Raw genomic sequence first — 141891 nt, 5'->3', positions numbered from 1 at the left:
AAGTGGGCGGTGGGGCCTGGGTGCCGGCCCTGGCTGGGAGATGTTAGCACTCCTGCCCCCCATACGGTCCGCTCACATCTTCTCCTGCAGGATCCCATAGTAGAAATAGCAGACAAAGACACCCAAGAAGCAAATCGGCAGGCGCAGCCGGTCAGGCACCAGGGACCTGCTAGCGGCCATGAGACGCACGGACGAGTCAGCTGAAGACCCGCTCAGAGCAGGTAGCGGTAGCGGCGGCGAAGGCGAAAGCTCCAGGCGGACATCGCCGGCCGGCGGCAGGGGCCTCATAGGAGCAGCGTGCGACCGGCGGCTCGTAGGACGAGCAGCCACCTCCAGAAATGCCAGCTCAGAGCTTCCAAGAGGAAAATGCCTCCTGCCCCGGCAGGAGAGTTCTAGGAAAGAAAGCAGGCCTTGAGACCTTGGCTCCATTCCTGGGGGCCAGGAAAGCTAGCCATATCGAGGTTAAAGCCTCATCTTCTGGATCTTCCGATCAGGCAACGCCGAGGACGCCTACAACCTGGAGCTCGGCGGGGAGGCCTAGGAGATGATCCGGCGTATAGTGATGATGTATAAGTATGTGGATGTTATCAATTGGCTACACGGAGCGAAAATAGACATATGGGCGGAGAAAGAGGCGGTGAGTCCAGGAGAGTGAATTAAAGTCTTTTTTTTTTTTTTTTTTTTTTTTTTTTTTGCGGTCAGTTGTCAGGCCACGGCTGGGTCCTAACGCCAAGAACGCTTCTTAGAGCCGGAGCGCCCTCTAGCCTCTGCCCAGCGTCAGCGACTCCAACCCGGTCTACCGGGCGTTCAAGACCTGGATGATGCGTACGGGTCCTCTTCAAGCACTTAACTTCACTAGGTCTCCAAGGCAGGGAGCGTCTAGGCAGGCTCCGTGATAGATCAGGGCTCTTGTCACTTTAGGGGCGGCCCAGCACGTGTTACTTCAATTCCGAGCCACAGTTTTCTCAACTCTGTAAACGAGGGGTAATTAGTAATAACCACCCTGTCGCCCTTTGGATGGTGTGAGGATTAAATGAGCTAAGGTTTGCCAGTGTGTTTTATAAACTGTAAAGTGTGCTGCTCAAGTTTAAGGTATTAGTCATGACATTTTTTTCCCCCAACTCCACTCTTATTTCCTCACCTCTTGGAGGTGAAAAGTTCTAGTTCAATTGAAATGCTTTTTTGGTTGGTTGGTTGGTTGGTTTGGTTTTTGGGTTTTTTTTTCCGAGACAGGGCTTCTCTGTGTAGTCTTAGCTGTCCTGGACTCGCTTTGTAGACCAGGCTGGCCTCGAACTCACAGTGATCCACCTACCTCTGCCTCCCAAGGGCTGGGATTAAAGGTGTGCGCCACCACACCCGGCTGAAATGCCTTTAAAAAAAAAAAAAAAAAAAAGACAGGATCTCATGTAGCTCAGGCTGTCCTCGAACCTGCTATGTAAGAGAATGACATTGGGGCTGGAGAGATGGCTCAGAGGTTAAGAGCACCATCTGTTCTTCCGAAGGTCCCGAGTTCAATTCCCAGCAACCACATGGTAGTTCACAACCACCTGTAATGAGATCTGGTGCCTTCTTGTGGTGGGCAGGCACACGTGTGGGCAGAATACTGTATAGATAATAAATAAATCTTAAAAAAAAAAAAAAAGATGTTAAATTTCCTTTGAGAAAAAAAAAAAAGAGAATGACATTGAACTCATAACCCTTTTCTCCCCATTTCCCTCCCAAGTACTAAGAATTTTTTTTCAAGACCTTCCAACTAAATGATGAAGCAACCACACAAATAAGACACTCTTTCCTATTATTAGGCTCCTCCTTGATCCAATAGTTGGGTTTCCCCCTTCTTGGCTAGAATTGCCAAAGCAAGATTAACCCCAGGTCACCAAGTCCCCCACCAGTTAATTGTCCCAATTTGCTTGCAGCCATGGGCCTTGGGGTTGCTTTTCTCTTCTAGCAGCCCAGCTCCTTTGGCACAGCCTCAGGCAAAGGAAGGAAAGGTTGGGCAGCACCACACCCATCACTGGGGACCTGACTCACTAAGGCTTTGGGGACAAGCCAGCCATCTTTCAGGGAGAGGAGGGCTAAGAGAAGATAGGGTCTATCCCTTGCTTGGTGTCTCCTTTTGGAAAGAGGACATCCCACACGATTACTCTCTTGCCTGTTGGCACACTCTACTGGATCATCAGACACTTACTTCTAGGGAGCCAAACAGTAACCGGGCGAGTCTCTGGTCCCATTTCTGCCTTTTTATTTACCAACCGAGACCTCAAGCAATTCACTTGACCTGGGTCGAGTTTCCCCATGTGAAATCGATGGCAATATAATAACCAGGAGGAGAGTTCTGTGGTTAGAAAGCACCACCTGGGAAGTGATCTGGATTCCAATCCTTACCCCCCAACTAGGTATGATCTTTTTGGAAAAAGTTATTTAATCTTTTGGACCTTTCTTCATTCATAGAGTGGTCCTTATATTTATCTTATCCAATGGTTGTCATATTTCCTCTTTCTTCTTTTTTTCTTTTTCTTTCATTTTCCCCTGAGACAGCCTTGGCTGTCCTGGACTCACTTTGTAGACAAGGCTGGCCTCACAGAGACCCACCTGCCTCTGCCTCCTGAGTACTGGGATTAAAGGCGTGCGCCACCATGCCGACTTGGTTGTCGTATTTTCAATGACATTTCATTAAAGCCCCTAATTTGGGTTGGCTGGTGATTACCAAACCAATGGACAGTAGTTAGGACAGCGTGGCCTAGGGTCATTCCTGAGGTCTTTTGAGACAGATGTAATTTTGCCCATTAGTGTAAACTTCCACCCAATAGAATGGAAATGTCTTTGGCTGAAATGCTTCATACATTCCGCGTCCTAACAGAATGTTGGGATGGTGGTTCCCACTTTTCTCAAGTGTCTAAGAACTCTTACAACTGAGAGGCTACGAAAGGACAAGAACAGTTTCTGTGTCCCCTCCAAGGCGGCAACTATGCCTTGGGTACTCACTGTGACATAGATAGGCATGGTGGCTAAAACCTTAATGCTGTCCCAGCTGCATGCCATTCCCTGCCAGTGCAAGGAGTGCCTGCCATGTCGAACTGTCTCCCTTCAGCTGCCCTCACGTTCTTGCTCGAGTCCACGTTTCAGACTCTTCCCTGGTGACTTCATATGCACCTGCAGGACACATCATGCCCTCCATTCTAGACAAGACGTCATGGGCCGCTGCTAGTGTGTCTGCAGGAAGAGGCTCTAGCAAGGCCCGTCCACACAGCAGCTGGACCATTGTGTGTTACCTGGAGGCGCCTTCCTTGAAGACAGACTAAGGTGGTGGGTATAATACCTCCCATTCTACCCGACTCCTCCCATCCCAGGTATTCAGAAAGCCCAAACTGCTGGAATATTTATTTATTTGATCTATAAACATCAAGATCTGAAAAACAACAACAACAACAAAAACCCTCTAAACACAAGATAAGAAAACTTGAACATTAACATTCTTCAATTTTGTGTAAGCTTTGCAGTACGGAAAATATACAAACTTCAAATAGCTGCAAAAATAGTGTCTTTGGGAGAAAATAGAGTTTCTACATTAATACAAGAAAAATAGGCATTTTTCTAACCCAACCCAACCCTGGGGCAGGTGGAAGGTATGGAGCTGCTACATGCCCCCTGAAGGAACGCCAGCTCTCCCTCTTCCCACTATCCACTTTGGGCTGGGATGCTGTTTAAGACAATCTTTAGTCAGGGTAAAAGTGAGATGAAAATGCCACTTGGGAAATCTCATGGTCCCCTGCCAACAGCTGATTGGTCAAGTGTTCTGGCCCTGAGGACCATTCTGGTCAGCTCCTCAGGGAGGGAGGCATCTGCTCTGCTCCGCTGTGTCTCTAGAGGTGGAGCTGTGAGGAAGCCTGTAGCATCTCCTCTCTCAGTCACAGCCAACTTGTTCCACCACAAGAGCCTCCTGTAAGTCATCTGAACTCACGCCCTAGACTAGAAGACTCAAAACCTTCTATCGAGTGCGGGGAGCTGCAGGTACACAGTGTGCGTAGTGAGCTGCCTAGCCACTAGTGGAAAAGGTAAGCCCTCCCTTTTGGAGGGCTGATGTCCACCAAAGGACATGGGGCTTTGACACAATAAATGAAAGTGCTCAAAGGCCAAGAGGGAAGGGCTCCCCTATCCCCCAGCTCCGGAAGCTAATGAGAAGCTTGCCACCAAGGCACTAGTCTCCATGGTAAAGTGTGTGTGTGTGTGGGTGGGTGGGTGATTCACACCACCAAGGAGCTCTGGAAAAGCACAGACTCTTCTGATGGTGGGCTGCGCTGCCATGGCTCAAAGGGCAGTGAGGAGGCCTTGGAAGCTTCTGGATCCTTCCGAGGTGGTGCCCTGGGGCTGGCAGGGGGAAGAGGAGAGCTGGGGCTGGCGGGGCAGTTACGGAAGATGAAGCCCATGTTGGGGAAGAGGGGCTTGATCAAGTTGACAGGGCAGAAGGCAGAGCCAGTCGGGTTGAAATGGACTTTGTTCTTGTCAGGACAGGAAGTCGAGAAGGCCAAGTCAGGACCTGGGGACCTGAGAGATGGAGAGAGACACAGACACATAAGTACACACGAACAAGAGTCAATGAAAGAAGGGAGACTGCCTCAGCAAGGCGCCTGGGGAGCTGGGTCCCTGATCAGAGAGGACAGGAACCTGGCTAAAACCTGAAAAGCCACTTGTCAGGCTCTTCAGGTCTGATTGCTGCTGTGGTGGGGTTTGCCTGAAGCAAAACTCTCAGCCTTAGCCCTACTGACATCTGGGGTTGCATAATTCCCTGTTGCAGGGATGATGGTAGAGACCACAGGACAGCATCCCTGGACTGTGTCAACCACATAGCAGCAGGCTCGTGCCCTCTTCTCTCTAGTTATGACAACTAAAAATCTCTCTTGGGCTTAGGGTGAAGGTGCCAACCCCTGGGTTCTACTCCTCAATATAGAAATATATATACATAAGAGACGTCCCAGTAGGAAGGCTGATGAAATGAAGAAAGCCCAGTGTGAAGCCAGAGATGACTGTGAGAGCCTGTCTCTAGCTTCATGGATCTGCGACAGCATGAGGACCAGGCCCCGCCTCACTTCCACCTGTGCTTACGGTGAGGGAGGGAGGCTAGAAGGGCCCAGACTGCATACGCTAGGGGAAAAGCCTCTTCAGAGGACAGCACCCGGAAGAACACCAGGCAGCAGTGGGAACAGTAACAACAGCCTGCCGACAGTGGTGGGTTTTTTTCCTCCCCCAGAATGCCTACCACCATGGTTGTCCTCTCCCTCAGTTGAGATACAAACGGTACCCTCAGTGCCCCAAGCCCAGACCTAGCCGAATCTTCACTCCCACACCATGACTAAACTTCCTGGCTGCTATCAAAGCCACAACTTCCAGTGTGAATCTGCCCAAGTGAACATAAAGCTGCAGGAGAAAATAGAGCAAGCTCTCCCGGGCCTGCAAAGGGGCCTGGGGCAGCCTCTGGAAGGGCCGTCCTCAACCCACACAGATGGCAGAGAGATTAGCGGAAGGCCTCTGAACCATCCAGGATGACTGGAAAATATTCCAAACTTCTTTCTTGCAAGAATTAGACATTTCTCTGTGGAAGTTCACAAGACTAGAACTGAACAGCCAAGGGGGTAAAGAAATACTGGTGCATTCATATATTCCCCCCCTCATATATTCATTCTCTGTCTGTCTGTCTGTCTCTGCCTCCCTCCCTCCCTTTTTTTCTCTCTCTCTCTGATTATGGTTTAGCAAGTCCTCACATTTTCCCCAGGGATGGTGAAAAAAAAAAAAATAGAAGAAACAAAAGGCTTAGGTTTCAGATCTCTTTCCCCTCCAGCTCCCACTGTGCTTGTGGCTGGCATGTGGGCAGAAAGCAGGTTTCTATGGAGATAATGATAAGCAAAGATTTAAGTGCTCAGAGTAGGTAATGTCAACAAGTTTGATCATGGAAAATTTGCGCGCCTGATGGCTTGATGTTGACAACACCTCTAGGCTGGAAAGACTGGAGAGTGAAGAAGGGCCTGTCATGTGGGATAACATGGGCTCACCCTCCGTGCTGTCCCTCCCTCACATGCCTCACGCGTGGGATGTACTCACGTGGTGGCCTCTTCAAACACAGGCACTCTCTCACAGCCTTCTGGGGGCTCCCGTTTGAAGACATAGCTGTGATTGGGCCGAGGGGAGGCAGCGAAGGCAAGGACCGGAGATGGACTGCCATCTTCCGGGAAGGCTGGGTGGCCTGGAGAGGAGGCTACAGAGAGCAGGGCTGAGTCAGTGCAGACAAAGGAAAAGCGCTACTTTCCTCAGCTCGAGTCTTCTGTACAAAGGGGCCCCGTAGCTCTGCTATTCAGCCTGGTGTGCTTCATGCTATGCTCTTGAGGACCGAGGGGGAGGGGACAGCTCAGCTGTAGAGCACTTGCTAAGCAGCACGAGGTCACAGGTCCTTTTCCCAGTAGCACCACCAAAGGGGACAAAAGTTGTTGACTGGGTGGAAAAGATTCCTTTCAATCCTGTATTCCCAGCAGCCAAGAGACTGCCTGGATCCCTGACATAAGGAAAACCTGCTATCCCCCTGCCCTCTCCTGGGGGCAGGTGCCCTGCCCACCACAACTTCCTCCTGCCTGAATTTGGGGAAAGCTATCCCCTCCTTGCAGAGAGTACTGTATTAACTCCAAGAAACAACCTTGACTCTACCCCACTCAGAGGATAAAATTTCTCTTGCTTTCCATCCTGTGACTGCACTTTGCCTAGGCTGCAAATATTGACTTTCTGTGTTTCTCTTACATTTATTCCTCCTCATTCTGTGCTTGGTTTATTTCCCTGAATATACTGTTAGATCGTGTTAGACTGTTACTGTGAGCAGCGTCAGATGATGTGGGCAACTGTGCTTTCTGACATAGGGTGTTAGTAGGACCGCTGCCTTATTCTAAGCAGCCAGCCAAGGCACACATGGGAGAAACTAGGGATTCAGAACCAGAAAGGTGAGGTGTCAGTCTGGGTCAAACATGCAGGACCCTGAATAAGAGGCTACATTTTCTTATCCAATTTATAACTGCCTTGAAGCTCTTGCTGGCTATGAGTCAAGGGGCCCCTTGAATAGAGAGGCACTGGCTTTCTGCCTTGGCACCCTGAACCCCAGCCAAGTAACAGGGATGGGAAAGGCTGCCTTCTGGGTGACTTGATAATATAAACTAGGAGTCTGATTGCTGTAAGGACCATTATTGTAGCAGGTATGCTGTGCAGAGCGACGACTCTCAAAGATGCTGGTTGGTTCATAATGCCAAGCCCGGAATTGCTTCACAACAAAGGGCAGTGGAGCCCCCTTGCTGCAGCCAGAGCCAGCTCTCGTGCTGTGCTTTTGCTCCATGACTTACCTTTGTTACTGGGAATGGATGCCAGCTCCTCAGTGGCATCCCGGTGCGCCTCTCGGCTGGCCTGGGGGGATGCCAGTGGCATGGAAGGAGAGCTGGTCAAGTTGCCTGGCTCCAGGAGGAGGAGGGGGTGGTCACAGCTGCTATTCTGTGGAGGAGCTGGGGCACGGTGCCCATCAGGGACCTCAAGAATCTGATGAGGAAGGAGAAGAGACTCAGTCCAGGGCCTTCTCAGGCCTGTGACATTGCAGTGAGCCTCAGGGGACTCCCTTCACCTTTTCTCTCAGTCTCGAGGACAGAAGAATGTCACTTCCTCAAGCCATTTACTCCCTGACCTACCTTGAGTCTGGGAGAAACAGAGTTCCTCCCAGAGCACGTTTGTTCTTTTTCCTCAAGGCTTGTTAGTCCACGTACAGTCACGTTCATTTGTGTGATGTGATCAGTGCCCCTCTGTGTACGAGTCTCTTGGACACAAAGGTGATTGATACACAGGGTGACATAATGGGGAGGGTACCAGAGCACCACACAATGCTATAAAAGCCACTGCGGGACAAGTGTGCAGATGGTTACCATACATTGAACACCTAGCAACCCCTTTTTAAACATTTGATGGTGTTTGGACCCCCAGTGAACTAGTTGTATGCATGTGTTTGGGGTGTATGAAAACCTACATATATTCAATTTAAAAATCATCCAGAAGCCTAGCGTGGTGGCGCACGCCTTTAATCCCAGCACCGGGGAGGCAGAGGCAGACGGATCACTGTGAGTTCGAGGCCAGCCTGGTCTACAAAGTTAGTCTAGGACAGCCAAGGCTACACAGGGAAACCCTGTCTTGGAAAAATCAATCAAACAAACAAACAAACAAAACAATAAAAATCAGACAGAAGTCAGGTGTAGAAGCACATGCCTTTAATCCTAACACTTGGTAGGCAGACGTAGGTGGACCTCTGTGAGTTGATCTCTGTGTTCTTGAACTCATCGAGATCTGTCCGCCAAGAGCAGCCTAGTCTACATAGTGAGTTCCAGAACAGTCAGATCTACATAGTGAGGCCCTGTCTCAAACAAACAAATAAATAACCAACCAGCAGCTAAGTAACAAACTGAGGCCTGTGCCCATCAGAATTATGTGAATCCTTCCCAACTGCCATTCCCTAATTGAACCATGTCAATATAGAAATGTGCCCAAGACGGACTGGAGAGATGGCCTGGCTGCTCTTCCAGAAGTCCTGAGTTCAATTTCCGGCAACCACATGGTGGCAACCATCTATTCAGGATCTGATGCCCTCTTCTGGCCTGCAGGTGTACATGCAGGTAGAGCATTCATATACATTAAAATAAATAATATATACATTAAAATAAATTATATATATATATTGTGTGTGTGTGTGGTGTGTGTGAGGCTGGGCTAACACAGAAAGACCCTGTCTCGAAAAACCAAAAAAAAAAAAAGAAAGAAAGAAAGAAAAAAAAAGTGCCTGAGACTACAACAGAGGTAGCCTGACAGTGGGACAGGAAGAAGGCTGCAATGGCAACTGGGCATGAAGGACTGATGGACACACATCACCAGCAGGGTCAGGTGAACAGAAGTAGTGACTGAAAAGCTAGGGAGCATGAGCTGAGGCCCACATGGGTGAAGGTGGTCAGTCCTCAGGGACCAGTTTCTTCCGCTAGGGACCCTCCTCTTTGTGATAGTTAATGTTTTTGGTTTTGGTTTCTGGTTTTTGGTTTTAGTTTTTTGAGATAGAGTTTCTCTGTGTAGCCTTGACTGTCCTGGACTCTCTTTGTAGACCAGGCTGGCCTTGAACTCACAGAGATCCGTCTGCCTCTGCCTCCCGAGGGCTGGGGTTAAAGGCGTGTGCCACCACTCTCCAGCGTAGCAGTTAATCTTAATTGTCACTTCATGGAAGTTAGGGCCCCAGAAGAAGCAATCTCTGAGCATGTGTGTGAGGCCTTACTTACACTAGGTTAACTGAGGTGGGAGGACCCACTGTAAGTGGGCATGGTACCATTCAGTCCCAGACTGAATAAAAGGCAAAAGGCAAACCGAGCACAAGCATTCACTGCTCTCTGCTTCCTGACCATGGAGTGACCGCTGCCTCAGCCTCTTGCTCCCATGACGGATCACTCCGTGGAACCGAGAACCGAGAGCCAAAACAAGCATTTCCTTCCTCACATTGCTTTCCTTGGGTATTTTGTCATGGCAAAGACACATAAATAACATACCTGTCCCCACCACGAGGCCACCTACCTACCCCTGCTATCTGTCCCTGTGCTCCAGACCATTGGAGACAAATGAGCTCCAATTGTGTGCTTCTGGAAGGTGGGTGTTCACATGGTGTTGCTTACAGAGCTACAGCCTGGGAGACCCCAAACAGTGACGCGGACGCCACCTGCCCCCATGCAGGCTCTGTATACTCGGAGCAGCCACCACTCACCCTCAGCAGCTCCTCGTCGCCCGGCTCCTTCACAAACACCTCTTCCAGCTCCTGGTTGAGCCCTTCTAGGCTTCTGTGTAGACAAGGGCTGAGTCGCAGGACAGGGGATCCCGGCGGGAAGCTGGGAAGGGGTGCCTAAGGAGAGGTAAAGGAAGCAGTCACATCAAGTGCGCCACCAAGCCCCAGCCAGTCACCGATTATGACCGGGGGTGACGATCATGTCCACATAGCTTTTTCTTCACCTTTTTTTCCAAGTCGGGGGGAGAAAAGGGTAAGTTGGATACAGCTATAGACTGCCAACAAGTCCGTTCAGAGGGGTTTTCTCAAGGAGCTGGAGCTTTGAGACATCTAGACGATGCTGCCTTAACTGCACAGGACAGGAGGAAGAGCAGCCCTTCCAATGCCTCTCAGCCAAGCCCAACTTTGGACTAAAACTTCTCCTGACCATCCATGTGGCCACAGAGCATCAATGTGGCTCAGTGCTGCAAGGCTGGAGATAGAACTCTATACACGTCAGAAGGCTGCCGTGAAGGAAGGCAGAGGGGAACTGGTCGTCAGGGGACGCAGCATACCCTCACTGCTCCGCGGACAGCATGGTCCCCTTGGACAGGGGAGCTCCGCTCCTTCTCCTTCCCACTGCGGCTCAGCTTTGTCCTCTGCAGCTGTTGCTTCAACTTGGTGATCTAGCAGGTGGAGATGGAGGAGAGAGGAGGGTGAGGCAAGGCCAAAGCATACCGGTCCCTTCCGCTGGGTGAGGCCCTGTCCGTGAACATGCATGAAAGGGACACAGACGTCACAGCTCAGTGGTGCTAATCCCATGACAATCAGCAGCTCAGCTCAGCTCAGCTAGACACCTTGCTGCTGGACCTGATTTTTTTTTAAAGTGTCATGCCTCCCTTAGATCAGAGGTTCTCAACCCGTGGATCGTGAGCCCTTTGGGGATCACGGATCAAATATTTATATTACAATTCATAACAGTAGCAAAATTACAGTTATGAAGTAGCAACGGAAATAATTTTACAGTTGGGGGTCACCATAACGTGGGGAACTGTATTAAAGGGCTACAGCATTAGGAAGGTTCGGAACTGCTGCCCTAGATGAAGCAGTGTCCAAACAGAAAACATGTAGCATCATAGCTATGGCTTGTAAGGGACACTCTTCCACTAAGAGCATGAGGTAGGCATGGTGGCACACGCTTTAATTCCAGACTTGGGAGGCAGAGATGGGTAGATCTCTATAAGTTCCAGGCTAGCCTGGTCTATATAGCAAGCTCCAGGACAGTTGGGGGTGCACTGAGGGACCCTGTCTCAAAAGGGTGAGGAGGAGCAATGGGTGGCCTTTTCAGGAGGCTGGAGCGCCATCTTAGTGGTTAAGAGCACTTGCCACTTGCTGCCCTTGCCGTGGACCTGAGTTTGATTCCCAGCACCCACATGGTGGTTTACAACCATCTCTAACTTAGGTTCCCAAGGATTTAATGGCCTCTTCTGAATTCTGTGGGCACCAGTCATGCATGTGGTTCATAGACACATGGGTAGGCAAAACATTCATACATATAAATCTAAAAAGATTTTTAATTTTTTCAAAGGTTTCTTTTTTGTTTTGGTTTGGTTTTTTGTTTTTGAGACAGGGTTTCTCTGTGAAGCCCTGGATGTCCCGGACTCACTTTGTAGACCAGGATGACCTTGATCTCACAGAAATCCACCGTGCTAGGATTAAAGTTGTGTACCACCATGCCCACCTTAGGTTTATTTTTAATTGTGTGTATGTGTGTGGTCTGTGTGTGCAGGTGAGTGCAGGTGCTCACAGAGACCAGAGGCACTGGATCCCCCCCTCTGCCCCACCCCCACAGAGCTGGAGTTACAATTAGGTGGCTGTGAGCTGTCTAACATAGCTGCTGGGAACTGAACTTCTTTACAAGAGCAATGCATGATCTTAACTGCTGAGCCATTTCTCCAACCTGGCTGTTTTTTTCATGTTACTTTTGTTGAGATAAGGTCTCATTCTGTGTAGCTCAGGCTAGCCTAGAACACAACCATCCTCCTGCCTTAGCCTCTGGAGTGCTGGAATTATGGACATGTGCCTCCGTGCCTGGCTGAAAGAGGCATTTCTGAGGGTCTATGACACTTCATTGCTCAAATGATTTTCAAGTATCCCAAGACCTTAGGACCAGGGAATGTGGTCATGCAATCCTTCCTCCTCATCTAAAAGTAAAACCATAAACCTACAAGAAGAACATTATGACGGGCAGATCTGGGCCCGGGGGTTGTGCTCAAACTATGGCACCAACCAAGGACAATATGTGCAGTAAATTTCAAACCCCTACCCAGATCTAGCCAATGGACAAGACATTCTCCACAGCTGAGTGGAGAGTGGGGTCTGACTTTCACATGAACTCTGGTGCCCCATATTTGACCACGTCCCCTGGATGGGGAGGCCTGGCGGCACTCAGAAGAAGGATAGCAGGCTACCAAGAAGAGACTTGATACCCTATGAGCATATACAGGGGGAGGAGGTCCCCCTCAGTCACAGTCATAGGGGAGGGGAGTAAGGGGAAAATGGGAGGATACAAGGAATGGGATAACCATTGAGATGTAATATGAATAAATTAATAAAATATTTTTTTAAAAGTAAAATCATACTGCAAAAAGATAGGGTCTCTAGGAAAAAAAAAGGGGGACACATTTCATCCTGACTCCCAGGCCCTGTAACAATCTGGGGTTGCTCTAACATTTTTGCAGTGGTGGAGGAGCAAGCCTACTGCAATCCCAGCATTCAGGAGTCTGAGCCAGAAGTTTTAGTTTGAGGCTAGCCTAGGCTGTACAGTAATATCCTGCCCTCTCCCCCACCAAAAATCCCCAAGCCAAACAAGTAAGTAGAAAAACACTTTTGAATACGATTCTGATCATGCTTGTAATTCTGGGACTTCAAACCCTGAGCAGGATGCAGAGCTCTATGACTGTGATGGAACCTGATGGAATTTAGAAAGTACATCCGCTGCCCGCTGCCATAACAATGGTGACGACAATCAAGAAGAAACAGCCTTTTTTTTTTTTTTTTTTTTTTTTTGGTTTTTCAAGACAAGGTTTCTCTGTGTAACCCTGGCTGTCCCAGAACTCATTCTGTAGACCAGGCTAGCCTCAGATCTGCCTGCTTCTGCCTCCCAAGTGCTGGGATTAAAGGTGTGCTCCACCACCACCTGGCTAAGAAACTGGTTTTTTAAATTGTTGTTTTAGATATACTTAGGTTATGTATATGAATGTTTTATCTGCATACATGTGTGCCTGATGGTCTGTGGAGGTCAAAACAGGGCATTGAATCTCCCAGAACTGGAGATACTGATGGTTGTGTGCCACCACGTGGGTGCTGGGAACAGCACCTCAGAAAGAGCACCAAGTGCTCTTAACCTCTGAGCCCCTAGAAAATGCTTTGAAATTACAGTGCTGGGGCCTGAACCCAGGGCCTCACCCATGCTAAGCCTGAGCTCTACCACTGGGCTGCATCTCTTAAACCAAAGGTGTGCTTTTAGACTTGCCACTGGGATCAACCGGACCCTGACAACCATGACTCCCCACCCTTCCTGCACAGAGTTTGTTTACTCTGCCACACGAGGCTTTTAGAACTTTTTATATATCTGCATGGCTTTGAGCTTGCAGTTGGATCGCTTCCCATTTTCTCAGTGCTCTAAGCATCAAGGAGGGCAGAAATGGCTTCCCTCCATAAATGGGTCAGGGATGAGCCCTGGTAAGTTGACCTTTACTTTGGAGCTGCCACATGGCATGTCAGGAAAAGCTCGTTGAGAAGCCCTGAAATTCTAGCCCATGGCTCTCGCTCCTCCGTCTCAATGCTTCCAGCCCTCCCGGGACAGAGGGAGGACCAAGACAAAGTATTTAGGATTATTTTTCTCTTCTTTTAAAATAAAACTAGGTGAGGGTGGGGTGGGCTGAAGAGATGACTCAGAGGTTAAGAGTACTGGCTGCTCTTCCAAAGGTCCTGAGTTCAATTCCCAGCAACCACATGGTAGGTCACAATCATCTTTATGAGATCTGGTATCCTCTTCTGGCTTGCAGGTGTACATGCAAGTAGAACACTGTATACATAATAAACAAATATATCTTTAAAAAAAGAAAAAGAAAAAGAAGCTGGGTGGTGGTGGTGCACACCTTTAATCCCAGCACTCGGGAGGCAGAGCCAGGCAGATCGCTGTGAGTTCGAGGCCAGCCTGCTCTACAAAGCGAGTCCAGAACAGCCAAGGCTACACAGAGAAATCCTATCTCGAAAAACAAAAAAAAGAAAAATGAAAAAAGGAAAAAAAAAAAAGAAGAAGAAGAAGAAGGAAAAAGGAAAAGAAAAAAGAAATAAAACTAGGTGGATGGTTAAGTAGTAGATGAGGGAGGGGCTCCTGATCCCCAGGGCCTTGTTCCCTTCTTCCTTCAGCAGCTGACTCACTTATCAGAGTCTAGTCTCTAAGTAACTAAGCCAAGGACTCCCCCGACCGGGATGCTGCAATCCTCAGCAGCCACTGGCTGGGGTTTCTCTAGCAAGAAGGTCTGAGGCCCTACAGCCAAGCCACAGCTAAAGAGGCATTCCCTCAGAAGGAGGCTGGCAGGAGGCAAGGGACCGGAAGTGTCACTGTTGTCACACGGTGCCAGGAGATGGAGGGTGTAGGGGGAGGGCACTTACCTCCTTTCGGTGGTCTGTGCTCCCCCATGATGCTGAGCGCTTGTGCATGCAGAACGTGGCCCGCTCACTTTCTGGCTCTTGCCAGGAGAGGGGTGTCTGTAGAAAGACGTGCAGTAAGATAGGCAGCTCTGCAGGCAGGAAGAAGCCAGGCAGTTTCCTGGATAGAGGTGGTGGCCTGTGAAGCCTTCTCCATCTGTGCAGCAACCTCAGGGACACACCCAGCCCGCTTTATTCTTCCAGGCAGGAATGCCACCTGCATGGCCTCATCCCGATTTTTACTCTCCAGGAAACCCTCCCCAAGGCCCAACAGTACTGACCTCGTCTCGCTTTTATCTTATCTTACTTTTGTATTGTGTGTTTGGGACAGGGGTGGAACACGGGGCCTTGCTTACCACCTCCACCCGTGTGTTATAGACCCAGGCAGTCTGGGTGTACTCCAATGGGGAGGCCAAGGACTGTCCCTCTCCCAAGCAGCTTCAGAAGAGCCCTGAATCCTTTATTCCCTCCCCCATGTGCCCAGCCAAGGCCACATGCCTGGGAGTCCATGGAAAACAAGCCATCAGACAGGATTTTGAGGAGGAAACAGGAGAAAGGTCTCCCTCCATGGGTGCCTCGGGAGGAAGCAGGGGACAACTGGGTAACCCTGTGCCTCAAGCTTCTTTCATCACAGAGGGGAGTGTCAGGGACTCCAAAGTCCTCCAGAATAAGCAGGGGAAAGACAGTTTCAGAAAATGGAGCCAGAACTCTGAATCTAGCACTGATTCTTGGCCCCTCGGCCTGCTCACGCCTCCTCCCCACAGGCCTTCCTTGTTCCTCGCGGGGAAGGGCTTTCCATTTGCTGCCTTCCCCCCCTCTGCTGCACGAAGACAGGGGGTCCAAGATGGTGGCAGAGGAGTCCCCTCTAAAAGAGGAAGCCATTGGCCCCAAGCATGAAGCTCAAGAGACCCAGATCCCTCCCCATCCCCAACATCCTACTTTCCATCCCAAGGGAGGGGCCAACGGGCATGCTTCAGTGGGGCCAGCTCCTCTCCGACTACTGTGCACAAGCTGCCAAAAACACAGGGCCTGGGAACCAGTGCCTCTAAGAGATCTGCTGACCTCCCCCGAGAGGCTGCTGCACACAGAGAGGGGGAGGATCAGGGGAAAACAAGACTCCTCACCACACAGCAGCTGCTGAGAGGAGCTCACAGGGCAGTCCGAGCCCTGGCGAGCAGACTGCCTAGTGCAACAGCTGCACGCAGACAAGCCACCGCAGACTGGGCTGCTGGCTCTTTCTGTCTGCAGCTGCCCATGAGCAGGACCTTTACCAGGCTGTGTAATATAGCCAGGGTAAGTCGACTGGCACCACCAGGAGCACATCCTCGGGTTCACTCCCATCACCCTCCCTTTATGAAAAGTGCAGCTAGGAACGTAGGCATGTACCCCAAAACCCTCGGCTGATGCTAGCTCTTAAAGTCCCTGGAAACCAAATGCCCATGTCTTGCTAAGCCATGATCTCAGATCTTAGAAGGGCTATTCGGGCGGGTGTGCGCGCGCGCGCGCACGCGCACACACACACACACACACACACACACACACACACACACACACACACACACACACACGTCCTCCTTTCCTGCTATGCTTAAGCCAAGCTCGCTGATCACCAATGCTGCTAGTATAGTTGAGTCCCAAACACCCATCTTACCTCTGGAAAGGGAGCAAAGACCACAGACAAAAGAAGGCAGAAACTAAGAGGGGAATGCTCACCCCTCACCTCTGAGAAGATACTGTGCCCACAAATGGGTGGCGAAAGAGAAGAAACACAGCCTGCATCAGGTTGTAACTGCCTACTAAAGCCTTTTCAAACACTCCAACTACTTTCTTCTAGGAGATGTTATGGTGTCAAAGGGAAGTGTGGACTGGCACAGGAGTGAAGATGGGAAAACTGTAGCCTATCATCTCTCCTAATCCATTTCCGACCTCTCTCCTCAGCAACACCTTCCTACTGACTACTGCCAGCTCTGTGTAGAGATAATGTTAAAGGCATTGCTTATCTCAGCATCTACCGCCTGCCCCGGGGGAGGACCACCCCATCCCTCAACCCAGGCAAACTCATCTCTCTCTCCTTTTCTTTACCTCACCCACTGGTCTAAGCCTCTTCCTGTTTAAGACGGTGTGACTTATAGCCATTCCCAGCCTTGCCAGAGTGTCCTTGTAAGAGAGAGGCTGAAGGAACCAGTACATGCCCAGGATAAAGCAATGTGACCAGTAAAGCGGAGGCTAGAGCAAGGTGCTATAAGCTAAGAGAAGCCAACCGCCACTGGAAGGCAGAAGAGGCAAGCAACAGGAAGATTCTCCCAAGAGCACTGTATCCTGAACCAGGTGCCGGGCAATCCCAGCACTAGGGAAGCTGAGGCTGTAGGATGACAGTTTTCAAGGCTAACCTGGCTTCCATAGTAAGGACCCTACCACAAAAAGTAAAACAGGGGCAGCTCTGAGAGAACACGCATTTGCTGCCTTAAGTCACGAAGTCTGAGGTGACTGTTAAAGCAGCTCCAGGAACCTAACACCGCAGGGCTGCCTGACTTCCAAGCTGCTTACAGGCGGGGTGAGCACTGTCAAGCCTGGCAGGTGCAACGGTCTGGCCTTCTGCCCCTCTGGCTGCGGCGGGTAGGTCATGTGGGGGAACTGTGGCCCACACTGCTCTGGATCCTCCTCCATCCTGAGCCTCATCCTAGTCATGCTCTCCTTCAGGAACGGTAAAGTCACAGCTCAGACTCCCACCTCAGCGAGGTCACCAGGATAGGGTCAGACCACGCTGTGGGGCAGCAGGGTGAGTGGTCACTCCAGATGCCCCTTTGTCTAGAGGAAGAGTCTGGGTATAGGGGACCAAAAAGGCATGCCCTGGAATGGACTTGCTCCACATCCCGGCTAAGGGAGCAACGGAGGGAGGGGGTAAGGTTACTTGCTAACGATGAGTGGAGTGGCCAGCCCTGCAGCTGCTCAGACTGTACAAAACCAGACATGCATGGGTTAGAGTACAAATGCCTTGCCGGGGATTTTAAGATTCCAGAGCAACATGTGGAAGGATAGATGGGCAATGCCGTGGAAGGCAGCCTCCCAGGGAGCTAACAGAGCAGCACAAGGAAGGAGGGTGGAACCCTTCTCACCAGACTGTCTTTCTTGGCCTCCAACCCAGCTAAGTTTCTACCTGGAGGTCATGACCTGGAGGGAAGGGTCTGGGCCCTCAAAGTCTCCAGTAACCTTGGCTCCTGAGCATGCTGCAGTTACAGAGCCAGGCTGGGTGCTGGGCACGTTACTCGCTGGACCTGTTGTTAGAAGTATAGGGCAGCACGGGACCTGCCTGGGGACAGACGGTTGGACAGAAGCTTCATGATGAGCTCAGAAGGCAGCCGGTCCCTCAGGACCCTGGCCAAACACAAAAGCTCCAGGGTGGCCCACTGGCCAGCACTAGAACTCTGGCTGCAGCTGGCCAAAGCCACCATTTCTAGCTCAATGGTGACTAGACGACCCTCAGATTTTCCATCATGGCCCCATTTCCAAGTGTACTGAACCACTGGTCCTGGTCGCTAGTTTGGAAAACAGGCTCTGTGCCCAAGCCCTCACACCCACAAAGAAAAACAGTCCTAAAAGCCTGTGACGGTCACACCGAATTATGTGCCGCCAGTGAGCACTGAGGTACTAGCTCAGGGAAAGGGAGGACCCTAGCCATGATGCAGGGAAAAGACAGAAAGGAAGTCCTCTCCAACCAGTAGGCTGCCTCCACCTCTAACCTTTGGGATGCTCCTTGATGGTGCCTGTTAAGGACTTAGACTTTCCCCTCCCCCCACCAAAAAAAAAAAAAAAGGATAAGTCAGAGGTAACAGGCAAGGGGGGGGGGAGGGGGAAAGGGAGAGGGAGGGGGTTGGAATCACAGAGGCTTCCCTATCTTACCAACTAATGAAGCAGAAATGGGGAATGGAACGAAGTAGAGTGTGGGTGGAGCCAGGCAGGGCAGGTACCCAAGGTCCCTAATGTAGGCAGGATGCCACCAGCTGGGGAACTTTGCTCCAACAGTCATCCCAGCTGTGGTAAGCCCACTTCCTCCCCCCAGAAGAGTACAAGGCTCACATGCTTTGCACAGTAGGAAGGGAGAGAGGTGACCATAGCCATTGGCATGTGCTGCCATCACTGGGCCTGGCTTGGGCCCAGCCAGTAGGAGAGGCCAACCCAAAGCACTTGGTGGCCAGCTCTGGGTTACCAAATGGCCTGGAGGAAGGGTGGGCCACAAAGGAGAAAACACACTCAAATGAACCCAGGCAATTCTGAAAAGCTCTTCTCAGACACAGGGCTTCCCACAGAAGATAGAGATGCCACAGGGGCGGGGCTGGGGGAGTGACTTCCCGGTCCTTCCTGGCCCTGTTTTCACAAAGCCAATGCTGGGGACACCTTTTCACACCTTGCACATTGGTCCTCCTGGCTCAAAGCATGCCGGGCTGGATCTCTAGCTTGGGAGTAGAGTGTCTGGCTAGCCCATGCAGGCCCTGGGTTCCATCCCTAACACCGCAAAAGATACGGACAACTAAACAGCACTTCCACGGTACCCCTCCCCAGTCACCAAAGTCATATAGTCATATACACCCCTTCCTCCTTCCTAGAATAGCTGTTTCCCCAAATAAGGCCTTCCCGTATTCCATTTGTTCCTCTTGCCTCACATATGTGAGGAACCTAGCTCCTATGTCGATGTATGACTGCCTGAGGACTGGCTTTGTACTTGACTGAAAGCACAGAACATGGCCAGGAGGAGGATCCTGAACTTGCTGACAGCATCGCCATAGACCCAAGTGCTGGGAGCCTCTCCTTATCTTCTGCCACATGCATAGAGAGACCTGGAGTACACAGCACACCCAGCTCTCTAGGGGCAGGTGTTCTGTGTCTGGGGCCTGGCTCTGACACTGGCTTGGAATGAGCAAGGCCCTGGTCCCTCTAGGAGGTTTCTGGGAAAGAGCCACTTCCCTGGGAGTGTCAGGAACGATACGGTCTCCAACACAGGGACCAGTTAGGCTGGACGGAGCAGACCATGAAATTCTCCATTGCTGTGGCCAGGAGAGAAAGGGCACATGTGAGGGGCTGGGTAGGACTAGCTGGCTTGCTCAACACAACTGGAAAAGCTCTGGCATCCATCCACTCCTGGTGGCTGAAAAGCCCCCCCCCCTTTTTTTGAGGCAGGGTCTCTCTGTGTAGCCTTGGCTGTCCTGGGACTCCTTCTGTAAACCAGGCTGGCCTAGAACTCACAGTGATCTACCTGTCTCTGCCTCGGCTTCCCAAGTGTTGGGATTAAAGGTGTGTGCCACCACGCCTGCCTGACTGGCTGAAAAGCTTTTTTTTTTTTTTGGTTTTTCGAGACAGGGTTTCTCTGTGTAGCCTTGGCTGTCCTGAACTCACTTTGTAGACCAGTCTGGCCTCGAACTCACAGCGATCCGCCTGCCTCTGCCTCCCAAGTGCTGGGATTAAAGGCGTGCGCCACCACGCCCAGCTTGAAAAGCTTTTAAAGAGCTCAGGCTGCAGCTCATTAAAACTTTTGCCTTGCATGCCTGAGGCCTTGGGCTCTATCTCAAGCATCACAAAGTAACCTACCAACTGCATACACACATGCATATATACACACACAGACACAGACACACGCACACCCTTTCAAAGACCTTCACAGATCTAGCTTCTCCCCTCCCTATTCCCTTTTCCACATTCTCTGAAAATGTCTTCTTTCGCCATCCTTTCTGGGTGATCCCTCGCTATTCAGAGAGGAGGCACAAGGTCTTCTAGGGAGATGGCAGTTGAGCCTAAGGCTTTCACCGTGTAATGCCAGTGCTAAGAAGGGTAGCCTGTGCCAGGCTGGGGGCCTCAAGGAGGAATTTGAGTGGAGCCCAAACCTAGGAGCAGAAAATTCCCTGAAGAGCAGGACTGGAAGACGGGCAGAGCGCCTACTTGGGGCTGGATGCTTACACTGATCAGAACTCTCCCACCTCTCGCCTGCAGCCACAATATTGACAGGTTGCTAAGAGTTCCTCGAGGGCTGGAGCCCATCCCAGGGTAGAGGAAAGCTGGAGGGTTGGGCCTTGCCAGACCCATGGAGGCACATCGCTGACCTCTGTCTTGCTGTGGCAAAAAGCCCAGGCTTGTTATATAAAAGATCTGGCCTGCAGCTGGAGCCCAAACAAAAACATGCCGCTGAGAACGCAGGCCACTCCACTTGGCCAGAGGACATCTGAGGCGAGTCCTGCCTAAGGGTGACAAGGAGAAAGCTACGTGAGGAGTGGGATGGTCACTGGGCAGAAGGCTGGCAAACAGGAAGTGAGAGAGATGGGGATAAGTGGGCTGCACAGCTGCCTGATGTCTAACAAAGCAAGAGGCACCTGAGTCCACCTGCTTGAAGCAACCTCAAGCCCCACTCCTACAGGAAGCCCTCCTTGCTTAAGGACATTGTCTGGCCTGGTCCATAAAGGAGTGTGCATTCCCAGGCCCACGAGGGATAAAGCATATCCCTTTACCTTTTGGCAAGGATAAAGGGAGAACAGTGCTGGGCTCCCCTGGGGATGGCCCGTCTGCTTCCCTTTCCCTTCTTCCTGCGCATTTAGAGAGGACCACTGATGACTCGTTACTGTTTTAAACTTGTGCCAGTTCTTTTTGGTGCAACATGGAGGCATTTCTGGGAGAATCGTGCTCCTTCCAGACTTTGCCAGACACTGGCCCCATGACATCCTTTGGCTGTCTGCTCACGGGCCTTTGGGGAAATGGAAACCAGGCTCAAAGAAACCAAATCTTGTTCCCACTTGGGGAGGAGCGGGCATTCAAACATTCATTAATAACATTTGAAAGTGGATCTCATAAGAAGAAAAGAACCGATGGGATGTACTGAGGAGGCAGAGTGAGTTTGCATGGGGTTCATCTCCCCCATCCAGTCCTGTTACCCAGAATTGGGAGGGGGGCCGGGGCTAAGCCCAGGCTGAGCCGAGCCGGGTGTTCTTTCCTGCATTTCCACCTGTTGAGAAACAACTCAACTGTTCTGAAGTTGAGCAGGACTCAGTTCATACTGCCCCCAAAGGGAGCCTCACTCTCACCAACTTAAGCGCTAAGAAGATGGAAGTCCTAAGTCAGACTAAGAAGTACCTTTGGGTAATTTCCAGATGACATGACTAACTGCCCAAGCTAACATCGTGTTATCCAAAAGATGGACACATGGACTGGACAGTCTGTGGCGATCCCTCCTGAGGGTAGGTCTCTTCATAAAAACACAGAAGGTGAGAAAATTGGGCTGTGCAGGGCTCCGACTGGTCTCCTGGAGCCCTAGCCTGGCTGCTGGCAAGGTGTAGCCCTTCACAGGAATGCCCTACTCCTACCGTTCCGATGGGGTCGACCCTGGCTTGGCGCCTCTTTGGCCACTTCCTCGGCTGCCTGGGGAATGCAAAACTGTACTGGGTGTTGGCTTCAGTTTAACTTCGGAAAGGCAAATCTCATTTTAAATAGCCCAAACTCCAACGCCAGCTGCGGAGTCCCCGCATTGAAACACCCCCCCCCCCAGAGCCAAACTGGAAATCCCAGCTTGATGTCTCCCTTCCACCACGCAGGTAGAATGCAAACTCATTTCACCTATGTTTACAGAACAAAAACAAAAACAAAGAACCCCCCAGGTAAACAGTAGAAGAAGAAAAGCTTATGGGTACAACCAGAACCCAGGACAAGTCATTTCAGTGACAGAACTCAAGAGTGATGGACCAGGAGCCTCCTGCCCTCCCACCCCTCCTCATCCCATTAGGAGACAGCGGCATTACCTGGGTGGCCTTGTCATTGGTACAGCAGGTGAAGGACCCGTCAGCATCTCGTGGCCACTGGCCCAGAAGGTAGGAACTGAGGACGGTGTCCAGGGAGAATGTACGTCGGACCTGGGGTGGCTGAGGCCTACACACTGACTTTTCTGGAGCCACCGAACACGGGACACTGGCTGAAAGAGAGCACAGCCCGCAACGCCTTGACATCAGCATGGAGTGAGGAGTCATGGCAACCAGCCTCCTCTCTTCCGGGACCCCTCACCTGCCTACTGGAAGAATTCACAGCAGCAAAAGCACATCCTGTCTGACCAGCCTTCCTGATGTCCTTCTGTCACCAGGGACAATTTTCCCCATTTCGCACAGGAATCAGGGGCTACTTTATGCATGTCCTTTTTTCCTGCTCTAGGGGACCCTGAGCCCAGAACTCCCTCAGTCTCCACCCTGAGACCCCTCCAAGGAACTTTGTTTCCTAGTCTTAGAGAGAACTCCATGCTCACAAACCAAGTTTTCTTCCCTCTTTTTTATTTTCTGCTCTCCTTCCCGCCTCCTGCATCCATTTTGGAGCTTCCACGCTGTACAAACTTGGCTAAATTCATTCAAAAAATTCTTTTCTTCTTTTCTTGTGGTGCTGAGGGGTTAGACCCAGAGCTTTATATGGGCTAAGCAAGTGTCCTACCACAGAACAGGATAATAACAACTCTACTTTTTTCTTTTCTTTTCTTTTTTTTTTTTGAGATGGGCTCTTGCTACATTGCCCAGGATGGCCTTGAATTGGCTATGTAACCCAGGCCTACCCTGAACTTGCAATCCTTCTGCCCGACTCCCAAACAGCTGGGATTATAGGTGTGCACCACCAAGAGAGACTCTCACTATATCTTTCAGCCCAGGCAGTCCCAGCAGAACACGGGGACTGGCGTGAAAAGAACCACAGGACCCCAAGAAGAGGAGTCCAGGATCGGAAAAATCTCCAAGTTCTTCGCACGTCTTTCCCAAGCCCTTCTCTGCCTTTTATCTGAACAGCAAACACAAACCCAAGGAAGGGGGCAATTATAAATGCATTCATTTTATTTTACATTGGTTAAAGATTCCTGAGAGAAATTAAAAGTTGGAACTCTTTTTAAAACATTAAGAGTTCTGGGATCATCTGGAAGTTTCAGTGGTCTGGGTTGACCCTGTTTTCCATGGCCATGTTCAAAAACACTCCACTATCTGCCCATCTGTTAGGGCTCTCCTTTAAACAGAACAAAATACTCTCACGTCTGTAGTAATCCCTTGGTAACTTATGTGTATATTCAGTACAGCAGAAAGAACTGGGAACTGTAGATATAAATAGACTTGAAGAGGTTTATATTAAAAAGACAAAAAGATTGGCAGTTCCTCAAAAAGTTAAACAGAGAATTATTGCCCCCCTTACAGTCTAGAAATTCCACCTCTAGGTATAGACCCCACCCCCACCCCAGAAAAACAAAACAAAACAAAAACAGCACAGATTTGAGAAGTTATTTGCACACCTATGCTCACAGTAGCATCAGCTGTAATAGGCCCAAATTAGAGGCGACCTGATGGTGCCAGGTGAAATAAGGCAGACACAGATAAATGGGTAAATGTCGTATGGGTCCACCTTCATGAGACATCTGGAATGGGCAGACCCATGGGGACATGAGGGAGAGTAGAGGTAACCACGGGCACAGAAGGAAGGGGGATGGGAGCCTATGTTAACAGAGACTGCCTGGGATTATTTTAAAAATTCTAGAAATGATATGGTGATGGCTACACTATAAATGCACATGTGCCACTGAACTGCGACTTAAGATGCTTAAGCTGGTAATTTGTTGTTGTTGCTGTTGTTTTGTTTTGAAGACAGGGTTTCTCTGTGTAGCCTTGGCTGTCCTGAAACTCTCTCTGTAGACCAGGCTGGCCCAGAATTCACAGAAACCCGCTTGTCTCTGCCTCCCAAGTGCTGGATTAAAGGCGCGCGCGCCACCTGCCCGGAGGTAAATTTTACATTGTTTATGTTAGCCACCGTTTTTTAAAAAAAGATACCAACAATGTCATATTCTTCAAATTAATTATTTACATATATTTTGACTAGTTTCTAATCATTATATTTTGCCTTGTTCCAGACATTACAAAATCCCAATCAAAGTATCAATGATCTACATTTCCTTTTTTGTTTGTTTGTTTTTGTTTTGTTTTGTTTTGTTTGCTTTTTCGAGGACAGGATTTTCTGTGTAACAGCCCTGGCTGTCCTCGACTTAGCTTTGTAGACCAGGCTGACCTCGAACTCACAGAGATCCGCCTGCCCCTGCCTCCCCAAGTGCTGGGATTACAGGTGTGTGCCACCATGCCTGGCTATACATACATTTTAAACTTTAAAAAAAATGGGCTGGGCATTGTGGCACACACCTTTAATCCTAGGGCTTGGAAGGCAAAGTCAGACAGAACTCTGAGTTGGAGGTCAGCCTGGTCTATAGTAAGTTCCAGGACAGCCTATACAGAGAAACTCTATCTCAAAAATAAATAAACAAACAAATAAAAAGATATAAAATGGAAGCACATCATAATACTCTTTGGCTGTGTTTCCACCTCCTTTCTGAGTCAATTTATGCTGACTACAGCATACTTTTGCAAGGAAGTTGTTCTTATTACTTGAAACAGTACCTCACCACAGTAACCAGGCATATCCTGAATTTTTTGTTTTGTTTTTGAGACATGGTTTCTCTGTGTAGCCCTAGCTGTCCTAGAACTTGATTTGTAGACCAGGCTGGCCTCAAACTCAAGAAATCCACCTGCCTCTGCCTCCCGAGCCCTGAGATTAAAGGCATGTGCCACCACTATTTGGCTTTTTCAGCTGGTCTCTTTATATAGCCTAATCAGGCCTTCGACTTGCACTCCTCCTGCCTGCACCTCCCGAGGGTTAAGATTATAAGTGTGTACCACCATGCCTGACAATACATTAGTTTAAATGATCATAAAATCTCTACACTGAAAGTCTCCAAAGGCCCTTTCAATGCTGGAAGTCGGGGACCAGCAAGATGACTCAGAAGGAAAAGGCACCCGAGGCAAGCCTAAAGACCTAAGTGTGATGGCAACTCCTGTCCTCTGACCTCCACCCTCATGCCTTAGCCATGATACGTGCGCTCTCAGACACACACACACACACACACACACACACACACACACACACACACAGTTAAAAAAAAAAAAAAGCCAGGTTCATCCATCAAAGGCCCATGTTCTGGCCCACTCTCCTTTACATCCCAGGCATGGAACACTGTACCATTTTCCACCACTGACCAGGCCTTCTTTCCTCTGTCTGATGTTGAAACCTGAGCCATTTGCTAGGCCAGCCTAACTGCCTCCACCTCCTCCCCAGCCTGCAGAGACTGGGAATCCCCTGCAGGGAGTGTCTGGGAGTGTTTTGGGTTTGTTCGGTATACTTTGTTCTTTTCCTGTACTTAACTGTCCTCTCTCTTGGGTTACAGGTATCTGTGACTCCTGCGAGGTCAGGCTCTGATTTACCTTTGTAGACCCCAGTGTGCACCGTGTCCATAGCATAGAGCTGGCAGTTGGCAAGAACCCAAGTACTTGAATAAAATTGAAAAATCTATAGTAGAAAGACAGAGCTTCTGTAATTACACCACTGGCTCTGTGCAGATCCATGCCAGCCACTCACCTGCCACTTATCTGTCTGTCCCTGTCTAAGGCTGGGGTGGGGGGTAGGGGGAGGGAAGCTCTTCTTTTACCTGTTACTGCAGTAAGTTAGTGACAGGCCCACTAGTTCAAGCCCCAGGTTTACCTTCTAAACAAGCAATTCAATCACTCATTATTCTGGGCTGGGCTTAAGATGGAAAGGTGGTAATTCAACTATCTCTGTGGCTTCTGGTCTACTATGGAAACCAGCTCAGACACTGAAATGCTGTCCTATAGGCCTCCTTTAAGATGGTCCCTAGGAGGCCAGAGAGAAGGCAGGGCCTCTAGAAAGCACCTTTGCAATATTACACGGCAGACAGAGAGGCAGGTGAGAAAATGATAGGCAGGTAGGCTAGGATGTCATAATCCTGGAGGCTGTGTCTTCATGTTGATGGACGGACTATGACTCCGAGGCAGAAAGGTCATTCAGGGGCATCTGTCCCATCCTCCCATAGAAGACTCTCCAGAGACCCTGGAAGAGCTACTGCTTGGGTGAGACTTTTTTTGGTCTTGTCCCAGTACTATAAAGTACTCTGGTTTGTGGTCACCCTTTCCTCTCCTGTCAGCCCTAGAAAGGGACAGGGAGACTAAAGAAAGTCAAAGTATAGAGAGGCAGTGTCTGATGACACCCCACATCTCAAGAAGGTGGCTGTACCCTGTTCCTAAACCAAGCCCCTTTTCTACCTTGCTCTGAGGCTGCAGGATACCTTTTAGTCCCTCTAAAAGGTTGCCTCTAAAGGGCCGCCCTTTTAGTTCCTCTCAGGGGCAGATATATATGAAGTAAGGGCAGAGCTGATTTTACATCTCCTGTAAACCGTATTTGTTTTCATTTGTCTCTTGTGAAGCCTTTGAAGCCTATAACAGAGGAATCTATCACCTAGCAACAACTGTCACCACATTGGTTTTACACCAGTTCCCGTCACCGCTTCTAACCACCCTAATCAGTGAACTATTTAGCCGGGGTCCAATTTCAAGAACAGTGGAGTGGTACTTCACTCACAGTGCTGACAGACAGGGTCTAGGAAATACTCAAAACCCTCGAGTCCGTATGAGAATCAAACATTATTCTACTTGGTACTACATTTTCCCCCAACTGCCTCTCATCAAAATTCTTCACAAAGAAGCCGGGCGTGGTGGGGCATGGATGTAATCCCAGCACTCGAGAAGCAGAGGCAGGCGGATCTCTGTGAGTTCGAGGCCAGCCTGGTCTACAAATCGAGTCCAGGACAGCCAAGGCTACACAGAGAAACCCTGTCTCAAAACAAAAAACAAACAACAACTTCACAAAGGCTTGTGTGACTTGTTCCTCCATAGATACATAACAACAACAAACAGCAAAAAGGAAATTTCTAAAAGGGAAAAAAAAAAAATAGAAAGGGAAGGGTGAGAGAATGGAATGAAGAAAAGCAAGTGTCCATGTGGAAGGCTGCCCTGCCTCCCCTGCAGGGAGATGGACCTGGCTAAACCCACCTGGCTTTCCCCACCCCCTCAGATGAGATCACAGCTGGGCCCCAGCCTTATCTCCACTGCGGCCACATCCCAGCACACACAGGGTGCTGGCTCAGCTCCTAGCTAGCCACAAGGTAGAATTACCTCCTGTCTTAGAGCCCTTAGCAAGGTTCCACGGCCCCTCCCAAATCCCCAAATTCTTGGCATGTCCCAGCCCCTTTGAGGAGACTGAAATGCCACGTTTCTTTCGTGCCTAGGAAATACAGGAGAGGGCATTTTTAAAAAGATTAGATTTTTGACTAGGAAAAAAAATTTTTTTTGAAACCTACTGGTTATTTCATAAACCTCCCCCGAAATGGCTTGGCAAGCGCCTGCTGTTTTAGGCACCAAAACTGAGTATGAGCTAAATCAAGGCATCGATTTCCCCTAAGGACAAACAGAAAGCCAAATCAGATACCGATGTGATTCTGTGCCACCCTTAAAGGGGTTGCAGACTGGTGGGCACAGAGTGGTCCCCTGATACCTCAGAGGGGCTACACAGACAGCATAGGTCAGACAGCCATATCCTCACTGTAGTGTGACTACAGCCAACATTACTGCCTTCACCTTGGTGCTCCCTGCCTTACCTAAGCCAGCGGAGGCCAGTGTGATCCAGTGCCGAAGAGAAAAGAAATGCAAATCTGCTTCTGTCCCTTGGGAAGATTCAGGGGAGGAGGAGAAGAAAGAGGAGACTACCCTGAAGCCTGTTCTGAGTAAGTTCTAGCCACAGCACCCTGAGGTCCGTGCTTTCCTAACTGAAGGTGCATTGCAGGCCTGGCATTGGACCTAGGGCCTCACATATACCAGGCAAGCACTGTACCTGAGTTAAAGCTGCCGCCGCAGTCTCTTCACTCTTTACTTTAGGACAGGGTCTCACTAACTTACACAGGTATCCTTGAATTCAATCTTTAGCCTAGGAAAGCCTTGAATTTACATTCCTTCTGCCTCACACCCCCTGCATCCTCCCACCCCTCAGCACCCCCTACTCCCCACCCCACCTCCTAAGCAGTTGTGATCACAGGCCTGTCCCACCAGGCCTGGCAAGGTACTTGTCTTTACTGTGAAAGTCCTTTCCTTTCCTGGGGACAGTCTATTGCAGTCCTGGATACTGTCAGAGATAAGCAGTACAGGAAGGGTATCAAACAGCTTGTAGCTGGGCAAGAGGCCACGCCTGCAATGCCAGTACATGGGAGGCAGAGGCCTTAGGGACATGAGTTCCAGGCCAGCCTTGGCTATACGATGATCCCTTGTCCCAAGCAAAGAAAAAGTCAATAAAGCTTCTTAAGAGGCTTGGACCAACGGCAGCTGTGGATGGGCGCTTAGGTCCCACAGCTTGAAAGCATCTCCTCAGCAGTCTCACGAGTGAGGGTAGCAGTTGTGGGGACTTGTGGGCATACCGGAAAGACCTGGGGAATGGGCTCTGCCCTGCACTTGCGTGATTACAGCTGAAGTATAGGAAGTGCCGAGAAGTTACAACGGCTGCTTGTGGCTGGAAGATGGACTGCTTTCATTTCTGGAAAGTGCCCCCTCTCTCAGATTTGGGAACCTTGGGAGAGGAACAGAACAATCGGCTCCTGTATCAGAGAAGACAAGCCAGTATCACGACAGGCAATGACAAAGCAGCCGGCACTGGGGCATGGGCCGGGTGTCTGCAGAAGGGTGGAGTGTCCTGTTTACAGCACCATGGTGTATTATCGGCCCATCGCATGCAGCAGCCTCCACAGCTCAGCCACCTGGCGAGGCCGCCTGGCACCAGGCCAGACCATTTCACCACGCAGCTGAGCAGTGGCGGATGCTCTGGTTCTTGGGCAACAGCAAATGGAGAAAAACAAAACAAAACAGCACACGCTAGATAAGAAGCCTTAGGTGCTATCTTCCAGAGCCACTTGGCCCGGCCTCCCAACTGCTACGCTTCTATGGCCTCAGGGAAAGGGGCTAATAGAGAAGAGGCCCAATAGTCACGTGGTGGCTGCCCGAGGGGACCAACAGCACACAGAGCAGACAAGCCTTTAGTAAATAGGCTTGAGAGCCCATAGTCTCTGCTGATAGGAGGGTAGTAACACAAGAAGGTAGTGGCAGGGTAGAAGAGGGAGAGGCTGGTGCCACTGCCCTGTCAGTGCCAGCTACCCATCACCAGGCACACTCCTAGGGGCTACCCCTGGAGCAACAGTGTATTCAGAAGGGCCACCAGCTCATTCTTGCCTCTCCCAAGATCCCTTCCTGGAAACCAACTCAAGCCTAGCCCCAGCAGAGGAACTCCAAGGGCAGGTGGAAGTTCTTAGGACAAAGACTACAGCTTGGCCAGGGGTGAGGACCAAGCAATTTGCCAGGAGAAATCAGCCCTGACCAAAGGGTTCTGGCTGGGCATCTGGAGGGACAGTTCCATCATTTCACTGCCTTTCAGGCTATGTAGGAAGGAGAGAGCTAGGATGGAAAAATGCTACCTCTTTACTCTGCCACCAGCATGTGTGCCTAGCCTTCCTACTGTACCCCTAAAGGAGACATAATGAGATTTTGCACCCAGTGAAAACTGAACAACTAGCTGGTTCAACAAGCAAGGCATGAGTCATTTTCTCATGTCTTCAGGCTTTGAAGCATTCTTCGCACTAGGCTGCCCACCTCCCCTCTTCTAAAGAGAAAATAGCCACCATTACAAATGCTACAAGAAAATACAGATGAGTGAAAACAAAAACTAACAGCTCTACATGGCCCAGCCGGAGACCACCGCAGTGCTTACATAGACCCTTGTTTTGCTCCATGCACATACGCACGCTTCTGTTTATTTTATTTTATTTTTCAATCAATAACCTTCACTTTGGGTGGGAAGTGAGAAGCAGCCAGGGCCAGACATTGAGCCAGGACACTATGGGCAGGGCAGTATGCCCTGTCCACTGTGCTGCAGCACCTGAGAAATCTGGAGAACAAAATACAACCAGGGTCCCAGAGTTTCTAAACATTTCCCCAGGAACAGACTAGCAGCACACAGGGGAAGCCCCTCCCCAGGGCTGCCCCAGGATTGCCCTGCCACTTCTGGACACGGGCTGGGACTGCACAGCATCAGTGGCCTCGAGAGCTCCCTGTGCTTTAGGGCCACTTCGCTGCTTAACGCACGGACACATGGGTTTGGGGGAGAAGTTGTGGTGGAAGTGAAACCCCCCAACATGACAATCTGAGGGTTGGGAGAGCTCCATGGAGACCCATCCACCCATGGCTAAGCTAAATCTGGAGCTCTGAGCACCTTCTCCTCCTTCTTTTTCCCAGGGCTGAAACTTGAACTCAAGGAAGAGCTCTATCTCTGAACTATAACCCCAGTCCTCACTAACGTTTCGTTCAGCACTAAGTCACAGCTAACCTCAACCTTCAACAGGGAGAAGAAACTCAAGCCGGGCATGGTGGTACGCGCCTTTAACCCCAGCACTCCGGAGGGAGTTCGAGACCAGAGTTCCAGGACAACCAGGACTACATAAAGAAACCATGTCTCAAAAAACAAAAACAAGCCGGGTGAGGTGGTGCACGCCTTTAATCCCAGCACTCAGGAGGCAGAGGCAGGCGGATCTCTGTGAGTTCGAGGCCAACCTGGTCTACAAAGCAAGTCCAGGACAACCAAGGCTACACAGAGAAACCCTGTCTTGAAAATCCAAAACCAAAACAAAACCATCAAAAACAAGCTGGGCGTGGTGGCGCATGCCTTAAATCCCAGCACTTGGCAGGTGAATCCCTGTGAGTTCGAGGCCAGCCTGGTCTACATAGTGAGTCCAGGACAGCCAGGGATACACACAGAGAAACCCTGTTTCAAAAAAACCAAAACAAAAACAAAAACAAAAAACAAAAAACAAAAACAAAAACAAAAGAAAGAAACTCAACAGAACTAGACTGAATGGGGGAAAAGGTTGCACCTCGCTTCCTACCAAGACTTTACCCAGAAAAGAACAGTGGTGTTTGTGTATGTCCTAACTTCTCAGCCAAGCCCTCCATCAATCACTTTGACTCCATATTTAAACGTACAACTCAAGAGAGAACCAAGGAAACCATGTCTGACTTCCCAAAATGGAGATCACATCTGCAGGCAGCAGAGGAATGGGCCAAGAGAGCCTTTTTGGAGCTGTCACTGTAGGGGGAAAAAAAAGGGAACACGCAAACTCTGTGTATCTCCCAGGAGGCAAAGGGTAACCCAGAGTGTATACGCCAGCATCAAAGAGGCAGGCTGCAGGGCCCCTGGCGTTTGTTCAGTTCTCAAGAAACTGCAGTTAGCAGAAAAGGAAGTAGTGTAAACTTTTCACCCTTTATCTCAATTCTCTGAAGAGTTCTGTAGGATCGTAGCATTCTCAGGATGAAACGCATCACCATCAGTGAGTGATGAAAGCATGCCTTCCTTCAGCATCTAATGGGAGCCTTGGTGAGAAGAGCACACCTTTAATCCCAGCACTCAGAAGGCAGAGGCAGGTGGATCTCTGTGAGTTCAAAGCCAGCCTGGTCTACAAAGGGAGTCCAAGGCTACACAGAGAAACTCTGTCTCAGGGGAAAAAAAAAAAAAAAAGCACACAGTAGCCTAGCCTTCTCCCATAAAACAATCCCTCTTGGGGACATACAAACTCAAAGGATGGGCAAGCATCTTTTTCTTTACTTCGTTTCTTACTGTAATCTGATTTCTATCAAACAGAGAAGAAATCATGATGCCCAGTCAGCTCTTCAGTTAGCTTTTAAGGTAAAAGGAGTGGAGGAAAACCAGATTGGAGCAGTTCATCAATAATGAGTTTTGCAAGAGGGAATTTTAAACTACCCTGGTTTCTGTTTCCGTGCACCTCACATGCACATGTAGTGCTCCTTGGAGCACAGTCTCTAAGGCTTTATCACTTCACATGAAAGGTGAACTCGTTTCTCTAAGGTCAAAGTGCAAAGTAAGGCCCTTTCTTCCTCAAATAGAAGATTTTTCAACGATCACTTCCCGCACTTGTATTTAAGTCAGGCTCAACTATTTCATGGCTTCCTGGCTGCCTTGGTTCATGAAATACGGTGAACCAGACGGTTCTAGTCCCTTCCCTTGCTAGGAACTAGATGATCCTACTTCAGACTCGGAAACATCGCTTTAGTCACCCAGCATGCTGGCATCTTCACCAAGAAAAGATGAAGAGAATTAGAAATGAGGAAAATTCTAGTGAGGAAGGTAGAAGCAAGTAAAAGGGAAATAAGATTACAGACTATTTTCTTTTCTTTTTTTAAAAATAATTTATTTATTTTTCATTTTTTTATGTGCATTAGTGTGAAGGTGTCAGATCCCTTAGAACTGGAATTACAGACAGTTGTGAGCTGCCATGTGGGTGCTGGGAATTGAACCCAGGTCCTTTGGAAGCGCAGGCAGTGCTCTTAACCACTGAGCCATCCCTCCAGCCCCCTACAGACTATTTTCAAACAACCAAAATAATTTCTACCTTATGAGTAAACCATTAATAATTTAAACTCTGTCCAGTCTGCTTTCTTTCTGGCTTCCAGCAAACTTGGAGACAGAGTATGTTTAAGCAACTACTATGCAATTCAATACAATCCAAGTGACACAAAATATCTATGAATGTTGACAAAATTTGACAGCCTTGTCTTGTTGCCTTTCCCCAACAAAAGAAAATCGATTTTGTGACACTTGTTGAATTGGTCGTGTCAATATTCTTTTCAATTTGTGTTAATTCAGAACTGTCTTTATGAAACTCTCAATGTAATAGCTCAATCACGAAGAGTTCACAGATGCCAAAGGTTATGGGGAAACACATATTAACACAACGCCAAAGTGTCACCCACAGTGTGCTTTTACAGTAGGAAAGCTGGCGGCCACCACCTAAGGTGATATAATTTAGCATGACTAGGATGGAGGCACAGCTTAGTGACACAGCATTTGTACATGAAGCCCTTGTGTTCAATGCCCGAATCTCTGTCCTGTCTTCACTAACAGTATCACTACTTAGAATCAACCTGGTATTTCATACTTCCTAACACAACCAGTTTGAAGACACAACTTTACCCGTAAAAGGCTTATTTTTGTTTTGAGACAAGATTTCACTGTTGCCCTGGCTAGCCTTGAACTCGGGTTCACCTGTCCTTGTCCTCTGAGGAAATGGGAAGAAAAATACAAGGTCTAGAAGAGCTCCAAAATGACATTGTTTGTTTGTTTGTTTGTTTGTTTGTTTGTGACAGGGTTTCTCTATGTAGCCAGGCTGTCCTGGAACTCACTCTGTAGACCAGGCTGGCCTTGAACTCAAGAGTCCTGCCTGTCTGTGCCTCCTGAGTCCTGGGAGTAAAAATGTGCTCTACCGCTGCCCAGCCCAAAATGACTTATTATGGGGCAGGAGTGCTGGGAGAGATCAAAATGCATTGTTTATATGTATGAAATTCTCAAAGCATAAAACCATTAAATTGAACAAAGAAATGTTTTCTAAACTAAACAAACACGAGCTGGCAAGAAGGCTCAGTCGGTAAAAGCACAACCTGAATTTCATCCCTAGAACTCACAAAAAGGTGGGAGGAGAATAGACCCCAAAACATCCTCTGACCTCTGACCTCCACACAGGCACTATGACATGCACATGCCCACACATACACAGGACAGAGGCACAACAGCAACAACAAAGAAATAAAGGGAAGGGCTGGGAGATGGCTCGGTGGGGAAGATGTTTACTGAGCAAGCGTGAGGCTCTTCCATGTATCCCGGCATCATGTGCAGTAGCAAGTGCGCGCCTGTAACCCAGCGCCTGGAGGTGAAGACAAGTGGATTTCAGGTGCTTGCTGGCCACTAGACTAGCCCAAACAGCAAGCTCCTGGCTCACTAACAGACTCTGTTAAAACAAAACAATGGAGAACAATTAACAATATCTGACATCTATCTCTAGCTTCTACAAGTGCCCACACGTGCACATGTGCAATCCATAGCGCCCTTTTGCAAGGGTACACACACTTGGGGTCACGTGTGCATGTTCGTGTGCACACGCACACACAGAGTAGGGAATAACTCTGGTTTGAGAGGCTTTTTAAGAAAATATAACTGACACCAGGCGTGGTGGCGCACGCCTTTCGTCCCAGCACTCGGGAGGCAGAGACAGGCAGATCGCTGTGAGTTCGAGGCCAGCCTGGTCTACAAAACGAGAAACCCTGTCTCAAAAGGAAGAAGGAGGAGGAGGAGGAGGAGGAGGAAGAGGAAGAAGAAGAGGTGACTGAGTGAGATCCTTTGTACTGAGGTGTGGGAAGAACACTGGCCTAGCACGCACAACACCTGAATCTCAAGCCCCACAAAGCAAGCCGCCAAATGGGAAGTATGAAAACAGAGTGGCTATTAAATGGTACATGGTCACAGTTAATTTCCTTAGGCAAGATAACAGTGTGAAGAGAGTTGTCTTTATTGACAGGAGAAGGTGCTGAGGTAAAGGGGGAAGCGTCGTGAAAGTTTCAAATAGTTCACCTGAAATACTGCATATGGACGGACACATGTGAGGGTCTGTCTCAACAAACATCCATTGCTGAGCAGACAGACTCGGGCAACTTAGCCTATGCATCTAGTGCTAGTTCCAGGCTAGCCAGCGCTACATAGTGAGACTATCTTTGATTGATTGGTTGGTTTGGGTTTTGTTGGGGGGGGAGGGCGGGGTGTTGTTGTTGTTTTGAAATAGGATTTCTCTGTATAGCCCTGGCTATCCTGGACCTCACTCTATAGACCAGGCTAGCCTCACACTCAGGGATCTGCCTGCCTCTGCCTCCAGAGGGCTGCTGGGATTAAAGGCGTGTGTCCGCCGGAGACTCTAGCTGGACAATGGGAGGAACTAAACTCACTTGTCAGCACTGAATGAGGGAGACTTTAAAGTAGTCTGTCCCCGAAAACAGCACCAGGAAGAGATCATTACAGGTTCCTGACTTAATATTTGCCCTTGAGGGCACAAAGTTCCAACTCCTAAATGGGGGAAGAAAAAAAAAGAGGGGCTGGTGACCATTGGAGCTCAAGTGCAGTCTCAGAACACATGTGTTCATCTGGAGCATGAGAGAGAGAGGAAGGAAACTGGGCAAAATCAAAAGTAAACATGTCTTTTTTTTTTTTTTTTTTTTTTTTGGTTTTTCAAGACAGGGTTTCTCTGTGTAGCCTTGGCCATCCTGGACTCACTTTGTAGACCAGGCTGGCCTCGAACTCACAGCGATCCGCCTGCCTCTGCCTCCCGAGTGCTGGGATTAAAGTAAACATGTCTTATGAGCAGCCTAGACAGCTGTGTTGTAGGCACCCCAATGTCCCTGCCCACTTCCTCCCAAGCAGCAAAACATAAATAGTGCTCAATTTACCTGTGGCTGGCCACAGCAGAAGGGCGGGTCACATGGCCGGGCAAGCTGCAGTAAGCAGCAAGTGCACTTAGGAGCACAGAGGGCACATAGGTGGCTGGCTTGCTACACTTCGCTAGCTTGGACTCTGTCAGGATCTGCTGCACTTAACCTTGGTTTTTGATTCATTCTGGGCTGGGCTGGGCTAGGGTCATACCACAAGGAATAAATACTCAGTCAGGTCCCTCAGAACCAAGAATGTCAGTCACTGAATCTGTGTGGCCTCATCCACGAAAACCCATATGAATGGCTGGCTTTGGGGGCGCAGTTTAGTGGTAGAGCATTTGCAAGGCACGTCTGAGGCCCTGGGTTCAATCCCCCAAACCAAAACAAACAGAGGGGAAAAAAAAAACAAGATAAAAACCAAAAAGACCAGCTGTGTGAACTATTATATCCCACTTGCCAAGAAAGTCTAGATCATCTCCTCATTCAAGCTCTATTTCGTTCGTGTCCCCAGCATCACAGAGATACCACAAAGACGTCTACATCCCACCCAGTGAATCCCTACCTGTGCCCTGACCTTCTGGACCGGACCTGGAAACCAGTGGCAAATTACCATGCTGTGGTGCCCTGGCTGTGGAAAAACCCCAGAGTGTGCCGGGCAAAATTCCAGGGCAGCCCCTGCTGTCAAGTCCTGGTCTTGCCAGTTGTTCAGATTTCCTAAGAGAGGCACAAAGGTTATGCAGCACCTCCAGGCTGAGCCAGCCTGAAAAGTGAGACTAGGTGGCCCCGGTGTCTAGAGCCTTGACTACGGCGATGAAGTGAACGAAGCTGCGAAGGGCCTCCGAACAGAAAGCTGTTCCCCTGGTTACCTCTCCACAGGCAGCAGCTTCCAGAGGCAGAGGGTGTGGCGGGCATGCATTACTAGAAGGTAGGTGACAGACCAGACCTCCTCCTCCTAGCTGCTTCACGGTAAAGTCACCTTCTATAAGTAAAGAGAAGGCTTATCTTACTGATACAAAAGGATAATTGGATCCAGGAAAACAGGAGGGGACAATAATCACCCATAGGGCCCAGCCCAGCTCCTGAAACCCGGAGGGTAGGCTCAGTTTAGTCCTTTGGAAGCAGATAGCACTGTTATCTGCACAGTGGCTCCCACACGCTCACCTAAGCTTCAGACAACCCCCTAGGAGTTGGGGACAGCGGCCTCTTTTCACCCTCCTCCTCCTTGTTCTGATTTTGTTTATTTATTTATTGTATATGAGTGCTTTGTCTGCTGAAGAGGGCATCAGATCACATTACAGATGGTTGTGAGCCACCATGTGGTTGCTGGGAATTGAACTCAGGACCTCTGGAAGAGTAGGCGGCGCTCTTAACCACTGAGCCATCTCTCCAGCCCCCTTGTTCTGATTTTGACTGTCAAACACACATCAGTTACTTTGGGACAGGACACAACCAGAATAGTGGAAGACACAGGCAGATCTATAAAGAGGACCATGGAGGAAGTCTATGTAACCTGATCATTTCCTAAAGACAAGCAATCTGAGCATAAGCAGGAACCCTCGCATAGTGGATGCCCACAGGTCTACTTCACATAGCTGGCTGGACCATGAAAAAAAAAAATCCTTCAAGGACAGCTTCAGTCCAGCCAGGTTAACCAAGGGTACAGAAGCCAACAGTAAGCATCCGAGATAAAAGACGCACACCAGAACTGAAGATTTTCAAAAAACTGCCCTTTTTGAAAAGATTTATTGCCCGGCACTGGTGGCAGCGGCCCAGGCCTTTAATCCCAGCACTCGGGAGGCAGAGGCAGGCAGATCGCTGTGAGTTCGAGGCCAGCCTGGTCTACAAAGTGAGTCGAGAACAGCCAGGGCTAAGACAGAGAAAAATAAATAAATAAATAAATAAATAAATAACCAAAAAGCAAAAACAAAAACAAACCAACAACAAGAAAAAAGCAAACCAAGATTTATTTTTACTTTTAATTATGGTGTACGGTGTGTCTGTGTGTGCGGTTGTGTGTGTATCCACAGGTGCTGGTGAAGGCCAGAGAAGGTGCTGGATGCCCTGGAAGTGGAGCTACAGGTGGTTGGGAGCTGGGAACTAGACTTGGATCCTCTGAAACAGCAGCAAGTGCTCCTAACATAGACCATCGCTCCAGCCACAGGAAACTTCCCACTACGTTACAGTCTCGAGTAGAGCCACACGTGGTGACATATATAACCTGCTGTCCCAGCAATCAGAGGACAGAGGCAGGAGGACGGCAAACTACACAGTAACCTGGGCTACACAGTAAGAATCTGGCTCAACTGACCAAAATAAGTAGACTAGGGTTCACTCATTCCCTGCAGCATAAGCAACACTGACAAGAATGATTGAATGCCTTTAAGGAGCACAGCCAGATGGCTGAGGTGGTGTGGTGTGAAAGGAAACAGTGGGATACAGCAAGGTCTGTCTGTTCCTCTAACTCTGCTTAGTAATCCCAGACCCAGCCTCCTTGGGCCTGGGGTTTAAGGGAAAGTTGGACTAAAGGGCACTTCCCTGAGTGTAAGTTCTAACTCCTGCCCCACTTGGTACAATGTCCTGCACTAAACCATAGACTCCCCTGAGGCCTACCATATTCACAATAACTGCCGAGTACATGGCACAGAAGAGTCATCTGGCCTAGGCCCATAAGCTGCCATCACTTTCTAAGCCAACCCCGTGGATTTGCCCCTGTCCTCTCCTGTGTCAATAAACGAGCAGCAGTGTTCTATTTTATGGCTGCGGCACAAATGACCCTCCCAACTCCGTGTATTTTAAGAAATGAAGAGCAGAGGAGCATGGTAGGAGTGTTTCACATCCAAGAGAGGAGGCGCATTCCCTCAGAAGACACTGGACATACAGAGCATGCTCACTGTGGGATCATGCTCAGAGGGACAGCAGCTGGGGCAACCCTGCCGGACTTTAGTGCTGGGTCAACGTGGAGCAAGAAGGGCTGTAATTGCAAACGCAGAAACTGGCACCCAGTCAGTTCCCAGGGTCTGTACCAATTTTGTCCAGCTGGAGAAGGGACAAGGATAAGCTGCAGGCTCTTGAAAGGCAATCTAACATAGATGCAAAGCCCTGGCCCCGCCCCAGCCTGTTCCATGAATTCAAAACAGGTCCCGTGACTTCTTCGGTATCAACTGTTCCATCTGTTAAGTGGGGAGGATAAAGGGAGTTACAAACACGTAGGAGCAATCTGATAGATTGATCTATTGATTTATTGGTTAAATGTTTATTTGGAAATGATTTGAAACTGGTTGTTCAAGGATGAGTACAATTAGCATACACGTCATTTGCTTTATTGTTGGCTGGCTGTCACACGCATTTCACACACATACTTTCCTACACTCATTGGTGACACCCACTCAACACACAAAAACAAAGAGAGAGAGGGGGGCTTTTATTCCTTAAAAGGGATAGGCAACTATGACAAAATGGGAGATTGGAGATGAAGAGACAGCAAAGGGAAGTCTTGCTAACCATTGATGGCTGCAGGCCCTGCTCCTTCCTTGTAAACGGCAAGGACTACACAGCTCAGACAAGTTACATAAAGTGATATAAAGTCAGTTTCTATCTCTTTCTGTGTTGTGGTGTGTATGTACTTGTGTGTGCATATGTGGGCATGTGTATGAACACGTGGAGGCCAAAAGCTTCATCAATTGAGTCTCCACTGAATTTGGAGTTGTTTTGTTTGGTGTTTGGAAACAGGGTCTAACAACGGAGCCTTTGCTGGCCTGCAACTCAGAGATTTGCCTTCCTCTGCTTCTTGAGTGCTGGAATTAAAATTGTGTTCCACCACACTGAAACTTAATTTTTAAAAACTATTATTTGTCTCTCTGTGTGTATGGTATGTGTAAGAATACAGGGAAGTGCCAGGTGTGATGGCACACGCCTTAAGTGCCAGCACTCGGGAGGCAGAGGTAGGCAGATCTCTGCGAGTTCGAGGCCAACCGGGTCTACAAAGAGAGTCCAGGACAGCCAGGGCTCTATAATATAAACAGAGAAAACTTGTCTTTAAAAAAAAAAAAAAAAAAAGCAAATTGGTTGTGGTGATGCACACCTTTAATCCCAGCACTCATGAGACAGAGGCAGATGGATCAATGTGAGTTCAAGGCCAGCCTGGTCTACAAAGTGAGTCCAGGCTAGCCAAGGATACACAGAGAAACCCTGTCTCGGGAAAAAAAAAAAATACAAGGAAGTGCACATCATAGTGTGCACATGGAGGTCAGAGGGCAACTTTCAGGAGTCAGTTCTCTCCTTCAACAATGGGATGTGGAGACTGAAGTCAGGTCAAACTTGTGAAGCAGGTACTTTTACCCACTGCGCCATCCTACCAGTCATTTTAGAGACACGGTCTCTCAGTAACCCCGAAGTTCAGATACTGAACTACGTTGGTCAGCCTATGAGCTCAGGGACCCACCTGTCTCCACTTCCCCCAGCGCTCAAGTAACTAACAGGTGTGCGCCACTGCACCCTGCTTTCATCTGAGCGATGGGGATCTGACTCAGGTCCCCACGCTGGCACAGCAGGCACTTTACCAATTGAGCTGTCTCCTTGCTCTTCCTTCTTTGTCTTTGTTTTTTACTTAAAGACACAAAGAAAGCTTACAAAACAAACAACAGCAAAACATTATGTAAATGGAAACAACTTTATTATACAGAAACGTTTTTTTTATAATATTTGTTAAAATAAGATTTTCCTTACAAGGTTGGGAAGTAACTGGAAAAGAAAGTTTACATGCCAAGAATACGAACGCTATGGCGCGACATGCTTCTATATAGACAGGAGAGTGATCCTGTAGAGAGGGTTAGTAATTCCAAGAAGCCAGCCAGGCAATGCTCCCTAGAGCCCCCCCACCCGCCACCCCTTACTGAGTTGCTACTAAATACCACAAGGACCCCACTCCCAGGTAACCAAAAGCAAGATAAGAAACGTACTCTGGCTGACCGTGTGCTCGAGGCTCTTTTCCTACAAGGAACTCGGGAGTGGTGGTGCCAGGGGTTATCCTACATGGAAGACTAGGTTGTTTTCATGGCATCTGATGGTCACTAGTACCCATCCCCTGCCATAAGAGTGCACCATCCGCATTTGCCCCCAGGTGCTTTTTACGGTTTCACACAGCCAGTCATACATAAGATACCCTCTCTTACAAGCACCATCTAGGCCTGTCTTCCTCACATGATTCCAAACTCAGTACCCATAACCATGACTCCACCGAGGCAGGAGTATCAATCAGTCCACCCCGGTTCCCTCCCTGTCCCTGGTGAGCTACCCATTCTGGATGGTAACTTCCGATCTCAGAACAGTCAGATATGCTAAAAAGCCACCACCACACCACACCTGCAGTGTCTGCCAATCTATAGCTCACAGCACAAGTCCAAGACGCGGAAAACCCATTTGGTCACCTTGGGATGCTGGCAGCCCATTTCTATTTCTCTCTCTCTCTCTTTTAAAGATTTATTTATTTATTATGTATACAGCATTCTGCCTACAGGCTAGAAGAGAGTACCAGATTTCGTTATAAATGGTTGTGAGCCACCATGTGGTTGCTGGGAATTGAACTCATGACCTTTAGAGGAGCAGTCAGTGCTCTTAACCTCTGAGCCATCTCTCCAGCCCCTCCAGTTCTCTCTTAATCAGTTTATCAGGCACCTGGAACATGGATGTACAAACAAAAGGGCAACACGAGCTGGAGATGTGCTGGGCAGGAGGTGGGGGATGCCGCGCTGGGATCCAGCTCACAGCAGACTTCTATGTGTGGAAGCAGAGGGCTTTGCCAGTCACATGGCTGTGGGCAAGTTCTTTTCTGGGTCTCAGTTTCCCTGGCTGCAAAAGCAAGGGCATGCCTCCTCCCTAGCAGCACACAATGAAGGTAAGTGTAAAACATCAGAGTACCAATTTTGAGCAGCAAGAGACCAACAGGGGAACACTGTCAAAGCAAAGCTACTCAAGTCTCAGTTCTCTCAACAACTCAGGTGAATTTGGGGCCTTCCGGATTGGGGGTTCTCAGCCTCTTACCATGGAAACAGCTGTTTATTACTTTTCTGTTGTGAATGACTCACGTGACAGGTCCACTGAGAAGGCATCCAGTGCTTCCCTCGGGTTAAGAAGAGGTGCTTGCCGGGCGTGGTGGCAAACCAAAAAAAAAAAAAAAAGAGGTGCTTGTCCCCAAGGATGTGGCTCCTCTTTGCCCCTCTCCATCCAGACGATGCTGTTTTTATCTGCTTGCATCCCCTCTGTGCGCACCCACCTCCCCACCTATCTGGTCCTAGGTAATATCTGATGGGCATGAGCTAAGCAGATGATCCCCAACCCCCTGGGGACAACGTGACAGGTTCCTGCCAATCTACAGCTGTGGGGCAGGGAATGCACATGTTATTGACGGTGGTTCTCACAAAGCCATGTGGGCGATTGAACAGGCTCAGAAAACTCTAAATGGAGGGAGTGGAAAGGAAGGCAGAGGGAGGAAGGGGAGGAGGAGAAGGGAAAAGAAGCTGCCTGCCCTCCTAATCACATGCCCACGCCATTCAAAGTCACGCCCAGGTGGGCACGCTTAGTAACACCCCCCCCTTTTTTTCTAAGTCACTAGACCCATGGTTGGAAACAGGGAAACCGACTGGATAGCAGTCTAAATGTCTAGGGTTTGGACAATAGTCCTCAACATTCCCCCTACATGTCCCCACTTCAGCGGGGGAAGAGAAGGGACAGCAATTTCTGGCTTTATGGCATGGTGCCCGGTACGGGAAAGGAGGCTTTCAACCTGATCCCACTTGGGAATGCCGCCCTAGGGTCCGTTAGTAATTCTGCCACCTGGCCTCAAAGGCAACTGACTAATTTTGCAATTCCTGCTTTACTTTGTTTGCTATACACTATAGCACTACAAAAAAACAAACAAACAAACAAAAACAAAACAAAACAAACAAACAAAAAAACAAATCGGTACTGGTGTGTCTGGTGTGAATGGACACTGGGCATTTGTCTCAGTCTCTCTGACCCACCAACCACACCTACCCCTAAGCCAGAAGTCAGGCAGCTCACAACTGTAACAAAGTCCTACACATTATCTATATCCACGGATCAACTTGCTGCCCACACTTCCCGCCGGGCTTTAAATACGTTGGGAAGAGAGCCTACAGACCTGGCCATGACTTCCATGGAAATGCAACATCTGGGCCACCGACTGGGCTTGAAGGCCAAAAGCCAGGAAGGAAAGGAGCCCGATGACTTAGAGACAGAATGCTGATGATTTGGGGAGCGGGCGGCTTGTCCTGCAGGTAGCTAGAGAGGTTTCTAGAGGGGGACCAGGATGGGGAAAGGCCATTACAAGTGAGCCTGGGGAGGTGTGGCTCCCTGCTCCACTCCACTGCATTTCCAGCAACTCAATCCAACAAGTATTTATTGAGCATGACACTTCCCAGCAGCCCAGGCCCTCTCTCGGCAAAAGCACTCAAATCTGTTCAAGCTGCGGGGCGAAGTTCCCCCAAACTTTAAACATGAGGTTACCTGCTTCTTAAAAAGGCACGTGCACAATTTCCAGGATGGGGCTGAAGGGACCAGAGACTCGAGAACAAGACTACAGCAATGGCACTTTGCCTATGTGTGGTGATGGGAACAGAACCCGAAGCATTGCACATGCTAAGCACATGCTTTACCACTGGGCTACATCCCCAGCTCCGAAAAAATGTCTCATTTGGAAGAGAAAGGAGAGAAGACAGTATAAACCTAATTTAACGTTAGGGAAAACACATCGGCCGATAGAAAGAAAGAAAGTCTATTCAAAACCCTGTAGCTCTTCCTCCTCTTTTTTTTGTTTTTTGTTTTTTGTTTTGTTTTGTTTTTTTGTTTTTTGAAACAGAGTTTCTCTGTGTAACAGCCCTAGCTGTCCAGGCCTCTCTTTGTAGACCAGGCTAGCCTTTCACAGAGATCCGCCTGCCTCGCCTCCCGAGTGCTGGGATTAAAGGTGTGCGCCACCACGCCCAGCTGAAACCCTGCAGCCTGTAGTGACCCTTCGCTAGCACACACTGACACACTTCGTGCAGTGCCTTCTCCAGCGTGCATCTGTAATTCATTTGCTTGTGGGTGTGATAGCACACCTGCTTTTAGAGCTGTGTGTCAAATCCTACCCTTCGGCCTTAACACCTCAATGCTCTCCTGAAAGTCGTCATTTCAGATCATAGGATAAGGGTCTCAGGTGGCAGAGGCGCTGGCACCCCAACCTGTTCTCTAACAAGATGGTTCCTTGGAAAGAGTCGCCTGCCATCAGCAGATATGGAGTTACAGTCAGGGTTGGGGGTAGGGGTGGGCCCTAAGTTTACAGCTCTGTTCTACTAAAAACTATCCACCATTTAAGATGACACATGCTGGCAGCCTCTCCAATAGAATGCACCTCCTACTGCATAAGAGCAATCAAATCCCTTAGAAGAATCTTCCCAGGCCTCCACACACCCCTTTTAATAGGGAGCTAGAAGCACAAACTGCTAATGTGCAGGCGGGTAAAGCCTAAGGCGCTCACTCTATCCTCCCCCAGTGTCAGCGGTCTAGGGATTGTGAGCAAATCCACGGGCCTGTGTGCCTGAACAAGGCAGGGTAAGTGTCTGTACACGGCCAAGACTTCAGTTCCAGGTTCCCCAGCTTTCCCATTATGAAATACTCTGCTAGCACGCTTTTAAGTTCACTGAGGCTGCTCTTGATTGGCTGCGATACTCCCACACAGGAAAAGTCAACTGAGGCTTACTCAGCCCTAGGACAACCATTTAAATGACTCCAAAGCGGGGCAGGCAGCTTTGTTGTGTGACTCAAGGGAGAGAGCGAAGGTACCAGAGAGCTAGGAGGTCCAGTGGGCACTGTGAGCTGGGAAGCTTCACGTTCACAGCCAGCTGTGCCCAGGAACGACGGCCCATGCAGGGGCTCCACAGGGCGGGAGGAACTGGAGCACGGATAATTTATGAACTTCAAATGGTAGCCTCAAGTCTTCCCTCTCGGAGACCAGCGTTTGTTTTTGACTTAACCGTGTGAGCAGATTTGGCTAGTGTTTGCTTAATTCATACCCTGCAAACCAAATAATGGAATCTCTGTGAGGCTGCCACTCAGGCAGAGCGGAAAGCAGAGGACAGTTCCGACTCAGCGTCTCTTGGCTTCTACTCCCTCTGCTAACGCAGGGAAGAACCCACTTCTCTATCAGGAAGGGCAGAAACCATTACGTCATCGAGAGACTGTCCACACTCCTTAAACTAGCTTGCTGCTGGGCATCCGTGGTGGTTAATTGTGATTGCTACCTTGTCGGGGTCTAGGATCACGGAAGAAGCAAGCCTCTGGGTATGTCTCTGAAGGATCGCCTATATCTATTAAGTTAATTGAAGAGGAAAGACCTAGCCTAAATGTGGGTGGCACCATTCCTTTGGACTGCCTAGGAGGAAAGTGAACACCTTTCTCTCTCTGCTTCCTGAGTGCACATGTAACATGGCCATGGAGGTCCTGTTCCTTTCTTCCCTGTCATGTTGACTGTATCCTTGAACTATGAGCCAAAATAAACCCCTCCTTCCTTTTTGGTCAGGTATTTTTGTCTCAGCAACAAGGCAAGTAATAAATATACAGTGTCCACTTACTCCTATGAGCAAAGGAAGAAACACCAGGTTCACTTTTCCAGCCCTTAAAAGGGCTCCCAGTAGCTAGGTGTGGTGGCGCACGCCTTTAATCCCAGCACTCGGGAGGCAGAGGCAGGAGGATCTCTGTGAGTTCGAGGCCAGCCTGGTCTACAAAGTGAGTCCAGGATGGCCAAGGATACACAGAGAAACCCTGTCTTGAAAAACAAACAAACAAACAAACGGCTCTGAGCAGCCAGGTGTGGTGGCACACACCTTTAATCCCAGCACTCAAGAGGCAGAGGCAGAGGCAGAGGCAGGATCGCTGTGAGCCTCGAGGCCAACCTGGTCTACAAAGTGAGTCTAGGACAGCCAAGGCTACACAGAGAGACTTTGTCTCAAAAAAACAAAATAAAAAATAAAAAGAGTTCTGAGCTACCCACAAATACGAGCGAGACCAGGTAAGATCAGGCAGAACACTTGAGCTGGAGGTCAAATAGTGCTTGATACATGTGACAGGATCTATAAAAACTCCAAAACCAGAGCTGTCAGAAAACATCACATCACGAAGTCAGAATCTCTTAGCAGAATGTGAGGCTGGCAAGAACCTAGAGGCAGCTGTTTAATTCCTAACAGTTCTACTAAGGTTAAGGAATAGCGTTGACCTGGGCCCACCATATGACTCAGAACACACTGACTTCAGCGGAGAATGTGGGCAGAGTTCTCCTGGCTATGAAGCCCACCAACCACTTTGGCAACACTGGTCTCCACACCATCACCATGAAATTTTTCCAACCTTGCCTCCAGTTTCCTAGAGATCTGTATCTGAACCAGGGAGAACAATACCCTCTTGCCACCTCACTTCACAATGCTCCCACCCCTCTCTACTGACCTCTTGACTCTGTGTTACACAAGGACTTCTTATTACTATCCAATACTGACCTACCCCCCTCAAAAATAGCATCCCAAAGTATATATGGTCCCACACTCCTTTGGGTGCCTCAAAGATCGGCAGTTGTCTCTGTTAATGACATCCTAGAGACCAGAGGACCCTGACTTCAAAAAAGTCATCACTCTTGATAAATACTTAAGGGCCAGATGCTTCAAAAATGCACTTTGGGGGCTGGAGAGATGGCTCAGTGGTTAAGAGCACTGCCTGCTCTTCCAAAGGATCCAGGTTCGAGTCCCAGCACCCACATGGCAGCTCACAACTGTCTGTAACTCCAAGACTGACACTTTCACACTAATGCACATAGATTAAAATTAAATAAAATATTTTTAAAAAAGAAAAAAAGAAATGCACTTTGACCCGGCATGGTGGGGCATGCCTTTAATCCTAGTACTCGGGAGGTAGAGGCAGGCAGATCGCTGTGAGTTCGAGGCCAGCCTGGTCTACAAAGCAAGTCCAGGACAGCCAAGGCTACACAGAGAAACCCTGTCTCAAAAAAAGAAAACAAAACCAAAAAGAAAGCAAAACAGAAATGCACTTTGTTACCACACCTATGCCCAGAAAAGCGATGGAAGACAGACCTTAGCAATGTCAGGCTAGGGAGAGCCTGAGGGCTCAAGGCTTCCCAAATAGAAGCTATCTCAATCACAGGTTACAGAGGGACACTTGTGGCTCTTTAAGGTTTTTTAACTACACCCCCAAGCTTTACTATACCAACATGACTCCTTGGCAGAGAAAGTGCCAACTCTTATTTTAATTTTCCAGCTGTCTGTGGCACCACAGGCCACGGTGGATGAGCACTTTCTCTCAGAATCTCTAATACATGACCTCTTTGATATGGCTTCACAGCCATCTAAACACCCGTTCTCCAAAGCTAAGTTTTCAGATGCAAGAAAAGGCGTTCAATGATCGCAGTGGCATCACTAATAACAGTGCCATTATATTCAGGAAATCGCCACTCAGGAGGACATTCCCTACGTCCCTCTGGGGAATCTAGTGCTTTAGGGCGACCAAGGCGAACACCAACTCTCACTGATCTCTTCAGAAAACTAAAAGGTAATGAGAAAAATTCAAAACAGGAGATACGCCTCATGTAATTTCCATTTAATGTTTAAAATATGTTCTCTGCAGTTTGAGTTGTTAGGCTGAGGGTAAGGGGGCCATAAGGAAAGAAGGGGAACAAATTTGCTTAACAGTTAAGCTTTTATGTAAATTCAAATGAGCTGTGTCTACTGAACACATGTCACCTGACAACTGTGGGGTGGGGAATCTGTATTCACACGTGCTCATCTGCCACAGGGACTGAGAACTGACTAGAAACAGATGGTTCCTTCCCGCTAAAATATGAGTAGGGTTACAGGATTGTCACCTTACTCTACTCAGGGTTTTCTGAGGAAGTATACATTACCATGTTTTCACAGTGGAGTAAGAGTCAGGTGTACTGTTCAGGACTAGGATACATGAACTTTTCTACAATGACTCAAGTCTGCCGCTGACTGCATGAAAACACACCTAGCTAAAGTCTGAAGAGTGTGGCTGTGCTCCAATAAAACTTTATTTACAAAAACAGGCTCAGGGCCAGACGTAACCTACAGGCTATAATTACCAGCACCTGGTTTAAGAAGATTCTGGTGAAGTATGGTGGTTCCCAGGCAACATCTGGTTTCCCAGGTTCACTGGAGAAATAATTAGCAAAGTTTAATTAAACATTATCTTCATGGGGCAGGAGATATGGATCTGCGGTAATGTTTGTGTAGCAAGCATAAAGCCCTGGGTTCAATCCTTAGCACCTCGAAGTAAACAACCAAACTACTGTTTCCATTCTAATGATATGGAGAAACACTTAGGATATAGGTAAGACTGGAACCCAGAAAAATCCACCTCGTACTCCTGTTTTATCTATCAGCATTTGGTTCTGGAAGAACCCAAAAGTTAGCTGCCTAAAACTGGCTTCAGACACAAAAACGGATTTAATTCAAGGGGCAAGTGCAGTAAGAAATGTATCCTGGGTTTCAATCACCCACCAGTGGCTCTTAGCTTTCTTAAGAGTTGGCCCTCATTTCTCTTTCAGCTCTTCCAGCTCATAAAAATAAAGCCTCTCCTCGCTTTATGAAGACATCCCTTCTGGATGAATGGTCACAGAAGGTAAACCCACTCTTTGCACCATAACCCTTTATACAAGGCCTAATCTATCTTGTCAAGCACACAGCAGGGTGTGTGGTGTGAGATAACTGCACAGGCAGAGTATTACATCATTTGGGATGGGAAACAGAAACAGTGACGACACTTAATTGTTCCTGAAACCCAGTCCCTGCTCGCAGGCCTTTCTAAACAGTTGTGGTTCTGAGCCCTGTTTTAGAGAGCTGATTTTAAAAGCTGGCAGAATTTAAAAAAAAAACAACACACCAGAGGCCCTGAAATTATGAAACCTGCAGCACTGGTTTCAGACCAATCTGGGTTCGCTCTCTGAAGCCTGAAAAGGCAGTGGGCTCTCCCCAGCAGTGCTCTGACAGTAAGTAGCTCGCCACAGAGAACAGCAGCAATAGGCGCAGAGGCAAGCGGGCACTTTTTATAGCACCTTTCCTGTGCCAGGCACTCCTGTAAGCACTTCATGAACTCCTTTAGTTCTTATGATATAGATGTTGTTGCCCACAGGAGAAGAAAGGGAGTCCAGAAGCTTCCTCAAGACTACACCAGCTAATAAACGGAAAAGCCTATATTCAAAACCCATACATTCTTTTCCAGGGTCTGTGACAGCCAAAAAAAATAAATAAATAAATATATATATATATATATATATATATATATATATATATATATATATATATATTCCCTATTACATGTCTTAATGGCCTAGAGGAAAACACTCCTACATACTTCCCAAGGCATAGAAGGAACAGAAACAACCTGAAGAAGATCCACAAAGGGGAGGCTAACATGCACAAGGCTAATATGGCCCAAGCCAAAGACCAGGGACATCTCGGCCCCCTTCCCCCTTAACGCTTGGCCACAAAGAGGACCAATGGGCTCAGGCTACTTATTTCCTGTCTCTCTCCTACCTGCTGAAAACCTAACAATAATTCCATCCCACAGGCAAATGTCTTTTTTTTTTTAATACTGCTGGGATATTAACAGGTGGAGAAACAATGCAGTGGCCAAATACATAATGCAGGAACCCATTCAATCTGCCCTGAGTCACCTGACAAGTCACACACAGACCTCTGGTTTCCTGTTCTCATCTGTATCTTTGGAGACCCTGACCCTGCAAAAGAAGCCTCCCTTGCCTCCCCTTTGCACCTCGTCCTCTGTGCTTTCTGTTCTAACGCTAGCTCTGTAGGAACCACGAAACAATTTCTAACTACTGCACAGGCAAGGCTTCCGTCGATTCCCACCAGAAGGTTCAGGTGCTCGCTGCTCTTAAACCTCCCTGGGTTTCATGGAAGCCCAAACAAAGCCAGCAGGTTTGTAGTCTTGTGGCTTGCTTTATAGTCGATGATAGCCCTGAGTTTGTCCCCGCATCGCCTTCTTCTACACCACCAGCTCCTACACATGCTTTGACGACTCGGTCACCATCTTGCTACCAGATTTGACCAAGTTCTGCGGTCCAGGATGTGGTGATGCTAACACATACAGTGAGATCCAAATAGACTTGGCTTTCTACCTCAAAGGCCTGATGAATCCCAGGACTCTAGGAACAGTATACCTTCAGGAAGGGGATATGCACCATCCAAGCTTAGTCACCTGCAGAAAACTTAAAGAGACTGGCTTGCAGACTCTCACGTTAAGATGGCAGGAGCCGTAACTTCTGTACATTTGGTACAAACTCAGGCTTAGGAAGTGTGCAAGGATCCTGTCACATCTGGTGTGAATCAAATGCAAACTTCACTTTTAACTTATTGCCAACCTCCTCATGCAAGTAGGTTCCTTTTCCGTTCCAAAGGGCCTGCATTTGTGGGTCCCATCAGAGCCTTGAGTGTGAAACCAAGGTTAAGTTTGCTCCACCCTAGTTTCCCCACCCCCACCCCATTAAGCTGCTATTAAGAAACTGCTTCAGCGCTGTTCAGAAAGTGGGGTATTTGCCACAGCATACTCGATTGTAAGCACTCTGCTGCCACGTTGGCTAGGAATGCTCAGGACAAAAAAAAAACACCTTCGGAGGCGAGAGGTGCAAATTGCCAACTCCTGCACATAGGCACACACGGATAGGATGACTGGAACGAGACAGCCATATTAAGCAGGTCAAGGAGAAGGAAGGGGGCTGGGGGGGGGGCCATAAAACTTCTGGGCTACACCGAGATAAATGTAGAAAATCGGGGAGAGGTACGTTTGCACCGCAGTAAAAGCCGTTAAACTTAACTAACTTCTTCCAACGGGCTGGGTTCAAATCATCTCTTGGAAGAGGCGTAATGGGGAGCGCACGTGAAGTGGTGGAGAAAGAAACTCCAGAGCCTTAGGGGAGGGACGCTGGGGCCAAACTCAAGCTGGAGAAGTAACACATGGCTCCACCCGGCTCTCGTCCATGCCCCTCCCCCCTCACCGAGCAGGCGTCCAGCGCCCACCGGCTCCGGCTCCCAGGGAAGCCCTTGGCTCAGGGTGCCCACAATACTCCCTGTACGTACCCCAGCACTTCTCATTCCTCCCGGGAGGCCACTTCGGACCACTTTTCGGTTACGCCTCCTACCCCATAAACCCCTCCCCCCCAAAGCTAGCTTCCATCTGCCAGGTCTCTTCCCCTCACCTCCCGGCCCAGACTCCCGGCACCCTAGGTCGGGAGTTGCACTTCACGTTCGCAGCTGCTCGCCTTCGCTCCCCTCCGCCCTCGCGAACTCTGCGCGCCCCTCTTTCTGTTTCCTCACCTCCCATCCACTTCCCCCTCACACTTCTCGCAGAACTCTCCAGCCCCTCGCCCCAGCACCCGCACCGGACCCGGCTCACCTGCACGACCACCCCCGTCCCGGCGCTGGTGCGGCTGCTGCAGCTGGAAGGGGACTGTAGCCCTGAGTGGCTGCAGCCCGGCCCGGGGGGAGCCAGCGGGCGCCGGTGGAGAGCAGCCCCGCCGGAGACCCCCAGCCCCTCCGCGCCCCGGACCCCAGGAACCTCCGCCTCTGCCGCCCGCTGCGGCCCCGGACATGGCCCGCCAGGGTACCTACTGCCTCAACCCCACGGCGAGCCCCGCACAGCCCCCAACCCCCGCGGCCGCTACTTATCTGTCCTACGGGCGGAGACCGGCCCCCTCGACCCAGAGTTCCAATTGGCCCGCGGAGTCCTGGGCCCTCCCCCTCAACCAATCTACGGCGGGGGCTCTCCTTTTTCCGAGGATGATTGGTCCATGTGCTCAGCCATCAACAGGAGACCCAACCCTCCTGCTTTTCTTTTTCTTTTTTTTTAATGTCCTTAAGGCTGCCGATTGGTCCTTCCCATAGAGGGCCGGTTCTCCAGCACTGCCAATGAGAATGCTCAGAGAGGAGGATCGTCACACCCAGTCCCAGGTAGTATGCAAATATATGCCACGTGATATCAGGCTGTGCAGGGGGCGGGGCTGGCTATGGATTAGACTCAAACACTAAAGAAATCTTTTTATGGGGTAGTGTCAAACTCTAAGAAGTTCTAAAGGGACTGAGAAAGTCTAACTTCAAAAGCTATTACATTTAGTTTAACCTAAAAACATTAGTTTTCAATTCTCATGAGATTCCATTGCTGCTGGCAAACTCCCAAGCTGAGATTCTATAAATTTATACAAGGTTTGCCTATCATTTGCATGAGCTTTGTGTTAAATTCGTACATTTAATGGCTACCTTGCCTCACATGACACTCATTTGTCTTCTACGTTTCCAAGTCCCTTCCTGAAGCTGGTCCAATTTCAATAAAAACAGCTGTTAGTCTGTAAATTAACTTGAGACTTTAAAAGGGAGCTGGGAATTTCCCTTCAGAGCCATCCATTGTAAGTCTACGGAGCAAAACAAAGTGACTGATAAATCTGCCCAAGTTTGATAGTGACTCCATTAGGAAATATTGGTCTTCCAAGCTCAGTTGCTCTCTGACCTACAAGTCAAAGACCAGATGGTCCCCGAAAAGAGTTCTTTGTTGTTGGTTTTGTCTTGGAGGTTTGTTTTGCTTTTTGTTGTTGTTTTCTTTTGAGTGGATGTTATTATTATTGTTTTGAGACAGAGTTTCTCTGTGTAGCCTTGGCTGTCCTGGACTCGCTTTGTAGACCAGGCTGGTCTCGAACTCAAGCGATCCACCTCCTCTGCCTCCTGAGTGCTGCGATTAAAGGTATGTGGCACCATGCCCAGCAGTTGTGAAAATTATATACTAATATCTGAAGGCATTTTCAGGAGAGTGGGGAAAAAAAGACAGCATTTAAGATACTATTAGAACTTATTACTTCTCAAAAAAAAAAAAAATGGAATACCCTTGCTATTTTGTTCTATATATGGAAAAGACACAAAGTCAATCAACTCTGGACTGTCTGTGAGAAGGGACCATCCAAGTAATTGGATAATTCCCTCTAGATTTATATTTAGTTATGAATTCTAATTTTGACCTTGCTACTGATTTGTCTTTCTATTTCAGTCTTTGCCGAGTTTTGTGTTAAAAGAAAGGTATTCCCTTGAAGGCACTCTTACTAGTCAGAGGAAAGGAAATAAACTGGAAGTGTGCTGTGAGGGTACCATGGGATTAAATGCTCAAAGTGGGAATTCAAGAGTTGGTTTAATATTAAAATCAGCCTATGAAAACAGAACAAATGGAGGCGATAGAACATTCTGTTAAAAAAAAAAAAAAGGCTGTTTTGGTTTTTTTCCAAGACACTACTTTCATGTTTGAAGAAAACTGTACTCCTTTTCAAATGCAGACAGGAATGAATAAAACCTGATGATCCGCATTAAAACTCAGCCACTATCAAGTGAGCTCCTCTTTAACAACTATATCTTATGGCTGGGAATAGAGGTCAGTAGAGCGACACTTGCTTGGCATGCTCAGGGCCCTGGGTTTGATTTCTGGTGTAGGGGAGGGGAGGGAAAAGCAGATTGTATTCTCAATTTCAATTAGCTTAACATTTTCATACACTTAAAAGCATCCTCCTCAGCCGGGCGTGGTGGCGCACGCCTTTAATCCCAGCACTCGGGAGGCAGAGGCAGGCGGATCGCTGTGAGTTCGAGGCCAGCCTGGTCTACAAAGTGAGTCCAGGATGGCCAAGGCTACACAGAGGAAACCCTGTCTCGAAAAACAAACAAACAAACAAACAAACAAACAAAAAAAAAGCATCCTCCTCACAGCTCTCTGGAAAGGGAGAAACATAACTTCTCACACAGTACAAGTGGGAAAACTGAGGTTCAAAAGAGTCCTTTTGGTTCCTATCTCTGTCCTCCATCAAGATTTATTCCGATACTGTGTGTCACACCCTCACTAATAAAATCAAAACCAACAGCACCTGCTAGTCAAGGAACCCCTTTTTCCATGCCAGGTACATATCAAGTACTGTGTGTACTATTTCATTTAGGGCTCATGACTGCAGCTGTGAGGTTGCACAGTATCCTCTTTGCTGAGTCTTGGGAAAGAAGCGCCATGCTCAGGGCTGGTTACCCTTGCTTGGTCTATACAACTTTGTCATGAACTTTTTTCCTCCAACGATACACAGCTGGCTGGTGTGCTGACGTCGGCCTAGTGCTTTACGGCTTTCTCATCATCAGTAATTTAATTCTCCACTGTAGACGTGGAGTGTAGAAAATGCAAATACGATTGTCTTCACCCCACAAGAGGTTAAGGCACCGTGGCTGGGACTACTTGCCCAAGATCCTGTGGCACACGCAGGATTTATAGCCTAGGTTTTTTGACTACAGCTTCAAGTACTTTCCCAACTAACACTCAACTTCCTGTCCACTGGAACTGCCTGAGAGGAAAAGGGTGTGTGGTCTCTTGGATATTTGTCTGATAATGTATACAATTTTAGGACCCCCCTCACATGTACATAGACCCTTTTATAGTCTCAGGCAATGATGCGTGGCTTTTATTGGATGAGTATTTTGAGTATGTGTTAGTGATAAAAAGCCTTAGACTGAGGGATTTTGAAATACATCAGGCAAGTGACTTCCTCTCTATGCAAGAATCACCCCTAGAGCTGGAGAGAGGTTAAGAGCGCTGGCTATTCTTCTAGAGGTACTGAGTTCGATTCCCAGCAACCGCATGGTGTCTCACAACCATCTATAATGAGATCTGGTGCCCTCTTCTGGTATGCAGGCACATATGCAGTCAGAACACTGTATACAAAATAAATAAATAAATAAATCTTTTTTTTTTTTAATCACCCATGGGTCTGGAGAGATGGCTCAGTGATTAAGAGCATTGCCTGCTCCTCTAAAAGACCAGGGTTCAATTCCTAGCACCCACATGGCAGGTTACAAGTGTCTAACTCTGAGATCTGACACTCTCACACCAATACACATACATTTTTTAAATTAAATTAAATATTTTTTTAAAAAATCACCCATGAGCTGGGCGTGGTGGCACACGCCTTTAATCCCAGCACTCGGGAGGCAGAGGCAGGCGGATCGCTGTGAGTTCGAGGCCAGCCTGGTCTACAAAGTGAGTCCACGATGGCCAAGGCTACACAGAGAAACCCTGTCTCAAAAAACAAAAAAAAAAAAAAAAAAAGAAAAAGAAAAAAAAATCACCCATGATCCATCAACCTTATAGGCTCATCATTAGAATAAATTGACGCATTATTTTATAGATGTAATTTTGTCTTGGAGAGAGAAGTTAGATAATTAGATAGAAACAAGGTTTAAACATTTTTCCAAGGCCTGGCATGGTGGCGCACGCCTTTAATCCCAGCGCTCGGGAGGCAGAGGCGGGCAGATCCCTGTGAGTTCGAGGCCAGCCTGGTCTACAAAGCGAGTCCAAGACAGCCAAGGCTACACAGAGAAACCCTATCTCAAAACAGAAAGCAAACAAAAAAAAACAACAACAAAAAAACATTTTTCCAAAGCAAAGGTACCAGTATTGAGGACCTAGATGGTAGAAAAAGAGTCACCAAAGGCAGCACGAATGAAGAGTTGAATCTTCTGAGTTCAGAAAGTTATACTCTTTCCTGATAACTTGCAGGCAAAAGACACTGAAGTTGGCCTGCGCTCAGGGCAGAGAAGGCAGGCGTGAATATAACTCTTGTCCTCTATTAGGTATCAGGCCCAGGCAGCTGTGTCTTGTTCACTTCTCTATACCTGATAGCGTCCCCTAGCATGGGCATGGTGGTAGGATAAGGACTTCATCTGACTATTGGCCCTCATCGGCTTCTACTAAGGAAAGAACCCCCAGTCAAGGCTCTGCAGAGGCTGTGTGATGCTGAGGAAGATGCTTCCCATTGCAAAGCCCCTTTTGCTTGTTATTGTTTTCACTGTTATCCTTACTGACATCGTGGCCAAGAATTCATTCTTCACAGATTTGTTGGAATGACTACTATGCGTCAGCCTCTGAGCTTATGGAATATCAAAAAAGTTCAAGATGGGGTTCCCAGGACCCGGAAGATGACCCAGTAGATACCATCAATCCTCACAGCCTGAGTTTGATCCATAATGGAAGAAGAGAACTGATTTCTACAGTTGTCTTCTGTACCTCCACAACCATGCCATGGTGTGCACGCACGCACGCGCGCGCACACACACACACACACACCTTGAAGTTCACAGCATGCAGGCTTTGAAGCTTACACACAGAAGTGGTACAGGCTAGATGCTACTGCAATAGAAAGTCGTGGCCTGGTTTCTGCTTTCAGAGACTTTGGATGACATGTAGCTCAGTCAGTAAAGTGCTTGTCTCAAATGCATGGAGCGCTGGTTCCATCCCCAGTACCACATAAAACTGAAAAAAAAAAGAAAAAAGAAAAAATATGCCAGGCATGGTGGTGCACGCCTTTAATCCCAGCACTCGGGAGGCAGAGGCAGGCGGATCGCTGTGAGTTCGAGGCCAGCCTGGTCTACAAAGCGAGTCCAGGATGGCCAAGGCTACACAGAGAAACCCTGTCTCAAAAAACCAAAATAAATAAATAAATAAATAAAAATAAATTTAAAAATTTTAAAAACTGAGCGTGGTGATCCAAACATGCCTGTTACTTGCACTGAGGGTGTACAGGAAGGAGGAGTAACCTGAGAAACCTGAGTGGCATAAAACTGTATGCAGAGACGGCTGGCCTCGTGGAGATCTGCCTCTGCCTTGGTCCCAAGTGCTGGAATTGAAGGCGAGTACTGCCACACCTGGTGTTTAAGGAGTGCTAACAGCAAATACGGAAGGCCCTAGGTCTCAGACTGCTCTTGGGATGTCCATGGCCGGCAATTATTTCTCCTCAAGCATGAGTCAGGATAGCCACTCCACCCTTAAAAGACCCTGAGGGATTGCCTAGGATAAAAGGCTCTGGGAGAACTGATCAGACAGAGTCAGCAGGGAGGCCTCACCCTAGCGGCCATTGGATCAAGAAAGGATACGGTTGTCAGAGCCAAGAGGAACTTCATAACTCTGAAGGCTTGAGTTCTGGCCCCGGGGCATCCATTTATGCCACAAATATGGGGGTTCCAAATTCTTACCATCCAAGATATGACAACCAGTAGCAATTGCTCAGCAGAGACCGGAGAAGTCTTGAGAACCTTCTCTGAACTTCCTGGTAAAATGTCTGTACGCTTACATCTTGTCTTTGGCCCCACAGTTCCGAAATAATTAAGCAGAATGTGAGATGACGCAGACACACAGCTGAGTGTCTCTTTCTGACCTACCTCCTTTCCTCAGCCTCTGTCTGAAATGTCAGGCCTGGCTCCTCAGGGAACTAAATTCTGAGGAAACGGGGTCAGAGCTAATGGAGCAGCGCAGCCTGATGGGCGTTGGGAAGCAGGGTTAAGGGAATGAATGAGGTTATGAGAACAAGAGAGGGGGCGTCCTATCCCTGAGCATCTTCCCCATTCCGGTAGCTTCTCTCTCCCTGTATCCCTTCCCTTACTCCCACGGTAACCAGCTGGCCTGGATTTTGACCTTTTATGGTCTCTCTGACACATTTTGTCCCTTGCTGTGGCCCGTACATTCTGTCTTCTTTATTACTTCTTTCTTACTTTTTCCTCTCCTTGGGCTCATCGGTCCCTAACTCTCGTTTTGCACTAACAAGATTCTCTTTTCTTGTTAAATCACAACTGTTTTTAAAGACACCGAGATGCTTACTGGGACTCAATAAAACATACAATTTGCATTTTTTTTTTTTTTCCGAGACAGGGTTTCTCTGTGTACCCTTGCCTGTCCTAGACTGGCTTTGTAGACCAGGTTGGCCTCAAACTCATAGTGATCCTCCCACCTCTGCCTCCCGAGTGCTGGGATTAAAGGCATGCGCCACCACATCCGGCTTATAATTTGCATTTTTAATTGTTATTCTGTTTGTTTGTTTAAGATAGGGTCTTAGTGGCTAGCCTTAAACTCTTGATCCTCCTGCCTCAGCTCCCAGTGCTGAGATCATACGCCTGTACTACCATGCTCAAGGTTCAGGGTAGATGTTTTTTAAGGATATAATTGCGTTATTTTAAGAAGTAATTAGGGGCTGGAGAGATGGCTCAGAGGTTAAGAGCACTGGCTGCTCTTCCAGAGGTCCTGAGTTCAATTCCCGGCAACCACATGGTGGCTCACAACCATCTATAATGAGATCTGGTGCCCTCTTCTGGTGGGCAGGTGTACATGCAGGCAGAGCACTGTATATGTAATATGTAATAAATAAATCTTAAAAAAAAAAAAAAAAAAGAAGTAATTAGAGGGCTGGTGGGATGGCTCACTGGGTGACTTAGTTACTTATCTATTGCCGTGACAAAACACCGTGACCAAGGCAAGTGATTAAAAAAATAAAAGCATTTAACTTGGAGGCTTAGAGTTCATGAGCACCGCGGTGTGGAGCACGGTGGCAGGCAGGCATGGTGTCAGAGCAATACCTGAGAGCTCACATCTGATCTACAAGCTTGAGGCAGAGTGGGGCAAGTGGAAACTGTGTGGGCTTCTGAAACCTCAAAGCTCACCCTCAGGAATCCACCTTCTCTAACAAGGACACGCCTCCTAATCCTTCCCAAACACTTCCACCAAGTGGGGACCAAGCTGGGAGCCTATGGGGCCATCCTTATTCAAACCATCATGCTGGGTGAAGGCTCCTGCTGCCACTGCTGCCACACCTGACAGCCTGAGTTTATTCACTGAGACCACTAACGAAATGGGAAAATATAAATCTCACAGTTGTCGACCACCACACAAGTGCCCTAGTGAACACATACACACATCAGAAATGAAATTTTAAACTTTTTTTTTTTTTTTTTTTTTTTTTTGTTTTTCGAGACAGGGTTTCTCTGTGTAGCCTTGGCCATCCTAGACTCATTTTGTAGACCAGGCTGGCTTCGAACTCACAGCGATCCGCCTGCCTCTGCCTCCTGAGTGCTGGGATTAAAGGCGTGCGCCACCACGCCCGGCCTTTTTTTTTTTTTTTTGAGACAAGGTTTCTCTGTGTAGCCTTGTAGCCTTGGCTGCCCTGGACTCACTTTGTAGACCAGGCTGGCCTTGAACTTACAGAGATCCACCTGCCTCTGCCTCTGAGTGTTGGGATTAAAATGTGTGCCACCACCTCCCTGCTGGAATTTCAAACTTTTAAAGAAATAATTATAAGCCAAGCCTAGCACAGCAGGCCTATAATCTCAGATGCTTGGGAGACTGAAGCAGGATGATAGAAAGTTCCAGTGCTGCTTGAGCTACAGAGTGAGTTTCGAGAAAGCCTGGGTAACTTAGCGAAGCCTTGTCTCAAGAAAGAAAGAAAGGCATGGTGGTGCACACCTGTAATCCCAGCATTCTGGGATGCAGAGGCAGGTGCATCTCTGTGAGTTCGAGGCCAGCCTGGTCTACAAAATGAGTCCACATCAGCCAAGGCTACACAGAGAAACCCTGTCTCAAAAGAAAAGAAAAAGAAAAAGAAAAAAGAAAAGAGAAAGAAAGAAAGAAAAAGAAAGAAAGAACGAAAAAGAGGCAGGTGGATCTCTGTGAGTTCGGGGCCAGCCTGGTCTACCAAGAGAGTTCCAGGATAGCCAGGGCTACACAGAGAAACCCTGTCTCAGGAAAAAGAAAAAAGAAAAAAGAGGTTGAAGATATCACTCAGTGGCAGAACACTTGCCTAACCTATGTGAAACCCTAGGTTCAATCCCCAGTACCACAAAAAGACAAACATCATTAGCAATATACTATGGGTCCGATAGTTAATTTTTAAAAGTAAACAAGCTGGGCATGATGTTGCACACCTTTAATTCCAGCATTGGGGAGGCAGGGGCAAAAGGATCTCTATGAGTTGGAGGCCAGCCTGGTCTGTTATAGCAAGCTCCAGGACAGCCAGGACTACATAGAGAGACCCTGTCTCAACAAACATACTAACACAGAAAAATAAACATATTTTCTTTTGTGTGTTACACCTGAAAAAAAATTACTGAAAGAGATGTTACAGACCGTATGATTCCTGGCCCTTGTGGAGAAACAGACACCCAAAGGAAGGACTTGTCAAAGGCCACTCAGCTGAAAAGGATAAGCTAGAGGCCAGACAAGAAGACCAAGTTTCCTGCATTCTGTTCAGTGTTGTCTCCAAACACAAATAACTTCTAAAAGAAAAAATTTTTTTCAATAAAGCGTTTCTCTGTGTAGCCCTGGCTACCTTGGGATTCACTCTGTAGACCAGTCTGGCCTAAAACTCAGAGGTCCACCTGCCTCTGCCTCCCAGGTGCTCATGGCACGCTCAGGCTCATTTTTTTAAAAGTGCATTTCTTTCTGGACCTGGCCAAGCAGGAGGCGCCATTATAGTCACAACAAGGACCAAATGGTTTGGTGCAAGGAACCCAAGAGCCAGGACATCTACCTGCGGCTGCTGGTCAGGCTGTACAGGTTTCTGGCCACATGAACCAACTCCACCTTCAATCAGGTTGTGCTGAAAAGGTTACTCATGAGTTGCAGTAGTCGGCCACCTCTGTCCCTGGCATGCATGATCAGAAAGATGGAACTTTCTGGCCGAGAAAACAAACACCTATGATGTGAGGATTCTGGAAGTGACTGAGCTGAAGGTGTGTACACTGCAGGTGAGCAGCCGGGCCCAGAGTAGCATCGTCAAGGCTGGGGATAAGATCCTTACCTTCAACCAGCTGATCTCCCCCTAGGAGCCATCTCTCAAGTGCCAGCGTTTCTCATTTTTGAAAATAGATAAGTAATTTTCCTAAGAAAAGTAAAGGTTATCTTGCTTTTGTTTTATGTGTATGCATGGGCTTTTGTTTGTTTGTTTGGTTGGTTGGTTTGGTTTGGTTTTCAAATTTTGTTTGTTTGTTTGTTTTGAGACAAGGTTTCTCTGTGTAACCTTGGCTGTCCTGGAACTCTCTTTGTAGACCAGGCTGGCCTCGAACTCACAGAGATCCACCTGCCTTTCCTGAATGCTGGGATTAAAGATGTGTGCCACCACCACCCAGCTGGTTGGCTTGTTTTTCAAGACAGAATTTCTCTGTGTAACAGCTCTAGCTGTCCTGGAACTAGCTCTGTAGTCCAGGATGGCCTTGAACTCACAGAGATCTGCCTGCCTCTGCCTCCCAAGTGCTGGGATTAAAGGCCTGCGCCACCACTACCAGCTGTATGAGTGGTTTTAATGCACGTAGTTATGTGCATCATGTGAGTGTCTGGTGCCCTTGGAGACCAGAAGAGGGTGCTGGATCCGTTGGCACTAGAGTGCCACACAGTTGTGATCCACCATGTGGGAGCTGAACCTGTGTCCTCTGCAAGAGCAGTAATCACTCCTAACCACCGAGCCTTATTCCATTACCTTGTTTTCTGTTTTTGAGCTAGGGTCTCATGTGCCAGGCTCCCCTCCAAATCACTATATAGCAGAGGCTGCCCTCGAACCCCTGGGTCCTCTTGCCTTCACTTCCCAAAGTGTCACCATGCTCAACTTAAAACAGGGGTGTCCTACTCAGTACTTTACAGCCTAGCACTGTGACCAGCATGCAGATGGTCATGCACAGAAAATTAAATAAGTACACTTTAGGGCAAGTGATATGGCTCAGCAGGTAAAGATACTTGTGGCCAAGCCCGGTAACCCAAGTTTGATTATTATTATTATTTTTTAAGATTTTATTTATTATGTATACAGTGCTTGAAGGCCAGAAGAGGGCATCAGATCACATTATAGATGGTTGTGAGCCACCATGTGGTTGCTGGGAATTGAACTCAGGACCTTTGGAGGAAGAGCAGAACAGTCAGTGCTCTTAACCTCTGAGCCATCTCTCCAGCCCCCCAAGTTTGATTCTTGACACCCACATGCAGGGTAGAAGAGAACCAAGTTCTGCAGCTTCTCCTTGGACCTCCACGGGTATGAGGCGGCGTGCTTATGCCCCTCCCTCATGCGTGCCTACATTAAAAAATTTTTTTAAAGATTTATTTATTATTATGTATACAGTGCTCTGCCTGCGTGCACCCCCACAAGCCAGAAGAGAGTGCCATATCACACTACAGATGGCTGTGAGCCACCATGTGGTCGCTGGGAACTGAACTCAGGACCCTTGGAAGAGCAGATGGCACTCTTAACCACTGAGCCATCTCTCCAGCCCTAAAAACAATTTTTTTAAATGCACTTTATGGTGCTAACAAGATCGCTCAACAGTTAGAGCTTGATGCTCTTTACAGAGGATCTGAATTAGGCTCCCAGCACCCACATCAGGGGAATGCACAAAGCCCTGTGATGCCAAATCCAGGGAACCTGATGCTTTCTTCTGGCTTCCGTGGAAACCCAAAGTTACATGCATGTCCATCACATAAATAAAAAAAATAATCAATAACCAAATTAAAGCTGGGTGTGGTGGCTCGTGTACTTACAAGGCAGAAGAAGCAGGTTGATCTCCGTGAGGTCAAGGCCAGCCTGGTCCAGCTAGGTTAGGACAGACTGTCAGCCCAGGGTAGTCAACACTTCAGAGAAGACAAAAGAAACCAAAATGCCACTATAGGTCCGTCGCCATGTGGTTTGTGAATCTCTGGGAGCCAGCTAGATTCTAGGACAGCACCTTGGGGAAGCAGTTTGCACCTCACACCTAACTTCTGCCTCAAAGATGAAAGTCTCTGGGGAGGTCACCTCAGTCTCAGGGGACTATGCAGAAATGAAAAGACAAACTTGCTTCATTTTAGAGTTCTCTCTGCCCCACCATTGTTCTCATTGAAATCCTTTACGTCTGCCTCAAAAATGTCCTTGCCCCTGGGCAAAAAGCTATAATTCTTTCAAACCTCTCCATCTGAGTTCACATTTGGTCCCTCTCTTCCTCTCATACCATGTGCCAAGTCAGGCATCAACATCGTAGCAAAGACACTGTAAATAAAACGTGGGGGAGGACTGATCTGAGAGTTTGTCTTCAGTCTGCCTTCCTCTGTGCCCAGAGCTTAGCTCCAGAGCTGCAGAACCTGCAGCGGCCTCTACAAAGGCTTTATTTAGTAGTGTGGTGCATGCCTTAATCCCAGCATCTGAGAGGCAGAGGCTGATGGTGTCTTCCTGCCTCATCCCTGCGACTTTGAAACCAGTCTGGTCTACATAGCAAGTTGTAGGCTAACCAGGGCTACACAATGGGACCTAGTTTTAAAGTAAATAAATGAATGAAATTGAAAGACTTTTGTAGTAAATAACTGTACTTTTGAGACAGGATCTCACTAGGTAGCCTTATGGAACTCATGATGTAGACCAGGCTAGCCTCAAACTCATAAAGATCTGCCTCCTGAGCCAGGTGTGGTGGCGCACGCCTTTAATCCCAGCACTTGGGAGACAGAGGCAGGCAGACCTCTGTGAGTTCGAGGCCAGCCTGGTCTACAGAGAGAGTTCCAGCATAGCCAGGGCTTTGAGGGATGAGACTCTCCCCTGTCCTATAACTCCATCTTTTTCACTGCTATTTGCTTTACCCTCTACTTTTTATCCCGCCGTCTGCAAGGTCCCTCAGCTAAGCTTGTCAGACCCTGACTATTCTCTCGGGCCTAAGGGGGTTTATAGGCTGCAATTTAATTTCATACTAGCACCTTCCTTTCTTACTTCTCCTAAGCATATGTGTATGTGTGCTTGTCCTTTCTCTCTGAGCAAGGAGACCTCTGCTATCTTGTCAGCAACAAGTGCAAGCCATGGTAGCATCCAGCAAAGTTGATGTGGTGTTGTTTATGTATCCATTTCTCCATTAACTAACATTTCTTTTTTGGGGTGGGGTTGGTTTTTTGGTTTTTCGAGACAGGGTTTCTCTGTGTAACCTTGGCTGTCCTGGACTCACTTTGTAGACCAAGCTAGCCTTGAACTCACAGCGATCCGCCTGCTTCTGCCTCCCGAGTGCTGGGATTAAAAGTGTGTGCCACCACCACCCCACAACATTTCTGGTCACTATTGAATTGAGGCTAAAAGCTTTACAGATGAAAAGCAAGGAAAGCTCCAAGTTCTGTGAAGCCTAATACTACTGTTAGCTCGTTTTTCCTTCTCTCCTCTCTGCTCCTCCTCTTCCTTTTGTGAATGCTAGGTAATTGCTCTGCCACCAAGGGACAGTCTCAAGCCTTAAGAAGAGACAGAGAGAGAGAGAGAGAGAGAGAGAGAGAGAGAGAGAGAGAGAGAGAGTGTGTGTGTGTGTGTGTGTGTGTGTGTGTGTGTGTGTGCATGTGTGAGGGTGTGTGTGCCCATGTATTTTGTAGGTCCACAGGAAGTTGCTGGGTGTCCTGCCCTATCCCTTCTTAATAAACCTGGAGCCGGGCTAGCAGGCAGCAAGTGCCAGTGACTCTCCTGGCTCCACCCCCTTTCAGTACTGGAGTAGCATTGCCAGGTCCCCACATGCATTCTCACCCATGGAATTATCTCCCCAGGCCCACACCCACACCCAGCTCTCTCTCTCTCCCTTTTTTTTTTTTTTTAAAGAATTGTATTAGTGTTCCTCTCAAAGGAAAAAAAAAAACCATAAATATAGAATTCAGTGGAGAGCCTTGGAAGGGACCTTTGACACTGTTTCATTAGCATCTGAGTAAGTCTGTTCTGATTGAAGGAATCAAGCCTGCTTACCATCCCAGCCAACTCCTCAGATCTGACTGAATTAGGTACCTATTCCTGGCTTTTCCTGTGGATTTCCTGTACCCAACACATTTATTCCACAAAATGGCTCTGGCTCAACTAAATGGCCTTGACAGCCAAGTCTCTCCAGCTATCCCAACGTGCTGGGTTACCACCCCCACTTAGTAACCTGGTGCTGCTTGGGAGGCTGTTGTTTTCAGAGCAGATGGTTTTCCCTCATATATACAGAAGCTCTTAGGAAGCGCCAGTACATCCCACCCATGGTCCCTGAGGGGACCTGCTTCCATTTGCCTTTGGCAAAGCATCGTAGCTTATAAAGTAGCAGCTTAGCCTTGCTTTTCCCATGGCACTCTGATACTATCACACACACTGGCACCTTTCCTGAAGGTCCCACCCAAAAGTTCTGTCCAATTCTCTGGCCTCCTGAGTTGGTCCAAAATGGTGAGTCAGAGTACAAATACCAACTGTCAATTTCGTGGCTCTAACCATGCCCAGTTCTGAGTTTTACCACACTAGAAACCCGAGGATTCCTGGATCACTGTGAGCATCTGTAATGCCAGGGAAAGGCAAAGGAGCCCCTTACCTACAGGGACACTAATGCTGGCACTCTAGATGCAATGGAGCCATAATGTCACAGGGTATACACACCTACCACACAGCACAGAAAACAGTAAGCCGCTTGCTACACATCGTGACATTAAAAAAAAAAAAAAAAGATTTATTTATTATGTATATAGTATACACCAGGTCACATTACAGATGGCTGTGAGCCACCACGTGGTTGCTGGGAATTGAACTCAGGGCCTCTGGAAGAGCAGCCAGTGCTCCTAACCACTGAGCCATCTCTCCAGCCCCCACATCATCCTATTGAACTATGCTGCTGTCTTAATGATTACTCTCTCTAGCAGGCACTGTTAACCCCAATTCACAGGCTAGGCTGGGACTCAGAGAAGTCAGGAAACAGACTGATGAGTTCACACAGCTAGAAATGACAGTTCAAAGACCACTGCATGGTCATTACATAGGAGGCAGTGTCTTGGGTCAGAGAAACCCAGACCTAGGGGTGTACGCCTGACCCAGAGGTAAGGATCAACCAACATTAGGCTTGCAGGCTACACCAGTCATGACATAACACAACTCCCTCTGTCTCCCACACACCGAAACTCTTCAAAGCTCTGATTTTGCTTACACGACTCAGAAATTGCACAGGTGAATGTAATATAGTCTAGCTGCCCGCCCCTCCTTGTCCCCCCCACCCCATCCCATAGGAGTTTTATTTCTCCACTAAAATATTGTCATGTGTGTGCTTCAGTGGCTAGGCTAGGGCCAAATCCAATTTTCTCAGAGTTTCCTACCTTGGAGATGGAGAGAGGGGTTGGGGGTAGAGGCTGCACATTAAAGAGAAACCAGAAAAAAAAAAAAAAAAAAAAAAAAAAAGACCAAGGGAAGTGGCAGGGTGGCGCTACTTTTTATGGCCTGCCAGAGCGAATGAGCCAGAACTCTTTAAGAAACCTAGGAGTGTGCCAGAGCAAGTGAGAGAGCTCTTTGTGAGGTCAAAAGAGAGGCCCTTAGAGGAAACCCAGGGAAAGACTTGGAGGAAAAGAGCAGGAGAGAAGCCGGCAGTGGTAGCGCACACCTTTAATCCCAGCACTGAGGAGGCAGAGGCAGGCGGATCGCTGTGAGTTCCAGGCCAGTCATGTCTACTGAGCAAGTTCCAGGACAGCCAGGGCTACACAGAGTAACTCTGTTTTGAAAAAACAAAGAAAAAGAATCTGTGCAGGGATGAAAGTGTGTTTTAATTCTGAAACCAATATAAATCAAAAGGGTAAAGTATTTGTCCCTTCCTTCTGTCTATCGTGGACAGCAGAGTAAGAGGACCTAATACCTGATTGGACTGTGCTCCCTCCAGAGCCAGAAAAGCCTTGACTGCATATGTCTGTTCAGCCTGCCAAAATGCTGCTGGCCATTGCGTCTGGTTGAGAAGTGATGGGCACCCCTGCCTGTTGCCTTTCTCTTTTTTTTTTTTTTTTTTTTTTTGGTTTTTTGAGACAGGGTTTCTCTGTGTAGCCTTGGCCATCCTGGACTCACTTTGTAGACCAGGCTGGCCTCGAACTCACAGCGATCCACCTGCCTCCGCCTCCCGAGTGCTGGGATTAAAGGCGTGCGCCACCAGGCCCGGCTCCTGTTGCCTTTCTCTCTCCGCTCCCTGCTTAGTGTGTAGCCTCTGCCTGGCAGGGAGTCTCCAAGTACGGGTTGGAGCTCCTCCAGGCAGTATTTCAAACCCAGTGATTTATGAGCTCCTAGAAGAGGCTTGGTGGGGAGGCAGAGAGAAGACCCCAGACTAGTTTTTATGAAGCTTCAGTGCACCCCTGAGAAGAGTCAAGGTCCTCATCTTCTTGAGGCCTGTGACGTCAGGCCAACTTTGGGACAGGATATGGCCTTTCCTTTTCCTAGGGCCCAAGGCCCTGGCTCTGTGTTGAATAAAACCAGTGGAACTAGCAGAATAAGACTAATGGATGTCCATGCACACCCTTAGCCTTGAAATAAGCGAGGGGGGGGCACTCAGTAACTGCTAGTTTTGGAGGATTTATTATTATTTTTTTTTAACATGAAAGAATCCTTTTGAACCCTCCATGGCTCCAAGAAAAACTATTTGAAATGTCCCTTCCTATGGGGCCGTGGGGTTAAAGTGCCAGGGATGGTAGGCTAAGTGCCAGGGATGCTGGTTGCAGGGATCTCGGGAGCAAGGCTAATGGCATCCCTGCTGTGGACTCAGGAATGCCAGGCCCAGGCACTGGTTGCCCAGAGAGATGCAGATTTTTTACTTCTGACTGAAGGACACCACCTTCTGGGATCTCCCATTCCGTGGTGGGAAACAGAGCAGCACAAACCCAAAGGATCAACAGGGTTGGTACCCAGGAGTTTGAAGGCTGGGAAGATGACCATTTGAGAAGCCCAGGGTAGGGCAAGATGAGTCAGTGATTGATGGAGTGCAGAATTTGGTTCCTGCTGGTGGAAAGAGATGCATTTTCGTGAGAGCTGCATGGTAATTGCCCTTCATGAGGATGATCTCTAAAGGTCAAGGGATGGGCCCTGAATAGCCCTAATGTCCCTGAAGCAGTCCATTGTGTAGCTATTGTCCGTACACGTAAAGGAACTCTTCCTGACCCTATTCCTTCCTGACCCTATTCACGCTTTTCTCCTTTGGCCTCCAGGGTTTCCCAAGTGAATAATTACACACTACCTTATTCTAGAGCAAAGTCTATCTCCTTCTCTCTCTCTCCCTCTCTCTCTCTCTCTCTCACACACACACACACACACATACACACACAAAATGGTTCAACACACATTTCTCAAGCTCCTGTGCATCTGGTATCGTGCTAGGCTAGAGGGCCATAGAGATGAATAATAAATATAGAGTCCTCTTTGGAGGGGAGGCTGAAGCCTGGTTTTCAAAATCTTTCCTAATGACCTTTAGGAGTTAGTAGGCAAATCTGCATCTATCCCTTCATATTTCATACACATGGACTCTAAAGCCAGCCTCTATTTTCCTGCACTCTTTTTTTTTTTTTTTTTTTTTTTTGGTTTTTCGAGACAGGGTTTCTCTGTGTAGCCTTGGCTGTTCTGGACTCACTTTGTAGACCAGGCTGGCCTCGAACTCACAGAGATCCGCCTGCCTCTGCCTCCCGAGTGCTGGGATTAAAGGCGTGCGCCACCACGCCCGGCCCCTGCACTCTTTTTTAGTCATATGAATCTGTATATTGATCAATTTGGATGACTTTCTCTGTCCTCCTCAGCAGGCAGGATAACCAGAATCAGGCACTGTTTTTTGTTTGTTTGTTTGTTTGTTTTTTTTTTTTGGTTTTTCGAGACAGGGTTTCTCTGCAGGCACTGTCTTTTAAATGCAAATACTACTTGAATGTGTACATCACTAAGTTAATTAACTTTCCTCATCCACTTGTTATTCGCTTACGTGCCAGGTAGTTATTGAACGCCTGCTGGGTACCGTCATGGAAGCTAGCATCTGGGTGTGTGTTTGGGGAACAGAAGATAAAGACTCCAAATATCACACAACTCAATATGTAATTACAAACGGAGACAAATGTGACGAAGACATAGTCTAGAAGGCTTGGAGAAGGGTCTCCTGAGGACAGATCTGAGGTGAGAGCTGAAAGACTGGTGGAAAGAGGTGAAGTGGAGCACGGGGAAGGATGTTCCAGGCAAGGTGAAGAGCGCATGCAAAGGTCCTGTGAGAAGGGGAACCAGTGCACCCTAAGAACTGCAGGAAGGCCCATGATGCTGCAGCACAGAGCATGAGGCAGGGGGTTGTATGAGAAGAGGGGTATTGAGAGTCAGCCAGACGACTGGCCTCGAGGATGCTGCGGGCCTTTCCCACAGTGGGAAGGCACATGGAAGGAAGGTTGGTACAAAAGACCAAAAGTGGCTCGTTTTCTCAGATCACTGTTGCTTCCCCTACTCCCCCCCTTAGGAGTGACAGTGATAGTTTGAACTGCTAAGAACCTTCCCAGTGACCTAACGTAGTATGGCTCCCAAACTATTGGGTCAGCCTCTGCCAGTGTGGACAGAAGGGCAGGGCGGAGGGTGGGCGGAGTGCTTTGCCTGAGGTATCAGCTCCACAGTGATGTTTGGAACAGCCCCAAGACTATAGTCCTTGTCCCCAGATAACTCTATCTCATGTGCCTTCCCACCCCTACTGAAATGCTCCACCTGCCCCGTCTCCCTGCAGCAGCTTTGCTCCCCCCCCCACCCCCCCCCCCCCCCGCCCAGACTGGAGAAGGTATCTGGATAAGAATTCTGACTCTGCTCAGCGCCTTGAATCTTGATCTGATAAATTTAGGCCACAGTTTTCTTAGTGTGTGTGTGTGTGTGTGTGTGTGTGTGTGTGTGTGTCTTTAATCATTTTCCAGAGGTACTACTAGTAATCAAAGCCATTGGGAAAAAGAGTCCTGAGGGTCAAGTCTGGCCCTCCCTTTCATCCTAGACATATCTTTGGTGCAGTGACATCTGCTGGCAAGATTGGGCAGATAATAAAATGACCAAACGCCCACTCATTTTCATTTAATTTCTAGAATAGTAAGAATGTCATTATAGCAGACCTGGCGGTGTAATCCTGTAATCCCAGCTACTCACAGGCAGAAGCCAAAGAGCAAATTCAAGGCCTCCTGAGCAGTAGAGTAAAGCCAAGGCTGCCCTGGGCAATTTAGTAAGACTTTGTCTCAAAAAAGTGCAAAAGATGGCTAGGGATATATATTGCTCAGTAGTAGGGTGCTTGCCTAACATGTGAGGTCCTAGGTTCAAACCCCAGCACCACAAAGACCTCTGAGACTGTACTAGAGACAGTTGATTGGTACAGACCAGGCTGGAGAGATGGTTTATTGTTATGAACGCTTATGGCTCTTCTGGAGGACTTCAGTTCAGTTCCCAGCACCCATGTTGAACAGTTCACAACTTGTTGTTAACTTCAGTTCTGAGAGCTAGTGTCCTCTTCTGGCCTCTGCATGTATCCACAATCAAGTGACATATACTCTCGTACAGACACACTCATACAATATTCATATACGTCATTTGAAAAAATAAAAAATAAAGTGAGCCGGGCGTGGTGGCGCACGCCTTTAATCCCAGCACTCGGGAGGCAGAGGCAGGAGGATCGCTGTGAGTTCGAGGCCAGCCTGGTCTACAAAGTGAGTCCAGGATGGCCAAGGCTACACAGAGAGACCCTGTCTCAAAAAAAAAATTAAATAAAATTAAAATAAAAACAAAAAAATAAAGAGAAGAAGAAAAAAAAGGAAAGGAAGGAACGAAGGGAACAAAACAATACCTTAAAATAAAGCTTTTTTTTTTTTTTTTTTTAAGGAGAAAAGGCTGGGCATTGGTAGTGCACTCCTTTAATCCTAGAGGCAGAGGCAAGTGGATCTCTGAGTTCCAGGCCAGGCTGTTTTACAGAATGAGTTTCAGGACAGCCAAGGATACACAGAGAGATCCTGTCTCAAAAAATCAAAGATTGAAAGACAGACAGACAGACAAGCAAGCAGAAAAGTCTAAAGCTGTAGGTTTGAGCCATAGGCTCATTTGTGCTAAGTGATGAAAATGCTTCTTCTAGTGGTAACTTGTAGCCCATGTTAGCCAGCTGATTCTCATGTAAGGACAGTAAGTCACGGAGGCAGTTTGGAGAGACACGTGTGATGACTTGGGGGTGGGACGCCAGGACTCATTCCTAGTTCTTATTTCTGGCAAGGCTTATTTCCACAAATAAAACTACTCATATTTTAAAAATAGGAGAAGGAAAAGTTTTTTTTTCTATTTTTAATTATTTAATTTATTTATATTTATTGAGACAAGGGTTCCTCTGTGTGTAACTTTGGCTGACCTGGAAGTCACTCTGTAGACCAGGCTGGCCTTGAACTCACAGAGATACACCTGTCTCTGCCTCCCCAAGTGCTGGTATTAAAGATGTGCGCCACCACAGCCTGGCTGGTATTTTTGTTTGTTTGTTTAAAAATCTCCTTAGCCGGGCAATGGTGGCACATGCCTTTAATCCCAGCACTTGGGAGGCAGAGGCAGGTGGATCACTGTGAGTTCAAGGCCAGCCTGGTCTACAAGTGAGTCCAGGATAGCCAGGGCTACACAGAGAAACCCTGTCTCAGGAAAAAAAAACCAAAAACAAAAAACAAAGCAAAACGAAACAAACAAACAAAAAATAAATAAAAATCTCTTTGAGGTTGACTGGTTTGAGGAACTTTTTTTTAAAAGGTCCTTTCAGGTTACCAAGGAAATGGTGTCAACATTTTCATGGTTCCTACAGTGGTAAGAAGAGTCTAGCTGGTTGGGGTTTTTTTTTTGTTGTTGTTGTTTTTTTGTTTTTTGGTTTTTTTTTTTTTTTCAGAGCTAGCACCTCACACATGCAAGGCCAACAGTTCATCACTGAGCTATGTCCCCAGCTGTGACTACAGCATTTAAGGTGAACCCTTAGTCCTGTGTGAGGTAACACGTAACCCACCTCACTGCTCTCATGCACTTTATGCATGCATGCTGCTCAGTTTTACTCTTTATTAATACCATGGACACTTGGCAGAGCTCATCAATGGGATGATTGGGAAGCCAAAGAGAAGGAGAGAGCAGTCTGTACTACAGAAGTTATTATGAAGTAAATATTCTGTCTTCTTAACAATTTCTCTATAATTGAATGTGGTTCAGATAAACGCCACCCACCCCTAATCTTTAGTTCTCATTCAAACTTAAGAATCCAGAGTCCATTAGAGGCGGTGCACTTGGGAGGCAGAGGCAGGTGGATCTCTGTGAGTTTGGGGCCAGCCTGGTCTACAAAGCGAGTTCCAGGACAACAGCCAATACTACTGACAGAGAAATCCTATCTTGAAAAAACAAACAAACAAACAAGCAAAAAGAGTTCATTAGAGAATATAATTTCACAAAAAAATGAAGTACACACACACACACACAAAGTGTGCCATCCTCTTAAACAAACAAAAGTACACTTGAGGGACTTGAGGGGCTGGAGATGTGGCTCAGTTGGTAGAAAGCGCTTGCCTATCACAACGCACACGCACTGTGCTCCAGCTGATTCCTAGCACAGCATAAAAACAGGTGTGGTGCCACACGCCTGTAATTCCATCACGGGGACGTGAGTGAGTCTGAGATCGGCCTGGGCTACAGGAGGCCCTGCCTCATTAAACAAATATTTTTGGAGCTATAGTTTAACATTTTAATTCTGGGACTCTCTTAGTTTGGCACCCTCATGCTAGTGACTATACGCCACCCTTTGAGGGACGAAATAAAGAACACATTTGAGGCAGAAATAAAAGCAGAAGGGAGCCAAAGGTGCAAGCGGACACTGCCGTGTTCTGGGATACGAAAGTCCCTTAATTTTTGGAACCGAGAACACATCACAGTGCAATGTCACATGGAAGTTGCAGCTCCAATTGTGAGTTAGCCTTGGCCATCCTGGACTCACTTTGTAGACCAGGCTGGCCTCGAACTCACAGCGATCCGCCTGCCTCTGCCTCCCGAGTGCTGGGATTAAAGGCGTGCGCCACCTCGCCCTGCTCCTGGTTTGCTTCTTTGATGCTGTGGTAAACTCTAGTACCCAACGCAGTTTGGGGCAGGAAATGGCTCATCTGGCTTACAGGAAGTTAGGGAAGGCAAGGCCTGAGCTGAAGCAAGCGGAGGCCTCAGTGTACCGTTGCCTGCCAGTTTGCTCCTCTAGTCACCTTTTTCACCCAGCCCAGGTCTACTTGCCATGGTGACACTGCTCACCGTGGCTTTGGCCCTCCTGCATCAACCATGCCCCTTGAGACAGCTGGAGAGATGGCTCAGCAAGTGCACTCACTGGCTGCTCTTCCAGAGGACCTGGGTTCAGCTCCTTGCATCCACATGGTGGTTCACAGCTGTAACCCCTCTTCTGGAGGATCCAATACCCTCTTTCTGACCTCTGAGAGCAGCAGGTATGAGCATGGTGCACATACGTACATGTAAGCAAAGTATTCACACACATAAAATCTTTTTAAAATTACAAAAAATAGAGGCTGGAGAGATGGCCCAGTGGTTAAGAGCACCACCTGCTCTTCCAAAGGTCCTCAGTTCAATTCCCAGAAACCACACGGTGGCTCACAACCATCTATAATGTAATCTGATGCCCTCTTCTGGCATGCAGGTGTACACTGTATACATAATAATAAATAAATAAATCTTTTTAAAAATTACAAAAAATATTACAAAATTTTTTTTTACAAAATTCTAATGCCTTTCCTTTAATGTGTGTGTGTAGATTTACAGTAGCAGTAAGTCTTAAAAAGCCTCACTTTCCACACTGAGTGTTGTGGCACATGCTTTTAATCCCAGTACTCCGGAGGCAGAGACAAGGGGATCGCTGTGAGTTCGAGGCCAGCCTAGTCTACAAAAATGAGTCTAGGACAGCCAAGGCTACACAGAGAAGCCCTGTCTCGAAAGCCCCAAAAGGAAAAGCTTCATTTTCCTCATTAGCTTATCTTATGTTATTATACTGGGTTAATACTTTTCTTTTTCCAGATTTATTTAAGTATACAGTGTTTTGCCTGCATGTACGTCTTTACGCCAGAAGAGGGCACCAGATCTCATCATAGATGGTTGTGAGCCACCATGCAGCGGCTGGAAATTGAACTCAGGACCTTTGGAAGAATACTCTTTTTTTTTTTTTTTTTTTTTTTTTTTTTTTTTTTTTTGTTTTTTCGAGACAGGGTTTCTCTGTGTAGCCTTGGCCATCCTGGACTCACTTTGTAGACCAGGCTGGCCTCAAACTCACAGCGATCCGCCTGCCTCTGCCTCCCGAGTGCTGGGACTAAAGGCGTGCGCCACCATGCCCGGCATCTTTTTTTTTTTTTTTTTTTTTGAAACAAGGTCTCTCTCTGTGTTCACTTTGGCTGTCTGGTCTCGCTTTATAGACCAAGGTGGCCTCGAACTCAGAGCGATCCACCTGCCTCAGGTTCCTGAGTGCTGGGATTAAAGGCATGAGCCATCACCCCGGCAGGGAGTACTCTTAACCTCTGAGCCATCTCTCCAGCCCATGGGTTAATACTTTTTTTTTTTTTTTGGTTTTTCGAGACAGGGTTTCTCTGTGTAGCCTTGGCCATCCTGGACTCACTTTGTAGACCAGGCTGGCCTCGAACTCACAGCGATCCACCTGCCTCTGCCTCCCAAGCGCTGGGATCAAAGGCGTGCGCCACCACTTTTTGGAAGGCAGAAGGAGCTGCATGCATGAGAAAGCCACGCCCCACAGCCCCCTCCTGTAAGCAGTTGCCCCAAGGTGATGGCTTATTCACAGCATTTGCTCAGTCCCCAGCCAGGTGGCTACCATACACCAGATGCTTAGTAAATATTTGGTGTGTAAAAATTTGGTGAAGCCTGCAATCTGATGCCGACTATGTGCATTCCACCTTGAAGTATAAAAGGGAATTCATTCGGTGTTCCTGGAGCCCAAACCATGAAGGGTCATCCATAACCGTAATCCCCTGGTCTTCTTGACAAGCGAATTTGAGCACAGAGAGCCCAAAGAGAGACAGTCTGCTAGAGAAAACCCAATTACACTGAGGAACATATGCTGCCCTGAGGCCTCTGCTGCCGTAACAACATCACGTAACTATAACTACAGCCCTGGAGGGCCCTGGCCCCGTCAAATGTGGAAAAGGATGTCTTCATCACAGGACAGCTTTGTGCTCACACAGACTTCCCTGGAGGGCTTGGAGCAGGGAAGGGAGATAAATTAAGTGGGAGAAAAGGGGGGTGGGGTGAAGGACAGGGAGCAGAAGTGGTGCTGAAGCAGCATCAGGACTTTTTTTTTTAAAGCAATTTTCAGAATGTGGTTCTTTGACTGTTTAGCTTTGGTGGTTATTTATAACCCCAGCTGCAGAGGCGGGAAGCTGTGCTGGTGCCTGCTGGGGTGGGCTGGGGTGGGGCTGGGGTGGGGTGGGGGTGGGGGTGGGGTGGGGCGCAAAGGATGACACAAGAACCAACTTTACCAGTGGCCAGAATGTTAAGAGAAGCTGCAGGCCATATCCAACAAGGGAAGGAAGGCTCACCTGCGGCTCTGTGTTTGTTGTTGTTGTTGAGGCAGGGCCTGTGCAGCTCTCAACGACCTGGAACTCTGTGTAGATGGGGCTGGCCTCTGACTCAGAGACCTGACTAAAGGTGTGAGCTAGAACACTCAGCCTCTCCCTTCTTCCTCCACCATTTTGTGACTGTGCTTTGCTATGAATTTTGGCAGATCTGGAACGTATTCTGTAGATCAGGCTGGCCTTGAATTTGCAGTGATTTGAACTTGACCTGTATTAGGTTTATGCTCTACCACCCCAGACTGACTCTTTCCTTTTGTTTATTCGTTTGTTTGTTTTTCAAGACAGGGTTTCTCTGTGTGTAGCCCTGGCTGCTATGTTATAACTCCCTTTGTAGACCAGGCTGGCCTTGAACTCACATCGATTCCACCTGCCCCCTTGAGTGCTGGGATTTAGGATTACAGGCATGCACCGCCATGCTGGGTTCCCTGACACCCCCCCCCCCCCAAGATTTCTCTGAATAGCCCTGGCTGTCCTGGATTTGATTTGTAGACCAGGCTGGTCTTAAACTCATGGAGATCTGCTGCCTTTACCTCCCCAAGTGCTGGGATTACAGGGGTGCGCCATCATGTCCTGCTTGACTGACTATTCTTTTTTTGTTTTTGTTGTTGTTTTTCGAGACAGGGTTTCTCTGTGTAGCCTTAGCTGTCCTAGATTCACTTTGTAGACCAGGCTGGCCTCGAACTCACAGAGATCTGCCTACCTCTGCCTCCTGAGTGCTGGGATTAAAGGTGTGTGCCACCACGCCCGGCTGACAATTCTTAAGGTAAATGTAAAGAAGGAGATTTTAATATGAATGATGGTGACAGTAGCAACTGCTGTGATGCTCCCGAAGGGATAGAGGATAGATCAATACTTTTAGCTGGAGGTTAGAAGATGAGATGGGTCTAGTTACAGTAGCATTGTCTGGAAAAGGTCCAGGCAGACTCTTCTCTCACAAGACAGTCTCTGCACCCAGAGGAAATGCCTTATCTCTAACCTTGTTGTTTGCAAGTCGGTCCTGGCTGAGTCAACACCTGGCCATGGTGGGGTCAGGAACATTTAATTTGGTACTGTTTCATTTACTGAGTCCTTTGGATGCCAAGCAGCAAGAATGAATGAAGTTGCAGACAGTGTGGCAGGCCAAAGTTCCCGGCTTTCAGGGACCCTAAGGCAATGAGCAATTACAATTGTATTTGAAAAATGGTACCTATCATTTTACTGGCAAAGGAGGCTTTTGGGTTTTTTGAGACAAGGTTTCTGTGTGTAGATTGGATGGCCTGGACTTGCTTTGTAGACCAGGCTGGCCTGGAACTCACAGAGATTCGCCTGCCTCTGCCTCCTGAGTGCTTGGATTAAAGGTGTGCGCCACCACCTCTAATCTCTTTTTTAATCTTGGAATTTCTTTTAATAGAATCACTTATTGTAATGAACTCACAAACAAAACATTGCATAGCTAGATTAAAGTACTGGCTCAGACTCTTGCTAAGTCCTGAGCTCCATCTCAAGTTCAGTGAGCTTCCAACACTTGGATGGCTATTCTGAAGCAATGGAGCACAGCTTAGAATTTTACATTACCAGCTACATTTTTATTTGCTTATCCACTGAAAAGAAAAGAAAGAAAAACTACGGCAGAGTTGAAACTAGAAAAAAAAATAGCCTTCTACCCTCTTTCATGACTCATGAGTCCCTTGCCTGTATTCTGTTCTTCCTCATCACCTACCCTTTTTTGGTGCATTTTTTTTTTTTTTTGGTTTTTTTTTGAGACAGGGTTTCTCTGTGTAGCCTCGGCCATCATGGACTCGCTTTGTAGACCAGGCTGGCCTCGAACTCACAGCGATCCACCTGCCTCTGCCTCCCGAGTGCTGGGATTAAAGGCGTGCGCCACCACGCCCGGCTTTTTTTTGGTGCATTTTAAAGGAAACTGAGACACCTTTTTTTTTTTTTCATGTGCATTGGTATTTTGCCTGCCTGTATGTCTGTGTGTCAGAGGCCCTGGAATTGGAGTTACAGACAGTTGTGAGCTGCCATGTGGGTGCTGGGACTTGAATCCCGTTTTTTTGGAAGAGCAGCCAAACAGCTCTTAACCAACAAGCCATGTCTCCAACCCTGGAAACTGAGGAGCTTTTTTGGGCACTCAGAAATGTAACTGAGGAGGCAAGACACAGATACAAGTAAAAAGGATATACCGAGGAACACACCATTGTCCCCGCTATCATAGGCCACGCCAGCTATCCCGCATCTTTGGCTAAGGAGATTGCAGCAACATTTTTAAGTAATCTGCTTTGGGCTTCCCTGCTACTCTGATCATTCCTCTAAACGCTGCCAAAAGTAAATCTCTTTAACGCAAGTCTGATCATGGGACTTTTCTGCTTAAAGTGCTCTAGTACCAGCCTAGTCCCTCCAATCTAGTCTCCCTACCGAGGCGTGGAAGGCCCTGCATGGACTGGTTCCTAGCACTGTTTTGGCAACTGTTTCACTCCCCCTTGACAAATAAGCTACCCCAGACACGATGCTTGCTCCACACCTTGACTTTCGTACATTCTGTACTCTTTGCAATGGAAAGCCCCTATTTTCTATGTCATCTTATTAATTCCATTATTTATTTATTTTGGGGGGTTTTCAAAACAAGGTTTCTCTGGACTTACTTTGTGGACCAGGCTGGACTACTTTGTAGATTCACCTGCCTCTGCCTCCCGAGTGCTGGGATTAAAGGCGTGTGTCACCACTGCTGGCCTTGTATTTTATTTTATTTTTCTATACTCCATAGCACTTTAGAACTACAAGCTCACTGGCCAGTTTCCCCCCACTGGCCTCGTGGCTCCACTGAGGGAAGATGATGTTTTCTTCATCTTGATATGGCATGATGCTTGTGTAATTGCTGGGTTTCTAAAGTAGAAGTGAGGTTACACAGACAAATGCAACCACTGATGCCGCATGAAAATGGCAAACATTATGACGTTATAGTCATGAGTAGGGAGACTACGAAGACAAAAACCATGTACTGAGCTTATTTTATCTCAGGAGTATATTTTAAAAAATTATTTATTATGTATACAGTGCAGGGTATTAGATCTCATTCCAGATGGCTATGAGCCACCATGTGGTTGCTGGGAATTGAACTCAGGACGTCTGAAAGAGCAGACAGCACTCTTAACCACTGAGCCACCTCTCCAGCCCGCTCAGGAGTATTTCAAAACACTCATTTTTTTATTCCTTACAACCACTTAGTAATAAGCTGGCCATTAGCAGGCACACTTCAAGATGAGAAAACCCAGGTCAATTTAAAAACTTGTCCAAAAGGAACACACACAGAAAATGACAGCGCTGATTCAAAGCTACACCTGACATCAAAGCCTTATACTCTGGCAATGCTGACGAATACGATGAAAAGGACTTAGGCTTCTTTTGGCTGTGAAGTGGAGTGGGGAACAAAATATCTAGCAAGTTTTTTTTTTTAATGTTTTTTGAAACAGGGTTTCTCTGTGTAGCCTTGCCTGTCCTGAACTCTGTAGACCAGGCTGGCCTCGAACTCATAGTGACCCACCTGCCTCTGTCTCTCAAGTACTGGGATTAAAGGTGTACGCCACTATGCCCAGTTTCTAGCAAGTTATTTTGTTTTTGTTTTTCGAGACAGGGTTTCTCTATGTAGCCTCGGCTGTCCTGGACTCGCTTTGTAGACCAGGCTGGCCTCGAACTCACAGTGATCCGCCTGTCTCTGCCTCCCGAGTGCTGGGATTAAAGGCGTATGCCACCATGCCCGGCTAGTTTCTAGCACGTTTTAAAATAAAAATATACAGGAGTCTCTGTAAAGTAATGTCACTATACCCTACTACCTTACAAACAGTAAACCAAGAAAGACTAAAGAAAGAAAAGAAATTAACAGAGAGTTGGGAGATGCATCCAGCCTAAACTGTCTTAGAATCATGTAGCTAAAAACTTTAAACTGAATCTCCTGCTTCCTGCTCCAAGGACTGAGATTACAGATGTGTGCCACCACAGCTAATTTAAATCAAGCAAAAGAGGTTGTTATCATTAGTTAGGAAGTTATAACATTCCAGAGTAATCCCAGAAACACATTTATAAGTGTAAAAAAAAAAAAAAACCCATGAAGTTAAATACATGATCGCTAAAATAATACAAAGGAAAAAAATCAGTCATTTTCAAGCAAGTTAATAATGTGCAGCTCAACTCACAAAGATTATTCAAAGGTGTTTATGCTAAGTACTGAAAAGGAAATACTAAACGCTGCCTGTGTCAACAATGACTCAAGCTAGCCCCAAGGAATGTGGGCTGAGGGTCTGGAACCTTTAACTCTAAAGAGTCCTCTGTTTAGCATATCAATCAGGTGTTTGTATTCTGTTCTTAAAGCCTCTCTGCAGAGGTTGCCTGGCTTTAGATTGAAATTCTGATAGAGGCCTGTGGCGGCTCACTGGATAAAGGCACTTGCTCTTTCATCAAGCCTGGTGACCTGAGTTTGATCCTTGAGACCCCAAAAAGGCAGAAGAAGGGAATCTACTCTACCAAGTTGTCCTCTGAGCCCTCACCCAGTCGTGTGTACACACACACACACACACACACACACACACACACACACACACACACACACAAATCTGGAATCAGAATTCTAATTGGTAACTAAGTTTGCTTTCATCCCAATAAGTCACTCTCGGTCAAACTTTGGTTCTCTCAAGTCCCCTGTGGTTAAGACTTCAAGGCCTGCTAACCAATTTCCAGACTTTTCTTTTTTGAGACAGGATCTAGCCTGGAATTCGCTGAGTAGCCCAGGAGGGCTTTGAACTCAAGAGATCCGCCTGCCTCAAAAACCATGCACCGCCACGCCCAGTTCCAAGCTTTTTTTATGACTCTTCTTCCGGTCTTAATCAACTTCTCCTTCCTATGCTGGGTTATTATTTCTTAAATACCCGTTCCCTTTCCAGTGTTACTTCTCTCTCCATCCAGTTCTTGGCTCCTGCATTTGGGCTACAGAGGTCTCATGGGTGAATGGCGGTTCAGCCCTTCTCGGACTTTGGTTCAGTACCCTCATTTACAACATTACCGTCTCCGCCCCCTCTCCGGGACACCAAAAGCAAACCAAAGCAGAGTTATCTGTTGATAAGCCCGGGGAGTTTCGGGAGAGCTAACCTGAGGATTCTTTAGCGCTATGGCATTCGGAGAATGCCTCGGCATCTTCCTGTAACGTGGACTTAACTTACTTGTTCTCTTAATGTAAGGACAACGCCTCCTCTACCCAACAGAAAACTTCATGATGTACCCTATTAATCTTTTATTCATGCCCCATTCACACCCTTCCGGAACACAGAATAGCTCTTAAAACAGTTCCTTGTACAAAATATTTCCCAACTCTGAGTTTACATGATAAGCAAAAGCGTTCTTTGATCGATTAGGAAACGAAAGGGTTAAAGCTCGACAACCTGACGGATTCTAGGGTTTTCCTTCCTCCCCGCCAGAAATGAAAACGACCAGGAAGTGTGACTTTGCCCAAGGTAAAGATGGAAACGGTTAACTTCAAGTGCCAGACTTCTGCCCCAAACAATCATGGCTACCTAGTTCCACAAAGGATGCCACACACCTAAGTAAAAAATGGCGGGACCAAGGTTTCACAATGGGTGCCCAACTCCAAAATGGCGCTCACTAGCCTCACTAAAAGTTGAGAACTTCCCAGTGTGCTCTCTGGCCTACACATCATGTGACGCGAGCCTCAGCCGGAAGTGGAGGAAAAAGCGCTTCAGCCCGCCGCGCCTGCGCAGAAGCCTCTAGACGCTGAGAGGCAGGAGGTGCTTGAGATCGTCCGCAGGGTTTGGGACTGCTACAGAGGCCGCCACGGAGCCCTCCGGAGCCCCCGTTCCTGCCGCCGCCGCCGCCGCCGCCCGAGTCGGTACCGTCGGGCTGCAGCCGCCGGCAATGCCTCGAAGGAAGGTGAGAATTGGCAGAGAGGGGATGGCGGGTTTCTCTAAGGAGAGTCGATTGAGCAACGTGACGCAGTTTGCCACGCCTCGCGCTGGTTGGGTTCCAACTTTCCGCTCCCCCCCCCCCCCGCCCCCGATCCTAGCCTAAGCCATCCTGGTCTCCTCTCGGTACCAGGTAGAAAAAATGTGGGCCCTACCCTGGCCTCGGCCTAAGCTTGTAAACTATTCCCGCCCTCTGCATGCCTGGATCGGAGGCGTTCTTCTTGTTAATTGGTCCCTGAAACGTCTCGAAGCATATTGATTGGATTGTGACGCCGCCTATTCGGGCCCAACGGTCACCTCCCCGCGTGCGTGGGCCGTGCGTGGCCGAGGCTGGCCCTGGTGCTCTGCCACTGGCTATGGAGAACGCTCTCCGTCCTCTCCATTGGCCCAGCGTCGCAGTCTGTTCTTGTGGCGGGTGCGGCTTACCGAGGCCTGCCTTGGGACGCCCACCGTCCCACCCTTCCGGATAGAGATGGCGATAGGTGCAAAGGCGAGTTGGGGAGATCACTTTCCTTTCTAGGTGGGGTGGGGTGGGGTGGGGGAGGCAAACGGGGCGGGGAGGTACGACAAAGCATAGGAATGGGTGGCGGAAAAACCAGCGCCCACTCCCAGGGGATAGGTCACAGGCCTGTTGCATCTCAGACGTCTTCCGCTTATTCTGTTTGACGTTGCCTGGAAAGCGCATTTCGGGAAAAAACAACGCAAAACTTGCTGGAATTAGAAGGGTCTTTAGAATTTTTAACTCGTGTGTATGGTGCCTGTATTCGAATGTGAGCGTGTGAGCGTGTGGGCGCGGGCGACTGAGAGGCGTGAGGAGGACATCTTCCTCTCGATTTTTCCTTACCTCGGTGAGACAGAGTCTCACTGAACCAGAAGCCAGGCAATCCGGCCAGCGTGCTCTTGAAACCCACCGATGTTGTCTCCCCAGTGCGAGGGTTCCAGGCTCGTGCAGTTCTGTTTGTTTTGTTTTAAAAGCATGCTGGGGGGGGGGGGCATCTGTACTGAGGCCTTTATGCTTGTGCTCTGCCCGATAAAACCATCTCCCCATGCCGGACCTTGCTCTTTGCATTTCACAGCTGAACGAACGTACGGAGCACAGCTCAACTGTGTCTAAGACACTGATCAGGCAAATGAAAGCCAGAATTACAGAGCAAATGTTTGCTGACCACTTGCTAGGTGCTAGTTGCTAGGAATTAGGAAATTACATGTGATCAGTGGTTTAAAGGGTTATCCCAGTTGAGTGGAAGACACAGACCAAGAAGGCTGCAGTTTAGTCTCTGCTTGAAATTGTGTGCGCTGGTAAGCAAACGGTGAACTCAGGAAACAAATAGGCGTAGAGCTGATTTGCAGGGTTAAGCCAGGAAGAATTGATAGGAGGTCATGGATTCGAATCTGGGTCATTGGATGAGGGGACCTTAGAGATTGCCTCTTAGGGACGCTCTGTGACTTACTTGTGTCAGATTTTGAATGAACTATTTCGATGGGTAGACTGTTAGAATCATTCTTCATAGAGGTTTTCTTTTCTTTTTTTCTTTTCTTTTTTTTTTTTTTTTTTTTGGTTTTTCGAGACAGGGTTTCTCTGTGTAGCCTTGGCCATCCTGGACTCACTTTGTAGACCAGGCTGGCCTCGAACTCACAGCGATCCGCCTGCCTCTGCCTCCCGAGTGCTGGGATTAAAGACGTGCGCCACCACGCCCGGCTGAGGTTTTCTTTTCTTTTTTTTTGGTTTTTCTCTGTGTAGCCTTGGCTGTCCTAGACTCACTCTGTAGACCAGGCTGGCCTTCAGTTCACAACTATACACTTGCCTTAACCTCCCGAGTGCTGGGATTAAAGGCATGTACTGCCACACCCAGCACAAATTTATGTGTGCATGTAGGCCAGAGGATGGAATACTGTAACCCTTCTCCTTGGGGGCAGGGTCTCTCCTTGGCCTGGAGCTCACTAATTCAGCGAGGCTGGCTAGCCATAGGGCCCCAGGAATCTACCTGTCTGTAACTCTTGTTACTGGGATTAGAAACATGCTGACCACACCCAGCTTTTCACATGGGTACTTGGGAATTGAACTCAGGTACTTGTGCCTGTGAGACCAGCTCTTTATCGACTGAGCCATCTATCTAAGGCCTTTCATGGGGGTTTTCAAAGTTAAATATTTACCTTAATGTCTCTTACAACAGCCAGGGTTGACAGGTAGTATTTATATCCAGGCACACCAAATGCAGGAGACATACTGGTATGTTGTAATAGGCCCAGTCTCCTTTTAGCAATTTTGAAATACTTGCAGTCCTGGAAAATGTAAATTCTTACTGGATGTTATGGTACAAGCTTTCAGTTCCAGCACTTGCTGGGTACCTCTGTAGTTTGAGGTACACCTGGTTCCATACTGAGAGTTCCTGCCTCAAAAACCAAACAAAAACAAAAATTTAAAAAAAAAAAAAAAAAAAAAAAAAAAAAAACCAACCAACCAACCAAACAAAAAAACAACAGCAAAAAAAACAAAAACAAAAAACCCCAAAACCAACAAGAAAATGTAAGCTCTTGCTGCTGACTTTCTATACTGGCACACACTTTCAGTCCTAGCACTCTGAGGCTGAGGCAGGAGGATCACCATGAGCTCAAGGCAAACCTAGGCTATATAGTAAGTTACACGTCAGCCTGAGCTATAAACATAGCAAGATCCTATCTCAAAAACAAAACTCCAGGTGTAAATATGTTAGTAACTTGTTTGATGGCAAGTGTCCTTAACTATTTAGTTGTTGGGTTTTGTTTTTAATGTCATTTAATGCTAACACTAAATTCCTATTTGCTATAGAAATACTAAGGTATTAAGTATGGGGTGCTATTTGCAGGGTATGTGTTTTCTTCTAGGAATCTAAAGAATTATTAACTCCAAACATACTTGGCCTTAGGCAGTTTATTCTTTGAATGAAGAGTTGGGACCTAGAGCTGGGGTGTGGCTCCGTGGTGTGTGGTTAGTGCCTTGAAGCCCTGAGCCTGGTCCCTGCTGCACCCCACTCCCTGCCCATGCCAAAAATACTAGGACTTAAGTTTGAGGTGTTATAATGATTTCAGCAAATCTTTTCCTGCTTCTGGCTTAGAAAGGGGCTTAGTGTAAATGCTTAATTGATAACAGTGATCTTCATATTAAATCACTGCTCAGGAGGCTAACTGACACTTAGACCAGGGTGTGATGTGAGTCTAAAAACCTGGCATATGTGACTGGCAAGATGGCTCAGCACAAAAAAAAAAAAAAAAAAAAAAAAAGATGGCTCAGCACTTTAGAATACTTGTTGCTGGTGCAGAGGATCTGGGTTCCAGTCACCCACATGTTAGCTCACAGCCGTTCGTGAGTCCAGTTCCAGGTGATTTGACAACCTCCCTTGACCTCTGAGGGCATCCATGTGTGACACAGGGATGCAGGCAAAACTTCCACACACACAGAGTAAAACAAATCCAGTATTATCTTTGTTTTTCTAGTCAGGGTTTCTCTGTATAACCTTGGTTATCCTGGACTTTCTTTGTAGAACCAGGTTGGCCTCAAACTCAGAGATCTGCCTGCCTCTACCTCCTGAGTGCTGGGACTAAAGACATGCACCACCACGCCCAGCTCAAAATAAATCTTTTTTTTTTTTTTTAAATAACCCTGGTTTTGAATACCTATGAGTCTTTAGTATAAATTCCTTTTCCTGCACTTATCCACATGGAGAAGCTTCAAGGACAGATGGCTAAGAAAATAATTTGTATTTTTGTCTGATTAAATTCTTTTGAGATTAGTTATAGACAATAGCATGTTTTATTTTATTTTAATTTTTTTGCATGTATATAGATTTACTACATGTGTAGGTAGATACCCATAGAGGCCTGAAGAGCTTGTGGCTCCTAGAACTGGAGCTCCAGGCAGGTATGAGCCATGTGACGGTTGTGAATTAAACCCAGGTCCTATACAAGAGCAGCAAGTGCTCGGAACCACTTAACCATCTCTGCAGCCCAAAACCATATTTTGAAATGATGTTTTTTGTTTTTGAGTCAGGATCTGTCTATGTAGCTCTGGCTGTCCTGGAAACTCACTTATGTAGACCAGGCTGGCCTGGAACTCACAGAGGTCTTCCTACCTACCAGCTAATGTGATTTTTGTTGATGGAGAGTTTGAACAAAATTTACCTTGAAGTTAAATGGAGCCTAGCAAAAACATTTTATACAGTAACAACTGTTAGTCACTGGGCCATCTTGACAGCTCTGCTTTTGTCTGTTTTTTTTTTTTTTTTTTTTTTTTTTTTTTTTTGACATAGTTCTGCTAACCAAACTGTTTTGATTTGGGTGTTCTGCTGTTGGGTTGGGTTCTTTTATGTTCAGTTTGTGCTAATCTCCCGTCGGAGTTAATGACTTAGTTGGAATTGTTTCAGAATTAGAACTGCTTCTCTAAGTTTGTTGAGTACAGGTGTCCTAGTTGTAGGTTGTTCCACTAAAGTTGCTGAAATGAAGGGCTCCCTCTGAGCAGCAGGGAGGTGCCTGTGGCGGAGTTCTCTTGCCTTGGAACTTGGTACTTCAGCATCTGGTTCATTGTATGTCCAGTGTTAATAGAAACCTGCAGTAAATGCTTTCGTGCTAATGTCTGGATCTATGGTATTACAGAGAAATGCAGGCAGTAGTTCAGATGGAACGGAAGATTCCGATTTCTCTACAGATCTGGAACACACAGACAGTTCAGAGAGTGATGGCACATCACGCCGATCTGCCCGAGTCACCCGTTCTTCAGCCAGGCTAAGCCAGAGTTCTCAAGGTAAAAGTCTTTTATTTTTTTCTCCTGACTGTTCCTCACAGTGGACAGATTGGTATTATTTTATTGTGCTAGTTCATAGGGAGACTGGTTCCATGGCTTGGTGTTGATCAGTGGTTCTCAACCTTCCTAATGCTGTGGCCCTTTAATACAGTTCTCATGCTGTGGAGCCTCCAAATCATAAAATCATTTTTGTTGCTACTTTATAACTGTAATTTTACTAGTGTTAATGGATCAGATTGTAAATATCTGATATGTAGGTTATGTGATATGTGCTCCTGTGAAAGGTCATTTGGTACCCCACCCCCAAAGGGATGGCAACCCACAGGTTGATTTTGCTTTATTATTATTATTAATTATTATTATTATTACTATTATTTGTTCTTGTTGTTTTTCGAGACAGGGTTTCTCTGTGTAGCCTTGGCTGTCCTGGACTCACTTTGTAGACCAGACTGGCCTTGAACTCACAGTGATCCACCTGCCTCTGCTTCCTGAGTGCAGAGATTAAAGGCGTGCGCCACCACGCCCGGCTAGCACGATTATTTCTAAAATGAAGAGTCACATTTGGCAGATAATAACTGTGTGAATAAATACTCAAAATTTTGCTTGTGGTTGGAAGGTAATTGGAAGTCTCTTGGTGATTTTAGTCACTTGGGCTTAGTTAGAGGGGCCTTTGCCCCTTGTAGTTCTATGATCAGTCTGCAGTGATAGAGTAAATGGGAAAATTAGAATATGGGGCTGGGTGTGGTGATTTACACCATTAGTCCTAGCATGTGGGAATCAGGCATGCAGATCTCTGAATTGAAGGCCAGCCAGATAGGTAAAGGCTAGTCAGAGCTACTTATTGAGACTCCGGCTCTCAAAAAAAAAAATGTGTGTGTGCGTGTGCATCCATATAGATAACACATGCAGATACATGAGCATGAATGTGCACACACAGGTAAAGTGACTCGTCAGTGAGTCCTGTGGGAGTCCACAGTGCGGCAACCACATTGCTGTGGAAAGGTCTCCTAGAACAGTTTGCTAGGGGTCCAGTAGGATTTTACAAATTGAAAGATGAGAAAAATGTTTTAGGCAGAAGGAATCATATATGCAAAGAGTCATAATGGTTCCTAGATACCGTCATTAGCTGTACCCTAAAGGTGATGGATATTCAAAACGTGAGCTTGGGGTTTCTGCACTTATTTTATTTCATAGCCACAGAGCTTTGCAGCTCTTGGGAACATCAGTCACTGGGGAAGGCTACCCTCCCCAGCGTGACATGTAGACAGCTTTGTGAAAAGAGCCCCCAAAAGCATACAGACCAGGAGGCCTGGCCCTGAACTAACTTACCTCTCCTGACAGCTTGAGAATTTCAACTTAAACATTGTCATAGGTTGTTGTTACTTAAAATACTCTTCAATTTCAGCTTTGAGTTTATTTCCTTTAAAAAGCATCAGGTTGGAGACGTGAAAGGTCTATGAAGGCTTTAGAGTAGGTTTCTGTATGGGAAGAACTTAGGGGCTGGAGTGGCTCAGTAGTTAAGAGCACTTAGTTACTTTTGCAGAATACCTGAGTTTGACTCCCAGAGCCCGCATGGTAGCTCACGCCAGGGATGGTTCCAGTTGCAGGGAATCCAATGCTTTTCTGCTCATACACACACCCACACACAAAAACCTTTAAAGGTGTGTTTCATTTCTTTGTTTTGAGACAGTGTAGGTGGCTCAGGCTAGCCTGAAAGTTAATATCCTCCTGCCTCAGACTTCCAAGTACTAGGAATATCTGTCACCAGATCTGTCTTAAATTTTTTTGTACTTTTAGAACTTTTTACAACTAACACCACCCCCAACACAGTATTTATGTGCTATTGGGTTAGTTGTAGAACACAGTATTTATGCACTATTGGGTTAGTTGTAGGACATGTGTGTTATGATGAGCAGGGGAAGAAGCAGGTGGTATAGTTAATACTGGTAAAGAGCTTTTCTCCCACTGGGCGGTGGTGCTGCATACCTTCAATCCCAGCACTCTGCAGGCAGAAGTGGGTGGATCTCTTGAGTTGGAGGCCAGCTTGGTCTACAGAGTGAGTTCCAAGACAGCAATGCTACACACACACACACACACACACACACACACACACACACACACACACGTCTAGAAAAACCTGAGTAGGGAGGGAAGAGGAGAAAGGGGGGGATCTTTTCACAGTAGTCATGAGGAATATACTATGACTGTCTTTCTTTTTTTTTTTTTATCGAGACAGGGTCTCTCTGTGTAGCCTTGGCCATCCTGGACTCACTTTGTAGACCAGGCTGGCCTCGAACTCACAGCGATTCGCCTGCCTCTGCCTCCCGAGTGCTGGGATTAAAGGTGTGCGCCACCACGCCCGGCTGCTCTTTTTTCTTTTTTCTTTTCCCTAAAATGAGGTGAGTTTTTCTTTCTCGTGGTTAAAGAAGCAAGCGTGGAGACATTAACTTACCACAGATGCTTGCTGTGGTGGAGTGGAGTCCAGTCGAGCTCAGTCTTCACTGCAGAGCATAAACTAGTTATGCCCTGCAGTTATGTGCCTTGTCATGTGCTATTTAGTGAGCTTGATCAAGTCTATGGTTTTGTGAAACATGAAGAGAAGGAGCTGTGTTTTGATTGTTTGGATGGGAATAAAATAGATTTTCTTTTTTCTTTCATGACCTTTGAAAACTGGGATCAGATTCAAGCCCTGTTCGAAACTTGCCGTCTTTCGGCTCTGAGGAGCCTGCCTATTCTACCAGAAGAGTGACCCGCAGTCAGCAGCAGCCCACTCCAGTGACTCCAAAAAAGTACCCTCTCCGCCAGACTCGCTCCTCTGGCTCGGAAACGGAGCAGGTGGTTGATTTTTCAGATAGAGGTAAGTGGGCCTTTGTGACGTGTACTATACAGAGGGTCTGGTCACTTCTCTTTTAAGGAAGGCTTTGGCACTGCAGAGAGGGTGTCAGAGTTTAGGTGAGCAACCTGTTCACTTGATTCCTTTTTTGTTTGTTTGGTTTGGTTTTGTGGCTTAGCTTGTAGGGTTTGAAACAGGGCTCGTAGCAAAGAGCCTCAAAGTTGTGATCCTCTTGTCTCAGCCTCCAGAATGCTGGAATTACACATCTGTGCCACCATGCTCAATTTATCTAATTTCTTACTGTCTTTCACAGTTTATTTTGACTTTTAAGAGTGTTAGGGTTGGGGCTGGAGAGATGGCTCAGTGGTTAAGAGCACTGCCTGCTCTTCCAAAGGACTCGGGTTCAATTGCCAGCACCTGCATGGCAGCTCGCAACTGTCTTTGACTCCAAGATCTGACACCCTCACACCAGCACACATAAATTAAAAAAAAAAAAAAAAAAAGAGTGTTAGGGTCTGAGCAGCTGGAGTGTGTTGGCTGGGATGTGTAATAGGGAGAAGACAGAGCCTTCTGAACCTCCTCATAAAGAAGGCTTGCCCCAGATTTTATTAGAGCTATGATTTACCTCCAGACTGCTGACTAGGAGTGGCCTTTAGTAGTAGGCAGTGTTAAGTTATTGAGGTTGTGGCCTAGTACTTCAAGAGCCTTAGAGTGGAGGCGTTAGAGTGATCTTACAAGCTACTGAGATTCTTCAGCCAGGCAACATACTGGTTGGTTTGCACAGTCTCAAATGGTTTGCGGAGTTTTCATTTTTAAAAACTTGTTCCCCCTACCCTCTGCCCCCACAGCATTTCTCTGTGTAGCCTTGGCTGTACTAGACTCACTTTGTAGACCAGACTGGCCTCAAACTCAAAGAGATCTGCCTGCCTCTGCCTCCCTAGTGCTGGGATTAAAGGCATGTGCCACCACCCTGGCTCTTTAACTTTCTTGGTAGTACTTGGAAGTACAAAGATTTTCATATAAAAACATGTATTAATTTTTATATTTTAATTTATTTTATATGTATTGGTGGTTGGTCTGCATGGAAATCTGTGCACTACATTTGTGTCTGGTACCCGTGGAGGCCAGGAGAGGGGATAAAATCCCCTGGAACAGAAGTTTCAATTGTGAGCTGCTGTGTGGGCACTGGTAATCAAACCTAGGCCCTCTGTGTGAATAGTCAGTGTTCTTAAACAGTGAGTCATCTCTCTAGCCCCAACTTAATTTTTTGTCTGTTTGTTTATTTGTTTATTTTTTGCACTTTTTGGAGACAGAGTCTCTATGTAGCCCTGGCTGTCCTGGAACTCATTATCTACATCAGGCTGGCTTTGAGTTCATAGACCAGTAGTTAATTTATTTTGTTTTTTGAGACAGAGTTTCTCTGTAACAGATCTCTGCCTGTCCTGGACTCACTTTGTAGACCAGGCTAGCCTCGAACTCACAGAGATCTGCTTGCCTTTGCCTCCTGAGTGCTGAGATTACAGACATGTACCACCATGCCCAGCTCAGTAGTTAATTTTGAAAACAGGACAGATTTGGAAATATTGGATGACCATTTATTTATAGTAGTGATTAACTGAAACTGAATGGTGAATTGTCACCTCTGTATAGACAGATTATTTGACCATGTCCAACTCCCGTAGGCATCTGTTTTGTAAACCTTGATTTAAGAGTGCAGTTTCTGGGGCTGGAGAGATGGTTCAGTGGTCAAAAGCATGTACTACTATTTTCTTATTTTTATTTTTTGCAGTGTTAAGGGGGCAGGGTTTCTCTCTACCCCTAGCTGTTCTGGAACTCATGTAGACCAGGCTGGCCTCAAACTCACAGAGATCTGAATTGCCTCTGCCTCCCAAGTGCTATTAAAGGTGTGTGCCACCACCGTACACGGCACATGTACTTCTTGATCTTGTAGCTGAGCCAAGTTAGGTTCCCAGCACACATGTCTGCTGGCTCACAACTGCCTGTAACTCCAACTCATGGAGATCTGATGCTCTTCTGGTTTCTGCCAGCACCCACATTATACCCACATGCACATAATTAAAAATAAAATCTTCTGGGCTGGAGAGTTGCCTCAGTGGTTAAGAGCACTGTCTGCTCTTCCAAAGGACCCGGGTTCAATTCCCAGCACTCACATGGCAGCTTACAACTGTCTGTAACTCCAAGATCTGACATTCTCACACCAATGAACATAAATTTAAAAATTAAATAAAAATATTTTAATTAAAAAAAAGAAAAAAGAAAAATAAAATTTTCTAAAGAAAAAGAAAAAAAGAGTATGATGTTAAAAATGTCTTTAATCTAAGCATTTGGGAGATAGAAGCAGGTGGATTGCTATGTGTTTAGGGCCAACCTGCCCTATATAGAAAGTTCCAGGCTAGCCAGGGACACACAGTGAGAGCCTGTCTTTTTTAAAATAAAGAAAAGAAAAAGTGCATTTCAAAATTTTGAGACCACAGTAACTTCAGGTGCCAGTCATATGATAACCATCCATATGCGCAGGCATTGATACACATAAAATAAGTACTAAAAGAATTTCTTAAAATTTATGTGTTTGACCTACATGTATGTCTTTGTAACACTTACATGCTGATAGCATTGGATCCCTTGGAACTAGAATCCCTGGGCTGGAGTTACTGACTGGAGTGAGCCATCATGTGGGTGCTGGAGTCACGTTTAGGGCCTCTGAGAGAGCAGCCTCTTAACTGATGAGCCATCTCTTAGCCCCTTAAAAGAAAATTTTTGTTTGTTTGTTTTTGTTTTTTGAGACAGAGTTCTCTGTGTTAGCCTTGGCTGTCCTGGACTCGCTTTGTAGACCGGGCTGGCCTCGAACTCACAGTGATCTGCCTGCCTCTGCCTCCCGAGTGCTGGGATTATAGGCACGCGCCACCACGCCTGGCCTTAAGACAGTTTCTTTCTTCCTTCCTTCCTTCCTTCCATCCTTCCTTCTAGTGAGGCTTAGTTTTGAGACAGGTCTCTGTATGTAGCCTTACTCTGTAGACCATGCTGGCCCTGAACTCATAGAGAACATTGCCTTTGTCTCCTGAGTGCTGGGATTAAAGGAGCCCACCACTACACCGAGTGCATTTATTTTCTGTCTTGTGCCTCTAGGAAGGGAAATGGGTTTTGTTTTTGTTTGTTTGTTTGTCTTTTGGTTTTTGGTTTTTTGAGACAGGGTTTCTCAGTGTAACCTTGACTGTCCTAGACTCACTTTGTAGACCAGGCTGGCCTCAAACTAATAGCGATCCGTCTGCCTCTGCCTCCCAAGTGCTGAGATTAAAGGCATGTTTTTTTGTTTTTGTTTTGTTTTTTACTTATTTTTCCAATAAAGAACATAATACTTTTTTTTTTTTTTTTTTTTTTGAGACAGGGTTTCTCTGTGTAGCCGTGGCCATCTTGGACTCACTTTGTAGACCAGGCTGGCCTTGAACTCACAGCGATCCGCCTGCCTCTGCCTCCTGAGTGCTGGGATTAAAGGCGTGCGCCACCACACCCAGCTCGACATTAAATAATTTTAAGTTTCATTATTAAACAACATCTGGAATGGTGAGAACAGTTTTGTCATACTTGGGTCTTTTTGGTAATTTTTCAAATACTATATTTGATTTTGAATTCTCAGAATTAAGAGTTTAGGAGAAACATGGGAAAATAACATGTAGTATGTGAACCGCAGATTTACATTCAATCAGAATTTAAAGTTCAAAGTACCTTATAGCAGATAAGTAGCTAAAAATTACTGGTTAGGTCTAGGTCTGGGAGGACTATAGATGTAGCTCATTTGTAGACTGCTGCTATACCATGCATGAGGCCCTGATTTTGTTCCCTAGCACCGCATAAAGCTGGGCATAGTGGTGCCTGCCTATAAGCTTAGAACTAGGGAAATAGAGGCAGGAGGATCACATATTTAAAGTCATTCTAAGTTTCCTAGAGAATTTGGGCTACATACATGACACCCTGTCTTTTTTTTTTTTTTTTTTTTTGTAGCTGTAGAAAGAGAACTGCAGAGTCCATAAGCTCTTCTATCTGGTGAATCTTTAAATAAAGGGACCCACTTGCTTGTTTCTTTTCTTTAGAAACTAAAAATACAGCTGACCATGATGAGTCCCCACCTCGAACTCCAACTGGAAATGCACCTTCTTCTGAGTCTGACATAGACATCTCCAGCCCCAACGTGTCTCATGATGAGAGCATTGCCAAGGACATGTCCCTGAAGGACTCAGGCAGTGATCTCTCTCACCGCCCCAAGCGTCGTCGATTTCATGAAAGCTACAATTTCAATATGAAGTGTCCTACGCCAGGCTGCAACTCTCTAGGTGAGTGCCCCAAATTCATGACTGTTGTGGCACAAGGGCCCTGTTGTGATCCCGCTTCTCAGACCCTTCAGTGGTTGTGAACTCAGAGCAATCATAAATAAGAACTATTCTTGGGGGCTGGAGAGATGGCTCAGAGGCTAAGAGCACTGGCTGCTCTTCAGAGGTTGTGAGTTCAACTCCCAGCAACTACACGGTGGTTCATAACCATCTAGAATGAGATCTGGTGCCCTCTTGTGGCCATCAGGCAGAACACTGTGTACTAATAAAAAAGAATGATTCTTGGCCTATTGTCTGTGCATAATCACAGGTCTAGTTGTAGGGAAATGTAAGTGATGAACCATTCACTGTATTTAACATGCTTTTCCCAGTGAAGAAGCTCCCTCTTTCCCTCAGGAAAAACAAAAATGGAGGGCTGGAGAGATGGTTCAGAGGTTAAGAGCACTGACTGCTCTTCCAGAGGTCCTGAGTTCAATTCCCAGCAACCACACGGTGGCTCACAGTCATCTGTAATGAGATCTGGTGCCCTCTTCTGACCTGCAGGTGTACATGCAGGCAGAGCACTGTACACATAATAAAACAAAAACAAATGGAAAACAAGTTCTTGAAATGTCTCATCCTGTGACACATAGTTGATGCTTATAAGGACCGATACGGTATAAGATAATGCCTAATAATAGATGCATGGCCATAGCTGTTAGAAAAATGAGGAGGACAGAATTCTCAAGAGGCTGTAAATCTTAAGCGTTTGCGTGAGACCTGGCCTTTGATGACCAGGAGTTTCTAATTTTGTGTATTTGGTTAGAAGTAGGATACAGCTCTTCTTTGATTAGTATCTTAGACTTAACTTTTAGCGAATCACTTATGGATTCTTATAGTGGTTTGAAGCTTATTTGTGCTGCTCGAGTGAGCTGAGGTGCACTTGTTGAGCAGAAGCCATTGGCGGAAGTTGGAAGGTCCTGACTGATAGATAAGTTGCCTTTTAGTATGAAGTTCTCAGTGCGTATGAACCTTATCTTTATGCTTATACTGTGGTCTATGAAGTGTGCTAGCAGCGTTGTGTACTTTTTAAAGGTAAATACTTTTTTAAAAAGTGCTTTGTTGGGCCGGGCGTGGTGGTGCACGCCTTTAATCCCAGCACTCGGGAGGCAGAGGCAGGCGGATCGCTGTGAGTTCGAGGCCAGCCTGGTCTACAAAGCGAGTCCAGGACAGCCAAGGCTACACAGAGAAACCCTGTCTCGAAAACTAAAAAAAAAAAAAAAAAAAAAAAAAAAAAAAAAAAAAGTGCTTTGTTAAAGATACTAATGATTAGAAACAGTTGGGAAATTGGTGCCAGAAGACTTGATAAACAGAATGGCATAGCCTTCAGTTTGTAAAACACACAGTCTTTGAAAGCAGGCTTGCACATAGTGACACAGCACTTTTTGCTCTTGTTGTTGGTTTGTTTTTGTTTTGTTTGTTTGTTTTTCAAGACAGGATTTCTCTGTAACCTTGACTGTCCTGTACTTGACCAGGCTGGCCTCAAATTCAGAGAAATGACAGCACTTTATACTTGGTGTTTGATCCTGAACAATTTTTCTATGAAATGGCCTCGTGCTGCTTAGTAGCAAGGATATACTTTGACAAACTTAGCTGACATAGCCTACTGTACACATAGGCTTGCTGGGTGTATGTTTGTGTGCGTTTGTATATGGCACAGCCTACTGCTCCTACTCCCCAGGGAACAAGGCAACATGAGGTAAGTCAAACAGGAGAACATGGTTCAGCTTAGAGACTTGATAAACTCTAAATGTGTGCAACAGTTGCTATGTAACTTGGATGCTGCTTTACTGTGAACTTATTAAATAGAAGGACCACCCTGAAATAATGATGAGCCAGGCGTAGTGGTGGCAGGTGCCTTTAACTCCAGCATTCAGGAGGCCTAGATAGAAGGGGGTTGAGGTCAAGGCCAGTCTGGGCTGTCTGGAGAGTCTATTTAAATAAATAAGAAAATTATAAAACCAGAACATAAACCCCAAACCAATAACATAGTTGCCTATGATCCACACAGTAGGTTTGTTTCTGTCAGAGTGGCCACAGATACATTAGCTGTTGCAACTGCAAAGTCACAAACTGATAGAAAGTTTTCAGCCCTAGTATATTATGGATCCCTTATTTGTGTGGTCTGCTATTTTTATGTTTAAAGGTCCATTATTTATTGAACATTAGGCAGTATGTGACTGTAAGTATGTGGTTCTCTGAAGTTACAGTTTGTGTCCTTTTATCTGAATTTGTTTTGGGTTAGGTTCCTGCTGTGTGGTCTTGACTGGCCTGATAATTGCTATGTGGAGCCCAAGCTGCCCTCAGATTTATAGAGATCCTCTTAGAAGATTTTAAAAAAGATTTACTTGTTGTTTGTTTGCTTGATTTTGTATGTGTATAAGTGTTTTGCTTGCCTATGTGTATGTATAGCATGTTTATATTTGCTGCCTGAGAAGGTCAAAAAGGCTGTGTGATGCTTGCTGGTCGTGGTGGTGCACTCCTGCAATCCTAGCACTCAGAAGGCAGAGGCAGGTGGATTGCTGTGAGTTCAAGGCCAGCCTGGTCTATAAAGTGAGTCCAGGACAGCCAGGGCTGTTTACACAGAGAAATCCTGTCTCAAAAAACAACAACAAAAAGTTGTGGGATCAGAACTGGAGTTACAAGTGGCTGTGGGTATTGGGATCCAAACCTGGGTTCTCTCAGAACCCAGTGTGAGTTTGAGGCCAGCCTGGTTTACTAAGTGAGTCCAGGACAGCCAAGGAAGGCTACACAGAGAAACTCTGTCCCGGAAAAAACAAAAATAAATAAATTATAAACAAACAAAAACGGTAGGAAGTAAGAACCAGTTTCTAAAAATTGTCCTCTTCGGCACACACGTTAGTAATGACAATAGTAATAATGATGACAGAAATAATGACAACAATAATAAAAAGTCCTACCTGGCAGGCGGTAGTGGTACACGCCTTTAATCCTGGTCTACAGATTGAGTTCCAGGAGAGCCAAGGCTCACAGAGAAACCATCTCGAACACAAAACAAGAAGGAAGAGAAAAGAAAAGGAAGGAAGGAAGGAAGGAGACGGCAGCTGTCTGTAGAATGAGGAGGGTATAGAAATGTAGCTCTGTGGTAGTGTTTGTTTAGCATGGCCTAGGCCGTGGGTTACGTTCCTATTAGCAAATGTGGAAAACAAAAGAAAGAAAAGGGAGAAGGAGGAAGAGGAGGAAGGAAGACAGAAAAGACTGACTGCCCTTTCGCTTGAACAAGCTTCCTGTGCCATCCCTCATGTTTTTCTAAGAAGGCCATGTGCTAATTGCCCCATATTAGAGTTTAATTGTAGAAGTTCAAATCTTGAAATACTCGTCCTTCAAAAAAAAACAGTATTGGGCTGGAGAGATGGCTCAGTGGATAAGACCTGCTCTTCCTAGAGGTCCTGAGTTCAATTCCCAGCAACCACATGATGGCTCACAACCATCTATAATGTGATCTGATGCCCTCTTCTGGCACTGTATACATAATAATAAAATCTTAAAAAAAAAAAAGTATGTTGAATCTTGTTCAGAATTATCAAAACATATGTTTTTATGTTGTAAAAATGGCCATTTTCTTTACTTTAATCAATTTCTTTTGATTATTGAAAGGAATTAAATGTAGAATAGTTTTGCATAATAGAAAGACTAGTATACTTTTTTCATATTCCTAAAACTGGATTATGGGCCAGGAGGTGGTAGCACACGCCTTTAATCCCAGCACTTGGGGGCCCAAGGCAGGCGAATCTGTGAATTCAAGGCCAGCCTGGTTTACAGAACAAGTTCCAGGACAGAGAAACCCTGTCATCAAAAAGACTGGATTATGGGTTAATTTAACAAAGTTGCTTGGTTGCCTGCTTGATTTTTGTTTATAGAGACAGGGTTTCTTTGTGTAACCTTGGCTGTCCTTGCTCTGTAGACCAGGCTGGCCTCAACTCAGAGATCCATTTGCCTCTGCTTCCCGAGTACTGGTATTAAAGGCTTGTGCCACCACCACCCAACTACCTAAGGGGTTTAAATTCCACTAAAAGAAAGTGTTCCTATGTATAGTCTTGTAGCTGTAGGGCTGTACGTCATTTGGGGACTTGATAATACTTCTATCAGAAGGGGCTGCACGTTATATTGAATGTGCACAGTGTATTCTACTCGGGAAGCAGAGGCTGGTTTTGTCTACATAGTGAGTTCTAAGCCAGCCAGAGCTACACAGTGAGATTCTGCCTCAAAAAGCAAACCTAAGTATTTTCAAAGATTGCCAGGTCTATTCTGTGGAAGAAAATAATACATGGTGGGTACAAATCATGATCTTGATAGCACTTTCATTTGATACCAATTATTTAATAAAATGGAATACTAAAAACAGATTTGTTGTCAAGAAAAATCTCACTTCCTAAGTATGCATGTTCTTCCTGGAAATTAAGTTTTCCCTCCTTTAACAGGACATCTTACAGGAAAACACGAGAGACATTTCTCCATCTCAGGATGTCCGCTCTATCATAACCTCTCAGCTGACGAATGCAAGGTAATGGTTTGCTCCTTTATTCAGGGTGTACTCTTCAATGCTTGCTACTTGACCCACCCTTTGCTAACCTCTCGGAGTACAGCAGTGAAGGTATGAGGTCATGTTCTTACATGTCAGTGGAGGAAAGAATGAAAGAAAAGTTTTTTGATTTGTTTTTTTAACAAAAGCTAACTACAGAGCCGGGCGTGGTGGCGCACGCCTTTAATCCCAGCACTCGGGAGGCAGAGGCAGGCGGATCGCTGTGAGTTCGAGGCCAGCCTGGTCTACAAAGTGAGTCCAGGACGGCCAAGGCTACACAGAGAAACCCTGTCTCGAAAAACCAAAAAACAAAACAAAACAAAACAAAACAAAAGCTAACTACATGAACAAATAAAAGCAGTGTAATACGGGGGGCTGGAGAGATGGCTCAGCGGTTAGGGACACTGGCTGCTCTTCCGGATGTCCTGAGTTCAATTCCCAGCAACCACATGGTGGCTCACACTCATCAACAGTGTGATCTGATGCCTTCTTCTGGTGTGCAGTTGTACATGCCGGATACTGTATACATAATAAGTAATTCTTTAAAAAAAAAAAAAGTGTAATATGTGGTGAGTGCTCAGGAAGAAATGAATAAGGAGACTTATCCTTAGAATATTGGGAACTTCGTCACTGGCACCTTCATTTCCTTGATAACTGACTTCTTATCCTGCCAGGGAGGCATCTTTTCTACTCAGGCTGGGTTCCACCTTAGGGTCTCTTAACAAATCCACGAAGTTATTTCCTCTTTCAAACATTTTCAAATGTTCCTTTTCTGTTCACTTCTGCAGATACTGTTCCTCTTGGTTTCTATCAGTCATATCTATTCATGTCTAGTTCTTTTAAAATCTTCAAAAGCACAGTTCCTAAGTAACCTTTGAGACTTGGGGGTAATGTGTTTGAGATTTGAGCCTGAGGTCCTCTTTTGTGCGTTCCTGCTTGGGTTACTGCTAGCAAGGATGGAATCACAGCTAATTAAATAGACAGCTCAGGTATTCTTTGGACAAATTATCCAAACTAAATACTTCGACTACACTAAAGTGCTAGGTGTTTTTTGGTTGTTCTTTTGCTCTCAGTGTCTGGGTCACAGGTTTATGCTTGTGTGAGCAGGTCTCATTTGGAGAAGAATTCAGTTTCCTGTTCTCCTTGCTCCAGAAACCTGTTCTTATTTACAAGGTCTTGGGGTGGGGTTGGGAGAGTGTTTTTTCCATGTGTTTAAATTTTCACCAAGTAAAACTTGAAATGCGTACGTGTAGTTTTCTGCCAAAGACCCTGCTCTTTGTCTTCAGTGGACATCTTTGTACATGACACAGCTTGCCTTCTCTGTGGGCTCTTCCTGTTCTCTTTTCGCTGTCTTCAGGTGGCTGAGATTCAGAAGCTGACCAAACACACACACTTTTTCCCTGAAAATAACTCTGATGATGGTGTTTGTATGGCGTTCCTCTCCTGCTTGTCTTTAATCATAGCAGTGTGATAGCATGTCGTTTTGCATCAGCCTTCCTGAAGCGTGACTTTGTGGGGTACGACTTGAAGCAATATCTACACTTTAAGTACTTTAAGCAATTTATTTCAGAAATTTCAGATCAGGGAAGAAAATGCTGTATAAAGGGAAACATATCTGTTATAGGTTTTTCCTCTGTGCCCTCTACAGAGAAAATGAGACCAGCATTATCCATCTTTTTACCACTGGGCCATGTGCTTGGCGGAGGGCACTATTGGGCTGCTTCCCTGGCCTGGGGACAGCGCTTACATTTTAAGCTACCTGCATACGCATAATTGCTCGTGTATTTCCTAGTAGTTTGTGTGGCTGCATATAACGTTTTATGGATAGCAAAGGATTCAGTGACTAAGATAAGAATCAAAACCCATAAAACACGTGCAGTCAAGGAGTTTGCATTCCCATGGAGAAACCTATAAATTAATAAGGAAACGTAAGTTTATGTAAAGATAAACACTATGATAAACCAAAAGAGAGAGTCCATTTTCAAGGTGGGAGTACAGTGCTTTTGTTAGAATAAGGTCATGCCTACATGGGGTTGGCATATGATCTAGAGTGTGGATGGTGTCAGAGTAACGGTATGTGAAGACCATAGAGTGGAAATAGCTAAGGAGAAGGAACAGTAAGTACAGTGGCCATAGGCTGGGGATGGACTGTTGGGTTTGAAGGTAGATTGTGTGATGGCTGTGTGATTGGATTGGATTGTGGATGGGTGGTGTGGGATTATGGTTTATTCTGATGACAGTTGGAACTATTTGGAGGGCCCAGGCAGAGGAAGGGTGGGTTATTGAAACAATAACTATTTAGCATGTAGAGAATGACTGGGGAAAAAAGAGGTGACACAGGACAGGTGGATTGGAAGCCTGCTTCGAAGTCTGTGCAGTAAATGATAGCTTGGACCGGTGTGGTGTCTGTAAATGTCTACGGAAAGATTGGATTCTGCATGAGTTTTGCAGGAGAGCAAACTAGGAGACGGGCTCAGTGTAGAGATGGGAGGAAAATGAAGGATTACATCCAGGTTTTGAATTGATCAGCTGTTGAGGTGATAACATTTGTTGATAGTGGAGCAGATGTGAGAGATATTGGTTGTTCCGCAATGCAGCCCCCTAGGCAGGTGGATGTGAGATGTCCGTTCCCAAAGGGTGACAGGGAGACCAATGAGCATGATGTGATTTCTGTCTACAGTTCTACCTCCCTATAGACTTGAATTCAGGTTTTCCCCTTCCTGTCTCCTTATCTTCACCCCTCACCGCTTTCCCAGCACCTGTGGCTGGGTCTCACCTTCCTATGCTGCACAGGCTGGGTTTGGACTCCTAAGCTGCCTCAGCCTGTCTGCTAACTAGGCCTATAGGCAGATGTCACTGTGTCCATCCTGAACCCAGGTTTTTCTGATGTTTTCTTCATACTTCCTTACTCCCTTGTACTTCTTCATAGTTTCCTATCAGCATAGTGGAAGAACTTCCAGGCCAGAGTCCTCATTTTTACCAAAAGTCTCAACTTTTCAATATTTAGCTGTGATCATTTCATTTCCTTGATATTTAGTGGCTGAGAAAGCACCGGCTCGCCTCATCTTTTTTTAATAGAGATAGTAATAATCAATAATAAGAATACATATACTTTCAAAGCATAGTGCAAATACAAGGAATTATTACAGACTCTTATGCTTAAGGAAATGTAGTCTTAGAAGCAGGTGGATTTATTGACATTGTTGATGGTTGCAGGTGAGAGCACAGAGCCGGGATAAGCAGATAGAAGAGAGGATGCTGTCCCACAGGCAAGATGGCAACAACAGGCATGCAACCAGGCACCAGGTAGGGGCCTCGTGAAAGCTCGGGCCAGCCACAGTCTGAGGTCTGTCTTTTGGATCTCCTTTGCCCCATCACTGTCTTGATAGGCAAACCCATGCCTCTTGTTTCCCACAACACATCAAAATCACTGGTCTTCCAGATACCAACTTGAAATTTTCAACTAGTAATTTTTCATAAAGCAAACATTTCTATCTCAGAAGTAGAGGTATCAAGCTATTTGTAATAATAATAGTAACAAGTAATAGTATAAATATTTTGGTTATTTTGAAAGGTTACATCGCATTTCCATTTCCTCATTTTGCATCCTTATTTTAACCTGTTGTGGTTGGCTTTCAAACACCTTTGACTTTGCTGGCCTATTTTCGATATCACCAGTGGCATTTAACCCTTATCGGCTGGGCCAGTTTCTACTTCTGTCTTTCTGTGAATTGCAGAAAGCGTCCTTGTTCAGTCGTAATTGTCCTCTCTGAACATTCAGACTGCATAGATCGCACTTAGTTCCTTACTTCTTTTAAATGACTTTGGTCTTTCTGAGAACTCTATACCATTACCAAGAAGAGATTGCATACATAATCCTTCAAGGCCTTGAGCAAGTCTTAGCTCTTACAGGAATTCTTCCAAGACCTTCTCCTACAACTAATAAATGTTTCCTGCGTATTCTTCTAATGTACTTTTCTCCCAGATGTTGGCCTTTGTAAAGTATTAGTCATAGCTCATCATATACGTGTCTGTTTGTGCAGTTAGGTGATAGGTGACTAGCCGAGGAGGCACAGTGATAAGGAGCCATCCATGTGCATCTGAGTACTCTGATTCTCTTATTGGCTGTGGTGTTCTGGGCAGGCCAGATGGTAAACTTCATGTCTTTGTTAATATGAAGGAATGAATAATGCCCACCTGATGGGTCAGCCATCTAATGTGTGTATAGTACCGAACTTCAGGCCTTTAGCCTAAAAACAATCTGTAGTCATGGGCTTTTCTTTCTTTCTTTCTTTCTTTCTTTCTTTCTTTTTTTCTTTCTTTCGATACAGGGTTTCTGTGTGTAGCCCTGACTGTCCTGGAACTCTCTCTGTAGACCATGCTGGTGTAGAACTTGGAGATCACCTGCCTCTTCTCCCAAGTGCGGGGATTAAATTCATGTTCCACCACCACCCAGCACATTTTTTAAATGAGAATCTTGTTATATATCCCTTAGAGGTCTGGCCTGGAATTTATAGCAGTTTTTCTGCTTCTGTTGGGATTATAAACATGAATCATAAAGCTCCTCCCTCCTCCATTGTGACTTCCACTCTTTATTCATATTAATTAAAATAAGTCTGCATTCCAGAAATGGCAGTAAGAACTATGGTTTGGGTGGGAAAATAATCTACTTTAGAATTATAAAATTAACATTATTAGCTATGTGTTTCTGACAATTTGTTTCTTCTTGTTTGCTTGTTTTGTTTTTGTTTTCTTTTAGTTCCGAGTGGTGACCCATGCTGATAATTCCAGTACTTTAGAGAAACAAGAATTGTCAGCCAGGGATAGATAGAGAAGACCCTTTCTCACTTTTGAAAAAATAAAAAGCTTCACATAACAGTTTGGGTTTGTTTGTTTGTTTTTTCAAGACAGGGTTTCTCTGTGTAGCCTTGGCTGTCCTGGACTCACTTTGTAGACCAGGCTGGCCTTGAACTCAGAGATCCGCCTACCTCTGCCTCCCAAATGCTGGGATTAAAGGTGTGTGCTACCACACCCGGCTAGCAGTTTGGATTTGTAATCCCAGGATTTAGGAGGTGAAAGCAAGATCAGAAGTTCTAGGTTATATGAGATCCTATCTTTAAACAAAACAAAACAAAACAAAATTTTTTTTTTTTTTTTTTTGGTATTTTGAAGTTTATCATAGTGAGTTTTCTAGCTAGCTTCTCAGTTTTGTTTTTCTTTTAGGCACCGACAGAAAGACAGCTGCGGTATAAGGAAAAGGTGGCTGAACTCAGGAAAAAAAGAAATTCTGGATTGAGCAAAGAGCAGAAGGAGAAGTATATGGTGAGGAAAACTCCAGTACTTAATTAGTCTGAACTCTGCTGTCACATTTGAGTCTGAGTGTCTGCCTTACAGATTACTTAGCTATTTTCTGTGAGAGTATCCAATGAGTTCCAGGGGTGCTCTTTGTCAGCTAGTGCCCTCCCCCAAGTTGGAGCTGTTGAGTGGAGACGGGGTTGCACAGGTGAAAGAGGGCTTATGTTTTTGGAGGCTCCATCCTCTAGGCCTAGGCCTAGAGGCAGAACCCCTTCACAAATTTGAAATGATTACATTAAGAAGGTCCTGTTGGTGCAGCTCTGTAATCCTAATTACTCTGCAGGCTGAGGCAGGAGGATATGAGCTCCAGACCTCCCTGGCTAGCAGGTGAGTTCCTGGCCAGCCTCAGCACTTAGCGAGGCACTGTTCCCAAATGAAAAATAAGGGCTTAGTTGCATGTGTAAAGGGCCTCGGTTCACTCTGCAGTACTAGGGAGGAAGGCAAATTTGTCTACTAGAACAAATAATAACATTAGAAATGGCTGATAATATAAAATACTCAGGGGCTAAGGACACACAGCTGAGCATCAGAGCACTAACTGAATATAATACACATTTTATAATAGTAAGGAAAAGGTAAGTATATACAGAAGATAAGATTAATCTACCTAAAAATAGCCACAGTTAACATTTTAGTAAGTTTTTAGCTGTTTATATTGTAACTATGTATTTTGTCATTTTCATCATTAAACCATACCACCCAGTTGTCCATATTTTCACTTCAAGATCTTGAACTAATGTCCTCATTAAAGTTCAAGACTTTAATAAGCCTTCAAACCTTTATTATAAAACAGCATTTTAGGTAAAGATTTACTTGGACTGGAAGTGTATTAGTACATGGTTTCTACTGAAATATAGCCAACCATGGTGCTCTCTGCCTGGAGGCTAACCTGGGCAGTGGTGGGAGACCCTGTTTCAAAAACAAAACTAAAGAAAAAGTCAGGAGTGGTGAGTGACTCACTTGCAGGGAGACCATGAGTCTGAGGCCCTAGAGACCTAGGCCATCTGTACTAGACAGTAAGACCTTGTCTTGAGAAAAAAGAAATGGGAGAGAGACCAAAAATCCAGTAAAAATCACCCACCCAAGATATATGTATATATTGTGTAGTGTGTTGATGTGTGTTCTCGTTGTCTTCTTCTGAGTTTTTTTCTTTATAAAATTGGGTGTTACTCTGCTTTGTCTTTGGAGTAGGCAATAAATGTATGATTTGTAAGTTGTAGCTGAACTTACTGGGAGTCTGTAGCTAAACACACAGTGGAGGTCTCTGGGAGCGGGCTGTCAGGTCAGATGCATGCTTGCCCCTGCCTGCTCAGTGTTGGTAAGTTAAGTCAAGCTGTGGAAGCACAATGAAATGGAGTCATTCACTGAGAGGCTGCGATGCACTCTTCACCCACATGACAGTCCTAGGGTGCATCTGGTCACTCCACAAAAGGGCTTAGAAAAGGTAGTGGACCTTCAGTTAGCACAGGGAGAAAGAGCATCTGATGTAAAAGCTCTTGAGCTGTTTCGCCTTACAGACACCGGCTTTTCACAAGCTTGAGATAGGTTATTTGGATTCTTCCTGATTTAAAAATGGCTAGGTAGAAATTTGTTGTTTATTTTTTGCCTTCTGAAATAGGGTCTCATATGTGGCCAGAGCTGTCCTGAAGTTGATTCTATACCTCCTAGGTGCTGGGATTACAAGCCTATGACACTACCCCTAGCTAGTTTGTTTTTGTTTTTTGGCCTGGGGAAGCAGCTCAGTTAGTTGTGCGTGTGTTTGTCTGTATGCAGGACATGCACATTGATTCCCCAGCACTGTGGTTTCGGTCATGCCTGTAATTCTAGCATTGAAAGTGAAGGTAGGGCCTACATGAGATCCTTACATAAAAAAGTAAGAAAGGGGGCAAGTCTGTCCTCTTAAAAACTAGAAGAACTCAGTAATACTTAGAATGTAAATCTTAATTCACAGAGACCAAAGTTCAAAAAGACCTACAGCAGATTGAACCATATTTAACCATAGGAAATGTTTGTGGGGTGAATGTTTTCTTTAGATGTTGATGTGTGTATTAAGCATGGAATGTTCTTTCTGGGATGAGTCTCCTACTCCTGTAACCCCCATTGTCTTCCTTCTGGGGTAGGTGGAGCCTAGAGCAGAGAGGGAGGGGCTAGAATCAGTTTTAAAGGAAAGTCTCCCTTCTCCTTCACCTTCCTTCCAGAGAAAGGAACCTTGTAGTAACCAGCTTGGTAAGATATGAAAATTATTTTAATTTTTCTTGATGTTTAATAAGACACTATTAAACATTCCAGGAGCTGCTTTCCCTCTGCACTTGCCTGGGTTGTAACGTGGGAGCCTTACAAGCTGGCAGTGAGTAGTGTCAGAAGCAGTTTCCGAGGCCCACTAGCCCAGCTGCCCTCCCTTGCTTCAGATATTCCTTCCAGGCAGTATCTTTAAGCACCAGTGCTTGGAGACTCTGCTTCTTTCTCAGGGACTGTAGTCAATAAGGGAGGGAGACCCTACACACACAGAGACCTGGATGAGGCACAGACCACGCCCACGCACCTGTTTTCACAGATCCTTTATCAAGCAGGGAAGATAAGTTGAAGTGGCTGCTTTCTGACTCAGGCAGGAGAATAACAAATTGCAGGTGTCAGTTGAAAGAGGAGACAAGGAGAAGGCTGTGCTAGACTGGGCTAGGACGTGGTGGTGTGTTTTGTTTTGTTTTGTTTTGTTTTGTTTTTTTTTGGTTTTTCGAGACAGGGTTTCTCTGTGAGCCTTGGCCATCCTGGACTCACTTTGTAGACCAGGCTGGCCTCGAACTCACAGCGATCCACCTGCCTCTGCCTCCCGAGTGCTGGGATTAAAGGCGTGCGCCACCACGCCCGGCTGTGGTGGTGTGTTTTGATTAGGCATGTATTAGGTGAACCAAAGGGGGCTTTTGATTGTTGGACTTCAGCTGGACCTTGGTACTCAGCTTCAGGAGGAAGTGACCAAATCAGCTTTCGGAATGTAATCTAGTGGTTTTTAGCAAGGCAGAGGGAATGGGGGAGAAGGGCAAGGCTGCCAGACCATGTTTGCCAGGCTTGAGTTTGCCAGAGTTCCTTCAGTCACCTCTAGAATTCTAGGATTTGCAGTGCCTCGTGGGGCCTGCTGGCCCTTATGTTGCTCAGGTTCATAGGGCGGACAGGGGCAGCCTCTGACATTGACTGTAACCATTGTGCCTGAGCTCAGACCACCACACCCAGTGAGAGGTACTTCGTAAATAGCTTCTGATTCAGCTTGGCAGCCATTGGAATGAGATAAAGTCAAGTTCTACACTTGAGACTATATCACCCCCTGATTGTCTTTCCTAGGAACACAGACAGACCTATGGGAACACTCGGGAGCCTCTCTTGGAAAATCTGACAAGCGAATATGACTTAGATCTTTTCCGAAGAGCACAAGCCCGAGCTTCTGAAGATTTGGTGAGCATCAAAACCCTCACAATGTGGGGAGGACTCTTGTGAAAAGCCAAGAAAAGTGATTAGCAACCAGTCTGATGGGAATTGAGTAGTAACTGCTGAAATCTCTTCCCTTCCCCCTGTCTCCTCATAGTCTTCCCACTTTCATGGAAAACATGTCACACTCTTCTCATCCCCTCCCTCCTGTCTTCCTCAACTGGAGGAGCAGTTTGCCTTGAGGTAGGGGATGGCTAAAATTCTGGATGCCCCTTTGTCTCTGTTGGGTAAAATTTATAATTTTGAGACCTCGGGACTTGGGGACTGCAGGACCACCCTTTTTGTAGGGTTCTGAAGGAGTGATAAACATGTTTTTGTTTAGATCCCCAGTGTGGGATGAGGAACAGACTTGTGAGAGAGCAGGGTGGTTTTCCACTTAGAAGTTGAATCACTTTGTGGGGGAGCTTGGATGTTGCCAGCTGAAAACATCCTAGTAGAGACTCTGAAAGGAGATATATATAAATGAGCCCAAAACAAGAGGCTTGAGAGAGGACTTGGGATTGTTTTGGCTGTTCATCAACACTTGGAGAGACGCTCCTAGAGAGAAGTGCTCCAGGAAGGCTTCAAGGCTTTGGGCTCCGGCAGAGGCTCTAGGCCTCAGCTGCTGTTCCCAGTTCCAGCAGCAACCTTTGTTGAATTGTTGGTCCTGCTGACTATGCCAGGAGAATCATTTCTCAGAACTGATATCCTTAAAGTTTCATTATTGTGTTCTTTAATCTCCTTTTCCTATTGTTTGGGTTAGTTGGGTTGTAAGTACCTGTGATGAAACAAATGTTCTAAGGCAAATTTAGTTTGTTGCGTTAATTTCATCTCCCCCCCTCGGTCCTTTTCGTACATCAGTCTCAGGAGGTCGGGTTTGGGGTCTGCTCTAGTCTGGGATATTTGTTGGTTGCCACCTCCTGGTTTTCTTTCCCATTAATTGTCTAAGGCCAACTGCCACGGACCACTAGCTCAGTCGGGAAATAGGTCCTTGGGATTGGGGTTTTGGAGTGTCGGCAAAGTGACGCCTTATTTCTGTTCACTGACACTCCAAAAACCCCCAATTCCAAGGACCTATTCCCCGACTGAGCTAGTGTCCGGGACAGCCAGCCAAGTCCCAATCTTCCAGCTGGTTACAGAAAATAATTGCCTAGTGTGCACTTGTAATCCTAGCCCACTGAGGTGGAGGAGCACCAGGAGGGCACCTGCTGAGTTCAAGCCTCACTATCCTCAGGATCCTCTTGTAAGGAGGAGAGAACTGACTCCCATGAACTGTCCTCTGACCTCTCTTTTTTTAAAAAGATTTATTTATTATTATGTATACAGTGTTCTGCCTGCATGTACACTTGCATGCCAGAAGAGGGCATAAGATCACATTATAGATGGTTGTGAGCCACCATGTGGTTGCTGGGAAATGGACTCATGACCTCTGGAAGAGTAGGTGGCGCTCTTATCCACTGAGCCATCTCTCCAGCCCCCCTCTGACCTCTCTTGCATTTACGTGCACATAGTATAAATAAAAATTAATTTAAAAATTGAAAACACGATTAGCCGGGCGTGGTGGCGCACGCCTTTAATCCCAGCACTCGGGAGGCAGAGGCAGGCGGATCGCTGTGAGTTTGAGGCCAGCCTGGTCTACAAAGTGAGTCCAGGATGGCCAAGGCTACACAGAGAAACCCTGTCTTGAAAAACCAAAAAATAAAAATAAAAATTGAAAACACGAAGCCAAGAAAGGTCGAGGACTGTAGCTCTCTCAGCAGTGTGATTACCTGGGGTCCAGGACACCCTGGGGTCCACCTCCAGCACCACAGAAATCTGCTGTACATGCCTGTAACTGAAGCATCTGAAAACGAAGGCAGAAAAGTCAGGAGTTCTAGGTCATCCTCGTTACATCTTCATTTCAGGGTGGGCTAAAATACAAATGAGCCCCCCCCCCCCTTTTTCTTTTCCTTTGAGATACCTGGGCAGTATAGCTGGCAGGTTTTCTGTAAACCTGCCTGATTTTCCAAGCATTTGCTGTTTTTGCGGAGAATCCACATTCAGTTCCCAGCACCCTGGTGGTGGCTTGTAGCCACCTATAACTCTAATTTTATGACATCTGATGCCTTTTTCTGACCTCTGCAGGCACTAGGCATACATGTGGGGTACATATATATGTGAAAACAAAATTTCCATACACATTATATAAATAAAAGTCTAATTTTAAAATCAAAGATAAAGAATTCTAATCCTTATTTATTTTGGTTTCTTCTTGGTAATAGGAGAAGTTAAGGCTTCAAGGCCAAATCACTGAGGGAAGCAACATGATCAAAACAATTGCTTTTGGCCGCTATGAGCTGGATACTTGGTACCACTCTCCCTATCCTGAAGAGTATGCACGGCTGGGACGGCTCTACATGTGTGAATTCTGTTTAAAATACATGAAGAGCCAAACAATACTCCGCCGACACATGGTATGTTTTCTTGTTCCACTGCTGCAACCATGGCCGGGAGGGGGATGTTACACAGTTTCCTAGTTATGTCCAAGAGATGACATCTCCCCAGCGTCCATAGCAATGGGGTGGAAATGTACGGAACTGAAAGTTACAGTTAGGGTAACCCTTGCCAGAACCAGTGCTGCATGGCATCTTAACTAATACCTGTCCACAAACATCTTTTCTCATTTCCCGTCTCATTTCCCGTCCATTGTTTCTTCTTCAGAATATGAGTTACCTCTTCTACAGTTTGTACCAAACTCAGTGAAAACATATTTTATTAGATAAGACAGTATGGCTCATATTTTAGATGGTGGGTGTCTGTGAAATGTGTGTTAACTGAATGCATATAGAAGGGAGATTCAGGCTGGGCTGAATCCCAGCACTCGGGAGGCACAGGCACGTGGATCTGTGAGCTCAAGGCCAGCCTGGTCTACAAAGTGAGGCTAGGACTACAAGAGAAACCCTGTCTCAAAAAAACAAACAAAAAAGGGGAGCTCTCCCTGTAATGGGTGATGAAAGTAAAAGAATGGATTGGTAGTTTGCATTTCTGAACATTCTTTGCTTTAAGATAGGAAAGGCTGCGCGCGCACACACACAACACAACACCCATACACACAGCCTCACACTCACTGGGTAAGTACTGTACCACTGAGCTACATGCCCAAACCCAGAACATACTTCTTAGAGGATGAGTATGTGAATTTTATTTGTATTAAGAAGGTCTCTAGCTTAGGCTAGCCTCAAGCTTGTAGCTGTTTTCCTGCCTGTCTATAAGAGTGTTGACATGACCGACCACTGTGTCTAGTAAATTATTTAGTAAGAAATTTTCTATATGTGTAAACTTTGTGTTTGTGTGTGTGTGCGCGTGCACGTGCATGTGCATACACACTATGGCATATTGTGAAGACAAGCGAACAACTTGTGGGAGTTAGTTCTCTCCTCCTACTATGTGGTCCCAGAATCAAGTAGGAGGCATCAGTCTTGGCAGCGCACACCTGTACCTGCTTCCCGCTCTCACTGCAGAGCCAGGCTTAAGCGGGAGAGAACTTGGCTTGCTGCCTGGGGTGCTGGGCACCAGCTCCAGCACTATGAATCGAACATTTTGAGAATAAAGAAAGGGTTACTTTGGAACCAAGTGCCTTCCAGCTTCCTGCTGTCCAGCTAGACCTCCTAGCTTTTAAAAGAGGCCATGGAAGGATTTTCTCTTTATCTAAGATGTGGCAGGAGGTGGGCAGGTAGGGAGTGCTCGTGACCTTCTTCTGTGCGGATCTGTTTTCCAGTCTGCACACATGACGTAGCATGGTGGTGGGAAGTGACTGGTAATGGTGAGCATAGCGTATTTAGCAACACTAAGCTGCTTAAGAACTAATTTCCTGTTGGCATGAGGCATTTTATTGTAAGCAAGAGTATTCTTATTTATCTAGCTTTTACGTAGTAGGTGATTTAATATCTTGGGCTGAGATAATGCCAAAAATAATCCAGAAAACTTGAGCCAAACAGCTATAGAAATGCCATAGCTATATTGCAACAGCTTAAGAAGGCTTTAACTTTCTGAAAACAACTGATTTCACTGTCTCAAGTGTGTTCAACAATTCTTATACTCAGTTAAGCACAGTTAACCTGCAATTCCTTTTCCTGGTGAAGGAACAGGGATGTAGAAAGATGTTACTGCTTCATGTGAACTCTGCTCTCTTTAGGCCAAGTGTGTGTGGAAGCACCCCCCTGGTGATGAGATATATCGCAAAGGCTCCGTCTCTGTGTTTGAAGTAGATGGCAAGAAAAACAAGGTAAAACATGGCGACTTGAGGGAAAGGGGCGCTAGTGTCGAGTGTTGATAGGGCTCCAAAGTAATGTTTTGTCATCGCGAAATACTTGTAAGGGCGAAAGGAATTAGTTCTGATTCATGGATAGAGTGGTGTGATCATTCTTTGGTTTGGGTGAGTTTCGAAGTCGCTGGCCTTCACACAAACTCCCCTTTTCCGCTTTCAGATCTACTGCCAAAATCTCTGCCTTTTGGCGAAGCTTTTTCTGGACCATAAGACATTATACTATGATGTAGAGCCTTTCCTGTTCTACGTTATGACAGAAGCGGACAATACCGGCTGTCACCTGATTGGATATTTTTCTAAGGTCAGCAGGATCTGGTGATTTAGAAGCTTAACCACAGCAACATTATGGGTATTGGCGTTAGAAGGCTCACATATCTGATGGGGAAGCAGACCAGGGATAGCCTTCCCATAAGCAAAAGAAGAAAGACAAATATGGACCACAGATGGCTTCATGGAAACCATCATTTCAGGATCTTACTCCGATATCCAGGCATAGAATCATATGCAGTAGGCTGGCATCAACCTCCGGATTACAAACATGTTTCAGGACACCTACCTGATACTGTTGTTTGTTTGTTTGTTTTTGTTTTTAGGTTTTTCAAGACAGGGTTTTTCTGTGTAGCCTTGGCTGTCCTACACTCACCTTGTAGACCAGGCTGACCTCAAACTCACAGCGATCTGCCTGCGTCTGCCTCCCGAGTGCTGGCATTAAAGGCCTGCGCCACCATGCCCGGCTCCTGATTCTGTTATTAGAAGGTTCTGTGCTTGTAGGTTGGAGACATTAATTGCTGGCCTGGCCCCATCCTGTGAATTTAAAACACATCATGTAGTTGAGCCAACTTCTGGCTTTGCCTTTCTCCATTTTAAGTTAAAATCAGGAACCTAGGGTTGCTTGTTCTCCAGGTGGGTTTACTGTGGGTTCACTAAAGGCCAGTCCCTTTAGTGGTGGTACCTCTTTGCTTTAAAAGATAAAAGACCAAATCTAGCTTATAGTTTTCTTTTGCTCTGTTGAGGTGGGATCTCCCTATTAGTCCTGGCTGGCCTAGAACTCAAAGAGATGATCCTGCTTTTGTCTCCTCAGTGCTGGGTTTGTTACCAGTTTTTTAATGTAGTGTAACAACTTTATTAATAGTTTTTTGAGAGAGGGTTAAACAGGTAATAAAGTGAGTTGGTCTATTTTGACCTTCTTAGGAATTCTGTTAGGATCCTCTCTTTTGAGTAGGCAAACTGCCTTCTAAAACAGTGCTTCTTAAACAGGGCTCCTAGTAGGTTGGCTTGGCCCTCTTGGCTCTGGCATGCTCCTGGAGTTAGCCCCTAAATTGGCACTGGTGATCTCAGACCCTCAGGCTAACAAGTTGCCCATCATGAAGCGGTAACAGCCCTGGGCCTTATAGCCCATCGGTTCTCAGCCTTGGGCTGCGATCCCTTTGTGGGGGCACCAAGGGACCCTTTCACAGGAGTTGCCTAAGACCATCAGAAAACAGATATTTACAATTCATAGCTGCAGCAAAACTTAGTTATGAAGTAGCAATGAAAATAATTTTACGGTTGGTCATCACAACATGAGGAATTATATTAAAGGGTCACAGTATTAGGAAGGTTCAGAACCACTGTTCAAGTCTCATTTTCTATCTAGGATTGGGGGTGGGAGGTGGTGGAACTTCTGGTTTCAATGCCTCATGATCTGCTGTTCTCTTCTTGATTTTAGGAGAAGAATTCATTTCTCAACTACAACGTATCCTGTATCCTCACCATGCCTCAGTATATGAGACAGGGCTATGGCAAGATGCTCATTGATTTCAGTAAGTGGTCCTACTAAGCGTCAGTTCTTCAAGGCGGGACTCTGGGGATGTTTTTGGTCACTTGTGTCCTGTTTTCTTGACAATTCCTACCATGCAGTGATAACTAGTGCAAGTAGGAACTCTTTATCAATGAATACAAAACCTTGAGTTGCCGCTGAGGAGATGCAGAGAATAATAAATTAAGTTTTGCAAGGATTAGCCCATTTGAGACCGAGACAGCGCAGGTGTGTGCTTAAGGCTTTGATGCTTGGGATTTCATGTATGAAAGCACTGTGGAGGTAATCCGTGTACCTGATTCAGGCTTTGGGTATTGTACTCCTCATTCATCATGGGTGTCAGGTGTGAATTTATCTACCCACTGACATGTAACTCGCAGATTAACTGGAGGGTGGTTCTTAGTACATTGCTTGTTAGCTTGGTGGGTATGTGTGAAGATGAGAGTACAACTGGCAGGAGTGTTCTCCCTCCTCGCTGTGGGTCCTGGGTCTGAACTAAGGCCATCAGCTTGGTGGCAAGTACCTTAAACCAGTGGTCCTCAACCTGTGGGGCTTACATTTCAGATATCCTACATATCACATACTTATAATTCATGACAATAGCAAAATTCAATTATGAAACAGCAAGCAAAAAAAATTAATTTTATGGTTGGAGGGGGTCACCACTACATGAGGAACTGTACTAAAGGGTCACAGCAAAAGGGTCACAGCAGTAGGAAGGGTGAGAACCACCGCCTCACACTGTTGATTTAGAATGGCTGTAAGTATTGTGCTGACAAGCTCTCTGCAGACATGAATTACGGTGCTATGGGTTGTGAGTACAGTGCTTCTGAATCAACAGATGTGTTTTAAGCTGTTTTAAACAGAAATAGAGAAAAGAACATTATACATAGAAAAGCTGGTGACACTCTGGCCAGAGGCTTTCAAGAAGCAAGCATACTCCTGGAGTATTGGTTCAGTATTTGCTAAGTCTGCATTCTACTGTGACAAACCAGAGTATCCCTGTCAGCGTGCACTGTCATTGCATTAGAGTCGGGGCTTGGTTGTAGAGATGGTTCAGTAGTCTTGCAGAGAACCCAGGTTCCGGTTTCCAGCCTCCACATGGCAGCTCACAACCAGCTGTAACTCCAGTTCCAGGCGATCTGACGCTCTCTTCTGGCCTCTACACACCGTGCACATACATGTAGGCAGACACCATACACATAAAATATATAAATCTTTTTTTGAAAAAAAATTTTTTGGGGGGTCATATCTGTATGTTCACATGTAACAGCCAGAAGTTGCTGGTGTCTTCCTCCATTTCTGGCTTATTTACTAACAGAGCATCTCTCATTAAACTGAGAGCTCGCACTGGCTAGTCTAGCTAGCATGCATGTCCTGGAACTCCCATCTATATCTCTAAAAGGCTGAAGTTACTGGTGGCCACCATGCCTGACCTACTTTTATGAAGTTTCTGGGGCTTACAAACCCTGGTTCTCATGCTTATATGAAAAGTGCTTTGTCTACTGAGCCATCTCTCTAGTCCCAAGATAAGAAATTTTAAAGCCAGCCCGGGTTAACTTTTAAAGAAAAAAGAAAGGGCTGCTGTATTGTGTAATGGAAGGACTTCCCCCTCTGTTCTTAGCAAGCATCTCTAGAGAAAGGGCTATTAAAGCTCCTAGTGATGGCTTCTAGGGTTGTTTCTAGGTGCCTGTTAGAAGGCACTTAGGTACTGTGAGCACACATTCCTCCACTTTTCCTTATACAAAGCCACTATGTCCTCAACAGCCACACAGTACATATTCTGTTAAATGGCTGGCTTTCTGGTACTACAGAAGAGGCATCCTTCTTAAGTCTTCTGTGTTTGCACGCTGGCTTTTGATGTTAGGATGAGGTTTAGTGGTGTTTGAAAAAGTCTGACTGGGTTTCCCAACACTAGAGAGGCAGAAACGGAAATCTTCACTGCAGGTTCAAGGCCGGCCTGGCCTATAGAGTGTCTCAGCAGAGCCCCTCACCCAGGCATGGTGAGATAGCTCAGTGGGTAAAAACACTTGCTGCCAGGATAAGGTCCTGAGTTAGAGTCACAGAACCCACATAGTAGAAAGAGAGAGCTGATTCCTGCAAGTTCTTTAATCTCCAGGCTAATGTGCACACAAAATAAAGTAAACACAATTACATCCCCTCCTCAAAAGAAACAACAAAACCTAGGTCGGTGTTCTTTCTTGGTAGGTTATTTACTTTCCAAAGTGGAAGAGAAAGTTGGCTCTCCAGAGCGCCCACTGTCAGACCTGGGCCTCATAAGCTACCGCAGCTATTGGAAGGAAGTGCTGCTCCGGTACCTGCACAACTTCCAGGGCAAGGAGATTTCCATCAAAGGTAGGTTGCACTCGGTGACACTGGCCCTGTTCTGTTTAGTCTGACTGTGACTAGGGAACATTGCAGAGATCGGCACTGCAGACCTGAAGATCCCAGAGCGCTAGGTCCTGGGAATGGTTATTAAGTGGGCTTTCCTGTCTGGAGTTGTTTACACTTAATTTTTCAAAAAACCAAGAGGAAGACCTGGAGAGGTGGTTCACTGGTTAAGAGCACCAGCTATTCTTCCAGAAGACCTGGGTTCAATTCATAGCACCCATATTGTGTCCTGCAACCATATGTAGCTCCAGTTCCAGGCACGTGCATGGTGCATAGGTATACATCTAGACAGAGCACCCATACGTATACAACATGCGCACGCGCGCACACCCCACACACATACATATATATGCCGTTTGTTTGTTAGTTGTTGTTGTTTTTCTGAGACAGGTTTCTCTGTGTAGCCCTGGCTGTCCTGGAACTCACTCTGTAGACCATACTGTCCTGGAACTCACAGAGATCGCTTGCCTCTGCCTCCCAAGTGCTAGGATTAAAGGTGTGCGCCACTGTGTCTGGCTTCTCATTTCTTTTAAAAATCAAGAAGAAAGAGTTCAGTATTTTGAAACCTGTTCTGTTTTTCGAGACAGGGTTTCTCTGTGTAACAGTCTTGGCTGCCCTAGACTCACTTTGTAGACCAGGCTGGTCTTGAACACACAGAGATCCACCTGCCTCTGCCTCCCAGTGCTAGTATTAAAGGTGTGCACCACCACACCTGGCAAAACCCGTGAGTTTTAAGAAAGACATCTTCCTTTTAACACTGGGAGAATTTAGGACTTCCATATTTGACCTTGATTTCTAAGGGGCCACGGATAGCTTCTTAGCATCTGGCTTTTGTTATTTGGACTGGTGCAACATTCTGAACAGGTCAGCCCAGGCACCACAGACTTGGCCTCTGGAAAACTGAGGCATGAAAGGGGGCTTGGGAGACATGGGCTGTGGGAGTCTGTGCTTCTGCTGGGATCTCAGTGGTTCCTCTGTTACAGAAATCAGCCAGGAAACTGCTGTGAATCCCGTGGACATTGTCAGCACTCTGCAAGCCCTTCAGATGCTTAAGTATTGGAAAGGCAAGCATCTAGTTTTGAAAAGACAGGTGAGATTTTTCTCAGCTGCCTGTGTTTTTTTGTTTTTGTTTTTGTTTTTTTAATGTATGTGCATTGGTGTGAGGGTGTCAGATCTTAGAGTTACAGACAGTTGTGAGCTGCCATGTGGGTGCTGGGAATTGAACCCGGGTCCTTTGGAAGAGCAGGTAGTACTCCTAACCACTGACCTATCGCTCCAGCCCCGCCTGTGTTGTTCTTAAAGCGTCGCAGAACTCAGTGGGGGCAACACTACCCAAGTTAACTTCCTTAGAGGATTTAACTGGAAGCTCCTTCTAGCCTCATTCCAGCTGGCAGCAAGGTCCACTCGGTTTTTGTGGCGAAGCTTATCTTATCTCCTCCCTTGTCCTTATCAGAGCTTTTGGTAAGCTCTGTCAGATGTGGATGACACAAGCTAAGCAGCTTTGTGTGGCATTACACTTCTGCCCATCTCTGAGTCCCTATACATTCTAGGATTCTCACAAGTGTTTTGGCTTTTGTCGAATGTCACTTCAGCTCAAGACCATTTTGCATTTTCAGTTACTTACAAGTCGTAAGTGTAATGAATAATGATTTTCAGTTCTCACCAAAGGGAGTAGGAATAGATTACAGAGGAAACAGCCTGCAAACCCGAAGATAATATTATCTTGTGCCTTAACTATCTTATTAGGACTTGGGTGAATCTGTCATAGTCATTTTGGAATCTGTTTTAAAGTGTGTTAGTTCCATGTATGTAATAGTTGCTCCCTTATTCTTCACAGGACCTGATAGATGAATGGATAGCCAAAGAAGCCAAAAGGTCCAACTCCAATAAAACCATGGATCCCAGCTGCTTAAAATGGACCCCTCCCAAGGGCACTTAAGTGACCTGTCATTCCGAGCCAGCGAGCCCCAGCAGTAGGACTCCATACCCTAGGGATCTGTCTGTCATTTCTGTTGCTCTTGTGATTGGCAAGTACAGTATCCTTTGGGAAGGCCACCCCCTCAGGACTGTCCTGGCTCCAACCTTCATGTACACTGCAGACGCTAGTTCTGAGGAACTGTTGTTTCGGCCTCAGTGAGGTTGCCTGGATGGATCTGTACTAAGCTCGAGTACAGATCCCTCATAGCACTGACCCAAGGAGTTGTGTTATGGTACTGTACCTGTCCAGTCACTGGTTCTCTCCTCATGTTCTTTAGCCCCGTGAGGCTTGTTGTGTCCTGAACTTTGTGCTAGTGCTTTTTCATGCCTGGTGACCAGACCTCCAAGCGTGGTTGCCACCGAAGGACCCTTTCCAGGTGCTCCTCCTTCATTCTTTGTGAAGGTAGGGGCAGGCAAGAGACAGCACCTGGGAGCGTACGCACAGGGAAGGCTCCTTCACCCTGGATTTCATCCCAGAGTCACTTATTTTCTCCATTTGTGTCTAGCGACTTGCCTTTGGTCAGGATCAGGCTGACCAGAGCTTAGAACCCCTGAAATCTCCCAGGGGTTCTCAGCACCTGGTCCACCTGAGTGAGAGGGTGAAGAGTAAGAGGTAGCGACCCCAGGCTTTCCTTTGTATTCGCTTGTGGGCACCAGGACAGCATCTTGCTGGAAGGAAATGGATAATTCTTTTGCCACAGCAGGAAATGCCCCCACCTTGCTTTTTATTTCCTGCCCTTTTTTATGTTGGCATTTGCCAAAATAGTTTTAAGTTTCCTTTCCTGCCACATGTTAATTGAGTACTCACACTGCAGACCTTTCCACCTGCCTTGGCCGAGCTGGTACGGGACAGCTATACTTCCATGTAAGTTGCACTGATTTTGTCCAGAGCTTCCTGGGAGAAGTGGAAAATAGTTGCAAATGACTTCTGTTTCTCAGCCCATGACTCAGCAAGACAGAGTGGCCACACTGCTAGGGTTTGCTTCCCTTTCAATAGTGCCTCCCCTCCAACAGGCTGAAGTGCTCCTGTCCCTCCAAGAACTCCGTTTCCCTTTTGGGACTTGCCACCGCCATCCTGTTCTCTGGTTCCTAATTTTGGTGGTGTTAAGTGAAGGAAGAAATGTTCCCTCTAATTTCTCCCTGTCCCATTCTATAACCTGCTATCTTGGGGCAGCTTTTGATGTCTGACATGTCACCCTTCCCACTTGTTCCCCTCCAGCACTGCTGTCTTCACGTGGCACCCTCACCACAGCCCTAACTCTGGTCATTTGTGCCTTTCTCTTGTCATCTCTGTACACTACTAATGCTCACTGTGGGTTAGAGGGAGCTGATTTTAAGCATGTTCTTTGGCGGCTCCCTCCAGTTTCAGTGTCACTGTTAAAATGTATCTAAAAGCCGCTTCACTGAGGTTTTTTTAAGGGGTAAAGGCCTTTCACATATGCTGAGCCCTTCCCCACACGTGCTAGAATGTGCTCTTCTATATCTACTCAATAAAGCATGTTCTCTGCTGACATCTGACTAGTCCGGGGCTCATTCATATGTGAAAATGGTGTGACTGATCTGTGGGTAACGGCTGAGTGATGTGTTAGTGGGGTTTGTAATTGTGGATTGTTTTCCCCTGTAAAACATATTGTTGACAGAGTGAGTATTTTCTCTGAACTCATAATTGGTAGAACAAATGGAATCTACCTCCCTTTGGCTCCAGGAACTAGTCATGCACAACAGTGGCTAGCTAGTATAACTCATTTTTTGATTCGTCTGCATCTGAATTGGGAGAGGGAGTCAAGGAACCAATGGAAGGTAGGTGGGGAGTACCCCGGACGCTAGCAGGAGGCAGGAACAAGTGTATTCCTTTTTTCCAAGTCTGTTCACCAGTAGCAAGCCTCATTATCCAACCCAGATTGTGCGTCTGGAAATAGCTGCATTTTGCTTGTGTTTGCTCAGGCAGGGATAGGGAGGTTGGGCACTGCCATCTGTGTGGTGGAAAGGGTGCTGCGTTTGCTGGGTTGGTTTTGCTCACTGCCAGGGCCTCTTATTGTAGTTGTGAAATGCAGTGGAGAAAAATGGCCTCCCTGTCCATTCATCTTAGAATCAGGTTTGTTCAAGTCTCTGTTGTAAATACTGGAAGGAGAGGGAACTTTTGTTTTCTCACAGTTTGAAGATTGAAGGTAGGTGAGGTGATGGCTGTCTCTAGACTGATCAGCAGTGGAGTCTGAAACTCTTACCAGTATGGAAACATTCCCCTCCCTTGACAGCTCAATTCCTTTCCTACCCAGAGAAGTTTGGAGCAATGTTCTGCAGTTGTTCGTGGAATCCGCTCGGTGGAGGCCAGTGTGGGGCACCATCGTGTGCGCTCAGCACTACTTGCATGGACCCCCTTTTTTTTTTTAAAGCTATATGCGGTCTGCTCACACTGGTCATACAGCAGGAAACCTGTAGCCTACTGCAACACATGAGCCAAGAAGCCAGAATGCTCATTGTACTCTGTCCCACTTGAGAATCCAAAGCACCTCTACCATTGCCTTCTCCTCAGCTTCAGTTCCCAGTATTTAATCATCCATTTCCTTCTAGGTATGTTACTCTTGTTACAAACAGTCATGTTTCAGAGCAGTGGTTGTCAGTCTGTGGGTCATGACCTTTTCACAAGGGGTCACCTAGGACCATTGGAAAACATTTACAGTATGATTCATAACAGTGGCAAAATTACAGTTATGAAATAGCAGTGACAACAATCATATACCAGGCAATGGTGGCGCACACCCTTAATCCCAGCACTCGGGAGGCAGAGGCAGGTGGATCGCTGTGAGTTTGAGGCCAGTCTGGTCTATCAAGTGATTCTAGGCTAGCCAAGGCTACACAGAGAAATTCTGTCTCGAAAAAGAAAATAATCTTATGATTGGGGGTTACCACAACATGAACTACGTTGAAGGGTAGCAGCGTTAGAAAGGTTGAGAACCAGACCTAAAGGCTTCTTTTGCAAGAGTACTCACTAATCTGTGAGAACTTTACAGATACTGAATGAGAGAGCCTTATTTATTTATTTATTTATTTATTTATTTATTTGCCTCCAAAGCCTTGTAGTGCAGCCTAGTCACCTATGCCTCGATTATTTTCCTATCTCATAGAAATCGTGAGTCCTGCTGAGTTATTTTTAGCAGTGATGGGGTTATTTGTTGGGCTGGTTGGTCTAGATCAAGGTTGGGGCTCTGGAGCATCATAAAACTTATAGACAAAAGTGAAGAACAGTTTGCTTGCAGCAAAACTCCCTTCTGGAACATGAAACCAATGGCATTCCTACTGCCTTGCAAGGATAGTCCTAAACCTCCCTCCTCTTCCTCTGAAGAACAGTTGCCAAGTCAAAAGATTACTCGGTGTGACTGTTCTTACAGTGGGATCAAGTCACAGGCTCTGAGCCCGTCTCTCCTGCTTACTTCTGGCCTTTGGAAAGCTGATGAACACATTTTTGTTGTTGGTGGTGGTGGTTTTGTTTTGTCTTTTAGTGTACCTATGCAGATATGCACACATTTGTTCAGAGTTCCAGAAATTGCCTTTGAAGTCTCTTCCCAGATACAGGATTAATGAAGCCTGATTGGAGAAGCCTCAGTGTAAAGCAGGAAACACCTGGCTGCTTTGCTCTTTCTCAGGACTCTGAACTAGGTTTTGGAATGCAAAGAACTGACGGATGAGTGGTGAAGTATTGAGGAAGGTCTGGCCCACTGGCTGCTGGGCCTCGTGGGGTGTGGATCTTGAGACCAGAAGATGAGAACACCTTCGCTAAACAATAGGATGTGGTGTGTGCTGGGGATTGGGTCTCAGCTGATTTTACTTCAGGCCTTTTGGCCACAAGCTTGCAAATGACTGCCTCTCCCAGACGGAGGGGGCAATGTAATTGCTCACTTCCTTTGTGGTAAATTCAGCAATGCCACTGAGTGTCACTAAACCAGAACTAGGCTCTCTGGTAAGGAAAATGTGCCCTTTGGGTGAAGCCTCAGTTTGTCCCTTCCCTCTTGTGCAGTGCCTTCTGGTATTTGTTTGGATGCCTGGCTTTGTTTACTAATGCTTAGAAGTAAAGAAAATAGCCTGGACTGTTGATCACTTTGGCTCCCTGGTGCTTCCCAAGCATTCCAAGTGAGAGAGAAGCACCTTTACTCTTGACAAGTCACGTTCCAGTAGGGTCTGTTTCTGGAAATGCCTTACCCTGTGCTTACCCTGGGAGATTGGCATCTTATCTCATAATAGAAAGCCCTCCAGATCCTGCCAGATCCCTGTGTGTGAGGCCCCTTATCAGAGGTTCACTTTGCTCCTCAGATGTGCACCAGACTTGCAATTTTTTTTATGTTTTATTTTTTGGGTTTTCGAGACAGGGTTTCTCTGTGTAGCCTTGGCTGTACTAGACTCGCTCTGTAGACCAGGCTGGCCTTGAACTCAGCCATTTGCCTGCCTCTGCCTTAAAGGCGTGTGGATTAACCCCTCTGGATTAAAGGCTAGTGCCACCACGCCCAGCCCCAGATTTGGGATTTTGAGTCATAGAAAATTAGAAAAGCTGGGGCTGGAGAGATAGCTCAACAATTAAAAGCACACTGGCTCCTCTTCCAAAGGACTCGAGTTCAATTCCCAGCATCCACAACTGTATGTAATTCCACTTCTAGGGTATCTGACGCCCTTACACAGACATGCCAGCATAACACCAGTGTACATAAGGTTTAAAAAAAGAAAAAAAAAACTGCTTTGACTTACTCAGTCTCCTCTCTTCAGCAGTTTATGCTGTCATCCGAATGCTTGTTTCCCCTTCCTGTTCATACTCCCTGTCACACATAGATGGGATTGAGTGCCTAGGAAAAATAACCCATTTCCTCTTTGGGATGAGAGACACAGTGGTCCAGTGAATGTGTGAATGAGCTTCCTTTGTTCTTAACCCGACCCATGTAGTTTGGCACTTCTGGCTCAGCCTGTTTTTTATGCTTATGTGTGTGCTTATACACTTGCATGTGGAGGCCAGAGGACAATCTGTTATTGTGTCTCAGGTGCAGAACACTTGTTTTTTAAGGCTGAGTCTCTCATTGGCATAGAGCTCACCTGTCTGTGTCTTCTGCCCCCAGCACCGTGATTACAAACATACACTACCATGCCATTTTTTGTTTGTTTGTTTTAATGTCAGTTCTGGGGATCAAACTGAGGTCTTAGTACTCACACGGCAAGTACCTTGCTGGCTGAGCTATCTCCCACCTCCTCCCCAGTGTTTTTCCTTGGATTTCATCCTGACCAAGGGGCTTTTTAAAAGTTACATTTACTGTGTGTCTGTGTATATGTGTATGCGCACACGCATGTGTGAACACTACATCACTTGTGTAGAAGTCAGAGGCTAGGTTTTGGGAATCAGTTCTCTCCTTCCACCAAGAGGGGCTTAGGGATTGCATCATGTCTGCCAGCAAACATTCTGCTCTGAGCCATCCCATTGGTCTTTTGGTTTTCTGTTGTTGTCTCAGCATGTTGTCCAGGCTGAATTCCTGGGCTCAAGCCTCAACCTCCTGAGGGCGGAGACCACAGGTGAACAGACCATCCCCAGCTTCTGATGTCTGTAAATCAGGGCCCTCTGTCATAGACACAAGGGTTCCCCGACAAGATGGGGCCGTCTGAGGTTGGAGCTGTTTCTCTTGCGCTCTCCCCTGGCTTATGAATGGGGACAACTGACTCAAGCAGTTGAAGGACCACCTAACACAAGAGGATTGATGAGTCATACAATCAGGAGGACTGGCTTAGAGAGGGCGCCCTCTTTAAAAAGCTTTCCATTTTTTTTTTATTTTTTTATTTTTATTTTTTTTACTTTTTATTTTGTGTATATACATGGCATAGCACATGTAGAGGTCAAAGGACAACTTGGGAAAGTTTACTCTTCTACCTTGTGGGTCCTAGGAATTGCACTCAAGTCACACTTGGCAGCAGTTGCCTTATCCCACTGAGCCATGGCATTGGCCTGGAAGGTGACCTCTATTGGCTGGAATATCAGGAGTCTAAAGAGAAGGCCCATGACCTCACCCTCAAGTGCATGTAGCACCTTCCCCCACCGGGACATTTTTTTTGTTTCTGTGCCGTTCTCAGCCAGGCCCCAAGCCCATTTCCCACCTGAGAATGGGCTTGGGCTGTATAATCTTGCTCTCTGCTATTCTGACATCCCGCCTTCTACCCTGAGTGGCTGAGGAAGCTACTTATTAGTGCTGACTGTTTATTGAGTCCTACTGTGTGTTGGACATGGGATACAGAGTGAGAAGCTAACCTGCACTGCATAGCCTCTGGGAGCCTGGGTGCAAGGGAGGAGAGGTGGCTTGAGAGGCAAGAGTGTTTTGTGTGCCATTCTACCTGATGCCAAGAGTCTTGGAAGAAATAGAGTTCAGTGCGGGCCTGGCAGGACAGAAGACACAGGACTGTTGGTGTGAGGCGCTTCAACTGTGATGTTTAGGAAAGAGATGGATGTGGCATCATTTGGGAATCGGTCCCTTGGGGCTCACTCTGAACCCCGGCCATCCTCTTCTGTTCCCAGGGACAATGCTACATGTAGCTGGTGATCAGGAGAATCTGGTCTTCCTCTTTGACTCTGGAGGTCTTCTCTGGCCACTGTTCCAAGCCCTGTACCATGGCGATGTGTCTCCTGTCTGCAGGTTCCTAGAGCAGTAAAATTACAGGGTCATCCCCTCAGTCATCCCCCACAGAAAGGGGAATGGTATCCTGAAGCCCAAAAGATCTCCCTGGGGACATGGAGCTGCCACTGACCAGGAAACGGGTTTTGTTTCTAGTTCACTGTGTGACTTAGGACAAATTACTTTCTATCCTTGGAAAATGATGCCTCTAAGCAACCAGCTCCCCGCCCTATGTGTGTAGAACATTCATCTCAATATTGGGGTGAGTTCCAGAGGTCCCCTCAAAGACTCAAATGTCTTAAGAAAATCTCAGGGGAAAACAGAATTCACTCCTGTCTTTCTTCTCCATAGCCAGTGGTCTATCAGGAAAGATAGGGAGGGGCCGGAAGTCAGCACAACAGGAAAACAGCCTGGAGCTCAGTGTGACTTGCATCTGCTGCTCACTGTTGCATCCACTGCCCTTCTTGCTCTTGACTCATCCACTCTGTGCTCCTCCCCGCAGCCTAGATTATTTATTTTGATGCCTGGCTTTAGGGACCACTTGAAGGTACAGCTCCTGCGTGCGTGCCTGCGTGCGTGTGTGCTATGGCGGGGAGGGTTAGGTGTTGAGGGTATCACCTCTCCCATGGGGCTGCTCACTTAGTGACAGTTGTTGAAGACAGAATCTCTCCAATGCTAAATTCTGATCTAGGGATCAAGAACTAGAACCTTACAGAGATAGGAGATATCTGCGGAAGATCATGTTCTGTGGCTCCACTTAGGAAAGATACAACTTCAAGATCATCCGGCCTGGCAAGGTGCCTCGGCCTGTAAAGGTACCAGCCACCTCGTCTGACCACCTAAGGTGGGTCTCCCGCACATGGTGAGAGAAGTGAAGTTGACCTCTGACCTCCATACACATGCTGTAGCACACACAAGTATACACAAATAAAGATCAGGGGCCGCTTCCCCTCCTTGTACCTCAGCTTTTGCCTCCCATGGCCCCTTCTGTTGGATAGAATAGTACGGGAGCTTATTCTATCTGATAGCAGGAAAGCCCCTGGCTGTTTTCCCATCATTAAATGCCTTTGCCTACCTTCTATGGACAGACCACTCGCGCCAAGGAGGTCCTGCACTATTCGTCCCAGCTGATAGCCTGGTGAGGGAGAGAGAAGAGGTAACAGAGGAGCAGTAAAGGAAGGCTGACTTGGCACGGGGGAAGGACAGCGAAGGTGGAGCCATTGTCACTCATCATGGGAAGTGAGGAAGTGCCTTGGATCCCTTCACTCATCCATGGCTTTACTCACTGACCCCTTCCTCTTGCTAGTCCTGTCACCAGTATTTCCATGTACAGAAACTAGGCTGAGTATTAAGGATGCAGAGTGACCCAAACCCTGGGTCTTCCTGTGGGGAGTTTCCAGGCTGGGAACAAGAGCCGTGTGACACAGCAGGACCATCACACAATGCAGTGTGCCAAGAGCATCATTCCCAGTCCATGCAGACAGACAAGCTGTGTGCTTAGGGTAGGCAGCCGTACCTTAGCTGCTAGGGATCGGGCAGTGAGCTCAGTAGTGACACCAAACGGTATGAAGGGGCTAGGCCTGATTCACACAGCCTTCAGGAGTTGTGGGAACAGGTTGGTATTTTCTGTGCTGTTTCATTTGAGACAGGTTCTTGCTTTGTAGTCCAGGCTGGCCACTTGTAATCCCTCTGCCTCAGCCTTCCAAGTGCTGGGATTACAGGTGTGAGCTATGAGACCTAACCCTTCTTTCTGATGAAGGGCTTACGCAGAATAAAGCCTACCCAGATTTGCAGTTCTTAGATCCTCAGGAGACAAGGGGTTGGATCTCTTGAGCTCTCTTATCTTCCTGGCTGATCCATTTTCTTAACTCTGGTAATTCTGCAACTCTGGCCCCACCTCCTACCCCTGCAGGCATTCCCTGCCTGTCCTTGTGCATCCCACCCTCTGGGGAAATAGCCAGAAAGCCTTTCTTCTGGTCAGGTCACAGCAGTTCTCCAAGGGTACAGCAGTGCCAGCAGGAGCCTCCCTGTTTATTTCAGGTTAGTTAATAGCCAGCAGAGTGTGCCCCACGCTAGGGGGCACGCTGAAGGTAAACCAGGGCAGCACTCACCCATTCTCTCCCTTGACTGGCTAGGATGTATTCCTGGGAGAAGGAAAAGGAGATGAAGACCACCCTGCTTCCCTTAGGGGCTTGGTGAGAGGTATGAGGGTTGTAGCCACCCCATTGGCCTTGCATGACAGTGGGACTACGCCCAGAAGAGGCAGTCAAACGTGCATAGGTTGGCATCACTGGAGTCTGGCACTACTTGGGAGGCATCCTTGAGGAAAGCACTTGCTATCAGAGCTTCAGTCACCTACTAGGCATATGGGGCTGTCATTGTCCTAGAGATTTGACTATGGTCAGGTTCTGCTGTACTCAAGGACAAAAAAAAAAACAAAACACGGCCGGGTGCTTTTGGTGCATGCCTTTAATCCCAGCACTCAGGAGGCAGAGCCAGGTGGATCTCTGTGAGTTCAAGGCCAAGCCTGGTCTACAAAGAGAGTTCCAGGATAGCCAAGGCTACACAGAGAAATGCTATTTCAAACAAAAAAAATAAAAAAACCACAAACAAAAAATGTTTTTGAGACAAGGTCTCACCATGTAGTCTAGTGAGCTTCCCGCTCAAGCAGGTGTCATCCACAGCCTGCTTAAGCATTTTGTTTGTTTTGCTGGTGCTGGGGATTGAACCTAAGGCCTTATGAACGGTCAGCACACCCCTTTTACCACTAAGACCCATGCCTAGCTCAATTCTCCATCTTTCTTAATATCTCATTATGTATGGTCACAAGTTTTTCTTTTCAAAATCTGTTTGTGTGTGTGTGTGTGTGTGTGTGTGTGTGAGAGAGAGAGAGAGAGAGAGAGAGAGAGAGAGAGAGAGAGAGAGAGAGAGAGAGAGAGAGAGAGAGAGAGAGAGAGAGAGAGAGAAAGGGGGGGGAGATGCCAGTGGGGAACACTGTCTTCCTGAGTTGAGGTCCACCTTGGTTTTTGAGGCAGGGCTTCTCTCTGAGCCTGAAGCTCACCAGTTTGGTTTGACTTTACCTCTCCACTGGCATTATAGGCACACTGCCTAGCTTTTCCTGTTGGATGCTAAATTCGGCTTCTCATGCTGATCCCCCCCCCCCTTTTTTTAATCTTTACTTGAGACAGGATCTCACATAGCCCAGCTGTCCTCAAACTCACTACGTAGCCAAGAATGAACTTTAGTCATCTTGTGTCCAACTCCTGACTGCTGGGATTTACTGGCATGTGCCACCATGTCCCCTTTATATTCTATATTTTGACCTTTCCCCTACTGGTGGCCTTCTTTCTTTCCTTCTTTTTTCCTCAAGACAGTGTTTCTCTGTGTATGGTTGACTGTCCTGGACTTGCTTTGTAGACCAGGCTGGCCTCAAACTCCTAGCGATCCACCTGCCTCTGCCTCTGAGTGCTGGGATTAAAGGCGTGTACCATAACACCCGACACATTTTTGAAAAATTTTGCTGATAATAGTCAATTTGGCAAACATTTCAGGGCTCACATAACATTCATATGAAAACTTGAGATTCTCTATTGGTCAAAATTGCATACATTTCCAACTTTGATGGATGCAGCCAATGGGCTCCAAATGGTCAACGTAAGTGCCGACACCAACCATGACTATTCAAGACAGTGGTGTTGAAGAAAACAGCTAGCCAAGAGAAATGAGCTCTGTCCAATATGACTTTTCTCCATGTCCCGGGACAGCTTCTTTGTTTCAGTACCTTCAATAATTGTGCTGATCTGCACAGAACTGTCTGGAAAGCCTGCCTTGTTCATATCTCATGTTGCTGTCTTGCCTCACAACTCTTCCCCATTGCCCAAGTATGGAACCAGAGTGCAAAAAGCATCAATCTCCCTCATATGCTGGACAGCCCCTATACACCTGTTGCCAGTGGCACTCCACAGAGCATCCTGCTTGGATGATGACTTATGGGGGTGTACCTCACCACCCCGTGGGCATCCTCTAGTTGGTACTGCAGATACTACTCAGAACGACACCCACTACCTTTGTCACTCACCTTCCACCCGCTTCCCCATCAGACCATAGAACTGGCGAGTCCTGCTTCTCTTCATGTCCTGAAGCCGGAGCTCAATGCTGGGGACAGGTATGCCCTGGAGAAGCAAAGGGTCAGCATTAGAGTGGGGCGCTGATGAGATGCGAGAGTGGGGGGTGCATAACCATCTCAACCACAGCCTCTCACCAGGCCCTTTTGCGTATTTTACCACAAACAGCACATTGTATTAAAGATGATCTAAAATTTCACATATTGTGTTCCTGGCACTGTCCTAAGCACTTTAATTTAGTAACTTGGGATGGAGAGATGTCTCAGATTTAGAGCACTGGCTGTTTTTCTGAAGGTCCTGAGTTCAATTCCCAGCAATTACATAGTGGCTCATAACCATTCATACCTCTTTTGGTCTGCAGGCCCACATGCAGGCAGAATACTGTATAAATAATAAATATTAAAAAAGAATTTAGTAACTCACTAATTCTCACCCAAACCTCATGAAAATAGATTTCAAATACTACCTAAAAATAGTATTTACCCAGTACTATTACTGTTACCACTTAACAGATAAAGACATACAGGTACACAGAGATGAAATATGTCCAAAAATAGCATAGCTAAGTGGGAAATGGAGCCAGAACTCAAACCCAAGCCATCTAGCTCAAAGGGCAGGCTCTCAAATACTCCAGTCAAATTTTCCATATTAACTACCATTACACTGTGGAGCTGGGCATGGTGGCATGTGATTGTAGCCCCAGCACTTGAGTGGCTGAGGCAGGACATTGTGAGTACAAAGTCAATCTGAGCCACATGGCCAAAACACCACACACCCACACACTCCGCCCCCCCCCCCCCCCGCCATGGAAACAGGCGCATTACCACCAGCTGGGTGTTAGACTATTCTACATATAGTTCCAGGTAAGCTAGGGATATATAGTAAGACTGTCTCAAAAAGAAAGTATAATCCTCTGTCCACTTTACAGATGTGGAAACTGAGGTAGCTAGTAACCTAATCAGGGCAATGCAGGAGAAGCTGAAGAATCATTCAAGTTCTAAGAAATGTTCTTTTTCATCTTGAGAAATTTTGTCAACAAAGACCAGAATCAGGCTGCCACTTAATATGGCAGAGCAGCATTTATGACTGTTCTCTTCTCTCCCCCCAGACTTACCCTCCCCAGAACTCAGCATCCTGCGAGAAGTCCCACTTGGGGCCTAGGTGGAGCTATTGCCCCAGGGAAAAGCCATTTTAATCTTCCAGGTAGTCCCATTGGCAATATCCTTACCCTACTGCTGTAGACCCAGGTGTTCCCTCCCCCCACCCTGTGACTTTGAGTCTCTGAGGGATCACTTTTCTATGACCATTTCTGAATTGAGACAAGTGGGAACCACCTTTCCCAATAAGGCTGAAGACAGGCCACAGCCTTGAGTGAGGCTGGGAGCTGAGGACATATCAGGGACTCTCCTTAGGGCCAGTGCAGCATCCAAGGACTCCAGGGATCCAGCTGGGAGTCACGGAAGACCCACAGGCTGTTTGGGGCTGGTCACATCCTGTGTCTGTGTTTTCTAAGTCTTGGCCTAATTCAATCTCCCAATCTGTCTCCTCCCTAGGATGTCAGTGGCTGAGGCAGCTGTCACCAGCTGCCATAAACCAGAGAAAAGTCTCTTTGGAGATTTAAGCCCATCTTTGAAAATCTCATGAAAACTACTTTGCCTTAATAAAGGGCATCCTTCAAGTACAAACTAGAAAGAGTGGTTATTTTACTAATTAAATAAAGCAGACCCATCTACCCATCAGGTTTCTGCTAGGGGGAGAGAAGGCATTAGGAGGACATTCTAGTTTACCCAGGAAGCCAGGGGTGACTGCAGGCAGGGCACCCTGGGGACTGGGAGCCATCAGAACATCCCATTTGTAGTGTCACTTAGCAACCTGCAGAGTCATTATTTCTGATGTTCTAGCCCAGCCTCTTCTCTCCTATTACAAGCCTCACGTCTTGGGAGGCAGAGGGGCACTAAAGGAGTGAAGAGGAGACAAGATTCACTCCTGTAGGAGGAGCTAATTAACTCCAGGTGGAAATCCGAGCTGCCAAGACACCAGCCATGTGAAGTTGATGGCACGTCCACGTGGCATCTCTCTGATCCAACAGGAATTTTCACACATTGCATGTCTGTCACTGACTACAAACAAATAAAAAAAAAAGTCATAGCTCCAGAATGAGTGAGGGTTCATTTTCCTCCTTCTCCATCTTGCAGGTAAGGAAACTGAGGTGGAGAGCAGCAGGAGTCAGCGGCCATGCGGAGACTTGAGCCCAGGTCTCCAGGGCCTGCTGTCTTCTCCCATGGTCCACATTTCCCCAACCTTCAATGGGGTGGACTGCGTGGCTTTTCCTTGGGTCTCCCATTTTCTAGTGCCCCTCCCCTCTCTAGGCTGGCCTTGAGCTCCCTATGCACCTAAGAATGACCGTGAACTTCTGATCCTCCTGCCTCTATCTCCTGAGTGCTGGGATTACAGGCGTGCACCACCATGCAGTCAGCTTGCACCACCATGCGGTTTTACGTGGTGTTGGAGATTGAACCCAGGGCTGCTGTATGCTACTTAAGCTCTTTACCTACTGAGCTGCATCCCCAGACCCCCGATGAGCGCTTCTGAGGACCTCACATGGCCTAAATCAGCTGAGTGTCCTTTCATCCTGGGACTGTGGGGCAAACAGGCTGCAGTTACCCTCCTGTGCAAGCTGTCCTGACCGCTAGTCTCTTACTGTGCTCCAAGGTCAGGGTCTTCGACTAGGTCAGAGGTATTGGATCTCAGAATAGGGTTGGGCTCCAACTTTGAGATTTCTCTTCACTGGCAGTTTGGTAGACACCACCATGGTCAAACACCAGTGCATGTCAGGAGACAAAACCGATTGTGTGAGACAAATTAGTGATTCTGTTCCAGTTGGTCCCTTGAAAAGACTTCTGGAAAAAAAAAAATCTCTAATGCACAGATACATAGAGTCAGACCCCAGCTATGGTAGAAGCTGTGCTTTTGAATCAGTACACCATAGACAAGCTACTTGACCTCTGTACCCATCTGAAATGGGGTAACGGTGGTGTTTTTCTCCATGAGGTTGAAATGGGTTACTGTTTATAAGGCAGTCAGGACAGCACTAGGAACACAGTAGGTGTTAACTAAGTGTTTCCATACACACAGCTCTCACATGCACAAGCTGCATGCCCCTCTGGTGGTTGGACAGATCAGGCCTTAAGACTTTGACCCTCCTCATCCAAGGGAACTGACTAGCCTGCCTTGCAATAAAAGTGCTTGGGGTCTGGAGAGATGGCTCAGTGGTTGGGAGCACTAACTGTTTTTTCAGAAGACCCAGGTTCAATTCCCAACACCCATGTGGCAGCTCACAACTGTAACTCCAAAATCTGACACCCATAGAACATACATGTAGATAAAATAAAAATGCACATTTAAAAAAAAAAAAAAAAGGTCTTGGGAGAGTGCTCTCCACTCTCCTGGCAACCTCAGAAGGGATCTCTGAGCCCTCCACGGTGGGTCACCATGTCAGAAAGGTACCTTCAGGTTCACGGTCACCCAGGACTCTGCTTCCTCTCTGTCTCCAGCTGTAGTGCACGCCGATGGCCCGATCAGGAGAAACAGGGCAAGGAGGAGGGGCAGCATGGTGAGCAAATGCTGCTCCGTCCTGGGAATCCCGGGAGCACCTCTCAGCCTGATGCCACCTCCTCCTTCAGGCTCAAGTCCACACAGGGCTGCTCCAATGAGGGTAGGAAACCTTTCCTTGTTCCCCCCCTTCCAGCTTGTCTGCTTCCTTCCTGTGGCTTTTCCCACCTTTGGGCAGCTTCATCTAACAGCCTCTCTCCTTAGCTGACAGAGCCAATGACATGAGGCGCCTAGACCTCCCCCCTTAGCCACCCCCAACATTTGATCCCAAGGCTTAACACTGATACCAGCCTTACCTTTGGCTGAGTTCCCTCCTGCGACAGACAGACGGGGGCGCACAATGGCACAGTATGTGGGGCCTGGGGATTACAGCTTGCTGAGGACAACCCCAGGGGGCTATCTCTCTTGTTGGAAATGAGAAGGTTGGCCAGTATGTCACTGCTGACCAACCTCTCCCACCCATCTCTCCTCCCTCTGTACTTTCCCCAAACACCATCCCCATCTATGGCTAGAACACATTGTGTGCCCCAGGAGATGCCAGTACTTAAAGACCCGAGGCTTCTTGCAAGTGGAAACAGATTTGCCAGAAAATGGCTTCATTGTCAACCATTGACCCTCAGTGATTTTCCGTCGCTCCCATGACCTAACACGGAGCCACACTTGTCCCCCTGTGTGCCTCCCTGCCACTCTTCTATAAACTCCAAGATCCTGGGTATGCTTCTTCCCAGTCTGTTCAGCTTCTCCATCTGCCTGACCATCCATCCGTCCATCCATCCATCATCTGTCAGCCTAGAACAAGGGCCCTGTGGTCAGAGACCAGAGATCCATTTGTAGCATCATTGTTGAACAGCTGTGTGACCTCTGGCTATTACTTAACCCCTCTAAACCTTAGGACCCTCCAAGGTAGCAAAAGGCTAATAATGAGATTCTGCAAAGGCTGAGGATGAAATGAGATAATGCATGTGAAACATTCAGCACAATGTGGAATGGTAAATATTTAACGTCCATTAATAATTGGGTTTTTTTGTTTGTTTGTTTTTTGTTTTTGTTTTTTTTGAGACAGGGTTTCTCTGTGCAGCCTTGGCCATCCTGGACTCACTTTGTAGACTAGGCTGGCCTCGAACTCACAGCGATCCGCGTGCCTCTGCCTCCCGAGTGCTGGGATTAAAGGCGTGCACCACCACACCCGGCTCCATTAATAATTGTTAATGTTACTTTTTTTTGGATTTGTTTATATTTTTAGATAAAATTTCTTTCTGTAGCCCTGGCTGGACTGGACTTACTTTGCAGACCAAGCTGGCCTTGAATTCACAGCGATCCACCTGCCTCTGTCTCCACCTCCTGAGTGCTGGGATTAAAGGCATGCGCCATCATGCCTGCTTAACTATTGTTGGTATGATTATTGGGACTGGATAGAAAGACAAAGACGACACTGTGCCTGGGCCTCAACACCGGAAATCTCTGGTGGGTGCAATGGGAATTGTTTCAGAATGCCAGCACATGTTAAAATGTAGAGTCCCTGGTTCAGCCCACCACAGGAACTCTGCCTGACTTTGACACAAACTCTTTCATAGGCAAGACACCCAATGCCGCCACCCTCTTGTTTTGGGCTTTCCATCGTCGCCATTAACATTTCTCTCCACGGGTACCGCTTTTGCCCTCTTCCTTTCACTGGAAGCAGGCAGGTCAGGCTTGCTCTAAAGGAGTGTACTGGACTTCAATTCCACTAGGGCTTGCAGGCTGGCCTGGGGATCCCAACACAGACCTCTGGATGTGGAAGGCGACCTTCCCACTGCAGGCAGTCGGTGGGGAGTTTCTGAGTCTCAGTTTGCCCATCTGTAAACTTCCTAGGGTGGGGCAAGTTGTTCAGGAATGACTAGGTTAAAGTGCTTGCAGGCACAGAGGAAGCCTGGACCTCGGCACTGGTCATGAGGCTCCCTACCTCGGCTGCGAAGACACCACCGTGCAAGGGGCAGGATGTTGTGGGCGCACTGTGTGGATGCGGCGGGAGGCATCGGACAGATGAGAGGGCGGAGGGAAGAAGAGAGAGAAAACCCCAAAGGCCCGGAAGGCTGAGAGGGAGGCAGGCCACCCGCTGCAAACCGCGGCTATTTGCAGCGTCGCCCTCGGTTTGCGGTCAGGCTGAAGCTGGAAGGCCGGGCGACCCGGTTCGCAGCCCCGCCCGGTGCTCTCGGCCACCCGGGCGAGGTCCTGGCTGGTGAGTCCCCTTCGCTGCAACGTTGAGGCCCGGGAGGTGGCCAAAGCCACACGGAGGACAAGGTCACTGGAGGAGAGTCCCGAGCAGGACTGGCAGCGTAACGGGGGGTGGGAGTGCGGATAGGCGTGAGGGGGGCGGGGGATTACGAGGTGGGTGGGCGGGGCCCTGGACAGATCCTGGGTGGGCGAGGCCCCGGCAGGTTGGTTCTCCGGTACTACCTTCAGAGGTTGAGCACGCCTGGGGGAGCAGCGCCTTCCAGCTGCGGAGCTAGGCAGTGCCCCAAGCCGAGCGAGCTGGGCAGCGCCCCCTATCGGCGGAGGCCGGCAGCAGCCCTCACCGACCGACTAAAACCGGTTAAGCTCCGGAACAACCGCGCGTGGGCGGCCGGGTCCCGGGCGGCGCTCTGGCCGCGGGGCGGGTCGCGGCAGCGGTGAGGCTCGCTGGGCGCCGGGTGGGCGCGAAGGATTGCTAAAGGCTGCGGTTTGGCCGGGATCGCGGAGCAGAAAAGAAAAAAAGATGCAAGCAGGGAGGGATGAAAAAAGAAAAAACCGAGGGAGAAAAGGGAAACACTAGATCCCGCAGGCGAGCTGCGGACAGGAAGCCGACGCTTCCGAGCGCCCACTCAGCCAGAGGAGGGGGTCGTGGGCCCATTGCGCAGGCTGGCTCCGGGAGGCCAGGCGCCATGGGTGGCAGAGCCTGGATTCGAACTTGGATCTGCATTCGCCTCCTGTGTCCGTTTACTTCCTAGACCAAGGAACCGGAACGAGGCGGGGTGGGGGATGTCGGGGCTGGGAGGGGCTCGGGTGAGAGGTCTCAGCTACTCCGTAGGGACACTTGTGAAGAAAGCCAGCTGTTAGCAAACAGTTTGGGGACACCGCCAGACCCTTCTTCTGTCCTTCCAGCGCCCCCACGTGGAAACTAGACCGCTGTGTGCAGGCTGGTCGAGAGCTGCATTAAGGCCTCTGATGATCAGTTCTTTGCCTAGAGGGACAATGGGTTTCTTCCATTGGAGGGGGAGTAAAGTAGCTAAGGTCACACCGGAACCCAGACCTGGGACAAGAAATGCAAACTCTGTGCTTGGACCTCTATTGCAATAGCTTGGACTCCTCTCCCCCTCCCTCTGTCCTCTCTCCCTCCCTCTTTCCTCTCCCTCTCGCGTCCTTACTGCTTCCCTTCATTGACCATGGCTTTACTGGACACTCACCTTGACAGAGCAGGGCTTCTACAGAAGAGCAGGGCACTGGGCAGAATGATCCATCTCTGTCCATACTGGGAGATGGACCTGGTCCTTGCATCTGGAGTTGGGGTGTGCAGATGTTTGCCCACATTTGGAGGATTTAACTCAAATCTCTCATGTTCTTGACATCTCTATCCCTGTTAGGCTGTTGGCCTCCACCCCTGCCTGCCCCCATCAATGGAAGGATCTACATTCTAGAAAGTGCTTAAAGGTGTTGCCAAGTCTACAGTTAGCAGATCAGGGTTGGTTTTGTTTTGTTTGTTCTTTTAACCTTTTATTTTATTTATTATGTTATTGTTATTGTTGTTATTATTATTATTATGGATTTTTTAGATAGGGTTTCCCTGTGTAACCTTGGTTGTCCTGGACTCGCTTTGTAGACCGGGCTGGCCTGGACTCACAGAGATCTGCCACACCTGACTCAACCCTTTATTTTATGTGTATGGCGTTTTGTCTCCATGCATGTGTGTACACTACAAGTGTTCTCTGCCTGTGGAGGCCAGGAGAGGACATTTGTATTCTTTGGGACTGGAGTTAGGTTGTGAGCCAAAATGTGGATTCTGGAAATAGAGCCAGGATTCTCAGGAAGAACAGTCGATGTTCTTAATCACTGAGCCATCCTCTCCAGCTCCCAGGACAGAGTGAACCCCTATTCTCCACCACCCCATCACCAGCCCCCCCACCTCAGTCTCATGGGGTGCAGGAGCCAGGGGGTTTCTCATTGGCGCCTCTCCTTTTCCTCTCACCTCTGCAGGGCCTCCTCACACACCTCTCTTTAAAGTCAAGCGCCATCAAAGGCAAGCTCCTTAACTGTTTTGAACTTCCCTTACTGTAGGGGGGGCGGGCGGCGACAGAGGGCAGAGGGAAGTTAAGAAGCTAAGAAGCCAACACAAGAATTTTGTGTAGCATTTGTTTAGCTCGCTGTCAGCATATAATAAATGGCAGCAATTATTGCTGTTAATAATATAATTAAATGATAACATCCATCTACATTCCCTGGGAAAGCCCAGATTAAGGAAAGTCATCGGGGCATTCCGTGAGGTTTCACCTTCCGGTTGCTTCCTAAAGATGGCGACTGGGTGCCTGCTATCAGACTGGGTCTCTCTGCACAGAGTCTCTTCCCTTAGAGAGAGCTTAGCATTCTAGATCTTAAAGGGTGGACCCAGGGAGGCTAGTGAAGCCGGGGAGCGGGGAGTGAGGGGTAGGGGGTCAGGAGTTTTAGGTTCTAGAATTGCCCCTTGCCTCAAGGGGAACCCAGGAACCTCTTTGACGTGCTCACCTCTCCCAGGGCCTGCAAGTAATACACCCTCTGGTCTGACCCCATTAGTGAGGAGAGAGAAGCTCTGTTTAAAACCAGCCCTCTCTTCCTGGAGCCTAGTCTGAGTGCTGGGGGGGGGGGGGGAAGGGGGAGGGGAAGACTGTATTGCTAATTGAAAATGTTTATAATGCATTGCCCCTGGGCCACTGAATGGAGCCTCTGGTTCCCACCGTCTTACTGCTCTCGCCTGAAAAAAACTCTAGTGTGGAGACAGTGCCTTGGAGTGAGAGTCTAGCTGGCTGGACTCACTTATACATTGTCCTGCTTTGCCTGACCACTACCTGGACACGCAGGCCACCACAGCTGGAGATGCAGAACTCCATGTCTTCCTGGCCCCCTTCCTGTGTCTGCCTAACCCTTCTACGGTCCAAGGTGAACATGGGGCAGCTGGGGATAACTCCATTTCTGGCCTGATATTTGAGCACTTAGGACAGGGCCAGAGGTGGCTGTAGAAGTCTAAGTTGGGGTGCCCTGAGTTCCCTGGGCCTACCAGGCCAGGAGCTTGGGACTTAGGCTTTGCCACTCCTGGTGGGCCTGATCCCTCTTCCTGCAGTTCTGACCCTGAAGATGCAATTATCCAAAGGTCGTTTCACATCCCATCTCTGCTCAGCCCTTAGGGGGACTACAAAGTCTAAATCTTTCTTTTCTTTTTTTCTTTTAAATTACATTTTATTTTACATGGATGGGTATTTTGCCTCTGCGGGCACAGCACCTGTGTGCGTGGTGCACATTGCGGTCAGAGCAGGCACCAGATGTCCTGAGACTGGGGCTACAGAAGGCTGTGATCCACTATGAGAGTGCTGAGAATCCAGCCATGGTCCTTTGGAAGAACACCTAGCGCTCATAATTGCTGAGCCATCTCTACAGACCCATGTTTGACGTTTGAGACCTCTCACTCTGTAGCCAAGGCTGGCCTTGAACTCTGGATCTTTCTGTTTCTGCCTCCCTATTGCAAGGACTATATGTTCTACCATGCCCAGCTGAGCCTCTCCTTCAACAAAAAAAAAATGTTCATAAGCAAGCATCTGGGGCGGCCAGTCAAACTAGGCCATGGCTCCTCAGCAGATGTATGGAATTTTGTCCAAAGAACGCATGGGTATGAGGTGGGGTGGAGAGAGGTCACTGGAGTAGCCCAGAGATAAATCGGGGTGGGGCTGGCTGAGGCCAGTCCCGAGCTAGAGAAGAGAGGCCTGAGCTCAGTGACAGCAGAGGGTGGCCAAGGTGTGAGGTCTGATGGACAGGAAATGGGAGGCACTGGGATGATGAGAGGAAATGGGTCTTAAGGAAATAGGATGTCGGGCTGGAGAAATGGCTCAGTGGTTAAGGGCACCGCCTGCTCTTCCAGAGGTCCTGAGTTCAATTCCCAGCCACCACATGTTGGCTCACAACCATCTATAATGTTATCTGATGCCCTCTTCTGCAGATAAAGCACTCATATGCAATAAATAAATCTTTAGAAAGAAAGAAAGAGGATGCCTGTGTGCTGCTATTCTGGACAGCTGGGCAGTTTGAAATGCCTGTGACTGCCTAGGAGGAGGTGCTTGGGACTCAAAGAGCATGTGGAGGCTAGTGCCTGGGGCTGTTAGGGAACACCAAGGACACCCCCACCTCCCAAAAAAGGGCTGGGAGATGGCTCAGTGTGAGGACCTGAGTGCAAATCCTGAAAACCCACATAAAAGCCGTATGGGATAGCGTGGGTCAGTAGTCCCACACTCCTAAGGGGAGATGGGAGTAAGAGACAGGAGAATTACTGAAGTTCAAGAACAGCATGCCCAGCCTCAATCAGGGTGGAAGGCAGGAGCTGACATCTGACCTCTGTGATGAACACATGGGTGGGGAGGCAGAGGACATGCAAGGAAATGTAAATAAATGGACTGAGAATGAAGACTGGGATACCACAAACCAGTGAAATGGACCAATTAGAGTTCATATAGCAATTAGGTCAAACAAACAAAAAAGGCAGGGGGCGGGGCTATGCATGGTAGTATGTTTACAATGTGTTTCCAACTGTTTGATAACATAAAAAAACACATCCATTTGTAAATGCAGATGCCACAAAAGTATGAAACACTTTTGAGAATAATGGTTCATTCTGGGAAGCAGTTTACCTATGGGGAAGGGGAGTGAGAAAGAGACAGGATCTGGAGGGGACACAGGTTGGCTCTGTTTTTCTCTGTAAAGGGTTTTGTTGTTGTTGTTGTTGTTGTTGTTTTTGTTTTTTGTTGTTGTTTTTGGTTTTTTGAGACAAGGTTTCTCTATGTAGTCTTGGCTGTCCTAGACTCACTTTGTAGAGTAGGCTGGCCTCAAACTCACGGTGATCCACCTGCCTCTGCCTCCCGAGTGCTGGGAGTAAAGGTGTGCTCCACCACCGCCCGGCTGTTTTTTTAGTTTTTACATGTATTTATTTATGTGTACTTATGTGCATGTGTGTTCATGGGGTGAGGGCAAGCCCATGCCACGTTGTGTGTGGTCAGAGCACGCCTGTGGGAGTTTATTCTCTCTCTCCATCACATGAGCTCCAGACTTTGAACTCAGATCTTCACAGTTGGTGATGAGCAGAATTTTTTGACCAGACCAAGTTCTGGTGTTTTGAGCTGGGGTGAGATTCTGGTCTTGCACACTTTGGTGTGCCCTGTGCAATGGGTAAATTCTGGAAAAGAAGGCTTCAGTGGAAATCTGAGAACCATGGAGGAAAGATTCCAATGTGGTTGTGATAGAGTGCTTGCCTGGTGTACCTGAGGCCGTGGTTTCAATCCCCAGCTCTGAGCAGGGGTGGAAGGGTGTGTGATGTTTCAAGACTTCAGGGTGTGTCAGTGACCTCACTTAGCCAGTGCAGCTGGCATAAGGGGAGGTAGTTAGCCCTGAGGCAGGGGAATGACCATGCTGAATTCTGCAGGAGTCAGTGAGTCTCCAGTGCCCAGGGCCTGGTGGGCAAGGACAGTGTTTAGACTTGAAGATTTGGGGAGGCTAAAGTCAAGCCCCGGTGCCTGGGCATGGAGTGTGGGTTTTGCCTGGGTTTGGCAGGCAGCAGGGTAAAGGATACAGTGCCAAGCTGGGCAGAGGGGCTGCCAGGGTAGAAGATCAGAGGAGCGGATGGGGGTACTGGAGCACTGTCAGGGCTTGAAGCAGGAGGCTGCCGGGGGGGGGGGGTGGAGTGTGGGGGAGCTGTAGAGCTCGGGGGAGGCCAAGAGGAAGTGGGCATTGCCAAGCGTGTGGTGGGAAGCAGTTGGTGCCAGCTCAAGGCTGGGGGCAGAGAGCAGGGGTGGGTGCCCTGGGCCTAGTCGCCCCTAGGTCTCCCTCAGCTATTTGGTTTTGTAACACACAGTTTGGCTACGACTATAGCGCAGCATCCTGGAGTTTCAAGGTCAAAGGGCGTTTGGGGCCCTCTATACAGAAAAGGACAGCCATGCCCAGGGATGGAGACATTGGCCTATGTACAGCCCCCTGGGAATTTAATGACAAGACCTGGGTGGGAGCTGCCTCTGTGTTTGGATCTGTGTAAAGCCTGTGGGTTGCATAGTGGGGAGGAGGGGACATATGAGGGGTCCGTTCTGTCCTAGGGCCCAAAGCCCTACTGTGGGGCGACGGGGCCCAAGTACTTCCAAACAAGGCAGACAGAAGGCCATGAACACTATTGGTCACATGTTCTGGGCCAACAGTGGAGTGATTCTCAGTCTTAGGGAAGATGAAGGATCTTCCCACAGAATCTGTAGTTTTTACAGAGCAGCAAAGGATTAGAAACTTTTTAATTCAGTAAGAATTTGTTTATATTTATTTATTTTTGAGACTGGGTCTCCATATGTAGCCCTGACTGTCCTGGAACTTTCTGCATAGATCAGGCTGGCCTTGAACTCACAGAAACCCGTCTGCCTCTGCCTCCAGAGTGCTGGGATTAAAGGCGTGTGCCACCATGCCTACCTTAAGAATTTATTTTCAAGCTGGCTGTGGTGGCTCATGCCTGTAATACCAGCACTCGGGGAAGCAGATACAGGCAGCTCTCTGCCTGGTCCACAAATTGAGTCCAGGACATTCACAGATACACAGAGAAACCCTAGGGAAGAATTTATTTTCAGAGCTAAGTGTTAGTCCCAGCACTCAGAAACCTGAGACAAAGATTGTTATGAATTTGAGGGCAGCCTGGGCTATATATAACAGTACTCAGCAAAACAAAGCAAACAAAAGAAAACAAACATTTGCTTGGGGATCAGTTGATAGCTTGTTTGCCTAGCAAATACCCCTAGTCCTGGGCTCAGTTCCTAGTAGCATTTAAAAAAAGGGGGGGGGGGGAGCAGTTTGGCCAGAGGTGAATGCCTGTAATCCGAGCAATCAGAAAGTGGAGGTGAGAGGATCAAGGTCATCCTTGACTACATGGTGAATTTGAGGCCAACCTGGGCTACATGAAACCTATTTTCAAAAGTTTAAAAAAAAAAATAATTTGAGGGGGCTGAGGAGATAGCTCAGCAATTAAGAGCACTGACTGCTCTTCCAGAGACCCTGGTTTGATTCCCAGCACCCACATGGCAGCTCACAGTTGTCTGTAACTCCAGTTCCAGACTTAAAAAAAAAAAAAAAAAGGACTTTTATTTATTTTAATTTTATGTGTCCACATGTGTTGCCTGCATGTGTGCATTTTTTTTGGTTTTGGTTTTGGTTTTGGAGGCAGTTTCTCTGTGTAGCCTTGGCTGTCCTGGACTGGCTTTGTAGGCCAGGCTGGCCTCGAACTCACAGCGATCCACCTGCCTCTGCCTCCCAAGTGCTGGGATTAAAGGCGTGCGCCACCATGGCCCGGCTTGCATGTGTGTATTTTTGTATACCACATGTGTACAGTGCCCACTGAGACCAGAAGCGGGTGTCAAACCCTTTGGAGCTGCAGTTATATACGGTTGCAAGCTATCATGTGGGTGGTGGGAATTGAACTTGGGTCCTCTGGAAGAGCAACCAGTGCTTTTAACCACTGAGCCATCTCTCTAGCCCCAGAAGCACGTTTTGTTTTGTTTTAAAGATTCATTTATTTATTATGTTTACAGTGTTTCGCCTGCATGTCAAAAGAAGACATCAGATCTCATTGTAGATGGCTGTGAGCCACCATGTGGTTGCTGGGAATTGAACTCAGGACCTTTAGAAGAGCAGCCAGTGCTCTTAACCTCTGAGCCACCTCTCCAGCCCTTTGTTTTGCTTTTTTAATGGAAACCAAATGCTCGATGATACCAGACACATCAAGGAAATAGCCCTGGTAAATGTCTGAGGCTGACCTTGTTATTGAAGCTGTCCCAAGTGAGCCAGGACTTGGGTCTCTGAGGAGCAGAGATTCCCTGAGGTCCCTGTACCAGCCTGGGGACAGAGATCAGTTGTGATGTGCCCCTGGAGGACTTGGAGCCCCTCCTTGCTTTACAATACAGTGGACTAAGGCCCAGGGAGAAGTCATATGACCCCCCCACCCCAGATCCCATTTACGTCAGAAGTGTGTTTGGGACCTGTAACTGCAGGAGTTTGTGGCATTCTAGGAGAGCGCTAGCTTAAGCTAGGCTGCCCTTGGGGGCTGAGGACAGTCCAGCAAAAGACAGGGCAGCAGGGAGCAAGCCTGCCTGGGGACAGATGGAGCCCCCGCTGCCCTCTGACCAGAGGAGGAGCCAGTGGTGGCCTGACCCTTACATGTACCCTCTCCACCCACCCTCTCTTTGGCCCAGAGGTGCCTGACTGCTCTGTGAGGGCGCGGCATGCAGTGGCTCCTGGGGCTGCAGGACAGGACCCATTTAGCCTCAGCAGTCATCTGACCCCCATGACTCAGGCCTAGCCCTGCCCGTGGAAGGCACAGGGCCAGTCTGAGCTCATCTCCACTGCCCGGAGCAGAAGTGGTAAACAAGTTCACCTTCCACCTCCCACCTCATGTGAAGAGAAGCAGACGACAGAATGAAGTGAGGGTCCTTATGACAATGCACCCAGCCCAAGCC

At 47.2% G+C, this 141891-nt stretch overlaps 4 protein-coding genes across 8 annotated transcripts in view; 1 reads left to right on the top strand and 3 right to left on the bottom strand.

The window, feature by feature from the left end:
- Positions 1 to 464, bottom strand: part of Slc35b1 (solute carrier family 35 member B1) — a 6287-nt gene extending 5823 nt beyond the window's left edge. The window contains exon 1 of one of the 2 annotated variants that reach the window (XM_051158364.1): positions 77 to 464. In XM_051158364.1, the coding sequence (XP_051014321.1) occupies positions 77 to 429 (353 nt within the window). In that variant the 5' untranslated portion in view covers positions 430 to 464. The remainder of the gene's footprint in view (positions 1 to 76) is intronic. The other variant, XM_051158365.1, reaches the window with a different exon arrangement.
- A 2905-nt stretch (positions 465 to 3369) lies between these two features.
- On the bottom strand, positions 3370 to 51445 carry Fam117a (family with sequence similarity 117 member A). Of its 2 annotated transcripts, XM_051158360.1 has the most exons (8): positions 51250 to 51445; positions 22297 to 22466; positions 14486 to 14581; positions 10378 to 10488; positions 9806 to 9940; positions 7374 to 7563; positions 6100 to 6250; positions 3370 to 4545 (listed from the first exon to the last, which is right to left on the bottom strand). In XM_051158360.1, exons 1-8 carry the CDS (start codon positions 51443 to 51445, stop codon positions 4245 to 4247), a joined length of 1350 nt encoding a protein of 449 aa, XP_051014317.1. In that variant the 3' UTR covers positions 3370 to 4244. The 2 variants fall into 2 exon arrangements, with proteins under 2 accessions (XP_051014317.1, XP_051014318.1); XM_051158361.1 differs by lacking the exon at positions 22297 to 22466 and having other exon boundaries at positions 51250 to 51383.
- A 29320-nt stretch (positions 51446 to 80765) lies between these two features.
- Kat7 (lysine acetyltransferase 7) lies at positions 80766 to 117220 on the top strand. 3 transcript variants are annotated; one of them, XM_051158357.1, is made up of 15 exons: positions 80766 to 80943; positions 85605 to 85752; positions 88433 to 88609; positions 92695 to 92934; positions 97413 to 97495; positions 100730 to 100819; positions 102737 to 102835; positions 106202 to 106312; positions 108586 to 108777; positions 110499 to 110588; positions 110791 to 110931; positions 112339 to 112432; positions 114637 to 114783; positions 115803 to 115909; positions 116657 to 117220. In XM_051158357.1, the coding sequence occupies exons 1-15, from the start codon at positions 80929 to 80931 to the stop codon at positions 116756 to 116758; spliced, it is 1836 nt and encodes a 611-aa protein (XP_051014314.1). In that variant the 5' UTR covers positions 80766 to 80928; the 3' UTR covers positions 116759 to 117220. The 3 variants fall into 3 exon arrangements, with proteins under 3 accessions (XP_051014314.1, XP_051014315.1, XP_051014316.1); XM_051158358.1 differs by lacking the exon at positions 100730 to 100819; XM_051158359.1 differs by lacking the exon at positions 115803 to 115909.
- A 5964-nt stretch (positions 117221 to 123184) lies between these two features.
- Positions 123185 to 131179, bottom strand: Tac4 (tachykinin precursor 4). Its single transcript, XM_051158972.1, has 4 exons — positions 131063 to 131179; positions 127510 to 127603; positions 124507 to 124566; positions 123185 to 123195 (listed from the first exon to the last, which is right to left on the bottom strand). Exons 1-4 carry the CDS (start codon positions 131165 to 131167, stop codon positions 123185 to 123187), a joined length of 270 nt encoding a protein of 89 aa, XP_051014929.1. The 5' UTR covers positions 131168 to 131179.
- Positions 131180 to 141891: the final 10712 nt, after the last annotated feature.

This window comes from Acomys russatus, chromosome 16 (assembly GCF_903995435.1).
Source record: "Acomys russatus chromosome 16, mAcoRus1.1, whole genome shotgun sequence".
NCBI classification, from domain to species: Eukaryota; Metazoa; Chordata; class Mammalia; order Rodentia; family Muridae; genus Acomys; species Acomys russatus.
The sequence above is the reverse complement of the archived record's forward strand: the minus strand, read 5'-3'. Positions and strand labels throughout refer to the sequence as shown.

Excerpts from the sequence above, each read along its gene's own strand:
- Kat7 (XM_051158357.1), top strand. Across the intron at positions 85,753-88,432 it reads GCTAAGCCAGAGTTCTCAAG|ATTCAAGCCCTGTTCGAAAC; the intron begins GTAAAAGTCTTT and ends AACTGGGATCAG. Across the intron at positions 88,610-92,694 it reads GGTTGATTTTTCAGATAGAG|AAACTAAAAATACAGCTGAC; the intron begins GTAAGTGGGCCT and ends TCTTTTCTTTAG.
- Tac4 (XM_051158972.1), bottom strand. The coding sequence starts at position 131,167 with ATGCTGCCCCTCCTCCTTGCCCTGTTTCTCCTGATCGGGCCATCGGCG. Across the intron at positions 127,604-131,062 it reads GGGTGACCGTGAACCTGAAG|GGCATACCTGTCCCCAGCAT; the intron begins GTACCTTTCTGA and ends TTGCTTCTCCAG. Across the intron at positions 124,567-127,509 it reads GATGGGGAAGCGGGTGGAAG|GCTATCAGCTGGGACGAATA; the intron begins GTGAGTGACAAA and ends CTCCCTCACCAG.
- Fam117a (XM_051158360.1), bottom strand. The coding sequence starts at position 51,445 with ATGTCCGGGGCCGCAGCGGGCGGCAGAGGCGGAGGTTCCTGGGGTCCG. Across the intron at positions 9,941-10,377 it reads CTGTCCGCGGAGCAGTGAGG|GCACCCCTTCCCAGCTTCCC; the intron begins GTATGCTGCGTC and ends ACCTCTCCTTAG. Across the intron at positions 6,251-7,373 it reads ATCCATTCCCAGTAACAAAG|CCTCCTCTCCAGGCCACCCA; the intron begins GTAAGTCATGGA and ends TGCTCTCTGTAG.